At 47.1% G+C, this 108,777-nt stretch overlaps 1 protein-coding gene, 1 non-coding gene and 4 pseudogenes across 2 annotated transcripts; 1 reads left to right on the forward strand and 5 right to left on the reverse strand.

Moving 5' to 3' along the window:
* The first annotated feature begins 59,536 nt into the window (after positions 1-59,536).
* Positions 59,537-95,831, forward strand: Rab10 (RAS oncogene family member Rab10). The gene is made up of 6 exons (XM_077640160.1): positions 59,537-59,951; positions 62,810-62,870; positions 65,975-66,203; positions 76,948-77,049; positions 88,080-88,164; positions 94,072-95,831. The coding sequence occupies exons 1-5, from the start codon at positions 59,825-59,827 to the stop codon at positions 88,161-88,163; spliced, it is 603 nt and encodes a 200-aa protein (XP_077496286.1). The 5' UTR covers positions 59,537-59,824; the 3' UTR covers position 88,164; positions 94,072-95,831.
* LOC144106909 (zinc finger protein 862-like) lies at positions 78,206-79,800 on the reverse strand (annotated as a pseudogene).
* A 4,374-nt stretch (positions 95,832-100,205) lies between the features above and the next one.
* On the reverse strand, positions 100,206-100,299 carry LOC144108912 (U6 spliceosomal RNA; annotated as a pseudogene).
* A 9-nt stretch (positions 100,300-100,308) lies between these two features.
* LOC144108927 (U6 spliceosomal RNA) lies at positions 100,309-100,387 on the reverse strand (annotated as a pseudogene).
* A 9-nt stretch (positions 100,388-100,396) lies between these two features.
* On the reverse strand, positions 100,397-100,475 carry LOC144108929 (U6 spliceosomal RNA; annotated as a pseudogene).
* An 11-nt stretch (positions 100,476-100,486) lies between these two features.
* On the reverse strand, positions 100,487-100,589 carry LOC144108908 (U6 spliceosomal RNA). Its single transcript, XR_013309548.1, has one exon. It is a non-coding gene; the product is annotated as a U6 spliceosomal RNA (small nuclear RNA).
* Between the last annotated feature and the right edge of the window lie 8,188 nt (positions 100,590-108,777).

Here is a 108,777-nt window from a genome sequence, read left to right on the forward strand (position 1 = left end):
TCCTTCATTGTCACTGCTGTATGAAGCATGCACGAATGCTATTCAAATGGAACAGGCAAAAAAAGTAAGGGGGGTGGCATTTGCCTAAACCGGCAGATTTAGCTTGGGCTAAAATCGAGCAGACTTTGTTCGAACCAAAAAGCCAGCACACAGAAATTTTCGGTCATCCGGCTGCAAAGGCGTGCGTAAGGAAAGAGGAGGCGGGGGGGGGGGGGGGGGTAAAGAAGCTGTATGGCCCTCCTAAAAGGCACGAGGGAAGGGGGCGCCAAATTTGTCCCCCATTGTCCTCTGCTGCCCAGGAGGTGTGAACAGGCACTGCCATGAGCATTGCCCCCTTCTACCACTCTTATGAAGGGGCCTAGTGGTCTATGCAGGCCTATGTCTATGTCTGGCCACTGCCGTTATCTAGTTAGCTTAGTGGGAGCTTTTTTGTAGGTTTATGAAAAGCTGTCTGCAATGAGGAATTGAACAAAAACGTCTCGGTTTACATTGGTACCCACACGCTTGCCGTTAGTATTACAGATGTCGGTACGCCGAAAACAGTGTTTCAGCTAACGCGTTCACCTTTAAAAAGCGACCACACTTTCGAAGATCTGACAAGTGCAGCGGTTTTTGGCAATCACCTCTACCATATAAACACATTGTTCTATTTCTCCTAATTTGCTCACAAAGACAAATTAGGTACATTTTTATTCAATAATTTTCGCTAAACGTTCAATAGCGAGTTACATATCCCCATTAAGTGATCAGTTATTCTCTCCAAGGTAACTTATGTTTGGCTTTCTCTTTCAGCTTCAAACATAGTATGCGAGATTTAAAAACTAGCGCGTAGCTATAATGATGATGAATTTTTATGGCGCAAGGGCATCTGAGGCCAAAAAGCTCCATGACACAAGGTTGTTTCTTTTACTCAAGGTGGGGTCACAGGACCATTTCCCAAACATTTCACCCTGATTAAACCGAGCACCAGACCAGGGGAAAGCTTGCACCCATTCTATCACCGGTGGGTGCAGGCGGCACTGGGGATCGAGCCCAGCACCTGCCGCATGCGAGGCGGATGCTCAACCACTAGGCCACCGCTGCAGTATTCGCAGCTATAACCTTCCGAATTCTGATGATAGTACCTTCAAACCTGTCCCTACTGAACAAATTAGTCATGCTAAATCGCAGTGTATGAACAGGCCACCGGTACAGGGATGGTTTTAACGCGAGAGCGTTAAGGAGCTCGTGTCCCAGAAAACCTGGCGTCGCCGTCGGTGTCGTTGACAGTGAGCAAAAAATCCACGAAAAATCCCCAGAGAAGCATACTACGTGGCAGGTGCGCCACCAAGGTCACATAACCAATTGTGGCATCATCACAACCTGCCCATCGAATTGTGAACAAACTACGCACCGTGGAAGGGGCAGTTAAATTAACGTTTGGTCGATAGATATAGGCTGGGTCGCACAAGCCCCACCGGTGTCAGCGCCTGCCACCACAGAGCAGTGGTGCCTCGCTTAAACCGCTGCACCACAGCGCCAGGAGTGGTACGAGGACTCCCAGGGATCTATGAATGTTAAGTAGAGAATTAGCAATTCTGAATACATGGGCGTTAACCCATTAAGCTATCGCGTCATACCCTTAAGGCGAAGCTTAAGTGCCCCTCCAATTTTTTAGATTAGCGCGGGAACTTTGCTTTATAAAAATAATGATGTTATAATGTTGGTGCCACCACGATGGACTGCAAGAACTATCTTTGCTATGCCGTGAAACGGCGATGGCGGGGTCGCGCTCGAGGTGAAACATCATGACCCCAGCAAAGCGAAGTGCATGCGCTGGCCATGAACCCACGCCAATGACCGGTGGCCTGTTCAATTTTCATGACTTTGCGCAACCCACTTATTTCAGTCGAGGCAAAGGCGCCGCGGTGGCTCAGTGGTTATGGCGCTCGGCTGCTAGCCCGAAAGACGCGGGCTCGATCCCGGCCGCGGCGGTCGAATTTCGCTTCGGGCGAAATTCTAGAGGCCCGTGTACTGTGCGATGTCAGTGCATGTTAAAGAACCCAAAATGCTCGCAATTTCCGATGCCCTTCACTACGGCGTCCCTCATAGCCTGAGTAACTTTGGGACGTCAAGCCCTCATAAACAAGAGAATTCCAGTTGAAACAAAAAAAAAGAGTCCATTTGGGACGTAAAACTCTCATAAACCATAAACCATTCAGTCGGGGAAAACTGGATTCTTTTAAGACAGAGACGCATGAGCGCATGCTCATCCGACAATTTCTGAATATCTCGGGCTGTATTTTATGTCCGAATGAAAGGAAACTACGCTAAATTATTTGAAGGAAACAACTCATACGAACATTTCTCTCCTTGTTCTAAGCCTTTTGCATAAAAATGTTGCGCTCCATTTCAATACACCTCATTAAATTTTGTTAATTAGCTAATCAATTGGATTTCTTAAAATCCTATTTGGATAAGATCACTGCCTTTAAACCTGCTCCTCCATAGATCACGTCATCATTTTTTTAAAGCTTGTTACAAATTAGCAGAAACACCGTATAGCGAACAACTGTGCCATGAAGGGCGCACACATTTCAATCTTTTTTTAGCTGCCATCCATTTCTCGAATATTTGTTTGTTTGTTTTTCTGAGCTACATCTTCAATTTTTCAGGCGACTTTGTCGCTAAAAATATTAACTGTGATTCACATTAAACACATCGTAAAGCAACAATCGATAGAATGGCACCTCCGGAGTTAAACAAACAAAACGTAGATGTTAGCTTCAATGTTGAGTAGGTAACATACAGCCTATGGCATTATTTTTGTGCACCTCTCTATCCACGAGACTCTGAGACGCTCTAAACCGTCGCAAAACACAGTAGTGCTTATTGCAGCCTACGTCTGGTTTTGGTAGGTGACGATAGGACGTGCGCTGTTTGTTAGAACGACAAGTACACACAGAGGCCCCGAATGACCAAGCACATTATTTATCGCCGACTGAGCAGCCGCTGCTTCCTTTTTGAATAAAGCGAGATTTCATACCAGGCGGTAGTTTACCCGGGCGGAGTTTTTTTTATTTCGATGGTGTTGTAGCCAATCCGATTTTTTTCTTAGCTCATTCGCCAATGTCTTTCTGGCTCAAGTCCCCTGAGGTACCGCGGCAACTGTCCGCCGCATACAGTGAGCCGTATCTCGTAACGTCACTATTAGCTGCAGCTGTGCTGAAGCCCCGTAATGCTCACAAAAGCAGCCACAGTGCACGCACTCACCTCCGCCGTGGCTGAGGACGAGGTAAGGGAATTCAGTGATGCACTGGTAGCTGCATCCGATGCAGACGCAGATGCACAGAATGGCTCGGTTGTTGGGGTAGTACACCTTGTCCGGGGGATAACCTTCGAGCTGGTCGGCCGACCCCGAGCCTACAGAGCCGCCGCTGGACATGCTTCAGCCGACCGTACGGCGTTCCAGGGACGGTGAAGGCTTGTCGATGCAGCAGCTGGATCAGGAACTGTAGCTCCGATATAGGGCTTAACCGCAAAGGAGGAAATATCAGAAACCGTAAAATTCCCGCAACGTTGAAGCTTAAATGTGGGCGTGTATGGGCGACCGCAGACAGTAAGACGTCATGACTTATCTCCTGTATGCAGGTGTGTTCGATGAAATACTGAAACGTTCTTCTACCGCGCGCCGTCAATTTCCCCAGGTACAGCTTGAGGTAGTAGAAGGGCTAGAGGAATGCGTTCGCTGTGACAGCGTAATCCTAGCAGTGCTTTGAGCCGAGACGCGTCGAAGCAGTAAGCCTGTGCGGAACTCACAATGGGTAACAGCGACAATATTCCTCGTTTCTCGTACACTCCCTAAATATACCTGAAGCTGTGCTGGAGGACGCTCAAGTTATGCGCCCTGTCTGCGAAGTCGGTCAACTGTCCTCATTAGGCTTACCCTGGTGCACCGAATGGGCGCCCGTGGAGATCGTCCGTAGCTGCCGGAAATGTTCGGGGCGGTCTCTGTGCTTCTAGGAACACGAAGAAGCAGCTTGCGGTGAAACTGCGGACTTCCGCCTCCTCCTTTGCGACGTCCCGGCAACAGTTCTGAGCTGGGGGGTCCACAACGCCCGCCGGTCTTCACTTCTTCTGCATTGCAAACCTGCTCGCGCTGTCGTTGTTGCTGTTGTTATTTTTGTTGCTGTTAGCCGTCCATAAGATGGCACATATCCACACTGGGGGATCGACCAAGAAAAGAGAGGAATAGGTTGCTATATACCTGTACATAATAAATGCAAAAGAAAATCACGCAGAAAAGCAACACCATTGGATTCTAGCTCAAGCAGGGCATGGACTGAAAAGAGGAGAGAGTTCTGATGCAAGAGAAAAAGAAAAGGACTAATTAAGTCAAGATCTAATAATGCATAGGAAAGAAAATATTGTAAGATTTATGAAGGCAGTCGTTGAGATTCCAGCGAGAAATTTTGGCCAGCCGTACAAACAGATCTGTGGCTGAACCCATGTGCAGTGGAGCCAAATGATGGCAAGAGCGGGCTGCTCAAACAAAGGACAAGATGCTCGCGCGGGTTGAGCTGAGTGCGGTTCCTTCTTTTACTTCTGGGCAAAAACGAAATTGGGCAACACGACCAAGTACAACTGGGAAAATTCACATAAAAAATGGCAAGACATCGTAGAGCGAGAGGTCAGATTTTTTTTAGTGTCTTCCTGGCATATCGAGGGAAAAAGGGGAGAGACTATCCTTCAAGCATTGTAATATTCCTATCATAACTGTATTAAGAACTCAATAGTATGCTCACAAGTGTGTAACGCGATTGTTTGAGCGTTGGCTGTGTTGTGGCATTAAGGAAAGCAGTCGGCGTGAGGCAAGGGAGGCCTGCACCCATCTTTGTCTGGCGGTGGGTTTTGAACCATCCATCTGCTGCAGCTGATGCGGGTACTCAGGCCACTAGACCACCCGTCGCCTCCCAACCTGTCTCCCTCTTCCCACTCTCTCAATTCCCCTCTCCCTCCTCTACCCTAAGAGGGCAGAGTGTTTTCGTACTCTCCACTTTGCCACCCACCTCCTCCGAGGCAAGTCGCAGGCGGCGCTGGGGACACAGACGACGACGATGGTGCGAAACTGAGGAACGAACGTTTACGAGATAAAGCCCTAAAAACGTTAATGAAAGGGACGGAGATCCCGTACAAATAAATAAGAAGGACTCGTTGCAGTCGTTTTTTTTCGGTTACGCGCTGAACTAAACATATGGCAGCTCCTTTTCCGATAACGACACTGAATGATCACCGACACTGAAATCACCACGCTTTTTTATGCCCAATGCCTCTAGCGTTTTTCTTGTTAATTGATTTTCAGCCCTTTTCAGGAGTCAGAACGCGAGCCATTTCGAACTCTGGTGGGCACTTTTGCGTCTTACAGTGCTTATACGGCCAAAAATCGTATTTTTGTTGTGAAATTGTTCATTCCGCGCAGCAAGCAACAAACAATCAATTGATACGCCGACGTGTGCGTGCGTCTCGGGCGTTTTCCACTGACTGCCGTTTCCTTATAATGCTTTTACATAAGTAATTATCGGACAAACTCGCCCAAGAATACGGATTAGGCAACTGAAACGGACAGTGGAGGATGCGTCTGTACAGGCTATGCGACGACTGGATGCACTGCGACTGGTCACTCTTTTGGTGGTTGCCACTGTGAAGATACAGAACACGCATAGGGACGCCTGCTTCCCCTTTATGGCGCTGTAGCATAGGGAGAGAGAGAAAAATGAATGTAGATTAGCTCAGCTAATCAGGGATATACAAAGCGAAAGCTGTCGGCGTTCACTGTGTTCATTCGCGTTGGTGGAGGTGAAAAACTTTATTATTAGTGGAGCCATTATAGTTCACAATTTCAGAGGTGGGCTGTCTCCTGGTCGTGGGTGGTGACCGGCAGCCCGTGTCTGACGGTGACCTTCTCTGCTCACTGCACCAGCTTCAGTTACGAGGCTGGGTCGGAGCTAGAGACCACGGCATCGTACCCCTCCGATTGGGCCGGTGGTTGCCGTTGTCGGCAGATGAACATAATGTGTCGCTGGCGTTGACAAAGCTCTAGACGCCGATGATTTTGAGGAAGGGGAGACCCGTCACGATGGCTCAGTGGTTAAAGCTCTCGACTACAGAGCCGGAGTACCCGGGTTCGAACCCGACCGCGTCGGCCGCGTTTCGATGGAGGCGAAACGCAAAGGGCGCCCGTGTGCTGTGCGCTGTCAGTGCACGTTAAAGATCCTCAGGTGGTCGAAATTAATCCGGAGACCTCCACTAAGGCACCTCTTTCTTCCTTTCTTCTTCACTCCCTCCTCTGCATGTAAACAAAATGCAGTAACTGTTCACCTTTGTTTCACCGCACCACAATAATTGGCAGGGGAAAGACTAGACAGGAACGCGAGCTTCTCGAGGCATTTCTAATCAAAAAGAATGAGCATGCATAAGTGATCCGTCCGTAGTAACAATCGAGAAAGAATGCCGTTTTTTATCGGGTGTTTGAATCATGACCTCACTTTGTTGTTTCTTTTTTTGCTTGTGCGCTTGCTCAGAAAGGTGGTTTGAAGTACGTGGTTGTGCCAATAATAAATCAGTTGTGAGTGCAGCGACTCTGTGTGTGTATTAGTTTCTTCTAGTCCTGCGTCTTTTCTTTTCGCTGGTTTTATTCCTAGCAGACATGAACGAACTCGCCCAGCAATTCACTTTTCTGACCTGCAATATAGAGGCCAATCAACGGGCGAAAAAAAGTATATAACAAGAAAGACACGGAAACATAAAGGTATAAGATTACACACGGGGTTGAGTATCACAATGCGGGACTATTAAAGATAGCGGGAGTGGTCTATATATTCAACAGGCAGAGCAGTGGTAAAATTGTAAGATTCATGATGGCAGCCAGTGCGATTCAGATATGAAATTTTCAACGGTGGAACCAGCAGTAATACTGTGGCTGTACACATGCTTGGTGGCGCCAGTAGACGGTAGGGTGAGACAGCTGGAGCTAAGGTCAAGCTTCTGCACCGCACTCTTTCTCAAAGAAGAGAAACGGTGACAGAACATCCAAAAGTAATCGACTCATTCAGGTCCAGAAAAAAAACGCATAGGGTTGAAAGCGTCATACCATACTTACGTGGGCAGAAATTTAGCGCAGGAAGTCAGTAAGGCATTTTGGCAAGTTACACTTCAATCTATTGTGTTCGAAATAATTTCCTGCTCCAGGAATAATAGAGATATTTACAATCAGGAGAAGTTGAAAGCAACTGGTTAGTCTCAGTTAATAACGATCGTCTCCGAAGCCCAGCAGCTGTGACACGTTGTAGCTGGAAGGATAGCTAACAGGGCGCCACTCAGCAAGTCTTTTCCATGTTGTCCACGATCTCAATGAAATCGCACCTGTGTGGCCAGGCACCTATATGAAATGCACAATTCAAATATAGCAACGAAGCATTCAATTGACTGTTTTAATGTGGGATAATCAGTGGATGAAGCGACGGACGAGCACAAAAATAAGGGACCTGTAATGACTGTCAATGAAGAATGTGAGGGTTCTAGTTCCCACAGCGCAAACAATATCCGTGATAAACAAGACTCGTAAAGAAAAGGACCAACCCAGCAATGGCCAGAATAAGCCCACACCTGCCTTGTCGCTCCCTTGCGATGCGTCCGATGCAATCATAAAGTTAGTCGGAAGGCTCGCTAAATAATACTGTGATAAGAGCCAAGAAAATGTAACCATTGTCGCGAAACATGTCATCAGAAATTACAGGACTGTACCCATGACTAACGCGTACGTTTAATCGTCAGCTGCAATGCCACACGGCAGAATTTTTCACAGACGTTTTTTTATTTTGTTCGAGAAGTCACACAGCCGGAAGTGAATCAGGATTTGCCCAGAATTGTAGTGGATACCCTGCAGTAGGTTTCGGTGGGCTTTGAATCAACGACCTCCCGCAACTAAGGCGGATGCTAGACCACCCGTCGCATGCCACCCTCCCTCAATCTTCCCTCTCCCTCCTTCTTATCTCTTCCCCTTCCCATCTGCCTCCTCTAAACGTAGAGAGAAGCATTTACCTTTATCCACTTGGCCAAGGCAGGTAGCAATTGGGAGGTTGGTCTGCGAACGCCGTGGACGGCGACGGCGCAAAATTGTGGAACGAACTGATGAGAGCTAGCGCTCAAAAATGATTTAAACAGAAGCCCCACCCCTGGGCGCAGGAAGGACGTTGTTTAATTCGCTTTTTAATGAATCGAGTATAGTTCGCGCAAAATTCACCGCTGGTTCGTGAGAACGAAGCCAATGAATGCGGATTTCGGCTGGCGGCAAAAAGTAGGCTGCGAGCTGTGCAACTGATAGGGTTTGAGGCATGTCTGCGCAGTCAGCAATTTCAACCGAGTTAAAAGGAGTGGGATTTGAACTTCAAGGTGCATCAAGAATATTTGCCAGAAACCTGGGGAGCCGAAGGCACAAATGAAGCATTTTTCTTCTCAAAAAGAGCAAGGAGACGAGGCCTGTAGGTCGGAGGGTCATAGAACGGGACCGAACCGAATTTTAAAGCTAGTCCGATATGTACTTTCTCTAAATGATTACAAATTCATCTCTCGGCATCTTTGACCGGATACTCTACAACCTCTACCCTCTGTAGTGCCAAACGGACCTGAAGGTATTATTAAATGAAATGAAAAAAAACTTACGCTACACACCAACGGCGCAAACCCCCTTCGCTGAAATGAGATCAATGTGTTGTTGCCAGATTAGCTTTTCGTCGCAAACAACGCCCAGGTATTACTACACTTGAGCAATGAGCGCTAGGCGGTAGGTCATGGACATAGATTCGGGATCCTATCTCCTTAAGATAAAGACTTGCTTAGATTAAACTCAAATTCTTCGAAGGCACAAGGTAGGATTGCAAGCTAGCATAAAGTGATTAGATATTAGTCGCAGCTGCAAAAAACGCAACGTCGCCCACGTAGACGTAATTGCAAACTTCGTATTGAATCAAACTGTAGCTGAGGAAAATGTTGCAGAATATTCTAGGATTCCGGAGATGCATGCTAAAAATGATTTGTAAAGTTCAGGGACCGCAACCGCTGCGCTGCGATCGAATGTTCAGTAATCTCGTAAGCTTTGAATGCGTCCAATGTAACCAACGAAGAGAACATTACCTTGCGACGAGCATGGTGAATTTCCCTCTCTGGGTCAGCATGGCCGTCTCATATGAAGAATATTACCCCGGAACCAATTTTCCAGGGGCTAATAATATATCTGCAGCTCAAAAATTTAGAGATATGAGTGTGTAGGAAACTTTCAACGATTTCTCTAGATTGTATATTAAATAAAAGTTCCGGATATTATCCAGTGCATATTCCCATCTAAGATTAATAAGTAATGGAATCGCCTTGGCGAGCTGCCACTCAGAGCGTACCAATGCTTGTTCGAGGGAATGGTTAACTAGATGTAATTGGCTCTTCAACTAGAACCTCCTGGAATCTTGAAGCGGCGCCACTAGAGCCTCGAGCAGCAGTTCCAAGAAGGTAATTTCTTAGTCGTAATCTATTGGCGTTGATGGCACTGGACGGCAAGGGAGAAACGTGAACCGCTTCAGCAATCTATTGGCAATTCCTTCTGTAGTTTATATGGTTTCTCTGGGAGTTAAAACTAAGCAATTCGAGTTTTGTAGAGCCGGGATCAGTTTCCCCGACATTAGAAAATCATGCAGGGCGCGTCGGTTGCCAGAATTTGGTTGGAAATTGAAGTGTCGAAAATCGTATGCTTCTTTCGCTCGTGAGACTGTCCGCATAAAACTAGCAGCGATGTACTTATAATTGTTCCTACTTTGGGGGGCACTGGTTATGGAGCAACCTTTTTCACGCCGCCTTCCTAAGCTTAAAGTGCCGAGGACAATCATCATCCACAAATGACAAAAGGAATTAAGATTTGATGAAATCCCCAGGAACAGATCTTTGCGGCGTTCTTCTAAGGCTGACCAAATGCTAGTTTATGTTTGATCACCGACGAATCACGCTTCACACAAACTGAGCATAATTTACAAATCACCGCACCGCTGTAAAGTAGGAGGAGGTGAATGACAGATGACATCAGAAAAAATAAGTGTGTGTTCTCATAATTATGAGTTCCACTTTCCGGGTATTATTATTTAAATTCGGAGTCCTTTTTTTGTTCTTAAGTTTAGAACGCAGATTTCATTTTTTTTTCTCCGGATAATATTTTCGACTGGTGAATTACCTTTTCTTTAGTGAAAAAAAAATGAAGTATGAATGTGTGGTCTAAGGTCACTGAGAGTATATTTTGACTATTTTGTCGGCACCAGCAGTAAATACACCCTTTATTAACTCACATATAGTCGCACATACTGTTCGCTGAAAGAAATTATTCGCCATTTAAAAAGCACGTGGATGTTAAATGATGGAACAGTCAGACACGGGTGCGAATCGAAGGTTTAATTTTTTTAAACATGGTCGTTATGTAATCGACAGGCTCTGGTCCTGGGTTGAGCGGAGGATGGGGCATCACGTGGTCTGCACGTTGACTGTAATAATGGAACTGCGGCTGAACCTGCGCGATAGACAGAAAACTACACTTTTTCGTGACGCTCACTGACACTTAGATATGCCGTGGGGAAACCTACTTTATCAAGCGTCTGCTCTTAGCGGCAGATGAGAGCGAACAGCATTAGGTTATAAGACGTGCAATGGAGCCTCCCGGTCGACAAGGACGTAAGACAGCGTGGAAATGCCTCAAAACGCACAGCTATGCCATTTAATTCAACGGTACCATCGTCACCACTCTCCTAGCTTCCATGCAGTTAAACAGCTGGTTATTTTCCTACTCTCCTTTATTATTCCGATTCAGTCGGATCACAGCGAAAATTTCCGAAGACACAATTTATTTACACCCATGTGCAATAGCGGTAAAATTCTTTCTCTGTCAGGGTGCGGCCGGTCGACGAGGCAGCCACGCACCCGTTCCGTCCTGTTGTGACTCAGCCTCCACTGTGTCTTCTCGAAGCCTTCTCTTCCCCTCGGGGCATTCCTCCCCCGGCGGTTCTTCCATCCTCGCCGCTCCTGCAGACGGCAATGACAGCCTGTCAGGTCCGTAGAAAGCCGCGGCCGTTACCCAGACATCCGTCACTTCGCAACAAACAAGATGGCCCCGTTGGGGATGGCTGCGGGAGGATCGGATGTCTCTTTCCAGGGCGGCCTCCTTGGCCGCCGCTAGCGTCTCTGTCCTCTGCTGCTAGCCGCCCGTCCGGCGCCATCTTGCCAACACCGTGGCGAGCTCGAACACTTTTGAAGCACGTAGAGACTTCCATACATGGTCTGGACACACACAGAAATATACGCGGCGCTCCTTCTGCTCGTTCTCGAGGGAGACACTCCCCCCACCTGCGGACGAACAGCAGTTCAAGCGTTTCAGGTCGTGGTAAGGAATGATAGACACCTAGAAGAAGACCTTGTGTGCAGGCGAGATGGATACAGACAAACGAACTTACCGGGAACGAAGCAAAGGAAGTGCAGCTTATCATCATCATCACCATCATCATCACAGAAACGAACACAGAAACGAAGGCTGTACGTGACCGTTGCAAATGTTGGCTGACCAAGTGACCTAAACGGACGAGGATTGAGCCTGCAGAAGTTATCTTCTTTAGCTTATTAAATGAAACGAGCGGTGGTTAAATATTTCATTCATAATCATCGTCAGCCCGACTACGCTCCCTGCAGGGCAAATGCCTCTCCTATGTCTCTCCAATTAACCCTGTCCCTTGCCAGCTGCGCCTACATTATGCCTGCGAACTTTTTAATCTTATCCGCCCACCTAACCTTCTGTCGCCCCCTACTACGCTTGCATTCTCTTGGAATCCACACAGTTACCCTTAGCAGAGGGATCTTTATAACAAAGGCACGGTCTGGCCATCTGCACAGATTCCTACCGCGTCCAAATTGCCACACCACCGAGATAAAGTGGTAAGAAGTGACAGCCTGCAGCGCGGCCCGAGAATCCCAAAATTGTGGCATTTTTTCTACTTTTCAGAAACAAATGTTGAACGTTGTTTGATTACATAATAAAAGACCACCCACTACTGGTTTCTGGAAATAATTTTTCTAGCCACATTTATTTTCTCGCGCATATTACTTCACTCATAAATCAGCACGACAACAAGCTTTTCTACAAACGAAGACCTCTAAATGCTTGACCCAAGCCCGTTTGAATAAAATGCTATGCAGAGTAGGTTATGTGTCGGCGGGTTTCTAGTCCAGTTGGAGTTCTAAAGCGAACCGTCAAATCAGGTTTTACAAATAAAAGCAGCGATGAAACGTGTCGAGGCTTCGTGACGCGGCAAAATTAGTTTCAGTGCTGCGTCAAGCTTTTATTCTCTCGAAAACTTTTCGCTGTTTTTTAGGTCCAACTGAAATTCTTTTCCGTGATTTTTTGTTATCGTTCAGCGCGTAATCCCCATTCTCTTTTACGGAACACGAGGGCACGCATCAAGAGGAGAAAGTTTTGACTAAACTGTAGGCTGCGGCTTAGTTTGAACATTCGGCGACAGCCAAAATGTTCCTTTATTTGGTGCCTCTTGTTATCTTCTTTCTCACTTCTTTATCTTCACCTTCTTTCTTGTCTTCTTTCTCTTGGCTAGGCTTCTCTCTTCGTTCTTCATTTCTTTCTCTTCTTATAATTCTTGGCTTGGTTTGAGTCTTGGCTTTGCTTCCCTACGCTTAGCTGACGATTCCCACAACTACAACGGGCTTCGATCACATTATCCACGGTGGGCTCCCATTTAACAGCGTCCATACTGCCTATTTCGTTGCTTTTTCTTATATACGTTACTCGTCGCTGTGCATCTGTTCCCCTTTTAATTATCTGGGCAAAAGAGGCAACAAACGTCAGTCAGTGAACTATTATTTGTGATGCCGTGTAGATAAACCGCTCTTCGCGGCAGAATAATCCTAAAGAAAATAGAAACTGACTGAGAGTGTAAGCCTTCAGTGAAGAGATTTGCCTTGATCCTTACACGAACAGGGCCATTCACAAAACCTTCTAGACTTCCTGTCAATACCGGGTACGAAAAGTTATTGTTGATTCCCATCATGCAGGCCCAAACAATATATAGGGAGCTTGCACGAACGCCAGCGACGCTGTGCATTCTGGGTAGTCCGCCCTCTTGCCGTTCTAGACAGCAGTCGACGCCACGCAACCATGCAGGCTTCAGGGAACTGACAGAGTGCCGCATCGTCTTCGACAGCCAACCAAGCAAGCACGGGGTTGCTCATGCGTCAGCCCTGCATGTGTGGAAGACGTGAGCAGTTTCTTCGGGAACGTATGCGTCGACGCTCTGCCCGAAAGATCGGGCGCGCTGTGAGGAAAAGGCAAAGCAGTGCGGCTTGGACCCATGCACGCTACGCGCGAACGACTGCACTGTGGATGTGGATGGCTGGCCGTCGAATTTGTCGGCAATAATTAATTTCCAGCCCGGAGAACTAGTTTTGTCACTCGACGGCAACTTAAGGTCAGGGAAGCTGTGGAAGGCCATAGCATTCTCACAAGTGGATGCGTGCTTACGCCATGCGTCAAAACGGTAAAGGCAGACACCGTGATCCTGAAAACACAGGCAAGGATCCTAATACTGAGACACAAATTCTTTTTCTTTTTGCCGTAGTGATTTATGCCCGAGTAAACCACTCACAAAGTCTGAACAAGCAAACCGTGGACGTGTGGGTCCTCGCGAAAAGCGACGGCGACATTCTCTCAGCACGCTGCATTTGCAAGGCCTGCAACGGCGAAGCCTGGTTGCATATTGCTGCCCTGCTTTTTTATGTAGAGTATGATATGCGTGCACGTCAAGCAGTCTTTCATTGACAGCCCTAACGCCTGGCTGCCGGCTACCGAAGCAGTCGTGCTTTGTACCGATGACTGCGCGACTAATTTTGTGTCTTGAATTGCATAACACAGGTGCAGCGACGGGGCCCAGTCGGGGTTGCAGTCGTCGAAAAATTTCGAAGATTGTCTTGGGAGTGTTGGTAGCAATTCTCAACTTTTGTAAGTTCGAGGTGCAAGCGGTCGAAAAACTACGTAAACGCGTCGCCAGGTACCTGCACTGCGAAGCGTAGAATGCAGGGGCTGCAGTAAATGAATCGACTATCGAACTCGCTGCACGCTGCAGATCGTTTACGCACCTGACACGAAGTGGCGTGAGCAAAGTTCCTTGCTAGCCATTCGCGTTGGCGTCGCCCTGGGAGCTCACCTGCCACCTCGCACTCGTGCAAGCGTATCTGCTGAATCCTGGAGAACCCGCAGTCGGCCCGTCATATCTTTTAGTTTCAGCGCTTTGCCTTCGGTTCGGCTGTTACAGCTCACCACATAACAGTACACAATCACGTCAGCACCGCTTTCACGCTCTATGCGACCGTGTAAACTTCTCTGCGTTGCACCTGCGGTGGCTGCGTCGTCTGCTGCGTAGGACGGCAAGATGGCGGACTACCCAGACTGCATAGCGTCGCCAGCGTTCGTGCAAGCTCGCTATACAAAAGCTTTTACCTTGAGCAGCTGTTGTCTCGTACTGCACGGCTCTGAATGTTCAAAACTAGTTTAGGAATTTGAAGTGTCTGGTGCCCTCTGGTGATTTTTCATGGCCATCAGAACTAGTCGGTACGAGACCAGGAGCCGTTGTCGCACACCACACCACAGTCATGTGTGGCAGTCAGGTTCTGCAGCACGTGGTAAGAGCAGGCTGTCGCTATCGTCATCTTTGCGCATCATCTAATCGCATTCCGTCTCCATTCCGTAATTCATTTCGCTGTTTTACCAAACAAAACTATCCCCATTGAGTGTGCAAACTATTGGCGGCCGACAAATGAAGCTATACAGTTAGTGATGGCCACTGCAGGACGCCTTGATTTTGTCCTAATGCGCTCTAGAGACGCGTACCACACCTCTTGATCGTCCCTTTTCCCTTGGAGAAAGAAACGAATAAGTACAAGCAGTTATCGAGGCGCGCAACTCCAACTACGCAAACCCTAGTCCTTAACGTTCTGGTGGGCAGAGAGAAGCAATCGCAGTCTGCACGAAATCTTGGAACCGCAACGCCTTTGCACCGCTTCCTCGCTAATATAAAAGCCACTATATATTGGCACCGAGCGCAATTTGGAGGCTAAAGCAGTATTCGTTAAGCGAAAGTGCGCAGTAATGTTCACGCGTGGCCTTTGCTGTCGTTCAAACGTCGGATAAGCGTATTCGCAGGGTACTTAATGTCAAGCCATGCAAGCACGTTTTTTAGCGGCCAACGAAACTTATTTAACCTTTCCTAACAAATTAGGACTTATAAGCTCAGAACGTTGCAAGGTTTTTGTGAAGATTATGCAAGTCCGCGAGGGCGGGTAGGAACTCTGTGCGTAAAGCTTTGATTCGGTACTCTTTGGAAACGAGCAGTGATATAAATTAGCACGCAATTAACACTTCGTGCGCGCTCGCTTGGTAATCAGGGATAATCGCGTCTTTTCTTTTTCTGGGTGCTCCTAGAATGACAAGTGAGAGAGTTAACTTGCTTTCTCGAGGATGAGTTAGGATAATGTTGTTACGGTGTGGCAAGCGAAAGGCGACGACGACACGGTGACATGATTAATACGATTTAATGGCCGTGGGCTTTAGTGCGAGCGCTTCGTTGTTATTGCTGTTGTTTTTGTGCTCCAGAGATAAATAGCGCGTACTCACTGCGGGGGATGAGCCAGGACATAGGAGGAGAATGACATATGCTCAAAAAAAAATTTAAGAAAAAAACAATTGTGATTGGGATAATAAAATAAAGAGCAACTGGGTTGCTGTGAGATGGGCGACTACGAATTTGAAGAAAGCTGTATGAACAGTTTTGAAAGGTTTGATTCTAAATCGACTTTGTGCATAATCAGGCAAAAATTGAAATTCAGAAATATTTGATTTCAAGATGCGAACCGTTTCGTGTCTAAAAGGAAGCTTTGGATGGCAGAGAGCACATTGCTGTTGCTGTTCCCTAAGCGTAGAAGCACAAAGGCAAAGAAAGCCCCAGCAGACAAACTCATACCGAGCTGTTGAAACTGATGTTCTAGCAGGCGCCTCCGTAAATAGAAAGAGAAGTGGAGGCAGCACACGTGATCTATCGTTTCGGGCTCAGCACAGAACTGGCACGAAGCGAAGACGGACAGATCAGATCAATGTACATGCGACAACCTACTCGTGTGAAAGAAGCCTCAAGCTTGCCGGATCGCCATTCTGTACTGCACCAGAAGTTGTTCGTAGTCGGGAGAGGAAGTAAACATTTAGGCTGCAAATTTTTTCAATAGCATATACCTGCGAAATCTGGCCGCTGTAATATACGCGAGGGTCGGGAGTAGAGTAATGACTGGGCCTTGAAGAGATGTTTTCGCCATGGCATCTGCGACCTCATTTAAATGAAATACTCTGTGCCCAAGCACCCAAACTAAGGGAAATAATCACAAACATGCTGGTACCAAAATTTCAAGAAATCGGAGTGCCTGTGATTCCATAGACGCGGCTAGAAAGAAACACACGGATAATGTATCCGTCATAATTATGGCAGAAGAAAGCTGTCTAACCTGCTAAAAGCCAGTGCCACTGCTAAAATCTCAGCCAAATAAAGGGGGTGTGATTGGGGAGGTGGAGCGAAAATGACCAGTCGTGGGACCGTGAAAAAATACCGACACCGGCTTTCTCTTCACACTGAGATGCGTCCGTCGCAGTGACGGCATGAGAGCGAAAGGGCATCAGCGAATCCTGTAATAAATTGTTGACCATAGGGAAGGACGCTGCGTCTTGCGCCCCTTCCCACTACTTCGGTGCCTTCTTCGAAGCAATATGCTTATTTTGTCTTAACTCGGAAGCGACTCGAAGCGAAACTCGGGTGATCCACTAGAGTGGAATTCCAGCCTTCTGTTAAAAGTAATTCAGCTACAACAAAGAAATATATAGACAAGAGTAATTGTTTGAATTTAAGAGACATTTACAATGAGAATAGGGAAATTTGTTGTACATTAACTGAGAAAGAGAATGTAATTCCGTGACCCTCACATCAACTAACCTTCTTTCTGGTCTTCAATTAAAATTCTTGCGCCAACGTTGTAACTTCATATCAGAGAAGATAACATCCTTAACAGAAAAAGTTGCCAGTCATCACAATGAAGAGACAAACTCAAATTGCCTATGCTGCTCTATTAGAGCTTAACGTCACCGTTCTGAAGGTAACTTAGTAAAGTTGCATCAAGTGCTGCAGCGTCTTTTGGCCGCGTAAGATGGCAATAAATGCATGCACGTGCAATATTTTTGTATACTTTGTCATAAATTATTATTTGAAGGAATTTTTTTAGCTTTTTATCCCGAACAAATATGATATGATGTTTCGTGAAAACGAGTTCTCTTGTATGAGCACTGTATCTCCGCTTCGACAGTATGACACACAGCGTTTTGAAGGGCATGTTAACTACTCAGATTTTTGTTCATGAGCTATTTTCCCAAAAGAACAAGGTACAAACCTAAATGCGGAAAAACTGACATGCTGTTTAGATTTAGTAGTATTTAGTAGTATTAGTATTAGCATGTAGTATTCGTATTTAGTATCAGTAGAAACAAATTAATTCTACCAGCATACTAACGTTTTTCCTACGCTTGCAAGAAAAATGTACACGTGATTGTTTCAAGTCCCTTTTCTCTGAAAATGTACTCAGAAAGTGTTCAATGAATTAACCACCTGTATACAATTATAAAGAAATTTATGCAGAGCGGGCTGGCCGATTTTTTCTTGGAGGAAAAAAATGGTCATCGATTTTGGCAGTGTGTGTATACTGATTGGTTATGGTCTCTTTTTGTGTGCTTTAACGTCCCAAAGCGACTCAGACTGGGAGGGGCGCCAGTAGTGGAGGGGTTCGGATAATTTCCGCCACCTGGGGGTTCCCTAACGCTTACTGACATCGCACAGCGCACGGGCCTCTAGCATTTCGCCTCCTTCCGGTCTGCAGCCGAGCGCCATAACCACTGATCAACCGCGGCGTCTCTGCCTGCATTGAATCTTGTTGGCTCGAGGTATGCAAATTCTAGAGACATTTGGTCATATTATGCTAAATATAAACGCTACAGTTAGCGAAAAATAACAAAATTCTGTCATCTACAAGAATCATTACGGTTGCTGATTGTATCACTGCGAATGAATCATCATATAATTATACAGGACTATCTATCGTGAAAAATTAATTGATGGAGGTAACAGTAGGCCCCAGAGAAGAAATTATGTTCCTCTTGCCCCACACGGGTTTCCATCGCCGGGAACCTCGCGGTCGCATCACGATTTTGCTGTATGATACGTCCTTGCTTCTGTACTAAACCTGCGCTTTGCTTTAAAAAAAAACAGCTGTTTAAATGCCACTCAAAAGCTTTGCACCAAATCGTTCTGTCCTTGTCCAATGTGGCGCTGTCTGCTCTGTCACGACGACCAAAGCGTTGCCCGCCTAAGCTTAAATTGCATTCCTGTTGCGTTCCGATCACAAAGTTGTGTCTCACACCTCCATTGTCCTGTAAAAGTAATTGCAGAAATTCTCGGAATAGTTGTTGGCAATCTAACGTCGGTTGAACATTCGACAAAGAAGAACCTGGTGTACATCCTGCCGCTTGCTACAATGGCAACTACTATGTGTCACGTTTTGTTGCCCACTGGAACTTCTTAGTGTCAATAGTTTTTAATGTTTGAAAGCTTTGGCCGTCTCGACAACGGACTGCAGCTATCGTATTTCAGTGTCGGCGGAAGGCCCAAACGCACCCATGTCCAGAGATCTTGGGATGCACTCAAGAACGTGTCAGAAAGTCGAAGTAATCTCAAAGCCAGGTGCTTTAATTATGGCCCATAAAAGGGTTCGAATGGCACGTAAAATGTTTTCGCTCTCACGCGGAAATTTTTGCTGTCGATGTTGCCGATAATGCTTTTATTGTTGTTTTCCCCTTTCCTACGTCCGGGATCTAGTGAACACTATATGTGTAGAACGTTCTTCAAGGACTTGAGTGAGACCACTGACTCATACATAAGGATCTCACCTTTTATCAACAATCTCACCCTCCACCTTATACGTGAGGAATTGATTGAATAAGCTTTTATTAAAACTGAGATTCTATAACGTGACCCAGCAAGAACAGTCCGCACCGGCATCTAGAAAAGAGATTTTTTTTTCTCTTTTCATCTTTCTAATAATTTTCAAGGCTAAATGCTGTGCTAGTTGGTTGTGCGTGCTTCAGTTCCCCACACCACAGACAAAACACACGGAGCGGAGGGGAATTAAAGCATGTACAGCGATTTTGTGTAATACAATGCTCGACGTCACTATGAAGGAGAAAATGTGACATATTACTAACGTTTGTTATTTCTTGCTTGCGTAAGCATCCGTGCTGATGTGTTTATATGCAGGCACACCGCACAGCAGTAACAGCGCTTTGTTGTGTGTGTTTTTTTTTCGTCCGTGCCTTTTGTGCGCGCAGTGGAGAATTGCAGCAATATTACAACAGCAGTTGCAGTAAGCATCGCTCTTTAGATACTTATCTTGCGCTGTCCGCATATATGTCCATGCTAACGCTTGTGGTGTTGCAAGTCTGGTAAAATCCAAGCTTCAAAACGACTTTTTCTAAAAAAAATTCGACGTACTTCAACGTATTGCCGAATTAAAAACACACCTCATCACCAAGTCTGTCTTTTAACCCCCCGTGTGGAAAATCGGCGTTATCAAAGGCGATGAAAGATGCTTTAATGGCGGCGATTTCATCTACGCTGAACGAGTATTTCTTGCTGCTGAACCTAATTATTATGTTTCACTCCACAAATTAAGAAGGTTGGGCCAAATCCTCAATATCTGTCCAGTGTGTGTGTGGGGGGCGGGGCGGAAAAGGGGGTGTGGGTGGTCGGATATATCTGATTGGAAACTTAATTCGTACAGTTAACCTTTGCGTCGGTCTGTGTGAGGGATGGTGCATTGGCTTGCCGAAAGAGCCTTCTTCTGCAGGTCAGCGGTTCTAGTAAACTTGTCAGCTGATCGCGTCGCTCACACGAAACCTGGAGCACCGTACTGTACAGCCTGGTCAATTTACACTATCTGGTCATTCAATAGCGTCGCCTTGCGTTCGCAAGCAATCAGTAAGCGCCATCACCTTCCTGACTTAGCCTAAAATCATTTTGAAGTGCACCTCGTTTATAGATTGCATAGCAAATTACATTTTATTTGCAATTTTGGCCACTGAGAATTTGTACAACCTCCTCCCTCGATGTACACCCCTGAAATCGGGTGTCTATCTGTGACAGCATGTTGCACGTGCGAACAGTTTGTGAATGACTAACACATTCAGTGCGAAAACCTTGATGACCACCCGTACGAAAACAAATTTTCGGCCAATTTATCGCCACCTGAACAGTGGACGATGCATTTTGTGTGCCCTATCATCGTTACCTGCAAAGTTAACTAAAGCGCAGGACAAAAGCTTTTTTGTGTGTTCTTTCTACTTCATGCCCATGGTATGCCCTACGCCTAATTTTCCTGAGCATCGTTAAAACGTTTGAATAAAAGTTTTAGCTCAGGTTTTAGCCCGACCAGAATTTCTAACGCATGCTGTCGAAATTTTCAGTTCGCTATCTTAATCCAAACGTCTCGCACCAGCAGCAACCGCGCTGCCCTTGAAAACATATTCCTGACTAATGATTTCCAGCTTAGTCTATTCGTCAATTGCGCTTTCCTGCCCTCAATATCCCCCCCCCCCCCTTCTGACGCTTTATAAACGAGCACTGGTTGTCTGTCCTGCGAATGCCTTCTTCTGCTTAAGTTAATTTGATCTTCTACATTTCACCTTGAATTTCAGTAACGCGTCCTAGGTTTCCAATCTATGCTACTGCTTTTGTTTATCAGCATTAATACCGACAGCTTCCTTTCCATATAGCTAACCACACGTTATCTTTCTTATTATTCCTAGGCCTTTTCGTTAGCCTTAACTTACGGCTCAGGCGTATTTTCAGAACAAATGTACTGCACTGGGCTTCTTTCTGAGGGACATCAGTAATTAAGCTGCGTCCAGTTAGTAGACAAATTTCCCTACAAAATTAGCACATGTTATGATTAGCGCAGTTTAGCGCTAAATACCAAATTAGCGTGCGGTTTTGCTTTCCTCCATGCGTGTGCCCCAATTCCTCGCGCTACTGCGGTGACGAGAATCGCATTTTCGAAAATATAAAATTTGATACGGATTTTACTTACGGCGAGCTGCACAGGTCGCAAGGCCTCGTCCACTGAGAGGCCATCTTTCACAAGTGACCAGCCCGTCCACTGAAAAGGCGGAACTTCATCAACTGCAGCGGCCTCTGCGTGACCTTAGATAGTCATCACCGCAATCATTGAGTGGGATTAGCAGCCCAGTGCTGGATACTCACGAATCGTGTTGTGCTTTGTAGGTGATTGTGCAATATATGAAGTCTGATTTTATTGTTGAACACGTCCATTGGCTGCAAGCCCAAGTAGAGTATTCATCTCAGTATGGAGATTGATTTTAACATGTACCGTACCAGAATCGATCGTTTTGTTGTGCTTAGTAAACCGAGCGGGGTTCAATCACATGTCTGGCTCAAACGAAGTGCATTTACTTGATGCTGGCGTCGAGAAAGGAGGGCGACTGCTTGTGGTTTTTTCCACCCATCTGCTTATTTTCGCTGGCGATGTAGAAACGATTCCTGGCCCTGGAAAGGCTGACCAAATTATTGCGGTCGTTAAACAACTATAGGACTTGCGAATGAAAAATCTCAAAAAGGGGCGTGTAGTAAACTTAGACATTCCCGCTAACGTAGTAGAGATAGTAGAATGAATTGTTAAGCGAGTTTCTAAGTGTTCATTTTGTGTAACGGGCGAAGGACCGAGAACGAGGAAACACCAAATTAGAATGGAGCTTCCAAGTTCTGGACAACTAGCATGAAGATGCTACCATTGCAAATGCTACTTTTCAGTTGTCACATGTGCAGCTAAACAGTATTTAAATAAGCAGGGTGTTTCAGAGTCCGAAGCACCGCTTCGGAGTTCTTGCTGTATTCCTCGATGCGGAACCAAGGAGGCCTTTCTAAACTATACGACAAGAGGTAAGAGGAAAAGAGCCCGTGTTCCTGTGGTAATTTAGCTAATTTCTAGCTGTTAAGAATCCGCGCTTATTCGCGCTCTTCGGCTATAGATAGGTGGCGTTCTGTGCGAGCAATGAGTCTTCTCTTGAAGAAATAGCCTATCAGGTGGATATCCATAAAGCCCTTGCGAATTTCCAACGTCGACTCACACGCCGGACTGTCGACTGCCGTTTTTTTTTTTTTAGCGATGTCCGCTCGAGAGTTCTTTTCATATCTTCCAAAGCAGCGAGGTTCATTTCTGAGCCCTTCAATGCGGCGCACACAGTATAGCCGCTGCTTCGAAAAGTTCTTGGACGGTGAAGTTCCTGTCACTTTGAAGTGCCTGTCACAGCTTATAACAAACCTGATGCAGTATGGGCTTACCAACAGAGCGGGGCATAGTGTGGAATTTGCGGACACGGCGCTACGCTCCGCGATTGAGCTCGAATGTGCGATGGATGGATGGATGGATGGATGGATACGGCTGAACCCTTTACATCGGGCGGTGGCTCAAGCCACCTAGCCATGTCTTGTGAAATTTTACTCCTGTCTTGCTTTTAGCCACCAATCAGATAACCTTCGCTTGGTTACTTCTAACCTCTTAAAATCCACTTTCCCTTCACTATCCCTAAACCCCAATGCCTTGGGTAAGTCAGCCCCGCTGCCTTCCACTGTAGGGTGAAGCCCTTTACAGAAAAGTATCAAGTGTTCAGCCGTTTCCTCCTCCTCTCCGCACGCAATGCACAAAGTGTCTATCTCCTGGTACCTGACTCTATACGTCTTAGTCCGCAAAACTCCAGTCCTGGCCTCAAACAACAAAGAACTTCCCCTACAATTATCATAGATATTTTCTTTGACAATTTCCTGTTTAAAGGTCCGGTATGTTTCTAGTGCCGATTTCGTCAGCATCCCTGTTTTCCACAAAGCTCTCTCTGTTCCTTTAACCTTTTTCTTAACCGATAATTGCTGATTTGCCCCCTTACTGCTGTCCAGATATTTGCTTGTCAATTTTTTAGTTCGCTTTCTCCATTTCGTGTCAACATTCTTTATATACAGGTATCTGAAAACTTTCCTAGCCCACCGCTTTTCCTCCATCCTTCTCAATCGTTCCTCAAATGCTATCTTACTGCTAGCCTCTCTGCTCTCGAAAGACGCCCATCCCATATCACCCTGTACCCCCTGATTTGGTGTATTGCCATGTGCTCCCAAAGCTAACCTCCCTACTCCCCGTTGCCTAATTTCCAGCCTTGCTTGAACATCTGGCCTCATACACAGGACCGCATTCCCGAAGGTCAGGCTAGGGACCATCACCCCTTTCCAGATCCCTCTTACCACCTCATACCTATTGTAATTCCACAGTGCCCTATTTTTCATGACAGCTGCATTCCTACTAGGTTTATTCATTACATATTTTTCATGCTCTGTCAGATACTCAACACTGTTATTTATCCACACCCCAAGATACTTGTACTCATTCACTACCTTTAGCACGAACTCCTGTATTCTATGCTCGCCGCCCTCTTCATTAAATGTCATGACTGCAGATTTTTCCTTACTGTACTTGAAGCCTAATCTATCTCCCTCTGTACTGCATATGTCTAACAACTTCTGCAGGTCTTCCTTGTTGTCAGCCATTATCACTATATCGTCCGCATATATTAGTCCCGTGATACGCAATCTAGCGCCACCTATCGCCAGTCGGCTGAAATTAAAGCAAAGCAGCGCCTTTGTGTGCTTGGACAGAGAGACTGAAAAAACAAGAGCACGGCCGGGCTCACTCGATGGCGCTGTTTTACGCTGTATTTTAAAATGTACTTGCGCTACCGGTCTAGCGTAGATGTTGTGCGCGGGCGATGAACTAGTTGCTTAACGAGCAAACAATCGGACGTGAAGAGGAGGAGAAAAGAGTGCAGCAATTATGAAATAGAAGGCACGAAATTCAGAAAATACTCAATGGTGAAAGAAAACTGTGACTGAGCAGACGTTAGGGGGACTCTGCAAATTTAAACGTAAAAATCGCATTCCTCGCATATTCCAAACAAAATGTGTTACATTCTAAGGCTATACGGCTGCTCGTTTGAAGATGGAACGTTGTCAGCAAAATTTTGATGCCGTGGGCGTTATTTGATCAGTTACGATCACTATGCACCTGCTATGTCCAAGTGATGGAAATGATAGTTCATATTATTAATTATAATGTGTAAACCTCCCCCTTCCCTCATTCAAAAAAGCCACTAGAGCGATCCGCAAAATCTCTGGGACTTCAGAACGTCCAATGTGTTCAAGAAAGTATAATTAAGTTGACGAAGATTAACGGATTTCCCATGTGAGGACTCCATCTGTAATCATAAACTGATGGCCCATAAAAATACTTCTGGCGCCACCTGCCGCAGCCGGTTCCTAATCAGTCTAGAGTAGTGTACTTTTTAGATTGTAGATGGCGCAAAAGCGCAAGCCATGAAGCCGAGCGGTTTCTGCGCTTTTCCGTATTTTCATTTTATTGGCGCATCTTTTTTGACATGCGAGTAATATTCAGAATATCATATTCTGATTACACAAGTATGGTTAGTAATGGCGCTATATTCAGCAGTGCATCATTAGACAGTTATCCTTTTACTTGGCATCTCTGTCTTGTTTGTACCTCGGCCCGATGTCACATTTGGCGCAGTTGACAGGATTACAAACTGTGCAGGGAAGCACCAACTTATTTACCGCGGCTTCGGCTCACAATGAACAGGAGCAAAAAGAAAAGAACTCTTTAGCCAGTAAGAAGCGATTCGAAGAAAAGAGACACTTTCGAATAGGAGCTGAACTGATTAGCTGTATAATTATAACTCCATTTCACGGATATAATACGGAGTCTACCATCTGCAAGTACAGAAGTTTAATGCGCACTGCGGGAGGAAACGGTGAGGAGGCACGCCTGCTGTCATGCTGCGCTGCCACTGAGCCAGGTAGCACTGGTTTTGTGTACGAGGGATGCGGAAGCAGTGCAGACTTTTCAGAGATCACCGGCCTCGCATCATCTGCTGCGGCGATACTAGGTTGCTGCGTGTCTCGAAGACGCACCACCGTTTGCAACAAAAACAAAAAGAGTGTTCTAGCATTCCTCGCCAGTTCTTTGCGATAACAAATTGTTGTACTAAAGCTATTCCAACTACTAGCAGTAGTATCTGCCTCCATACTAGAATTAAGCGAGACAGTTCACTCAGGTTGTAGATTCGCATCTCAGCGCTAACGAGGTTGTGCTAAGGAAGATCGAGTAAACAAGCGCTGCGCTAAATGTAAGATTATAATATTTACCTTGAAAACTAAAGCCACAGCTGTTCCTGCCACTCGTTTACATACGATGCAAAAAGCTCCGGATCTTTGAGATGGTATCCTTAGACTGGAGCAAGATTGTTGTATTAGATCATTACACCATTTTTTTTAGTATTTCACCTTAGCGAGAGTTCTATGAACATGTTTCCGGGCAGATTGCTTTGCATTTTATCGTATAGATGGAATCTAGAAATTACAGCGCGAGCGCCAAGAGGAGCGCATTATATGAATGTCATTATATCACTGGCGTTTGATATGTTGTGCTCGGAACACATTGACATCAAACAGCCGTTTGATGTCAATGATGCTTTTGACAAAAGTCTGGTTGCTCGAACTCAACCTTCGTCGTTCATCGCAGTTAACAAGGGAAAAAAAATTCACACCAAATAATACTTCGGCGCTACATCATTTCTGGTAACGGCATTAAATTAACGAAATTAGATTAAATCAAAGGCAGCGCCTATACAGCGCAGGGAAGCACGAAAGTTCATCAAGATCCTATGAAAATCAACAGAAGCTAAACCAATCCACTGAATCAACATTGGCTATTGCGTGAGCTTGGTCCTGGACATAGGTTGAGTTGGCTTCACATCCACAACCTGGCTGCCTTGAACCGCGCAGTCGCCAACTTTGCAAACATGGGATTTAAATGGCAAGGTGCGACGCAGTAAACCAAACAATGGCAAACTTCACAGCCGCTGTACAGTTCACAAAGGTTGCAAGCCGAGGCGCGAATTTTATTTCGCAGCGTCATTTTATTTCTAGTCGCGCAAGCGCTGCATTGAACAAGTGCACTTTCCTCCATAGCTGTAAACACTAGCAAATGGGAAGTCGCACACGCCGCTTTGTTAATTCATATGTGAAATCGAGGAAGGGTGTGGATGAATTGCTATAATTAGGAATGTCATGACAGTTAAGTTCCTCCAATGCTTCAGAGATGCTGACGATTAAATTATGTGCTGTGTGAAGCTAGTAGCTTACAAATAAAATTCATTGTTGTGGACTGCTGTAACAGAGTTCAAAACCTCTAGATTATAAATATGATGGTAGCAATGTGGCAGCTCTTTTGAGCATCACACGAACCTGAGGCCTTCTCGCACCTGATGCCCATATTCAAACATAATCATACCAGACTGACACTGGAGCGATGCTTGAGTACTACGGACAAGGAACGCTACACCCGTTGCATCTCCCTTAGAAGCACCACCAAATGTTCCACATCCAACGATAACCCCACACACAATGATACATTCCATACACAGTGAGTGATAGAGCGAGCGAACAAGCGAGTGAATCAAACAGTTCATTGCACCAGGTTGTGAGATACACTCGTGAGCTTTATCTCTTCGCACTGAGCGTGGCATAATGAGCAACGCCGCCAAACGCTTATTTATATCCAGGAAGAGGACGGTAGATATCTGGTGGCCCAGTTTCTCACATTCCGCGTAAGTTACCCACTTGATAACGTTATCTATGAAAGCGCGGCTATGTCAGAAGGCGCTCAAGCATACGCATACACTCCGCATGCCATTCCGAGTTTTCATACATCAAAAGAACCTGCCTCTCATCAACTATCTCGACGCGACCAGGAATTTCTGTGTAATGATATACGAAAATGTCGAAAGTTGCTTTGCTTGGCTTCAGATGGGAAATTAGCAGTCTTCCCCCTTGAGCAAAAATGCCACCCTATCAGAAGTTGTTGTAGAGGGCCAGCAGATCCTTTCGGAAACGGTCCCCAAGGTGATGAAAAGCGCACTGTAATATACCATCTGTACATGGCAACTTATTAGTAAAGTTCGCAGAACTACACAATTTACGGATCACCAAAACCTTCTGCAAACGAGAGAACAGGAAGAGGGCATGGAAGATCCCGAATGTCGACATCGCGGAGTGGGGAGACTAAAAATGAAACAGACTTTATATTGTCAGCTCACCCTGACATCGTTCTGGATGTGGAGTTGCTCGGCAAGGTGCAGAATCCCAAAAAGGAAGAATGTCAGGGAAGGGGGCATGATTTCTCCAATGCTATTCACTGCTTGATTCCGGTGTCTATTGAGACCTGGATTCGCAACAGTTGGGGATGAGAGTTAACGGAGAATCCCATAGCAATCATCGATTTGCTGATGACATTGCCTTGATATGCAACTCAGGGAAATAATTACAAAGAACAATAAATTGCATAGACGGGCACGAAAGAACGTCTGGGGCAAAAATTGATATGCGGAAGATTAATGTAATGTTCGACAGCCTCGGAAGGAAGCATCACCTTACGATAAGAAGCGAAGCGCTGCAAGTCGAAAGGGAATGCATCTACTTAGAGCACGTAATGACTGCAGATCATAATCACGACAGCGAAATAACTAAAAAAACAAGGATGGGGTGGGGCGAACTTGGCACGTACTCTCCTGTCATGAATCCTAGTTTACCAGTATCCCTCAAGAGAAAAGTATATAACAGCTGTATCTTATCGCTACTCTCCTTTAGGGCATGCAGAAACATAGAAGCTCACGAAGAGTACAACTTTGATTGAGGACAACGCAGCGACCAATGAAAAAAAGTATAATTTTTACGTTAAGAGACCGGAAGCGGGCAGAGTGGGTGAGGGAACAAACGCGGGTTAATGACATCATAGTCGAAACCAAGAGGAAGAAATGGACTTGGGCAGAGCATGAAATGCGCTGGCAAGATAAGCGATGGTTCTTAAGGGTAACGGAGTGGATTCCAAGAGAAGGCGAGCGTAGCAAGGGGCGGCAGAAAGTCAGGTGGGCGTATGAGATTAGGCAGTTCGCGGGAATAGCGGGGTGGTGGTGGAAACATTTATTGCCCAATACAGAGGGGGGCAAGCCCCCTAACATGGCACGAAGCAACTCTTAAGGGGCTGTCTTTACTGAGCAAACAGAAGCCCTTGGAGGGCTATCCGCTTCAGGGCGTCGGTAATTATCCGGCGCTGGTCAGCAGCAGCGGAGCTGGCCAGGAGAGTCTCCCAGTATCACTCCGCCGTGGTTGGGGGTGGAGGGTGTGAGAAGATAGGACATGTGAGGAGGACGTGAAGGAAGTTTCCCGGTTTCCCGCAGAGCTTACGAGAAGAAAGGAATTGATCGGGGTAGCGGGCATGAAGGAGAATAGGGTAGGGAGCAGTTCGGGTCTGTAGTCGGTGCCAGTGGGAGGCCTGGGTTAAGGTTAGGGAGGGAGCCGGCGGCGCGTAAACGCGCCGAGTATATCGATAGTATGTAAGAATATCTTTAAACCTAAGCAGACGATCCTGGGATGGTGGAGGAGGTCCAACTCCGGCCCGGAAAGTGAGACCTCGGGCGAGAGAGTGGACCTCCTCGTTACCCGGGAGGCCTGCATTTGCGGAGGTCCAGATAAGGGTTACGGGTTGGGTGGGGTGCCAGAAGCGTAGAAACCTAGCCGCGGTGCAGGGTATCAGACCTTTGGCGGAATTGGATAGGGCGGATTTTGAGTCTGAGAGCATTTTGGTGACAGAGGTGGAGACGAGAGCGAGTGCAATGGCCTCTTCCTCTGCAATTTCCGATCAGTCTGTGATGACGGATCCTGTTACGATTAGTCGCGCCTGATTATTAGCGACGGCGAGAACCATGCGGGAGCCCGACGAGTACACTGCCGCGTCCACGTCGGCTACCTCGGAACTGTTGCCGTAGAGCTTGTGCAAGGCTTTGGCGCGGGCTGCCCTGCGTTCTCCGTAGTGCTCGGGGTGCATATGTTCTTAGGGATTGGAAGGATGATGAGATGGGAGCGTAGGTCTGGAGGTAAGGGAACCCCCTCGGCAGGATGGGCGATCGAGGTGATGCCTAGCTGACAGAGTAAAGTGCGGCCTGCCGCGGCACTCGACAGGCGAGTCAGCTGTGCTGTTAGGGTGGCTTCTGCCAGCTCCTCAAACATGTTGTGGTCACCGCGAGGTTGAGGAGCCGGGTAGTAGAGGTGGTGGGGGGCAGGCGGAGGGCGACCTTCGTGCAGCTCCTGAGGAGCACGTTGATGCGGTCCCGCTAGTTCTGCTTTATTGGAAGGTAGGGGTATGAATACGCCGTGCGGCTCGTGGTGTAGGCTTGGGTGAGGCGGAGAGTGTTCCGCTCTCGCAGACCCGCGCGCCAGTTCGCCACGCGCCGAATGAGACGGATGGCTTGCTGGGCTTGGGTTTGGAGAGTTTTAATGGCGTTGCCATGCGCGCCGTGGGAGTGAAGGACAAGGCCCAGGATGCGAATCTTGGAGACCAGGAGAATGAGGTGGTTTCCTAGAGTGAGTGAGATGGGAGCGTTGGCGGGGCCGTGTGGCCTGGGGCGGTAGAAGAAGAGTTCTGATTTAGAATGAGGAGCAGGCTAGGCCGCGCGCGTGAGCGTATGAGTCAATGATGTTGAGGGCCGACTGTAGGTTGTGTTCCATGTCGGCATCACTGCCTCGATTAGCCCAGACAGTGATGTCGTCAACATAGAGGCTGAAATGTATGTCCGGTATTTGGGCGAGTTTGTGGGGTAGTTGGAGAAGGGCTGCATTAAAGAGGATAGGGGACAGTACAGCACCCTGAGGAGTTCCCCGCGCTCCCAGTGAGACACCGGACAGCCGGTGGTTGCGCATGGTGAGTGTGGCTGTTCGTTCGGAGAGGAAATCGCGGACGTAATAGTACATCCGCGGGCCTATGCCTAGGGCGTGGAAGCCTTCTAGGATGGCTGCGTGGGTAACGCTGTCGAAAGCTTTTCTTAGACACCGAGAATATCCTTGGTGTCGCCCGCGGGGGAGTCAAGGATGTGGTGCTCGAGTTGTAGAAGGACGTCCTGGGTGGAAAAGCCCGGGCGGAAACCAAACAGGCACGAAGGCATAAGGTTGTTGTTCTCCAAATACCGGCTGAGCCGGGTCTGGAGAACGTGCTCCAGGAGCTTGCCCACACACGACGTAAGAGAGATGGGATGGAGGTTAGCGGAGAGAAGCGTTTTGCCGGATTTGGGAATAAAGACTACTTTGGCGTCTTTCGACTGAGGTGAGAGGGCACCGCACAGCCAACATTCGTTGAAGTAGTCGGTTAGGGCTGTGACGGAGAGAGAATCAAGGTTGCGGACTGCTTTGTTGTACACTCCGTCGGGCCATGCGCTGAGGATGCGTTGGATGCGTTGGAGCTGAAGTTTGGCCCGTGTAGTCAGGGTGGTCTGCGAAGGGATATGCGGGGAAGTAGAGATCACGAAGGTGCTCGAGGAATTCCTGCGGGGAGGCCTCGGATGTGTGTATGAGCTTAATGAGGTTGTGTTCCTGTTGAATCTCGGACTGAGTCCAATCAATGAGACGGCGGAATAGGTTCCAGGTCTGGGGCAGGCTCATGGTGCCGTCCAGCCTGTTACAGATGGATTCCCAATTTTGGCGAGACAGAGTTGCAGCATGTGTCTCAATCTCCTTGTTGAGCCGGGCCAGCTGGCGTCTGAGTGTTCTATTCCAGCGCAGACGCCGCCACCTCCTTTAGAGACCCGCCTTGGCCTCCCATAAGTGCAGGAGATGGAATCCATCGCGTCTGCAGGGCAGTCCCCTGGGAGTTGGCGAGTCACGGCACGGACGTCACGCTGGAGTTGGTCGCACCAAGTAGCTATGTCTGAGGTGGTGTGTAGAGTGCGGGCTTCCCCGGAGGTGCGGAACGAGTCCCACTTCACAATAATAGCATCACGAGAGGGTCTACGCGTTGGGCCTGCTTGTAGGAGAATCTCGATAATGTAGTGATCACTACCCAAATTCTACTGGGTGTTACGCCACGGAGCGTGAGGGAGGCGGTGCGTGAAGGTGAGGTCAGGAGTAGTGTCTGCGCAGACGCTGTTCCCGGTGCGAGTAGGGGTGGTGGGGTCTGGAGAAGAGACAAGCCGGCCTGCTGAGCTGCGAGCCATACGCTGCGCCCCTTGGGGGTGTCGGCTGTGTAGCCCCAGGCCGTGTGCGGGGCGTTGAAGTCCCCTAAAATCAGAAAGGGGCATTTGTGTGCGGCTCGCTTAGCAAGCGTGAATAGTCGGTCGAAGTCGTGTCGCATGTACTTCGGGTGGCTGTATACGTTGAGGATGAAGAGACTAGCATCCCGAGCGCGCTGCGGCACGAGTTCTATGGGGAGATGATCTATTTCGGTGGCGTACGTCTAAGGGGTGGGAGATAGTAGTGAGCGCACGGCGTACAAGGAATGCAGCCCGAGGGAGTGTAGAGGAAAGGGGACGATGGGCACATAACTGGGTAGGGTGAGAGGATTGGAGGGCGCTTGCACCGCGAGCACGTCGGGGCCGTCTGTCAGAGCTAGGAACTGGTGAAGTAGCCCCCGCTTGGAACCAAAGCCTCGACAGCTCCACTGCCAGATGGTGAGGCTAGTGCGTGTTCTCGCCATCACTGAAGCTGTCGTTTGCCGTGGAGGAGTTAGAGACGATGTGCAGCCGGGCTTTCTCTTTAGGCCGCACGGCAGCACAGGCTATCGCGTGGCGAGCCTCTTGCTCCTTAAATCGCTCGTCAATTTGGCAAGAAAATTCGTCTAGACGGGTAATGAGGTTGGCGAATTGATTTGTGAAGGCCTGAATGGCCGTCTGCACCACGGCCTGGATTGTCGCCTCCATGAGTTGCTCGGAATTGGGAGGCAGAGCTGGCGTTCCCTCGGTCGGGGTTGGCGTGGTCAGGGAGGTAGTGGGTGTTGCGGCCCGCTTCATGGCCGGCGGTTCGCGAGTAGGGAGAAGTGGCGGTGGAAGAGTGGGGGTAGGAGCGGCCGGGGCCGCTGGTGCCGGGGTAGCGGTTTGGGCCTGCTGGTGGGCAAGCAGCTGTGCCTGGAGGCGGTGGTTGGTGGTTTGGAGGGAGGCGAGCTGCGCGCGGACACGCATCAGCTCTTCATAGGCCGATTCACATGACGGACCGCTCGGCCGCGGCCCGCTGATCACGTGTTCGTGCGTCACCAAACTGAAAAGCGTGCTGTCGGTCCGCGGACTGTACAATGAAGGAAGTTCAAATTGCCTCTCCCCTCGCGGGAATTAGCCGGCCCGCGAAGAGGCGCGCGCTAGCTCTGGCAACCACCGCTCTTGGCAATATTTCGGCTGCCGCATTTCGCTGAGTGGCGTTGAGCTGGCGCGCTGTTTTGACAAGCTGCACTGCGTTCGCTATCATTACAAAGTGATCGACTGGGCTAGCAAGACGGCCCAGCCATTGAGGTATTGGACAAAGGGCCACACCTGCACCATTCAATCGCAGACATGGGTCGCGAGGAAAAACCAGTTTGACCAGCGTTGCGGAACGCTTTAAAATAATCTGGCAACAATGGTACACCCCGCGCGTCGTCTGCTTTTTTGGTCCGTCGCATCCTCTTGACGTCATCTGTTCACAGGCCAGTTTCAGTGGCGCATGAACACGTGATGCGCGGGCCGCGGGCGAACGGACCGTCGTGTGAATCGGCCTATAGGATTGGTGGAGTCCTGGGAAACTACGCCTGCCCAGCTCACCTCACTGGTGCAGCGGCCGGGTGCCTGGCCGGTGGTCTCGGTGGGACTGGAGGTGGTGGTGGCCTGGTTCCAGTCGAGGAACGGGACCTGGCCTTGGGCTTGTTAGGGGTGGACGGCTGTTTTGGTGCGGCAGGATGCAGTACCGGAAAGGACTTTGATGTGAGCTGTGGGGCGTGGGGCTTGCGGGTCGTGAAGCGGCTGCGGTGTTGGGGTGGAGCCTGACTGGTGGGAGTCTGGCTGGCGTTTGCCTCGGCGGCTTTCGTGGCATCCCAGTACGTCTTTTTGACGACGTATGGGGTGTGGAAGCGAGCCTTGCACGTTCTGTCCGCCGTCAGGTGTGCTTAACCGCAGACCTTGCATTGCGGCGTGCAGGAGTGGTCCTCAGGGGGTTCGACTTGGTCGCAGCCAGGACAGCGACGTTGCTTTGGAGCCGGGCACACATCCGCACGGTGGCCGAGTGCGCCGCAGTTACGGCAGTGCTCGATCTTCTTTTTTGAAGAGGTAGCACCTACAGAGTACAGAGGAGTAGTAGATGTGCTTGGGCACCCAGTCTTGTTCGAAGAGGATGATGATGGACTCTGTCGAGCCCGTGCGTCTAAAGTCGAGGATGGGAGGGTTCCGCTCGTGACTGAGACGGTCCTTGATATCTTCGTATGTGTGGTCGAGAGGGACCCCGTGGACCACGCCGCGGGCGCAGTCCTCCGGTGCCGCTTGGTAGGAGTATATGTCGTAGGTGGTGCCTTTGACCAGTACGAACTTGATGTCGAGGTAGCAGTCTGCGCTGCGGGTCGGGAATGTTGATGAGGATGAGATTTTGGAGGGTGTTGATGATGACTGTGTCGGGCATGGCCTCTTGAGGTCCGAGACGGGCTTCTTGCACAATGGCATCGCGAAGCACGACGCCGTTCACGGTCGGAAGGTTGAGGCCGCCACGGGGCGAAGGATGACCTTATGGTCGCCGATGCGGAGCTTGAGGTGGCTTAGGGAAGACAGTTGGGGCGGCCGGGGCCGGTGCCCGGCCGGTGCTTGAGGCACATTCGGAGTAACGGCGGGAGGAAATTTGCGATTTGAGCTTCGCTTGTCGTGCATTGATTGGCAGCCGTTAGTAGAGGTAAGTTCCGAGGGAGATATGTCTTCTCCCTCAACTACAATGGGTTCCATGCCGCCGTCGAGGCGCCGACGCGCCGGCGGTCCGAGCGTGAAGCTGCGTCTTAGCGGCGTTCGGTATCGGCTGCTGCTGCGCCGAGAGGCTTAGCCTCAGCACAGTGGTGTGATGAGAAGATATGGACTTGCCTCTTGATGTGGTGGTCCAAATCGGGAAGGTTGGTATCGGCAGGTTCCTGACGAGAAGCAAAGGCTGATGACACTAGTTTCAGGCGGCTGGGATGAGTAAATCCGGTCGTAAAGGACAAAGTTTGCGGATCGCACGTGAAGCGCGTCCGCTCACCCGGCCTCCCAACGCCGTTCGTGGGATAGCGTGGCCGCAGTTAGCGTAGGACAGGGTTGACCGGAGAGACATGGGAGAGGCATTTTCCCTACAGGGGATGAGGTCAGGCTGATTATGATGATGACGACGACCTAGCGATGATGAACACTTGCAGGAGGTGAGAAAGTTTCGGCAAGCACACTTACAAAGCTTCTCTACCTCGCAGTAAACCATCATCCCGCAAATCTGTCGGCTACCTTCGGGTCTCTGAGCTGTCCTTTAATCCGTGCGGCTCAGTGAGCTGACAGTTCTCCTGCAACCCATCCGACAAAGCTCAGCAAAGATTGAGCACTAATGGTAGCTTCGAGTCGGAGACAGGCAGCGCGTACTCAATGTGCAGCACATCTACGATGACGTGCAAGTAGAAACTCCCAGATTACAGTGCACAGAGCCAGCCTCCTGTCCGCTGTCAAAAGTATTCAGCAAATAGAGGTGCCGGCTTCCCGTGCCTTATAGTCAGATACAAGTGAAGAATGCAGCGGTGAATGCCCCTGAAAGGAAGCCCTCCAGCCAATAGCGTCAACCAATTTTCATGACTTCGCTGTTAATTTTTAGTCATGTTGCCGCAACAGGGGACTGACGGGTAGCATGCCGGGGGATTAACCACAGATTAACAGTGGTGTACCTTTATTACAGTAACTAGTACCCTGCCGTTAATGCTACATAATTCCTTTATGTTTCTATCTATATCCTTCCTGATCAGGAACCCCACAACTAGCTCTCGCTGGTCCGTAAAACCACGATAGCATAGTCAGCTATTTAGTAATGTACATCCTTCGTCCATCGGCCTGACCTCACTAGGCCACATGATGCCCACTTTGGTGCTCGCTAGTTCCGCAAGCAGCACTGACAGGCTGGTTTCACTGGATAAGGTTCTACCATTAAACTTTGCCAGGTTCAGTTTTAAATGCTGGCCTGCGCAGAGCCAGAAATTCTTAGCACCCTCCGCTGCGCCACAGATCTCACCGCCGCCTTGGTCAGTTGCTCCGCAGCCGCTGGGGACTAAGGGCCGGAGGTTGATTGATGCGTATATGTTGGCATTTTGTTTTAATTTCACCATACTGCTGACCGACGCTTCAACCCTAGCATTAGGAGCATTACAGTAAAAAGACAAGATTAAACTAAGGAGTGAAATCTGTATGGAATAAAAAGAGTGAGACTATAAATGCCGTTGGAAGCCACCCTTGCAAGACAAAGAACACAATCGAGACCACAATGAAACTAAAAAAAATATTCTGATTACTCTCAGTAGTCTCCGGACTCAAATGGATTGGTGGCAATCTGTTCCATTATTTCACTGTTTTAGGGGAAAAACTCTTTTTATATAGATATATCTTTGCAAAATTCAGAACCACTGTTTATTGTGTAGCATGCCTTGTTCGCCTTGTAGTAGCTATCTGAGCGCTATTCGGAACGTTTAGCGGAATCTTTCCGGGGAAACAATTTTTGAAGTAACAAAAGTTGACTTATTTTACGGTGTATTTGCAAAGCTTGAATCAGATTATATCGCATGAGCACAGAAGGAGCGTCCAGTCCTTTATGTTATTCTTACATATAGCTTGCTGATTTTCTGTGAATACGTTCCTGTTTTCCGTATCCTTCTTTTTGTACGGAACCCAGACCACCGACATAGTTGTATATTCCACCTTGGACCTCATGCATGCATTATATGCTAAATGCATTGTACACACGGGAGCAGTTTTAATTTTATTTTGAGAAAACAACTTTTGAAAACCAGGAGCAACTATCTGAGATGTTTACGAACCATGACACTTTATTTGTAATGGCTACTTTCAGGTACTTGCTACTTATCAATTTCCAGAATCGCACTATTGCCAAGGTAATACGTTGATATGCTCGGACTTTTCTTTCAGTAGACGCGTAGAACAAAATCGCCTTCAGAGTCGCCTGCAGACAAGCATGATCTTCAGTGCATGAAATCTTTTTTAGAAACAAAACAAACATTTGCAAATAATTTGATTGAAATATCGTCTGGTTATATGCAGGTATCTCTTAGATGATTTGTTTAAATTAAATGTAACAGTTCACCCAGTACACTTTCCTGGTGAACTGCGGAGATGACACGCGGGAGGAACCTTTTGTCTTCTTGAACAAATTGTTGTCGGTCTTTAAGATATGCTGAAATCCATCTTATTACTCTCTTTGGAAGACCAAGGCGCTTTAATATAGGAGAAATTTACCATGTCGCAATTTGCCACACCCCTTAGAAAAATCTGAAAACAAAACATTCAACAGGCCAAACAAGCCAAGAATAGTAAAAAACATTATGAACTGTCGAGATGAATTGTGTAACTGTGGAGAGACCCGAGACCCTTTTCCAAAATCACACTGCGAACTAGGCCCTAAATACGACTCAGGGAGAACAAAGCTTGCCCCATTTTCGGAACATCATCTTCAAATAACTGTTCGCGCCCGCTGGGCAGAGTGCGTCGTTTAAGTTCAGGGCTTTTCATATTCTCTCATTTTCATCACTCTTCTGTGGTGGACGCCTTCGGGAGCACCGCTATGTTTGAAGGCACCAGCCCTGCTTGTGTCTCTACACAGCTTTCTTTCATGTCTTGTTCGCGCAAGTCGGAAATCTATTTTTCTCTTTTGTACATTGCGACTATCATATAGAGAGCGACAAAACAAGTGTAGAGCTTAATCCAGCTCAGAAAATGCACACCGAAAATGAAGACTTAAATTTTCCGCTATGCTATAGGTACATCAGTCATAATCGTATCCATAACTTTTATTTTCGGCATTTCGCTTTAGTTTGGCCCAGATAGCTTCAAAATTTTGAAACGCCGCTTTTAACAACCTCCTGGACGCTATCATTAAAAAAGGTAATACTAGCTTCTTTAATTTATTATAAGAAATTATTCCCATAAGAAGACCGAACGGCGCCGTATCTGTTTTACCGTTTTATCTCAGTAGTTTTAATTTATGTTACTAAAGAATTATCTCCTCGGTCATCCAATGGATTAAACGACGTTTGCAGACAGTTTTGGATTGCACAAATTTTTGACACAGTGATCTGCAACATTACGAAGCAACAGATGTGAGCTTTCTACGGTGTGCATACAACCTCAGATGGGGTTGTCCAGTAATCTATCATGGACACATCATCTTCTCGAGCAAAATCCTCAACGGTCAGCCGCGGTGGCTCAGTGGTTATGGTGCTCGGCTACTGACCCGAAAGACACGGTTTCGGTCCCGGCCGCTGTGGTCGAATTTCGATGGAGGCGAAATTCTAGAGGCCCATGTACTGTGCGATGTAAGTGCACGTTAAAGAACCTTAGGTGGTCGAAATTTCCGGAGCCCTCAACTGTGGAGTCCCGCATAGCCTGAGTAGCTTTGGGACGTTAAACCTTAATAAACCAAACAAAAATCGTTAACGAAGTTTTCTGGAGATATATCAGATTCAGATTCAGGATAACTTTTCATGTTTGACCCGGCCCCCCTACCTACCCTCTCCGGCACGCCACGCAGGCCTCCAGGAGAGGAGTAGGAGGTTTATTCACTGCAAGACTAGCGCTTAAATTTAAGTGATGCTGCAGTTGCCAGTTGGGTCAGTCCCTTTTGCACCCTGCAATCTGGGCTTCTTAATACTTCATTCCAAATTTCATCGTCTCCATATTTGCTTTTTCCTGGAGCTTCTTCGCATTTTCTTATGATGCCTTTCTGCTTGTTAACAGCTCTGCTCCACGTGAAAAACATTACTTTGTGATCTGAAGTTCCAGTCTGAACTGACAATTTTGCATTGCAGGCGTTGAGAACGGGAAGAGGGAATGAAAAATAAATACATAAATGATTACCTTACTCCTTATGCAACGCAATATTTTTTCATCTGTAATATTTTGTACCATAAATAATCTTTCTGTCACTTCATTTCTTGCAGAATTCTACAGTGATCTTTTTTAATAGTATGTATTTTCGTATTACAATGTTTAACAACCCATTTTCTTCTGTGTATCCGTCAGTGTACCTCTGTATTCTCTTTACTGAATATAGTGCCATTTCTGTAAGGGTACAGGGCCCGTCAAGCCTAATTCGTTTGTTTTTTTTTGTATACGCGTGCTCCTGTCATTTGTGCATCTATAGGTGTGAATGATTGAATTGAGTTGGAAAAAAAAGGCACAGGGAGAAAGAAAGAAACAGGAAGCCTGTGGGGCAGGCGAGCCCTTACTAGATGGTGAGTAAGCTGTCAGGGCATATTAATTGAAACAGAAGGAAAAACGAATACAAAAATCTTACAGGCGACGCGCACAAGCGCTCTAGCGATTGTGCTATCTTGGAAAGAAGGGATGTTGTCTTATGCGGGCTTCGGTGAAGCAGTGCGTCAGTGAACGGTGTGGTTCCTGCTTGCTGTGACTGTATAGTTTCCCTATTTATTCGCTCTCTGAGAGGAACTTATGCGACGTCTGTTCGGAAGTGAACTCCGATGGTAGTCGGTGCGCGTGTTTGTCCGGAGTCCCTCTCGTGCCGACCTCTCTGCGCTGTTTTTCAGCCTGCTGCAGACGTGCTGAGCATTAGAGGATATGCTGAAGGTGTACCACGTTTACTATCAGAGTAGTAACGCTAGAGAAAGAACCTGAAAAGCTGTACTCACACAGTCCTTACAAGACGTGCAGTCAGGGACGAAAGTTTACGAGATGCGGATTTTCGGTAAAAAAAATTAGGCAGAGACACTTAACACTGCTTACGTGTGGGAATGAGAAAGCATTACTGTTCCTGGTTGCATTGGCACCCGCCCATACACACACACGTGCGCGTATTACATCACCCGGAAAGCTGGACGTGGTTTTTGAGGAAAGTAAATGGCGCGTTAAATGTCTCACATCTCAGTGAACACCTCGACCGCGCCTTAGGAGATGGGGTAAAGAGTCTGGGAAGGTATATAATTGAAGATGCATGTGTCGCTGGTTCGAATCACTGTGGTAAGCTAGCCTCCAACTTGACTACCATGTGAAAGCTTTATATGGTATGACACCACACGGAACGCTTTGCGCAAATGGTTGCGCCACAATTTCGGTACCAATGTTGTCGGGAAAACTGGCGCCGCATTGAGGTCAGGGCGCTCGGCTACTGGTCCGGAGTTCCCGGGTTCGAACCCGACCGCGGCGGCTGCGTTTTTATGGCGGCAAAACGCTATGGCGCCCGTGTACTGTGCGATGTCAGTGCACGTTAAAGAGCCCCAGGTGGTCGAAATTATTCCGGAGCCCTCCACTACGGCACCTCTTTCTTCCTTTCTTCTTTCACTCCCTCCTTTATCCCTTCCCTTACGGCGCGGTTCAGGTGTCCAACGATATATGAGACAGATACTGCGCCATTTCCTTTCCCCAAAAACCAATTATGATTATTATTATTGAGGTCAGCCAGTGGAGGTATACAGAGACGAACGAACGTGTTTATGATTGTCTGAAGTGGTGGTGCTTGGCTTGCTTAGTGCGTCCTAGGGCCGCTTGATGACGTCACCCTATTTTTCTTGCCATCGCTGGGATTTTCTGTACCATCTGTGAGTGCGCGCACTTACACACATATGCTGCCGTCTTTTCTCGTAATGCGACGAGCAATGCTTTCGCATTAGAAATTATTTCTGCGTTGCCTCTCTAGCCTGTAAAATAAAATTCTGCAAGCAGATTGAGCACGCGTGTCTCCTCATGCTCCTATGCATCTCATTGTCCTGCTATTCCTAACCGCGCCGAAATAATTTTTTTCCGCGAATCCGCATCCCTCAAAATTTTGTCCATGACTGTACATGAAGCCTACGACAAAGAAAAGAAATTGATGGCGAAAATAAAGATGCATATAACAGTAGCTAAACTAGGCTTCGCAAATAAAAAAAAAACTGCAACAGCACAAGATAGCAGAGTGCCGAAACGAATTGGCGCTATTTACAGAAGTTGCAAACGAGCAACCACCGGGCGCGCAAAAGACCGCTTACAAGTCTCCTATCCGCATTCTGCGCATTCTGCGCATTCTGCGGTGATCTTACATGACTAAAAGACCGTGAGTACCGCCCGCACGACAGTGTAGTAGGCGGCCAAGACGATGTCTTTTAACCCCTATGCAGCCTCGACACAGACAGGCAAGGATGTATATGCACTCTAATCGGTGCCTGTCGCAGCAACGAACAAGCAATCTCTCGGAGGCAGTTCTTCCGTTCTGAGTTTATCTCAGGGCGCTGACTCCCGACATCTCCACTTTAAGCACTCGTGAATTTCTCGCCGCTCATAGCAACAACAGCCAAGGATAGCAACATTTTCTCTTCTTTTTTTTCTATCTTCACTGCCGATGTCGTCGGCCGCTAGCAGCGCGAGTTTGAAGACGCATGCATTGTCGTTATCGGCACGTGCTTATACTCGGGCCGCGCGATATCATCTCGCACACCAACCGCAGTCTTGTTCTCAGCTTGGAACAAAGTTGCGAGAAAGGCACTGCGTTGAGGTGTTCTTTCGACACGACACGGTTTGTTTCCTGAAATGACCCTAATAGAGTGAATAAAACGGTATTAGCAAATTTAAACATACAAGCTCTGAAACAAGACCTTGAGCGTGCGGCTGTGTGCTGCTATAGACCCTTACGAAAAGCGCTTCATGCATCGCCCGGTCGTCTTAAACAAAACTTCAAGATGTAATGTATAGAGTGTCAACAGATTCTTAATACAATATCAAAATACATTTTGGTGAGGGATATATGGACTGCTTGCATGCGCGTGGTTAAAGCAGGGTGGAAGTGCCAGCGTGAGCATTCTGCGCATGCTCGAAACAGTCCACAGAGGACGTGCTCTTACTTGTGTAAACAGTGGGAAGGTCGCGTCGTCACGAGAAAGCGGAGTCCTCGGAGTCCTTCGCCAAAGTTTCACCTTTAGAAGACGTTCGAGCGTTACATCGAACACGCGCATTTTACATGTGGCGTCGAACCTTCAGCCTATAGGAGTTGAATTTTATATCAGCGATGCGTTCGCATTATTGTGTTTACTCTGCCGTTGTGTTGGTACGGCTCCGTGTCTCGACCAGTTCAGGCAAGCAAAGGTTCGCCTGACCGGAAACATTTACTAAGCGAAGTTCCTCGACATTTTCACCGCAGCCCTCCGACCATGCCAGTTTTGCTTCAAAACCAGATTATATCCCCCGTGGCTACTTCGCGGATGTTGGCAAGCGGTGGCGCCGTCAATGACCTAGCCTGTAACCTAACGGCAACGTCCTGCAACTTTCTTTTTTTGTGTGTGTCTTAAGCAGCGTTAGCAGTTCTTTTAAATGTCGCAGGCGGCGCAACAATCTGTTGAACTCCGCGGTTTAGCCCACTGATAGCGCTTGATTTTGATACACCGGTTTCAATACAGAACGCCACAACACAGCAGTGGGAGGCATCACTATCCAGCGAGAACCTTCAGGATGTGAATAGAACGCTGCCTGACTGGGCAAAGGTCACCGAATCAGCCGCAAGGGCTCTGTACTAAGGGATCCACCCATGCGCGACCGATATTTCCAAGTAAAATAAAAGCCTTTCTTTCTCTCTCTCACTGTGGGCAGTTTCGTGCGTGCGTGCGTAAATAATTTTATTGGTACATTAAATATCGGTTGGGTCTGGGAAAGTGGGGGGGGGGGGTGATGCAACTTGTGTTACCAAAGAGCTCAGGGTTTGCTGGTTGGTGAGTGCTCTCGAGCACGTTTCCTGTGCAGTCATGTGACCAATGTGGTCCCTATAGTGAACACACACATGGAGGGCCGTGCGGAATGGCAGTCAGGGGGAGGCACCCTGCATTTATCGCTTTCATTATGCAATACGTTGCCTAAGGTAACTTCACAAGAAAATGTCGTCATTGTTTAGGTGCACGACTCCGAAGAAGCGATAGTAATTGGCCTATGCAGACCTGCGGTACAAAATAGCTGGGAGTAATAAAACGCGGGAATTCTATTTGATGTTATAGTACGTGGGGTTTAACACCTCGAAATGATGCATCTGCTATGAAAGACGCCGTATTGGAGGGCTCCGGATTGATTTAGACCACCTGAAGACCACCTGAAGAAGCACACAGGCGTTTTTGCATTTGGCCTGCATCGGAATACGGTTGTCGCGTGCGGGATTCGATCCCGCAACCTTGGGATCAGCAGCCGAAAGCCAAAGCCACTAAACCACCTCGGCGAGTAATAATAATAATTATTGGTTTTTGAGGAAAGGAAATGGCGCAGTATCTGTCTCAGATATCGGCGGACACCAGAACCGCGCCGAGGGTAGGATTCCGTTTCTGATACACATATTGCGAGTGCTCCACCAATGCACAAAAGTAGACTTCCGTATCATGGATCAATTTTATACATTGCGATCAGTGTTCACCTACCCACTCCCGCACCTACCCGTTCTCTAACCTGCAGTAACTCTTTCACCACGGTCACGGCGGTTTTACGTGTATAGCGATGCTATGGCCCTGTCACGCAATGGTTCTTCGTAGTGTAGTAAGTCGTCGCCAGAAATTTGATATAACAATCAATACCGGATATCACGAAGTGTCGTAATATGTGGTAACCGGAAATAGCCGAAGTATTTTAGTGGTCAAACGCAGCAGCAGCAATGCTTTCGCATTTCTCCACTGAAGCAGACTTCAGTGCCCTCAAATTTTTCATAAGACTTTCGTAAGCAGTAAAGAACCGCAGATGGTAGAAAAAGAACTTTCCAATACGAAAAATTCACGCAGCCCAGGTTCGTCTGTGCGTGAAAAACTGTTAATTTGAAAGACCTTCGATCTTCGCATCCATGAAATCGTCCATGGACTTTGCGAAGAAACTATAGAGGGAACAAGAAAAAAATATCTGGTGGTTCTGCATTGCTAAGCACGAAATAATGTGTGAAAGCCCGGATTTTTGCAGGTGGAGACCACCGCCAAGTACCTCGGAGCGCGATTGACGTGTCCACTGACCCAGGGAGCCAGATATGCGCCTTTCCTTTCCTCAAAATCAACGGAGTCTAAATCTTCCGCTGAATTTCAGAAAAATAAAGGCGTATAACTGCCTCGATTTGTAGGTGTACGCCACCGCCAATACTCACAGCGCGATTGAGGTGTCCACTGACCTATTGAGCCAGATACGCTTACTATTCAGAGGCTTCACATAGATACCGATGAAAACCGGGCAGTACGGCTGGAAGTGCTTTCACACTAAAAACCTATACGAAGCAGTCCCGACTTAGCACGAAGAACAAGTGTGACTGGCTTCAATAGCGGCTGCTACAGATATTATGCATCGAGACATGCTTCCCCTTTGAAAAGGAAAGTGGAAACCATTGCACTCGTTTCGACAACCGATCGCGCCAGTATCATATCGTGCGACGCCAGCCGTTGACTTGCCACGCTGAGTGGCGACATATTTTGTACGGCGGCTGAGCGGTGGTGTTTCTGCCGGCACACGTATGCCGCGACGGCGCTGTTCATGAGGCGGCGACGATTGGGAAGTGACTCATGTATGTGGCGCAGCCGGAGAGTCTTGTTATCATTGAGGAAGTATGTAGTTTAATTGTTGCCCTACGAGTGGGTACTGCGGTTATCGCCGGTTCTATCGCGTTCCGGATTCGAAGCAGGCTGTTCCGTGTCGTTTTTCATTTGTTTTGATTGTCTCCGGCGCTCGCAGGCATTCGCACACTCGGAGCTGGACGCGTCATGCGGCTTTATTACGGGCTTGAAAAATTGTAAAATTGGTTGTTGGGGAAAGGAAACGGCGCAGTATCTGTCTCACATCTCGGCGGACACCTGAACTGCGCCATAAGGAAAGGGATTGAGAAGAAATTCGGTTGATGGTTGAGATGACAAAAAATCCTCAAAAACGGCACCGCAAGAGTCTAATGGCTATTGCCATTACACTCTCGTGTGCTTAGAAATTGAAAATTGGTTGCTAGAAAATGAAACTGCAAAATGGCATTTTTCTGGGCCAGTTGGTATGAATCCATGATTTGGGCCAGCATGAACTTTGGGACACAAACGAAGAGAGACACGTGGAACACGGAACACACTGCTGACTAACAACTTTAATGAACGTGGACCAGCAAGAACATCGTTGTTGTACCCTACGTCCACGGCTTTACTCACAACCTCAAAAAGATCACCGCAAAACAAGCTGTCAAGGTGCTTTGCTCTGCACCCAACAAAGCATACAAGATGTGCCGCCATGTTAACAACGAAGAGCGAAGGATGAGGTGCGCAGTAAACCACCAGACAAGATACGCAGATTGCGACGAAGGTGTAATTTATCATTTCCCTGTCGCATGCGGTAAATGTTATATTGGACAGGTGCGTCAATGAAAGAGCTAGAGAACACGCAAATTCATTAGGAGCAACTGCCACATCAGGTTTCCTGGCTCTTCATTGCCGCCAGCCTAAGCACCCATGCACGGCCAACCTCGACAACATCTCGATCCTTGGAAGAAAAAAAGATAGGCTGGCCAGGGAAATCATCGAAGCTGTAGCCATCCACAAGAAAGGGAAGGACTGCGTAAGCACCCCGTCAATTGCACTCTCAACCAAAGAAAAAACGTTCGTCCGTGATGTTTGCCCTGTCCCATGAACCGGCCAAATTATACGCCCGTCCTGTTCGGCACCGTGTTTGTGCTTTTTGTTTTTTATCTCCCACATCATGTTTTAGGTTTCTAGCCCTGTTTTAGTCGTGTTGCTGTTGGCATTTTGGTTTTAATTCAACTTCAAGTTTTTAGCCCTGTTTTAGCCGTGTTAGTGTTGGCATTTTTTGGTTTTTATTCAACTCTCGTCTCACCTGAAGGCGAAGGAGCTTTTAAACGAAAAAAAAAACAGCAGTGTGTACCGTGTTCCACGTGTCTCTCTTCGTTTGTGTCCCAAAGTTCATGCTGGCCCAAATCATAGAAAATGAAAGGCGCAGTAACTGCTTTCGGCGGACACCTCAATCATGCCGTGGGGGAAGGAATTAAAGAGAAAAAAAGGCCATATAGGAGAGAATTTAAAGCCTCTCATTACCGAGCAGATTTGGGGAAAACAAAGACTGAAAGAGCATCAATTAGTTAGAACAAAAAAATCATAATCGACGATCACAATGGAAGTGAAAATAAGTGGTGAAAAATAAAGAACGCGGCGTGAACGGCGCATTCAGCAGCGAATTCTTCCAGCGGAAACTATAAACTTCTTGAACAGCAAAGCTAAAGCCCTGTGCCTGCAGCCAAGTTGAGGAGCGCCAAATGAGAGTAACTTCTGTATTTGGAGAGTCGGCATTTCTTTCCGCAGAAACATGCGAAAGCATAGTTTCCGTATAAAGATGAATGGGCTACAGTAAAATGCTCTATCCTTTCAGGCTCATATTACGCACTGCTTTGAGGCCCAATTACAGCTTCTTCAACGTCCTCTCTTCTTACACTCCGGCACCCGTACAGAGAGCGCGTGACAATACTGCAAATTTGACGTGCTGATTTTTATATAAATGCACGGGTTACCACATGAAGTTTCTTAATATATTAGATACAGCAGGAGAGCCGAGACATCAGATCTTTTCTTTTTGTTTGCTACTGTAGATATTGCATTTTTAACTACTTGCATTCGGACGAGGAAATCAACTGAAGTTCGCGTGAGCACATCCACGGAGTCCCGTTATCTCTGCTTTTCTTTTATCTGTCTCATTCAACAAAAACACACCTAGCACAAGCGGCACTCCACGCAATGACGTTCGGGGCTCACATACGTATGTTGACTATCCCAGATACTCGATCACAGCATCGACTGAGCGTAGAGGATTTCTGCGGCAAAATTATAGGCAAACTATAGCAGTTTTACTACTAACTCAGCTGCTGATGTATCGCCGCATCTCATATATTTAGGTTTAAAAAAATTAAACTTTAAAAACTGAATTGCCAATGTGCTTTGCAGGGCACTTTTTGTCCCTTCGAGAAATGTCTAAGGAAACGATACGTGACCTTTCTGAACATCCAATACAGAGATTCCGAGAAGAAACGCTTTTTGAGTATGCCGTTAACTAATAAGCACTACTTGTTTACTCGCGCCAGATCTGCCACGCCTTCATGCATGGAGCTTCTCACACATTACCTCTAGTGAAGCTATACTCACAACTCTCATCTTTCAAAGAAAAAGCGCAATTCACAAAATTTGTCAGTATACGAATAGTCGTGTCACCTACGAGCGAGTATAACGACTGCTCACATGCCTATTTCGCTGTTGCGTATGTAACACTGGGAAACATATATCTACATTATTAAAAGATGGGAGCATTGGTCACCTAGCTCCCGAGAACCTACCTTGGAAGGTGGCTGCGAAATTCAAACGCATTTGAGCAGACTATTGACAAAATTGGTGTACTAGATGAAGCCTGGTTTCAGCAGTTTATTCGACAGCGAAGAACACGAAATTAGCGTCTTGATCCATTATGTCTTGGCGCAAGAGGAAATTTGCGGCTGACTACTCCGTTGGTATCTCGACAACTATATATGCATGTGTACGCAGTGGGTGACATATATATGTATGCATCCTTCACCTAGCCCACCCATGCAGACATTAATCGTTCCAGTAAAGTATTATGCCCATTAAGATAACTGCCTGCACGTTCAATGTGCAGCCCCTGTCAGCGCTTCTCGACCACTGCGGAACCTTTCACTTTCTTCTTTGTTCGATCAGGAAGAAGACTGCGCACAATTTCGCAATGTGGCAGCAATAACGACCGGCAAAGAGGTAACGAAACCAACAGAGAACGCATAAGGAGCTGTATGAGTACGGTATATTCGCAACTATGCGAAACGGAAACCTGTTCATGACGTTGGCAGGCTGACGCAGTTGGCAGCCGCAAAGTACGCGACTTATATTGCTGACTTCGGCTGTGCTAAGATATTTTTTTGCTGCTTTCCTACCCTGAGAAGACTTAGCCATTGGCGTACAAAAAGAAGCCTAGCGAAGCGCTTTGCTAATACTGAAGTTCAATAATGTAACTGCGAACAATGAAAAGAACGGTATCTGCCTGTCTACCAACTTGTCCTTTTGTCTGCTCGTCTTTGTGTTCTTAGTTTTTTATTTAATGGAGCCCAGAGAAAAAGAAACTGCATGGCCAAACAAGACTACGGCTTAGTTAAAATATGCGGCGAGAACAGCTGTGTCCCTCCATTTTCTCCTCCTTCTTTTGTTTTTATTCTGCTTTCTCTCTTTTGGCTTGGCTTCTGTCTTCATCATTATAACGCGATAGCGTTATGGCTCCACTTCTGCAGAGAATCCGACGTCGTCGGCAGTGTCGTCGTCATCGGCGGCGGCGACAGCGGCGTTGTGAGCGAAAAAGTAGGCGGCCCGCATGCCACTTAGGTCACGTCACCTTGTGACGTCACCACACCCTGCCCACCTGATTAGGAGCAAACTGCTCTCCCCCCCTTCCATGTCAGGTGGCAGTTAAATTAATGATTGGTCACGAGAGGCCTCTCAGGAAGAGCAACCCGGTCTCACAAGCACCACCGGTGGCTATGTTTGAAACAGTCTCCTGCCGGATCAGTGGCACATCGCACTGCTCCGGAAGTGGTATGAGGACTACCAGCGGTCTATGGATGCAAAGTAGAGAATAACCAGTTCCGCATATATGAGAATTAACACATTTACGGAGCCAAGTCCGCGATTCTTGGACAACAATTTTAATTGTGAGGTATACCTGTGGAATATTTTAAGATAATGTTAAGGAAATATTCAAGGTAATAGTCTATTCTTCCGATGCGTGGCAAAACCTTTCTTTAAATGTTTGTCTAACACTCGCATCGCCTTCGAAAAGGAATAGGGAGTGTTTTTGACGATATCAAAAATATTAAAAGCAAAATAAATGCAAGCCCTTCCGGGGGAGATCTGCGGAGATATTGTTTGTTGTACCGAAATCTCACGATACATGAAAAATTTTAATTCTTAAACAATTTCCCGCCGAAAAATGCGCTTGTCCAGAATTCCTTGATATATGTCACCTGTCATCCCCCTACAGTTTCATTACCTTCTTTCTTCTTCTTTCACTCCTTTTTATCTCTTCTTCTTCTCTCTCTTGGCTTCTCTTGGCTTGGCTAGCGCTCTTCTACAATCTCAGCTACTACGACGGCCTTAAGTTACACGATCACTTGGGATGGTGTCCCATGGCGAATCGACTGGCCCTGTTAATCTGTTTTTTTTTTCAGTTTTTAATCCTTCCACATGCCTGTTCCAGCAATTTTGTATTCCGATATCAATACCTTGTGCCATGGCACTCTTTGGCCACAGATGCCCTTGAGCCACAAAATCCATCATCATCACCATCATCAACTCCTCTCGCCATAAAAATTCACCCATACCTGGTATTGCGAGACGATAAATGCATGCGCCTTTCCTATCGTCATAACCTCCTCCTCGCAATGCTAAGTGCGACCGACCTTCAGTAACCGAGAGACGTCTTTCTCACTTCCTTCTTTCACACCTTCCTTCATCCCTTCCTTCAAGGCGTGATGGGGGTGTACGCCGTATAGGGCTACCAAGCCACCTCGGGCCGGGGGCGACGCCTGTCGTCCATGGTGCTGCGGGAGCTACATCTAACTGTGTACAGTGACTTCTACAATCCCACGAGAATCAGCAATAGCAACAATATGGACACCAGTCCAGACCTGACGCTCAGCTGCCACCTCGTGGGAATCACCTGGAACAGGACACAACCATACTATAGGCAGCGACCAGTACATATCGGTCGCTGTCCCGTTTAAACGGCCCTGCAACAAGTAGCCTACACACGTGCTAACTGGGATGCCATCCACAAATTTCGAACGGACACCACCGCTGTCGCCATCGCAGGCATCGAGCAATGGTTGAGCTCACTCATAACTGATGTCCCCACACACAACCAACACAATCAAACACCGCAGGACACCCTTACGTTAGACTCTAGACTCGCCCGCGTCTTACCACAGCCTCCTAGAGCACTGTAAAAAGAACAGACTTAACCGTACTCTGAAAAAGCTGATGGCCACACTGCAGACACAGATAGCCCAACATGCAGAGGAGGAGCTCGGCCACTTCAACTGGGGACAAGTTTGGGACAACATGGCCTGTAAATTGTCTACCAAGCGAGCCTCGAAACTTCTACGTCGCATCTACCCTACGCAATCCTAAACAGCCACACAACACCACTTCACACGACTCACGCACAATACCGACTTAAGCCCAAACGTCCTCCTGGACAACCTCAAACACATACGAGTACATCACCCGGTACATCCGACACCCTTCCTCCCTACACAAGCCAACCAAACCCACCCTCAATGTCGATATCACGGAAATGGAAGTCCGAGCGGCCCTCCTGACTCTCTGTACCTCCTCCGCTCCTGGTGTTGACAAAATCTCAAACTTCATGCCCCGCAACCTGGATGATCAATTGACCATCCTGATTAAAAACTGCTTTAACAAATGCTGGGCGGAGAGCACCCTACCTGAGTCTTGACGTCACGCCAAGGTTACAGTTATCCCCTAACCACTCACACAAGCCAACGCCCTGTCTCTCTCACTTCGTGTCTCGGGAAACTTTTCGGACAATTCATGCTGACGAGACTCACTCAGCTAATGCATTGCGGACAACGACCTCGACCCCCACAGCATGGTGGTCTTCCGTCCTCATTTTTCCGCGCAAGATGACAACCACCGACATCTTTGGCTCGGCCATCCTGGCCAGACAGGGGCCGTCCTAGTTTTGGCCGTTCAAAAGATTTTATCGCTTTGTCCACCGGGCGATCGTGACGGCCATCTCCCCTCTTCTTATTGGTGAACGTGCGTATACCTATATTACAGCTTTCTTTGCCAACCGCACAGCTCAGGTCCACATTGCACACGCGTATCACCTCCTTAACTACTGCCTCAGAGAAGTCGGAACCCCAGGGCTCTGTCCTCTTCCCTTTTCTTTTCAACGCGACCATGATCCTCCTCGCTCGTAAACTCACAATACCACCACATCTCCGGCGGACCTTCTATGCTAACATCACGCCGTGGACCACCCATGTCAGTGATGGCGGTATAGAGGGCACACTACAAACCGCCGCCATATTAACACAAGAACACGCCAGAGCATCGGACTCTCGTGCTCCCACAGCGAAGTCCGATCTCCTCATCCTCCGCCCCACCACCCGTAACTCCCCCACCGTCCCCATAACCGTTGCTCTTGGACGATCGCCTTATCCCGGAAGTGGACAACCTCCGAGTCCTGGGCCCTCATATCCAAACGAACGGAAGAAACAACCTCACCATAAAGAAACTCAACCAGGCGACGGGTGCGATTTCGCACTTCATGCTCAGAGCTTTGAGCTACCATAAGGGCATGAAGGAGCACTACATATGTGTCGTCTCATTCACGCCTCAGCCGTTCCCTATACAAGCTCCCATACTTCATACTTAGAGGTGAGGAGATCTCCACTTTGGACGCAATGCTTCGCACCATGTTCAAGACGGCCCTCCATCAACCCCTCAACACTTCCACAGAGAAACTACTCCAGCTGGGTCTCCACAATTCTGTTAGGGAGCTTGTAGAGGCCCATAGAAAGACCCAGCATCTCTGATAAACGCCGATTATCACCGGACGTCACATCCGCAACACTCTCGGCATTCACACCCCGGCTAGCGACCCCACACTACTTCCCATCCCACGCCATATTCACTCCAAACCTTACTGTCAAACCCATTCCCAGAAACGCCCTCCTGCAACACCACAAGCCCCGCCGCCGAGCCCGCGGGTAAATGCGCTCCGCAGATATAATGGCTCCGAGGTGGATGCCGCGTGGGTGGACTTCGCATGCTCGGTCGAGGAAGCGGTGGCAGCTGTAGTGTAACGTACTCTTCAATATCTTGCTACTCTCCAGCCGCCGCGGTGGCTGAGTGGTTATAGCCGTCGGCTGCTGGCCCGAAAGACGCGGGTTCGATCCCGGCCGCGGCGGTAGAATTTCGATGGAGGCGAAATTCTAGAGGCCCGTGAACTGTGCGATGTCAGTGCACGTTAAAGAACCCCAGGTGGTCAAAATTTCCGGAGCCCTTCGCTACGGCGTCCCTCATAGCCTGAGTCGCTTTGGGACGTTAAACCCCCATAAACCAAACCATCTTGCTACTCTCCCCCTCCCCTCGGTCACCTCCTCAGAAGTGGCTGAGGAGGTAGCTATCGCTCTGGCGATTGCCCACACGGAAGCCTGTTGTATCCTAACACATTCAAAAACTGCACCACTAAATTTCTCACGCGGGCGAGTTCATATCCCTGCTATTTGCATGCTGACCCCGCACGGTGCCAGCCAGCCCCGCCATGTGGAGATGCTCTGGGTGCCTGCGCACTCGGGGAACCTCGGCAATGAGGTCTGTTAGACCGGGCACAGGCGGCCCCCACATCAGAGTTCTCCCGGGAGCACATGCACGTTCAGTGAGCCGACTCAGGCCTACCGAGCTGATAGATAGCTCTACCCTCCAAACCACGTACCCTCCCTTGACAAATTACCACAAAACACTATGGCGCCGCCTGAAGACGAGAACCCTCCCATCCCCTTATATTTGGTCCCGCTACCACAAAACCTTCCCCAACCCCTTCTGCACCCTCTGCAACCACCCACCGCCACCCTCGCCCAAATCATATTCCAATGCCCTGCGGATCATACCCCGCGGGGCCTGGAGCACCTCACGCTCTGAGGACCAAGTCTAACAGAAGGCCGCCGCGGACCGGGCTGCCTGCGTCATGGACCACATGGAACATGAATTTTAGAGTGTTCGGGGTACGCAAGGCCCAGGGGCCTTGCGTACCCCGAACCCCTCTATTTTAATAAAAGTATGTGCTACTACTACTACTACCAAGAAGCGAGACAGTCCTACACTCCTTCCTTTCCTCAAACTCATTTCCTTTTTTTTGCCGAGAACTTGGCCGCGGCAGCTGCGTTCGGTGGAGGTGATACGCATGACATCCGTGTACTGTGCCCCCCCCCCCCCCCCCCCCAGCGTGGTAGAAGTGCCCTTCGAGAAAAGAGAAAGTTACAACGCCCTTACCTTTCTTCAAAATCAAGATGAAGTGGCCGGGCTGATGGTTCACGCTTTTATAGAGCGAAAGCTCTACTTCATGATCAAAGCTACAAAAGCAGGGCCATCGCTGAAGCCTTGACCTTGAATAAATAAATAAAACAAATATTGCCGCGACTCGGTTTTGAGCCCGCGGCGGCGCGACCAGATCAGCTTCACTGTCCACTGCACGAGAGCACTATGCTTTCGACGCTTTTTTTTAAACATGGCGTTTATTACAGTGAAGCAATGTTCTATGTACATGAACTATGTACAAACCATGAAGAAAACAATCGCAAGTCAACACAATGCATAATACGACACACCTAAACAATCAAGCACGAGAAAAGACACAACACAGGGCAGATCACTGCTACATCATAATACAACTCACCTAAGCAACGATGCACTAGAAAATGGGCAATGAAAATCACAGCGCTAGGAGTGGTTGGCACTTTGCTTCAAATTCAGTCTGGGGACAAAATTCCTTTAATTGAACAATGATTCTGCTAAAGTGGTCTTTAAAAGAAACAACGGATTCACAATGTCGGTTCAACATGCACGTTTTCCAGAGGCTGTGTAGCCGAATCACAAAGAACATGTCTTAAGGTTCACCTACAAATGGCAGTGCAGTGAAATACCGCACAGAATGCGTCAAATTAAGTCTTTTTTTGTCAGTGTCCGTTGCAAGATATCCCAAATGTATATAACATATTTGTAATCTATGAAACAATGCTTAGTCATTTCTGGGGCATCACAAAGGCAGCAGTTACAGTGGACTCAAAATGCCCTTGTTTTTTATAACCATGGTTTAATGGGCGATGTCTCGCTATGTAGCTTATAGAAAATGTCATGGTACACGGCGAGAGGGGAATTTTATGCACTCTTTTGAGTGCGTCATGTCCCGGTAAACGAAAATACATAAAACGGTACATGGGAGGAGGGAAGAGCATACAGATTAAATCCTTGTACAACCGTTTCCTCGACACTGAAAACAGGAACTCAGGGTAGAAATCAACAAGCAGGAAACCAACAGCCAAATACATCTCATGCATGAAGCCCCACAAACACGGGCGACCAGAAACATTATAGTACACAGTGAGGTTCCATGGAACATGAACTAAATTGACTTGCCACTGTCCACCGATGTGAGACAGAAAAACTGCGCCATTTCCTTTCTTCAAAAAACTAACCAACCAGAGATCAACCAAAGAGGGGCAGGAGGACAACGGAAGAAACGGAGAAATCAAGCTCGCCGCGACGCATCGCTTGTGGCTCACGTTAAGCGCTGCTGAGAGTAGGGGTTGGAGGAAGAGGAAAAAAATTATTTTACGCGATCGGTATTCCTGGCCGCCGATTATTATGACGACCGGTGTTGACGATCGATGATGGTGGACGAGATTATTATGGTACATGAAACATGGTCTAAAACTGATCGAAAGATTAATTTTCGCATTAGTTCGGCTTCCTAATTTACTGTGTTACTATATTTAGATGCTCATAAGATAGAGCAGTGCAGGTGTTATAAGTGCATCTCATTCCGTTTACAATACATGACGGTTCAATGGCCAACAAGCCACCTCGGCATCTTAATTTACAACGTCATCACCGAGTTATAGGTTACATGTTTAGATACTGATAAAACTGAGCATTACGGGGATTAAAAGTGCGTTGCATTCCGTTTAGAATATATGAAGGTTCAATGGCCAACCAGCCACCTCAGCGCTCCAGCCCACCCTCGCGCTCCTTCCTCAACTGCCTAGCAGACAAAAGAGGGGAGTATAGCGCTCCTCGATGTCTCTGCTTTCGGTGTTTACATCGCAGAGAGCCAACAGACAGGAAAGCAAAAACGTGAATCCCAGGGCGTTGGCGGCGTCTTCGCATGTGCTCTGGGCGTTTACCACCTCAAAGCGCCGCACGTCTCTCCATTATATAAGGGGAGCGCTTATTCTGCTCCGGATCTCTCGCTCTCAGGTTTATTTGTCTCTCCCCCGCCGCCAGGCCTCGCCCGTCCTCCCTCCTTGGCATGGGGCCGCCGCATTTCTCGAGTGCCTCGTCGATGACGTGTGCAATCTGCGGACGACACCCAGAGCCGCGTCGTCACTTCCGAGCCAAGACGCCTCCCCGGACGGCATCATGCGCCGCCACCGCCCAGCCGCCGGCGCCACGACCTTGCGAAAGGCCGAGGAAAAGAAAGTGGAGTGCGAGAGACGCCGCGACTGTGCGACGACGATTAAGTCGAGGGCCAAGGCCGACTCGGTGCCAGACCGGCTCGGGCCGCCCGGTGCTGCCTACTGCGTTCAAGGAAAGGCGCCCGCCAAATCAAGCCCAGGGCTGGCGATCTACGCGGACTACCAGAACCTTGATCGCAAGCATCTCGAGGGAGGTCGAAGTCATGCTGTTGGCAGCACAAGATGAAGCCTGGAGGACCAGGACCAGCGATTGTCCAGATGGGTTGGCCGGCGTCAGCCAGGCGTTCAAGGAGAGTAGGGATGGGTGAAGAAAATGGAGGGAATTGAGTAGCGACGAGGCAGGTGAAGAGAAGAAGAAAGTTTTACTAATAGTTAATCTCACGAAAAACCCTACGTCCACGGACCTTGTCCTGTTGTTTTTAGCACTGATTTTGTTCAATGAGTTGAACTAAAACCAGCTGGTCTGCAAGAGTTGTCGCTGGAGTCACCAACTCAGAAACAAGAGATGGGACATGTAATGTTTCCATTAAGCTTGGGGGGAGGGGGGGGGTTGCACCTGGGACCAGAGATGTCTGAAATGAGGCGGCACAGGTAGCTACGCGCAAGGGTGGTGAGGGTATTTGACTGGATTTTACGAAGGTTGAGTCACACGCGGAACCGGGCGCTAGCCGTCCTCTGGGTCAGCCCACCTGTACGAGGTTCAATAGCATTGGTTCAATAGCGTATAGACCGTATACGGTTTATTGGCGCACGGACAAACCGTCCCCAGTGATTAAAAACATTTTAGACTGTACCTCAACCGCCCTTCTGCAACCATTCCTGACTTCATCGAAGCTCTACTTAGATCCTGTTGAGACTAACAGCTGCAAGCTAGGTGGTCGGAATTTTCGGAGCCCTTCACTACGGCGTCTCTCATAGCCTGAGTAGCTTTGGGACGTTAAACCCATATAAACCAAACCAAACCAACTAATTCTGGACTGTGCAGCTTGTATTAATACGATCACAAGAAAACAGACTTATTAATCACTCTCATACGATTCAGGGTGAAACAATAAACACCTGATAGGTTCGTCCGTATAGAAAGGAACAATCGCAATAAAATTAGGCTCTTCTTTTTATCTCGCTTTAAGAGTCAACAAGGTGAAAGAACAGCGATATTAACCGGAACTGCGGTCGCGGCTCACGATAGCAATCGTCGACTAAAAAATATGGTAGGAGTTTCACGTATAGTTAAACCGATCAGACGTGCGAAAGCAGGTGTTCATTCTTCATTTGGAGAAGACACTTAGGCTCTGTGTGCTTTAAGGGTTAATGCCCATATATGCAGAATTGGTCACTTAACATAGATGACGGCAAGTCCTCATACCACTACCAGCGCAGTGACGTAGCGGTTCTGCGATCCCCACTGCACTGGCAGGAGTGCTCTTCCCGCAGCTGGCGCGACGCTCCTCCGAACTTACCTGCACACCCTCTCCGAACTTACCTGAACTCCCTCTCCTCCTCTCCGAACTTACCTGAACTCCCTCTCCGAACTTACCTGAACACCCTCTCCTCCCTCTCCGAACTTATCTGAACTCCCTCTCCTCCCTCTCCGAACTTACCTGAACTCCCTCTCCGAACTTACCTGAACACCCTCTCCGAACTTACCTGAACTCCCCTCTCCGAACTTACCTGAAATCCCTCTCCGAACTTACTTGAACTCCCTCTCCTCCTCTCCGAACTTACCTGAACTCCCTCTCCGAACTTACCTGAACACCCTCTCCGAACTTACCTGAACTCCCTCTCCGAACTTACCTGAACACCCTCTCCGAACTTACCTGAACTCCCTCTCCTCCTCTTCGAACTTACCTGAACTCCCTCTCCGAACTTACCTGCACACCCTCTCCTCCCTCTCCGAACTTACCTGAACTCCCTCTCCGAACTTATCTGAACTCCCTCTCCGAACTTACCTGAACACCCTCTCCGAACTTACCTGAACTCCCTCTCCTCCTCTTCGAACTTACCTGAACTCCCTCTCCGAACTTACCTGAACACCCTCTCCTCCCTCTCCGAACTTACCTGAACTCCCTCTCCGAACTTACCTGAACTCTCTCTCCAAACTTACCTGAACACCCTCTCCGAACTTACCTGAACTCCCTCTCCGAACTTACCTGAAATCCCTCTCCGAACTTACCTGAACTCCCTCTCCGAACTTACCTGAACACCCTCTCCGAACTTACCTGAACTCCCTCTCCTCCTCTTCGAACTTACCTGAACTCCCTCTCCGAACTTACCTGAACACCCTCTCCGAACTTACCTGAACTCCCTCTCCTCCCTCTCCGAACTTACCTGAACTCCCTCTCCGAACTTACCTGAACACTCTCTCCGAACTTACCTGAACTCCCTCTCCGAACTTACCTGAAATCCCTCTCCGAACTTACTTGAACTCCTTCTCCTCCTCTCCGAACTTACCTGAACTCCCTCTCCGAACTTACCTGAACACCCTCTCCGAACTTACCTGAACTCCCTCTCCTCCCTCTCCGAACTTACCTGAACTCCCTCTCCGAACTTACCTGAACACCCTCTCCGAACTTACCTGAACTCCCTCTCCTCCCTCTCCGAACTTACCTGAACTCCCTCTCCGAACTTACCTGAACACTCTCTCCGAACTTACCTGAATTCCCTCTCCGAACTTACCTGAAATCCCTCTCCGAACTTACTTGAACTCCCTCTCCTCCTCTCCGAACTTACCTGAACTCCCTCTCCGAACTTACCTCTAGTCCTCCTCTGCACGTAAGGCGCATGAACGGATACCACCCCCGTCCCGTTTCCTCTCGGGAGAAATTTTCCATCGGAAACCCACATTAGGTCTCCACATTTTTTCGTCGACTAGTCCTTCAAGAAATGCATGGCGAAAATAAGAACGTACCCTTCCGCCCACGACTGCCTCCAAAGAAAGTTAGACAATTAAGAAAGCGCGTTGCTCCGCCTGTTCTTTTCATGTCGCGTGTCTCGCGCTGTGAATTCTTTCTTGGTGAAATTTACGCGAGGCTCTGTTCCATAACTTCGCCGGTATCGTTGTCATCTGATATTCCGCTACTAAGAAATGTTTACAACGGGTTCTCGATAACTGGAAATGGCTGTTAATTCTAACAACTAATTATTCGAACCGACGCTCTGGCCACGTGAAACGCCGCTTATTAACTGGCTCCCCTTATATCGAACTGATCATGATTCGAAAAAAATTCCGCTCTCCTTCGAGTTATCGAGTCTATTAATTTTTGTAAGCCGATCTGCGATGTCGTGTGGCAAAACATTCGAGATGCGTAATAATTTGGACAGGTTAGACTGAGTTTTCCTTTAAACGCTTTTGGTGTCAACAGCGCAGATGTATCTCGTTGGAAAAGGGATGATGATGATTTATTGAGGTTCACAGCAACGTTGGTTCGCACCACATGTTTGTACCTGCCATGGTGGCTCTTCCACTGTCTCGGGCGTTCGGTTGACCAGCTCGGCCCAAAGTCGCAGGTTCGAACCCAGCCGTGGTGGTAAATTTCGATGGAGGCTAAATGAAAAGACGCCCGTCTATTGAAATTTTGGTGGACGTTAAAGAGATCCAAGGGGAGTCGAATTAATCCAGACCTGTCCACTACGTGCTTCGGCACGTAAAAATAAATAAATAAATAAATAAATAAATAAACCCGCACGATAATGGGATTGTTGCAAAGCCGTGTGTTTAGACCCCAAAACTCCTTGTCGCTAATGGATCGTGACAGAGCGCTTTTGTGAACCGTGACGTATGTACAAGCAAGAACTTCGGGTTAAGCAAATTTAGGATATCCAGAACTGCTTATAAATATTCATGCTGTCTTTGGATTCTCGTACCGCACATAACACACGTATACGTGCTCTACAGTATACGAATGACATGCGTACAAGTGTACACGTCTGCTAGTTGCTTCATGGAATTTTGAGACAAATGTAGCGCTGACAAATGTAGCAGCCGAGGTTATTACTGTGAAATGGTATTAAGATATTTACCATATGCTAAACATTTCAGCGCGAATCTTCATGTACTTTTTTATGGCAAACGATGAGAAGAAAACGCTTTCATTCAGCACGCATGTTACTTGAATGCGCATAACCCTATAAATAAGGCACGTGTTGCACACGCGAGGAGGTTGATACATCCCTCGAACACACACGCAGACCTCCTCTGCACTATATTGTACGTGTCCGACACGCATGGCGTCATGGCGAAAATATTCTTGAACGAGTCAGATGTAGACGTGCGGCCACTCTGCCATATCATACGCGTCTTCAAGTATTGCGCAACGCGCGCAAGCGCCCGTGACGAACGCGATAAACGGAGTGCGTTGGCAGAGAACACGTACGCACTTCGTTCCGAAACTGACGCACTGCGCGGTAGCTCGGCGCAGTAACCTCAATCGCTCTATGGGAAAATAACTATCAGCATTTTAACGTCACGTGCCCTTTTTGAACACAAAAGAAAAGCTCCCGTGGCTCTGCGAGTGTTTTGACGACACATGTTCAGAATCGCACTCAGAGGAGAAACCGCGAATGCACTTACCAACGCACAGTTACCTAAAACCAAATTTGCGAACGCTCGGAATGCATTCGATTTGAGCAGCCTGTAGCACTCGCCAGTCAGGTACGGCGCCGCGAATGCGTCCCGCTGTTTTCAAATGCGTTCATGCTGACGTCGCTTTAATCTCCAACGCGACGGTCTCGGCGCGCACGCAGTCTCAAATAAGAAAAAAAAAAAACTGGCTCGAAATCAAAAGCAAGAACAGGCGCACGACACTCGAGAAAGCGCCCCAGCCCTACCGGATATCCGCTCCACGCGGCGCCGTCGTGACGTCACCAAACGCTCGTAGCGGCGAACTCTCCGTGCGCAGGGCGAGCGCTTGGTTAGGCCTGGAAAAAAGAGGGAGGCTGTTGAACGGTGCAACGCCGATGACTCGCTTGTGTTGTTAGCCGCGGGTGCCCGATCTTCGAGACTGGAACTGCCCGAACAGCGTTTCTCCGACCGGCAACGACGACGCCACCGCTCCTGGAGATAAGCCAGCCGTCCGTTGTTTCCTCCGAGCCGACGTGATCGCCCGAGCTGAGGCGTTTTCAGTGCCCCTGCGTGTCGGCCATTGTGAAGGGAGCGGGGGGTACACTTTGACGTTATGGCCAAGAAAACCTACGACCTCCTCTTCAAACTGCTCCTCATCGGCGACTCGGGAGTCGGCAAGACGTGCATTCTGTTTAGGTTCTCGGACGACGCATTTCACACTACATTTATCTCGACCATAGGTAAGTCCCCCTTTTTTTTTCTTTCTATGCCTATCGTTCTGCCCCCTCTCCGTCTCGTCTTCGGAATCGGACCGGGCGGGGTACCACAAGTTCTTTTTCTGCTTGTTTGTTGGTTTGTCGTCGCTGGTTGCGGGCGCGTGATAACGATTTCCCCCGGCCACCAGCGCGTTCCTTTCCGATCTCAAACCGGTGAGAGAGGCAGCCGCTCCCGTGAGCGACTCAGATTTCGAGACGACCTTCCGTCAAGGTCCTCTTGCACGTAGCTGCTGTCCGGATCGCTAATGCGCCTAACCGCGTTTGCCTGCCGCCTCACAAGTTTAGGAGAACGGCATGCTAGGACGAACTGCAACCGCGAAGGCCCGTCTTTACGAGCTTAAAAATGAATATACCTGCCACCTCATTCGACGCGACAGACTTCTCTGAGCTTGCGTACGCACACAAAACAGTCCGGCTAAACAAGAGCAGAATTGCGGCGACAGTTCCCTACGAGGCCCCTCTTTTCATTTTGTCGCGTTAGAACGTGTCATCTTTTTGTTTTGCTAAGTGAGCTGTGTCCGAGTGTGGCTACCTACCTGGCGAACCGAATCAGCCAGGCGTTCGACCAGCACGGCAAAGGACACTTGACGGAGCATTGACGAAAAAAAACAAAAAAGGCAAGAGTGCTTTCGTGGTCACTCTGTTAACCTCGGCCACTGCCACTTCTTGTTTATTTGTGCTTCTATTTTTTTCTGCGTCGACGCGGGGTTAAAGAACTTTCGAGGAGGGGGTGGGGCGCCCGCCTACCTGTCTGGCGCTGACGTGTTGCGAACCGCATGCGCGCCTGCCTTGACGCGTTGTTTGGTTGCTAGGTAGAGCCACTGCTTTGTTAGATGTGCTTTTTTTTTTCCTGTTCGTGGGCTGCGTTTTCGTGATCACTTCGGAGAACGCCTGAAATGCAAGTCGTAGTAAAATGCCATTCATGTGCGGCCAGCCGGCGTCGACAGCTGTTCAGTAGTCCGGAAGCCAGGCTTCTAAGTTATTACTATTTTACTGCATCTGGAGTGGATGGGAGGTTCAGCAACGCCTGGCCTGTAGTTTAGTAAAGCCTTGCACGAAGAGCATAGGGGGCCAGGAAATACGTGTCTGCTGGTGATAAGCTCGAGTATTCTAAAGAGCAATAATTGCTGCTGTTCTCTGTGTGTTCTCTGCTGTGTTGTAACACCTGGTCGTTTAGTTCACTACCATAGCTGACCCTTGTGATTTGTACGGGCTTAAAATAAAGGCCACTTGATTCTGTGCTACTGAACAGTCTTCGACCCAGCATGCCTTGCTGCCTCGTTTGTAATATTGCTGGAGATGGACCGCTTCGTTCAAGCGCTGTATATCCCCACGATGCTTAACATCTCATTGTTTATGACGTCACACCTTATATTTCGAGATTCAGAATTCTTCCTGCCTTCATTGCCTTATACCTAAGCTGTTGCATATTGGGAATTCAGAACTTGATTTAGGTGGAAGGTTGCCATATGTGCTTGTATCTGGGCACAACTGCCCACTTTCACGGCCATTGTGAGGAAGGAGCATGCCTCATGAGTAAACGCAGTACGTGCCTTTGTTCCTGCGCAAGGCCTATTGGCGAAAAATTTTAGAAATGCTTAGTTAGCCAAGTGCTATACTGAAAGATGCGTTCAGAGGATGTCACAGTAAGCAGTGTGGCCTCTGTCATTAACAAGTATAAAATAGTGGCGAAAACTGATATAAACAAATATTTGAGGGGTTATCGGACCACCTTATACATCATGCGCCGAACAATGTTGTGTTCTGTTTTCAATCATTTAATCGTCTTTTGAACCTCTCCATAGCTGTCTAAGCCTTGATAAGCCATGCTGTGTACTAAGGATTCTGCTGTGGCTTGTTATTCTGCCTTGACGTCAGGTGCATTCTGTCCCTTCCACACAGGCCCCCTTGCACAGGCTTAATGCAGTAGGGAACAAATCAGTTGACTCTTGCTGTTTCAAACACGCTGCAATGCTGAGATCATTTCTCTGCCCAACTCCTAAAACCAGTTGTCTGGGATCAAGTAATTTATGTTCCAAGTGGAGTTCAGTGTCCAGTCTGTGACACTTGTTTCGACTGCCTCTCATATCCTCCTGGGATGTAGTCTAAGTTGTCGCCAAATTTTTTTTTAGACGTTTAGGATTTGCTCCCAAAACATGACTGGGGTGATACCTTTCGTTGCATTTCGATCTTTTGGCTGTGTGTTGGGAAATCCCCAGCACGGAGCAATTTAAACATTTCTCAGTGCACAGAGCCAAATTATAGTTTGCATTGCTCCAATGACAGTTTTATTTGTGTGTGTTGATTAGATTGTTACAAAAGTTTTAATAAGCGCTTGAATGTGCTTTATCACCTGTTGAAATGCACAGGAATGTACTTTCGGTTTTTTGCCGCCACCATACAGTGTGCTCGCCCTGACTTCCACCTTTTTAACTCCTGAAGAGTGAAGCAAGACAGCTCGCACAGTATTCGCTGAATAGCAATGCAGGTTCTAAAAGTAGCTGAGAAAGAGCATTTTGCGATGGGGGCAAAGCACCCTTCCATGTCTGCTGTGCCTGTCATGTCATTGTCCTTTGTATGTCTCGGGAGGATCCTGAAACAGCATTTAAGTAAGCATGGTTGGTAAGCATTAAAAACTTAGGTCATAAAAAAAGGAAGTCTTGCAGCCTGAAGAAATGGTTTCAAAAGGACACGGTATCAACTCTGGTGCCATTTGTTTCTGTAGAAATGTGTCGGCAAAGTGTTACCGCACTGTGGTCCCCGTGTAATTGCCCTGAAGATGTACCATGCTCATAGCTGTTTTCAATTTTTTTATTGCTCAGGGATCGACTTCAAGATCAAAACCATCGAACTAAAGGGCAAGAAAATCAAGCTCCAGATATGGTGAGAATATTTCAGCAGTCATTGTGCCGTTCTTGTCAACTTTGCTGGCATTGCTGTCATTCGTGGCTTTTCTGCGGTAGATTAGGGCTACTCTTGTGTGCTATCTAGTATTTATTGCCATCTTGTGGCCATAAAATAGTTCACATTGCCTGCGTATTGGCTGCTTGCTTGTGGTGCGCCATTTATTCATGATGTGCACTGTTTTGCATAGTTAAGCAGCTATAGCGCATATGTGTGTCAGAATTGCAAATATATATGTATACAGCTTTATTGTTAGCCTATCTGGAATGGTCGCACTTTGTGGTTTTGCATGTAAAATTCACTTGTATGAGGTGTCAAATGGAAAGCTGCCTGGAGCCAAGGCAAGTGGTATGAAGAGCTGGAAAACTCTTGCATTAAACCTGTTGGCTGTAGAATTGATAAATGTGTACATGAAACAAAAGAGCTAGATGTGGGCACATTGTCAAAGCTGTTTTATTTTTAATACTGGAGCTGCCGTGGTGGTCCGTGGCTGTGTCGCTCAGCTGCTGACCCGAAAGACGGGGATGCGATCCCGGCCGCGGCGGTCGAATTTCGATGGAGGCGAAATTTTAGAGGCTCGTGTACTGTGCGATCTCGGTGCACGTTACAGAACCCCAGGTGGTCGATATTTCTGGAGCCCTTCACTACAGCGTCCCTCATAGCCCGAGTTGCTTTGGGACGTTAAACCCCTATAAACCATAAACAATTTTTAATGCTGGAAAGAGATCTTATCTGTGAGCAGCCATTTACCTCATTTGCTTTTATGAGTTCCATTTCTAGCAGTATGATAGTTCACTTTGCACTGATTTCACATAGATGACATGACATGTTGTGCATTGTAAGCCGCCTGCCTTTTTTTGCTGTAAAAGTTAATTGTGTTGTAAGAAGAGAAAGCCGACCTTGGTGTAGATTTTGGTAAATGCAAGCCTAGCAGTTCTCTAGAAGAACTTCTTGTTGGGCTACTTGGTTCATGGTTGTTCTTAAGACCAGTTGCGCACACAAGAACACAGACATAGGAAGAAAACAGGAAAATGGAAAGAGCGCTCTTTCCGTCTTCCTGTGTTCTTCCTGTGTCTGTCTTTTTGTGTGTGCAGCTCATCTTAGCAACTAGCAGGTCCTGCTCGGTGAATTGTGCTTGTCGTGTAATGTTCAGGAATTGCCCATGTGGCATTAATTTGTTCGTGCAGGGGTGAACAGGGGCACTAATAATGTGAATTTTTGGGGCATGAACCTTTGTGATCCGCCCAGGGAGGACGAACCTGATCGTCTACCGGGTGCGCAGAAAGAGGTGTTCCCTCTACCAGCTGCTCTCGTGCTGAGTTCAGTTTATAGCATGGAGGAAACTGTTCAGTTTTTTGCGATATCATTTTCACTAGTGCCGCTTGACCAGTCCACCTTCCCGAAGTTCAGATGGTGGCAAATAGGGCCGAAGGAATCCTAGATCAGATCGTAGAAGGTGTCATGCAATGTATGCCTACCCTTTTAAATTTACAGTGATGGGGGGCTTGCTCAGGTGGGGAACAATGCTACTGGCCTTTTATGGTATTACCAAAAGCTCTCCTGCAGATATCACCACCTGCAGGCTTCTGTCACATTTCCTGTGGGTTTGTTTGTTTTCTGTGTTTTGTTTGCTTCCTAGTTTTGGTTATCAAGGGCTGGTAGAATGTGTTTTACAAGCCTTATTAGTGGCTATTCTAGTGGCTGTGTGTCGAGTGAAATATTAGGGCTGAAGTCTGCGCTTGTGTTGCACAATCCATTTGTGCAAATCATATTAGATGTGTGACAGTCATATTAGACCCATTAAGATTCAATCATTTTTGGTGGCTGGTATTGATGCTGGGTCTACTACTCTGGGCACTCTGCTACTCTGGCTGCGATTGACTAGTTATTGTGGCCTTTCAAACGACTGGAATGTTATCGGGCAAAAATTATATAATTGTTTTATGTGCTTTCTTCTGTTTTGCTTGACAATGCACAGCCAGAAGTTCGCCCAATGGTTAGTTGATGTGGTAAGCATTAATCTAAAACCAGTATCAGTAGGCACAATACACCTCTGCTTTAATCTTTTGTTGTTGCCTGATTCTGTAGTTTGCACCAAATGAAGTGTCAACCGTTTAAACCCATGATGTTGCTCAGCTTGAGAAACAAGTGTATCTAACCAGCCATCTTGCTAAGACTAGAGGCAAAAAAAAAAAATTTGGTTTTCAGTTGAACCATGGGGGATAAGTTATATTCACTAGGGTTATTGCCAGTACATGATCATAATTGTGAAAGGCACAAAAAGGCACATTGTTCAGATTTTTAAGAAGTAAAGATGGCAGAAACAGCAGGAAACCTTACTGCAAATCTCCAATCCTACCTTTATTCAGTGTTGCAAAAGTCATCGAAATGTTAGATTTGTGGAGACCATCTGATGTGCTCTAAAGTTGCGGTTTGGCGTCCTTGGTTGGTCATTCATGGCCCATACTCTGGCTGTGTCCACTTCGCTCCATGCTGATTGATTGGAACCCGAAACAGAGTTGACGGCAGTGTGATAATGTCTGGCCAACCCATCTTTTCTGCTGAATCATATCAACGGAGCCTGCTTGCTTTATAGGTGCTTGCGATTCATATCAAAGCACATTAGAATTACAGCACTAGAATGGAGAAACAGGCAGCTTCGACTTGATATAAAAGTAATGGGGATTCCCACTCAACTAATGTGATTTGAGAAGGTGGTAGTGGCATTTGTCATTTTTATTTATTCATTTTTTAGCAAGAGGATGTGCTCAGACTAGGCCATACCCGTTTGAGCGTGTCAATTTAGTGGATGCTTTCAGAATACAAGCCCATCAGAGAACGTAGCTAGTGCGGTGTAGTCATACCCGTGAAGTGAGACTTCAGTGCACATAAAAGAACCCGAGATGGTAAATAATATGTGATCGTACACTTTTTAGGCCACAATGTTGCTTCGGCAGAAAGAATGTCGCGAACCATTGATATACCGGCATTCCGAGATGTGAAGCTGTTAAATTCCCTTCGTACTATCTGATATGTGGGGCCATCTTTTCCGCTTTTGCTGAGCCAGCCTTGTCTCTGCGCAGGGACACGGCGGGCCAGGAGCGGTTCCACACCATCACCACCTCTTACTACCGGGGTGCGATGGGCATCATGCTGGTGTACGACATCACCAACACCAAGAGCTTCGACAACATCGCCAAGTGGCTGCGGTACATCGACGAGCACGCCAACGAGGACGTCGAAAAGATGATCCTGGGCAACAAGTGCGACATGGAGGACAAGCGGCTCATCTCGCGCGAGCGGGGAGAGGCGGTGCGTTGCGCTTTTTAACCGGCAATGCTCACCATCATATGGACAGGTGTTGCATTGTGTATGTACAGTGCATCCAAAGGGAGGGTATAACAGTGCTGGAAAAACATGGACAATGGTTGATCAACAGGGGCACACATGTATCTAGGTTGTGGGATTTTAATATTTAGAGAGAGGCACATTGAGATGGTTCAAAAACATGGGAAAGGCATTGTGCTCTTGTCCCATGTCCTTCTTTTCAGGGCTGTGTTTGCATTTGACTGAACAGTGGGGACCCACTCCATCCAACCTTAGTTCTTAGCAAAAATTGATTCTGTTCCTCTCGCTGGCTGCGTTGATGTTTGTGTGCCAGCAAAAGATGAATTTATTGCCGAGAAAATAGATTTTAACAATTTTCCCACCACGTAATTCAAAACCTGTACATCAAGATCTGCACGCAAGAAACTGTCTTCAGGTATGAGGCCACTTTGTGAGAAAAAAAAATTTTAATACAGATACAAACAGCACATCATTGGTCTGTGTTAAAGCAGATGAACGAAAAAAAATCTTTATTTTTAAAATGTATTAAATATACATATGCCATTTGCAGTCGCAGCTTTAATTTAGTTCATCACAAGGCAAATTGCTTTTTGCAGTTTTATATACATAAAGACATCAGCTGTGCAGTGAACCAAAGTAGTTATAATACCTTCAGTTGTTATTGTATAATAGTGAAATGACCAACGACAATGGTTTTTATACAGGCACCTTTTTTGAAAAATAAGGCAGCAGTAACAGACAAAATTGCACAATTTTACATTGCATATATAAGAAGGAATTCTACAAAGTTTCAGTAAAAAAGTCTTGTGCAGGAATAAAGTTACAATTGTTTGTGTAAGAATGGCAAGAAGTGAGTTTCGAGAAATGTAAAACAAGGTTCGGCATAACTAAAATGTTTAATGCAATATCCCGAACGTTTAAAATTCATTTTTAGCTGAGTTCGTTCTTACTCCTGTTTTTTCTTATATTTGCTTATGTGGCAGCTCACTTTTTCTTCTTTTATTGTTTTTTGCAACATTAGTAGACTCGACGTTACTCTGCGTAGACTGTCAAGATTTCCAGATACACTATTGATAACTATTGATAACCTGTCAGGCAAGCTTTCAGTGTGTGCAGACCAGGTTTCATCCCAGTGTGCTTCAAAATGCTTAGCATCCCTCTTTTGCCATTTTTGAAACGACACACGGCATCATACAAACTAAAATTCAGCGTTACTAGGCTGTCATAACCATCCAGTGTGTTCCAAATGCCTTGCGTCGCTTTTGTGAGCATTTTAGTAATTAAATACAAATAAAAATAGGCGTAGATGGTAAGAAAGATTATTATTAGTCTAAGCTGAAAAATGAAGCAAAAAAAACCTTATGCAGGAAGAATTGGATAATTATTTGATCTAAAACTTGTAGTTTCGGTTTCGAGAGATACGCAGTGGGTTACAACAACTTATACCCCTGTCACACGGGCACTGCAAAGTCCTTTGAGAATCGGGCCCTTATATCCAAAGACGTAAGGAGTGCAGCTACACGGCACAAATGTTGCGCCTTTGCCGCGGCGGGCCTTGGAGCCTAGGCGCCCGTCCGAGACCCTTGGAGCCCAAAGGCACGGCCTTCGAGAACCTGCGATCGCAGTGCCACCCAGCGTCAAAAACTAAAAGCAGTAAAAAAATATTTGAAAACATCTTTTTTAAGTACGAAAGGTGTTTCTGGCTTTCGTTTTTTACGGGTGTTTATATTTTATGCCCAGATTTTTTAGGGGGGCCGCGGGTCTTTGGGACCAAGAAATCGCGAAAAAATCGACTATTCAATTTGGTCATAGTTGGATATGTCTCATCATTTTCCATCTTAATTTCAAGTTTCATGGCTGAATACCGCGTAGTTTACGAGAAATCGACACTCAAAGATGCAATTATGACAAGAGAGCTCACGAAAATCTGTAAGAAAATGCCCGTTTTGCGTCGCGTGTCGCGTCAAAAGTAGCCGGCGCAGCTAGGCGACTTTGGTCTCGTTTGAAACAGCAACGCCTCAGCTTTCTTTCCCGCCAAAACAGTCTACTGCGATTGGTCGCCGAAAAAAGACAGAAAACAAAATATAAAACGCAGCAATGCTATTTGCTGTTGGGACACCACGTGGCAAAATTCAAGCGCCTCATTGGCTGGCACCATTTTTTTTAACGCTTTGCGCTCGTCCTGCGACGCCATTTTGAAAAAGACCACCATGGCGTGAAACCGTATCGGAAATTTGCAGCGCGCATAAGTTTGGAAAAAAAACGTAAAACAGGCAGCAGAAAGCAAGCGGAAGACACAAGTTCGTCGGCAGTGATGTCAACCAGCAGCAGCAGAGTGCCTGAGCGTGGACCGGCGGATGACGCGACCTTGGCAGCCGTTCCGGCTTTCGTTCCGAGTACGTTGCATATCGCGGCTGTAGCGGATGACGGAGAGCCGGAGGATGGTTTTACCTCACAAGGAGTGATCGGAAGAGCGAATAACGAGGCACAGGAGTGCAATTCGGGGGTCGTGACAAGCGCTTCTTTACCAGCTTCGGCATCCGCCTTCGACACGGAGCAAATCGCAGGCTCGGGTGAGATTGGCAGCAGCGGGTCAGAGTACACACATTTCTGCCCAGCGCTGATCACGATTATTGCGAAGCACGCCGATAATAAGATCGCCAGTTTGGCAGAAATTTCTGCAGCCTAGCGCAAGATGTGGACGCTAGCAAACGAGCATGTAGACGCCAATCCGCCATTGCCTGCGGAGCTACCAATGTGGTCGTAGATTTGTCGGCGATCGACAGACTGCTTCACAATACAGTGTGCACCCTCGAAATCCTTTTTGCAGCTTGCTAAGTGGCAGCAACGGCAAAAATGTGATTCAGGCTATTCACTATGCGCCTTCTAAGCTGTTTGTTTCGGAAATTTAAGCACTGTTATGTGCCTGCACAGCTTCAAAATGTTTGATTTTGTTTTTTGCGTTTTTCTCAGTTTCATTTTCTGCACCACCCTACACACTGCCGACAAGCTTTTCCCGGCTTTGGCTTGCGCGATTTTCACCATTCTTGTTTTATTTGAAAGCTGAATAATTGGAGCTTGCAATAAAACCATTAACAGCACTCTTAATGAAATGTCAAAATGTTAAACAACATAAAGAAAAATCATCGTTTTCCTTGCCACTTTATGTGAACTTCAAAACGTTCTAACTTTGGTTGCAGAAGGGCTAGAACAACGAAGGTACCCTTATTGCAACCATTAATAATACAGTAAAATATCGTTACAACGAACTTCACTGGACCGCCGAATTTAATTCGTTATTTTGAAATATCGTAGTACTGAAAAACCTTTATTTTCATGTCAGTAATGCATCACAAGAACTAAAATTACGTACTTTTGCAGCAGATTTATGTATAGGCAAGTAAATATAGAACGATAATGCTGGGCACAGTTTAACTACAATTTATTGCTTGAAGAAGTCTGTTATCTTCTTCTGGCGAGTAGACAAGCGCTGCAGGATGAACACCTCCACATCCTCAACCTTCCTGTGCACGTCATTGGGGACATCTTTTCAGCGCCCGAGGAATGATCGGGTCTTTTCTAGAAAGACTAGGACATCCGAGCCGGAAACAAATTCACGATGTCTTCGGTCATGAGCTCCGCGGATGTAGCCGCCACGCTGTCGCTGTCCACATAATTCGAAAGTCGCTGTCCACGGTAGTTGCCCAGCCGCAGACGTTTTCTTGAGGGAGCGACTCTCAATGTAGTTCTATGATCTTGTCCCGATCTTTGAGCATCGTTGCATTTGTTGACTGTGTGATTTCAAGCTCCCTGCACAAGTCCACTTGCTTTTTTCCAGCATTCAGCTGCAACAGAATGTCCGTTTTTTCTTTTAAGCGAAAACTGGCGTCGCTTTTAACGCGGGGGCCAGGAGAACTCATTGTTAGCAAAGCTAATGCACAACACAATCACAGCGCCAATAACTTTGCAGATCCTACCGTTCGCTGTCGACGTGGTGACACTGCGCTGAATAGGCTTAAGACTACGGCGCACTGTGCGACCACACGCTGGATGGATGATAATGGCCTTACCATTTGTATCGGGCGGCAGCTTGCGCCGCCTAGCCTATATTCATTCAACGCGACACTAGCGTTGATGCCGATGCCGCTGGGGCTGTATCCGTTGCAACGGGTTCCCCAGCGCATAGCTGCTGCTTTGGATGATGATAGGCGTCAGCTTCAGGGATTTGGTACGAAACTTTGACGGAACTTCGCAATAACGAAGCGTCTTGCGATGATTGCAAGATTAAATTACATACGTTATTCTGAAATATTCGGTAATTTGAAATTCGTAGTACTGAAAGTTTTTTACATTTAAAATATAGGCGTTTTGGCGGGGATTTTAAAAAAATTCGTAAATCTGAAAATTTCGTTAATCTGGTGTTCGTAGTAACGAGATTTTACTGTAGTAGGATCCACTGGGATAAAAATTATTTGAATCTGAATAGCCAATTTTTTAAAAAAATGTTGGAATAATTTTACCGAAATTCTTGAATTAATAACAAATGATATAATATTAACAAAAATGGACACCATATTCGAAATCAACACACTAAAATACATAATAGCTGAAGTTTTCGTTTTGCTAAGTCCAATATTAAAAAATTTTTCTTTAAGGCCCTCTTCCCCCCCTCAAGTCAGTAAAGTGTTGCAGCAATACCGAGTGCCCCTGGTGACAAAGGCAATACACAAAGCCTGCCGCTGCTGATGAGAGTAGCTTTTGCAGTTCTTTTAAGGAAGCAATTAGAATAAAAATATTTCTTGAGCTCAACGAATGAACAGAATTTCCCACTTTAATTTTAAAGCACCCACTTCGGCCGCCTCGAGCACTGCAGCGGGTGCTAAGCCTCAACGACTGTTTCACCTTTGGGCTGCACCGTGTAGCAGTGTCACTGGTCCTTTAAGCTTTCGCTCCTTTAGTGAAAAAAGGTGCCTTAGCTGGAAAGGCCTTCGAGGAATGCCGTGTGACAGGGGTATTAGACTAATTTCAAAGGATGTCAATTAGAAACATAATTTTTATGCAGTTCATTCAGAAATGAATGGGTATTTTTATGGCACGAAATTTTAAGTTTATTTTATTTTTTCAGAATTATGAATTTTCAATGTGGCCTCATTCCTTAATGCACCGCAGTTAGCTTGAGAAAATTACCGGTGACGGCAACACCTTCATTTCGCTTGTTACTCCTTTTTAAGCTTATAAAAGCTCTATTTTCAGTGCAAGTAGTCTCATTGTCATTAGGGTGTAACAGCCGATCGATACGGGCCAACTTTCTCCTCAGTGTTCCTTTTTAAAATGCCCAAACTTCCTCGGCAGCAAATATAAATAACAATACATCTGAGATTAGGTGGCGTGCGGCACTGAGCTGAACTGATTACTTTGCTAACCTAGTTGCCTATTGCGTGTAATCCTTTCAATTTGTTTATTTCCCTATCAGGGCTTTCTTATTCATTTGCATGCCACCTGTGCAAAAAATGCAAGAACAGCACCATGCAGAATCCGTTGGTCACACATTACTACATCGTTTCGGTAGCTGCTTTAGTGCGGTGCAATGCGCGATGCGCTGTCACTGTTTCTACATGAAAGATGCAGCTGGGCGTGACTTAGGCATGATATAGATTTGTGCCTCCTTTATAGAAAGACTCGCCAGTCCTGTCCACTTCTTCGTTTGTCCCTAAAGGGGAGAAGGAATGCCATTTGCAGAGGCCAGTTGCTGACATGCAGCACAGACTGTTCTGAAGAGTACAGGACTGTGAAATTTGCACTGAAACTGCTTGGCTACAGTGTCTTCGCCTGTGCTGTAGTAGAATCTTTTTATGAAGTCTTTGCTGCTGCATGTTTCTTGGGTTTCAAAAGCAGTTTCAATACAAGCTCCAAACCGATGAACTGTGGTTGGATTTCTGTAAAGCAGTTTTTGGCTTGTGTGCCAAGCACATATGGAAGAAAGGGAAATAAACACGCAATACCGTGTAAACGCGTGTAAGGGCCACACTTTTTTTCCAGATTTGGGGGCCAATTTTCAGGGTGCGGCCTAACACGCGATGTGTTAGAAAAAAAATTTTTTCATGTAAAAACAGACCAATCAGGGAATGAGCAGCATTTATTCTACGTTCAGTCGTCACTCGCGGGGTCTTCAGACTCCGAGCTGGTGCTGTGCTCTGGTGCACACTCATCCATCCCACAAGAAGTCGTGCCACATTTCCGCTGTCAACGCGTAGCCATTGTTCCGCGCTTCTGTCACTTAGCAGAGCAGCTCTTGTTCCAGTTCGGGAAAATTGCACGGCTTGCCTCGGAAGGCGCGCTTTTACATCTTGTGTTCCTCAATGCATCCTTTTGGTTGCACCATCGTCGTACGCACTTTTCGGCCACATTGAATTTCCTGCCTGCCGCACTCTTGCTGTGTTCAACAGCACACTGCCAGCCATGTAGCTATTAGGGTGCTTGCCTTATCGTGCTAAAACTGTAACACTCGGCGGCAGCACACGAAAGCCACAACTACGGTGAACTGCCATGCTTGTACCACAACTCCCGTGCATTTGACAGCCACTAGGGAGCTAGTGATACTGATGCCGATATGGATATCGGGAGCTCATGGCGGAGGAAAATGTTGATGATAAGCCGCCGCTTCGGTCGCCATCCCTGGTCGGCACCTTGAAGCTCCTGTTCGCATGCGTCGCCTCTGCGATCAGCGCCCCGTTGCTCGCAGCCGGAGCTGATCGCAGAGGCCACTGTGCATGCATTTCGAAGGCTATTCCCATGTGGGTCATGGAAAGTTTAGGTGTGGCACTTACGTGGATATTATTTTTTGGTAATATTTCCTTCTGGAAAACGGTGTGCAGCCCATACACGGGTGCGGCCATTACAGGTGTTTATACTAACATTACATTTTAGAGTTTGTTAGAGCATTGAAAACATTTGTGTGCAGGTTTTCTTATATTGCAAAAGGTTTCTGTAATTATTAGCACCGTAATCATAGCATTAAATACTACATCTGGACAGTTTTCTTCGAAAATGGCAGTTGTGGTAAAAAACGGCAGGCATTGAACAGATAGTTCATGGGAAAACGGTTAATTTGAAGGTGGCATGCATCTATTCAATCATAAATTTAGAAATTGTTTCAGCAGTGCACCATAGTGTAGCTAATAGAGCTTTATTTCATGACTTGAAAAAAAGAAACAGGATATGTATTGCCTACAAAAGAAAAATGTTTGGTTGGCAAAATTGACTCACAAAAATTCGCCGATATTATTGAATAATTATATTGTCAGAAAATAGAACAAAAATTCTTGAATACACATTTTATGCGTAATCATAACTGCTAACTCCTCCTGAAATGGCAGGGACACAACCAAATTTTGAGCGACCCTGCCTATCGTATGAGCAAGCTCTTATTTCTCCCGAAAATTTCCACCCAAGGTCGCAGGGGTATAACTTGACTTCTGTTGGTGAATGGTTTAGAGCTACCATTTCAAAGTTTTGTTTTTAAAAAATGCTGCGAGAAATTTCTCACATGAGCCAAGCCTTGCACAGCAAAGTGACTGTTCAAATCAGCAAGTTCAGCTCCTGGAAACAAGCACTTAATGTTGGGCACGTGCACCACTCACCCCCCATGAGATCTCTGGAATTTTTACCTTGGCAGGTTGGCAGGTATGCGTTACAATGTCAGAAGTAGCGAGTATCCAAAGTTGCAAAACTCTTTGTGCTAAACTTTCTGATCAGTAGAAAAAAATACTTGCGCAAAGTGCCTTGGGCTATCCTGCAGTGGAGTGCCGAGGTCATCCCTGGACCGTCTTGGAGAAAACTGGATCCACCACACAGCTGGTGGCATTGGAATCGTCAGAATGTCCCAGCACGTTCAGGGGGGCTTGGAAAGCTGCAAATCTCCTCGGCAGCAGTGAAAACGAAGGTTACAGATGGGTGCTTGCCAATGATTTGGTTGGGGGACGTAACAGTCATCTCCGTCTAAACTAAAAGTGGACAAACAACCACCTGTTCACATGAAGCTGTTGCTTGCATCTACAAAGTCAATTGTTAGTGCTGCGGAATCATGAGAACACTGCCAATGCTGAGCAGGGTTGATGTGAAATGAGGACATCACCTCGGACAGCATGCTCGCCATGGTCACTCCTCATTGACAAGTTTCGCAGGAAGTTTAAAAATACTCCCTCATGTGGTTGCTGAAAAGAACTGAATCCGAAACTGCAGTGCAGTTCTTAAGCAACATGCTGGACAGCGTTACTTGTCCAGAAGCGACCCGAATCGTGCAAAATGCAGTCAGTCAAATGGAGCGGTCTGAATTGGCACGGTAAGGTAGGAGCTAAGCTTACGCCCTAGTCACAGTTGTTTAGCTTGTTTCTCTTGGCACACATTGGGGCAGACCTGAGTGCAGTGCTGCATTCCACCAAAGGCAGGTCAGGGCCAGCACAGCTGCCATCTGAGTCCTCTCCCTCTGTCAATTTGCTGCCTCACGAGCGAAGCTTTGCAGCTGGACCTTCTTGTCACTGCTCGAAAGGAGCTGGGCAGGAGCAGCCTATGGACGGCACTCGGCTGTTCTACTTGTGGTGCACGCTTATTCTGCACTTTTCTGCAATCATTTGGGCGGAACTCGAAAGAGATGTACTTCAGTAGAGTCAGCTCTTGGGCTAGTTGGTATTCTTGAGTCACATTCATGGTATTCCAGCACAACGGCACATAGCCAAAGAAAGGAAGACGTCCTTGATCGTCCTCTTCTTTTCCTCCGTGTTCCTTTCTTTGGCTATGTGCCGTTGCGCTGGAATACCATGAATGTGACTCGAAAGAGGTAGCTGTTCGTTAGCTGGATCTGGGCCCTGCTTTCTCTGGTTATAGGTGGGCTGTGGAAATATGTTAGAGTAGAGCAACGTATTCAGCATGAAGCATCAGTCCAGTTTTGAAAATTTAATGTAGAATGTGTCATTGGGACAGCTGTCTTATTTTTCTAAACCTTTCTCCAACAACTGCCAAGCCACGCTGGTTTCGCTACAGTTGAGTTCACATATGACTGTCTAATCAAATCGCTTCAGTGAACAGTAGATTAGCTGGCCACGGCCATGGTAGCTGTATGATGTCTGAGAGAGTTCCACGCGAACCAGTGATAACCCTCTGCTGCTGACGCCACTTGGCACGCCACGACGTCATGTGCCAGGTTTTGTGTGAAAGCCTGGCTGGCACCCTTGTCACTGCAAAGTGCGAAAGCGGGAATTTTTAGAAATGTATTGAAAATTATTTGTTCGCTTTTGATGTCTTGTACATGGCATGTACGCTTGGAGGCCTGTGCTCTGTGTAATTAAGCCATTTTATAGCAGACCTCAAACACCATTTTCGAAGTAAAACTGTTGTCATAATATACGCTGATGACACAACACTTTTATTTCGAAACAATGATCACAGCCAGTTCGTATATAACATTAATCAATCATTGGAAAATTTAAGCGCTTGGAGCAAACTTAATTCACTGGAGATAAATGTAACCAAAACGAAAACCGTGCTTTTTTCCGCAAGGCAGTCTCCGATGCCTATCATGCCCTCAAATAATAATCCAATTTTTGACCGTGCTCCTATTGAAGTTGTTGATGAAATGAAAAAACTTGGTGTTTATTTCAACAAAAATATGTCCTGGGATAGGCACATAAATGAAGTAATTTCATGCCTTTCAAAAACAGTAGGTATTTCAGCAAAACTCCATTTCTTCGTAGTGCCGAAAATTAAGCTACATATCTATACTCATTATTCTTGTCTCAACTAAACTACTGTTTCTTTGTATGGGGTACAACTACACAAACAAATTTAAAGAGAATATATGCGCTACAAAAGAAGGCTATTCGCTTATAGCTGGAAAAGACTACTACACTCATACTGCGCTGCTTTTTCAGAATTTCAAAGTAATGTCAGTACACTATCTCTACTCGTATAACTTAGCAGTTCGCTACAAACAGCACATAACTACCTATGAGAGTACAATGCTTTCGATCGCCAATCTAACAACACTTACATGAACATATCCTTTGCGTTCTGCTCATAACTGGGCGGTACCTTTCGTAAGAACGACGTTTGGCCAGCAAATGCTTGCACATACTCTCCCCACTCTGTTAAACTATTTTCGCGAAAATAAAGTTAATATTGAAAATGTAAATAAGAAAAGAATACAATTATTCTTTCTCTAGCAAATGTAATTTTTCTGCTTTTCGTGAGGTGTGTTTCTCCTGTGTCTTTTGGATTTTTTGCGGGTTTGTTGCTATGTACAATTGCTATTATTCGCTGATCATGTTTGTCATTCATATTGTGCCTTTACCTTTAACAACAAAACGACTGAACTATGCGTAGTAAGAGCTAAAATGTCTGTAAATGTACTGGGATGTACTGCCTAAATTGTAAGTGCACCAAATGTTACTACTGACACCTTGCTGTTTTGCCATGTAATGGGGCCCGAGTGCCGCTAAGTGAATTAATGTTCACTTTTTGTCTCGGGTCTCTCATTTCTTACTGAAATGAAAATAAACTTCAAGCTTCAAACCCTTTTTCAGAGGCCCTTTTAAGACGTGTCAGGTATGTCAGTGTAGTGTTCTTGTATCAAAAATGGACAGGAAGGTTTAATTGCGCGTGGATCCTGTTCATTGTTGAGGATTTAAATATGGGCATTTCTTTTTCTTTGCAGGTTGCGATAGACCACAATATTCGTTTCATGGAGACGAGTGCGAAGACGAACGTCAACATTGAGCGGGCCTTCACAGAGCTTGCTGAAGCCATCTTAAATAAGGTGTGCATTGATTGTGGCTGGTGTTTGGCTACTCTTTTATGAATGTTTGGTTCGGTATTGCAGTTTGTCTTCGATTTGCACAGCTCCGTATTGCACCTTTTTTTTTTTCATGGTGCGTTCGGAAGCATTGCCTGCATTGTTTTGAGCCAAGGATGATGTCGCTCTTCCATATGTGATCCAGTGGATGGAATACCAGTTACATCATCTGTGGCAAGGGCTGGAAGGATGGGCAAGAGTGCATTAGAGGCTGTTCTAGTTCTCGATACCAAAGTGTTCATTTTTTGGAAAATTTTCAGCACAAATGTGCCTGATAAACCATTCCATTTATTTTTAAACTTATGTTCTCTGTTTGTACTGCATGCCACTCTTTCACTTCCTCTCTACGCCCTATTGTCGCTTATAGGTCTTAAAAACTTGGTGCTTGGCCTGTGCTAGCCAGTGCAGATGCGCATGGGCACTGTCTGTGAGATTGGAAAAAAAAAATTCATACTTGAAGCTTCAACATTTTGTTTTCAAGATCATTGCATGGCTGTTTGTCACAGTGGTTGGTTGGCAAAATCTCAGGTGTCTGTACAAACGCGTGTAAGGGCCTCGCTTTTTTTCCTCATTTGAGGGCCTATTTTTGGGGTGTGGCCCATGCACGCGATATGGGGAAAAAAAAAAAATTTTAACTAAAATCTTGCCAATCAGGGAATGAGCAGCATTTATTCTACGTTCAGTCGTCACTCGCGGGGTCTTCAGTCTCCGAGCTGGTGCTGTGCTCTGGTGCACACTCATCCCACAAGTCGTGCAGCATGTCCGCTGTCAACGCGTAACCGTTGTTTTGTGCTTCCATCACCTAGCAGAGCAGCCCTTTCAGTTTGGGAAACTGGCACGGCTTGCCTTGGAAAGCGCGCTTTTTGCAGCTTGTGTTCCTCAATGCATCCTTTTTGGTTGCACCATCGTCGGACGCACTTCTAAGCCACGTCGTATTTCCTGCCCGCCGCACGCTTGCCGTGTTCGACAGCAAACTCGCAGCCGTGCAGCTATTAATGTGCCTGACCAGTGTTCTCCCCAGAAAATTTTGAGAGGTGGACATTTGAGGACCGGGGGGAAGGGGGGGGGGGGGGGGGGGGGGGTAATAAAGAATAATGACAACACAGCAGACGTCCAAGCACAGTCGCACTATGCAAGAGGCATTTATTTCTGCATATTTTGCATATTACACCTTCAGCCGCCGATTCTTCATCTTGGCCCACTTTTCCACTACTATATCGTATGGGTAGCTGTTGACTTCAGGCCCTTCACATGCGATACGAATCAGACAGTCCAACGACTTCTCTTTCAGGCGATTTCGCAGTTGAGACTTAATAAGCTTCAAAGCTGAGAAGTCTCTCGAAGTCTACTGTGTGTGGTGGGAGCACAAGGTACGACCCAGCTATGTGCGCCATAAGTGGGAACAGCTCTTTCAGTTCATGTGCCACAAAAAGCAAGAAGTCTTCTGCTGGCATCTTTTGCACGTGCTCAGACACAAGCACGAAGTTTGCAAATGCAATCCACTCTGCAAGCATGTCCTGGGTATAGGACTTGCCAAGAGTGGGGCACAGCTTCTCCAGAGCATTGGCAATTTCAATGCCATTGTGCCACCCATCATCTGTTCGTAGTTGCTGCGGGCAAACACAGTAGAATAACTTGCCAGTATAGGGTGGTCTTGGAACCTGTCCTTGATATTTTCTACCAGCTTGTTAATAAATGTTGTTTTGGTGGTCCGCAGCCATTCCTCCGATTCTTCTGTGGCTGTCAGCTGTATGTCATGGCTAACACAAAAGTCATTCACCTTTGTTCGACTGTTGCCCTGTGCTTCCAGGGTCTTTATGCAAGATTCGATGAGATCTTGCACAATGCCCACGTGCAGTGTCGACTTCTGAAGTGCTTTTGAAAGCCTATCAATGGATGGGAGAAGCTCACACATCATCAGTAGGGTGCTGACAAACTTCACATTCATCACAAACTTGAGCAGTCCTGCTGCCTTGATGTCATTGCGTTCTTCTGCCTCCCTGGACAGGCTGACTATGATGGCCGAGAAATTACTGCGGATGGCTTTGCATGACCCTCCAACGCCTAGCCATCGGGTGGTAGATGGCTCAATGATCTTTCCTCCACCTTGGTGCTCCAGAATTTTTTGTACAGCACTCAGTCCAGCTGTTCGAACTGGGCTGAATGCATAAAAGTTGTACAATTGCTGCAACTAAACTTGTTGACATATGGAACTGCTTTGGATGCCTGGCATGCTGCTAGGTTGAGCTTGTGTGCCGCACAGTGTATCCCTACAGCTTGAAAGCTCTGGGGTGCTGTTAGAGCCTTTTGCTTGTCAATTAACAACTTCACAGCTCCACCCTTCTTTCCTGTCATAACAGGTGCACCGTCAGTTCCAATTCCGCGAAGGGTGTCAAAGAGCAGGCCCTTCTTGGCCATAAAACCTTCCACGGCACATGCAATGTTAGTAGCATTGAGAGCTAATGCTCTTTCATCATTAAGATGTGGTTGGAGGATGTCCAGCACTGGCAGCACATCAATCATGGCCAAGAATTTCACTTTTAATTCCCCATTGAACATGTACCTGCAGTGGATGACAAGCTGCTCCAGTGTTGTCGTTGTTTCGTCGAACATAAGTGCATAATGCTCACTCTGCCGAAGTTCGTGTAGGATTTTGTCCTCAATAACATCCGAAAGGCAGGTTACCATCTCCTGAATAGACCTCTGGCTGCAGTACGTGGCGTTCTTTCCAGTTGTTATCTGTGCTTTCACATCAAGCCCAAGCAGCGAGAGCAGACCGAGAAGCGGCTCGAAGTTCGTAGTGTGCGGTATCCTGTGTTTGCACAGGTAATACATAGATGCGAATGCGTGCCTCATAGCATCGCGAGAGACCGGCAACTGCAATTTCTCAAGCGGTGACACTGCTACTTTGCTGTGTGCTTCAAGGGCTATAGCGTCGCGGTGCGACTGGCACGCTTCGTGTTTACGAACACTTTCGAGCCGGATCCTTTTGCAAGGCTCTGTGTTCCACACTGGCTTCTCGAAAGGCCTCTTATTATATTTTATGCACGGCTTGCAAAACATCCCACCTTTGATGTTGTCCTAGAAAAGCCAAGGACGGTCAATAATCCAAGATGCGTTGAATACCGATGCGTGCTTGCTGTCTTCGCCAATATTTGCTACACTGCATGTTGCTTCAACGCTTGATGTTGAACTGCCATCATTATATGTATTTGATTTCTGCCTCTTCGACGTGGGCGATGTCAGGGGCTCAACAACGTCCACATCGGTTGCCATTGGCTGTGCATGTTGTTCTTCGGTACCGCCAATAACGTTTTCGGTCACTTTCGGAGAAAAAAACGACAGCACAGACGGCTGTCCAACTTTTCTCTTCGGACCCATCTTCAGCGCACGGCACAACTCCAAATACTTTGTTCCGTTCACATGTGAACGCTAAGGGCTAAGGACGCCTCGCTAGCGCTAGAACGCATAAAGCTAAGTCCGAATGCGGAGTGGTCAGTGGCGCTGCACTGTGGTGAAAAACGGAACGTTTTGAAAGTGTAAATGCGGAAGACAAATAGACGCTGTGCTAATGCTAATATTACACGAAAAGAAAAATGCAGCTGTCCAGAAACATAAACAATAATGAAATCAAGTAAAAGAAAGCAGCCGTAAGCGTGAGCAGCACGATCGGTATCGGCGCGCGCTAAGGTCACGTACCCGGACGTACCAGCGATCACGGCTTCGGCCGCTTATCTGTTTTTTCAGCAGCGTCCGCTTCGGCGGGCGCGGTTGTTGCTGCGACGCGCGTCTTTTCTTTTCTTTTTTCTCTTTTCTCTTATCTTTTAATTCTTCTCTATCTGCACGCGGCAACGGTGGTGGCTCGGCTCGAGCCAGTAGGCAGGCCCGTGCAATTTACTTTTCATCCTTCTCCCAGTCACAACAACAACCCGTGCCGCCAGCTGTACAGCCTGCGTCTCTAGTTTGTGAGCGTGTACAAACAGCGCGCTTGTGTCCACTATAGTCCCTAGGGACCGTATGTCCACTAGAATGGACTTGTGGAAGCCGGCGCCTCGCGCTCGTAGCATCCACATCAACAGAAAGTGGCCCCCGAGTCCCGACTGTAGCAAAATTTAAGCCCGAGAGGTGGGCGGGTGGTTGGAGACGCGGGCGGTCGGACTGAGAGGTGGGTGGCAAAACCACTGCCGCCCACCGTGGGGAGAACACTGTGCTTGACCATTGTGCTAAAACTGCAAAGCTCAGCGGCAGCATGCGAGCGCCACAACTACGGCGAACGAACCTCAACTGCCGTGCGTTTGACAGCCACAAAAGGTTGGAGCTGGTGATAATGATGCCGATATGAATAGCGGGAGCTCGCGGCGGAGGAAAACGTTGACGATGATGATGATGAGCCACAGCCTCGGGCGCCATCTGTGGGCGGCACCTGGAAGCTCCTGTTCACATGCGTCGCCTCCATGATCAATCACGCCATTGCTCGCAGCCAGAGCTGATAGCGGAATCCACGGCACGTACATTTCGAAGGCTCTTCCGGTGTGGGGTCATGGAAACTTTGGGTGTGGTCCATACACGGGTGCGGCCCTTATGGGCGTTTATAGGGTATATAGTCCGTCCACTGTTAGCTCCCTTGGCATTGCAAGGCTAGAGATGCACAGGTTGCTTGACCACATGCGGGTTCTGGACTGTGTGAGTGCATGTATATACATTTGTGCATGCACTTTTGTGCTCTGTTTTCTTGTGTGCTCCTATCAGATATATGGAATGTTTTAAGTCACTGAAAAGTGAAACAAAGTATGCAAGGTGCAGCTACGGTAGGTGGAAGCCAATAAAAAGGAAGGTGGAAGTTATTGCTGATCGCTGAAACAATTTAATGGGCTGTATGGGCGGCCAGCTTGAGTTTCTGGAACATTTTTCACAAGTGATGATTCCTTGAGCAGCCGAACCTGGCATAGACTTGTGTGCGGGTGCACTTAATGCTAGCCAGATGTTGGGCCATCAAAAACGTGGACATTCTGAAATATTCGCAAAGTTAAGACGGGCACTGCCATTGCTCATGCAGTCCTTTTTGGCATTATTATGAGAAATTCTCCTTGTTGATTTATGGGTGGGGGGGGGGGGGTTAAAACAGCATTAGTCAACAAATGCATGCAATGCATAAAGCCCAGTGAAATTTGTCATTCACAGCAAGCTCCTGAAGTTGGGCCCAGTTATCTAGGTGACAACTGCATTGTGTTTTCAGCGCAGCTTAATGGTGCTACAGAGCGGTTGTATCCTGAAGTTCTCTGCTGACGTGCAGCACATTGTGCCAAGCCAATGGCCAGAGGGACTAAACTTCGGAAATGACTTCATATCTGCTGCTATGTGCATATTTATTTGTCTGTATAGTTGTGCATTGTGGCTTTGATGTAGCTGGTGGTTTTCAGCTGTTTGTAAAGTGATTCAGGAAGCATTCATTGAATAATTATTCTGTCGGAAGCATATATTTTGTCATAGTTGCTGCTGCTGCTTTTTTTGTGAGACTTATTCGCTCTCCGAATGTATGAGGGTACGGACTGCATCTATTTCACTTGACACTGCCATATCAGCAGTACATAAACGAAGGCCCAGGGTTGCCTGGCGACTCCGCAAAACCATGCTAGAAACAGGAAAACTGGGCCTGGCTACTCCAGAAGAGATGTGAGCAAGGTTGAGTACAGTGCTAGAGAGTGTTTCTGCGTAACGACCAGAGCAACGCACGTCCTTCACTGCAAGCAAAGAACACTACTCTAGGTTGGCTAGTTAAGTTTGCCATAAGAAACACTGCTTCTCACCTCTTTCATGGCTGAAAAGGGGGGGACAGCCCCAGACAGGCTTTGCCCATGCTGTTCTTCCAACTAAATTTCTTCTGGCAGAGAAAAGCAGCCTGAAATGGATGCAAGAAGCACGCCAGCTGTTAGGGTAGCTTGTGTTCAAGTCCAACTTTCTACTTGTATTTCTTCCTAGTTAGCTTTGGTTATTTTCAAACCGACTCTCTCCATGATTGCATTTTCAAGCCATTCCACTGTTTCACATGGGATATTTTTTCTGCTGGTTGAAATAGGACTCTGTAAAGAAGTATTTGCAGCGACCATGCAGTCATGCTGCATCTTTTTGGTCTGTGTGTGACCGAGCAGGGTGGTTTTGTTGGAAAATGTAGGCATTTGGAGGCTTCTGAAGTGCCAGGTTTGTAGCAGGAATAATCTGGAGACCTTCTAATTGAATGTACCTCATAGACCGCATGGCCCCATTTAGCACTTAATTCAAGTCATGAGAACTAAGCATGTACAGTTGGCATATATTAGTGTGGGCAGAAGAAGAAAAAGAAAAATAATTTTGCCCAGCCCGGGAGAGTTTGCCTAGGATAGGATAGGAATAACTTTATTAAAATGCCGGCAATTGATGGTTTAACGCGTCATGACGTTGGCCAAGCGTCGACCCGGGGTTATGCCCTGCTCTGCGCTACCCCAGTTCGGCCCGTTTGGGGTGGGTCGTGAGGCTTGTGCTTTTCAAGCGCACCCTGGCCTTCTGGACGGCCCAGAGTTAGCCTATGTGGTGCAGGTTGTTGGGAAATAAAAATTATTGTAGCGTAGTCATGCGACCCTGAAATCGAAATGCCTGGAGGTATGAGGGAGCAGAGAATGAAAAAGGGACATGCATGCTGCACATGTTGGTATCGGTTGAGCCACAAGGAAGGGCTACAGGAAATTTCATCCTGAGCAAGACACATCCTGTAAACATCTGTTGTTGTATGTGTATTTGGTATTTGTTTCATGTGCTTTTTCTTCGGTTGCTTGTGCATGCTGACTGAACTCTGACCAGGAAGTGTGAAAGGGACTGCAATTACTAGTGTGGCCGAGATGTGGCACGGGCTATCATTTTGTTTGCTCAACTGTGATGCCATTGCTTTATCTAAGCTGGCCCCACGCATGAACAGTGGCACCGCTTGTAGTGGCAGGCCTTGTCCCGTATATCAAACTGGGATAAGTTTTATGGGAAGTAGGAAGATATCAGAAGACCTTGCCCATATTGCAGCAATTTTTGATGTGCCTCTTCCGCAGTTTGCATTTGTTGGCTTTCGTTGCATGCTAGTAGTGTGTGTGCCCATCTCTTAGTCTTCACGTGTTCATGCATGTGTGACAGTTTTTACATAGAAGCATTCATTTTCATTTAGCATTTGAATATTGTGCTGTCACTGTTCTGGATCGGTAGCCACTGTAGTCAGTAGTGCTGCCAGAAATGCGCTCATGTCATCTTTAGCTGCATTTTATTTTCAGGCCTTTTAACTCTCCCTGCACATAAGGTGGTTCTTCTGTCCACTGTGCTATCTTGGATAATATTTTAGTGTCAGCAGTTTGTTGGTACAGTGTTTAATTTCACCTGCTGTTACGATTGTCTCATGTTATTCTTTCTGTGTGCTCTCTTTTGTGCGCTTTATCTACTCAAGCTACGCACCAACTTGCCCCAGAACGTGTTCTACTGCGATACGACTTCATGGCTCTGGGTGTCGGGTGCTGAGTATGAGTTGACCAGTTCGATTCCTGGTTGGGAAAGCTGCATTTCAGTGGCATTGCAGTATTTTATCTAAAACACCTACGCAGTGAAACTTGGGTTCCTTTTAAGAGACCTCAGGTGGCTCTAGTTTTGGCATACAGCCGGCCTGATGAGCATTTGTTTTGTGGCAATGCAAGCATGACACTAGTACTACTCCCACGCAAGGTCGCTGTTGTCACATCTTGCACCACCCTTCTCAAATGTTACACCCTTCTTCATCAGAGAGACCACCTCTTGAGGCCACTGCTTTTACAGTCGCCGACCGATTTTTCGGACTCGAAGGGACCCGAAAAATGGTGCGAATAATGGAACAGTCCGAAAAATCCGTGAAGTACAAAAAAATAACTTTATTGAGATGAAATCGGCTTAAAAATGTCACTGATTTTACCGTATTTATTCGAATCTAGGCCGATAGTTTTTTCAAAAAAACGAGATGTAGAACTCTTATGTCGGCTTAGATTCGAGGATTTCGTTTCGAGGTTTCGTATTCGTAAAATACGAATAAATGTAGCACGCAGGTGGCGCCCCCACAAAACGCCAACGAAAGACAGCATTGTAGCCGTTGCTATCCGTAGCCGTTGCTATCCGTAGCCGATACTGATCAAAGCACACATACAGTGAAGTTTTCGTGCGTAGTTTTTATCACCAACACCATGGCACCAAACAGGCGGTGCCATTATAGTGCCGCCTTCAAGCGGAAAGTTATAGTCGCTGCAGAGCAGTCGTCAAATCTTCAAGCCGGGCGGGACTTCGGCGTGGATGAGAAGAATGTTCGCCGTTGGAGGGGGCAGCGTAACGAAATTTTTGCTTGCGCGGCAACGAGAACGGCTTTCACGGGCCCCAAGAAAGGCCGCCATCCAGAAGTGGAGGTAGCTCTGGCCGAGTTTGTGGAGACGCAGAGGTCAGCGGCACTTCCAGTGACCACGGAAGTGCTGCAAGCCAAAGCAAGAGAGCTGGCGAGAGAGCGAGGCGTCCCCCGGGAACTGTTCAAAGCCAGCCGGGGCTGGTTGCAGAAGTTCATGAAGCGCTTTGGCTTCAGCCTCCGACGTCGCACGTCCATTTGTCAAAAGCTGCCGGGCGACTTCGAAGAGAAGCTGATCTCATTTCAGCGATTCGTAATAAGGAAGAGGATGGAGCACGGCTACGCCGTAGGACAAATGGGAAACGCTGACCAGACGCCGGTATGGTTTGACATGCCAGTGGCGTGCACCGTGAACGAAAAAGGTGCCAAGGAAGTGAAAGTGCGCTCGGCCGGATACGAAAAGCAGCGCATGACTGTAATGCTGGCCTGCACGGCGGATGGCCACAAGCTGCCGGCGTATATAATTTTTAAGAGGAAGACTCTACCAGCTCGGGAAGTGTTTCCAAGAAATGTGATCGTCCGCGCCAACGAAAATGGATGGATGGCGAGCGATATGGTTGAGCAGTGGATCAGAATGGTTTGGCAGCGGCGTCCAGGGGCCCTCTTGGCCAAACGTTCCCTCCTCGTCCTGCACTCTTACCGTGGACACCTCACTGACGGCGTAAAAGCTGCGCTTTCCGAAGCCGGTACCGACGTCGCCATCATACCCAGCGGCATGACAGGCCAGCTGCAGCCTCTTGATGTGTGCCTCAATAAGCCTTTCAAGGATCGGCTGCGCAAGTACTACGTGGACTGGCTTAGTGAAGAGCGGCGCGAGCTTACACCAACAGGCCGAATAAAGCGCGCCTCACTGGGAGTGGTAGCCACTTGGATAGCTGCAGCCTGGGATGACATCCCAGAAAGCTTGGTTGCACGCTCATTCCGCAAGTGCTGCATCTCTAATGCACTTGATGACAGTGAAGATAGTGCACTGTTCGAGGAGGCCAGCGATAAAGAAGTCAGCGATGATGACGAATGAGCGGGGGCTGATCCCGGGCTGGCGTTGCATATGTCTCCTCGCCCAACGCCGCCTCTCCTCCTCCTCTTCTCTCAAAGCTCCTTTGGCAGCTTTTTTTTTTCAACGGTCCCTCTCGGGGCCATCAATCACGCTTCGGCAGAGCATGCAGGCACGATGCTTCCCGCTGTGTCTCACTCGAGTTCCTCTCTCTACACCAAGTCGCCTATGCGCAGACACATGGTGCAGTCGTTTCGCGCCACGCACTTTCACGTGCGCGGCGACGTAAGAACAGTCGTGTCGCGTCATAAAAATAATTGTGATAATGAGGTATAAACAGTGTTGTTTTTTCGGCCGGCCTACAATCGAGGTAAGTTTTTTTTTTTTCTGTGGCCTTCAACTTTCGGGTCTCGGCTTAGAATCGTGGCCGGCCTAGATTCGAGTAAATACGGTACCTTGCGGAAAATTTCTCTTGTTGGCGACGATTTGCGCCTGTATTTGCGCCAAGGTTGTGCTTTCACTGTACACGCTAGACATCAAGGTCACCGCATTTAGTTGGAATACTTCCCACGCTTGTTTGACGGACCCAGCGGGGCCATGTTGTCCACAACCCGAGTGTGCACCACACTGCTCGTCAAACACAGGCAAAGATAAGGCACTTTTCTTTCAAAGCGGCGGAACCACCGGACGCAATCACAAAACGGCGAACAGATGTAACTTTGTGAGGACTGAGTGCCACTCGGTCAACGCGGTCGGAGGAACCCAAGTGACGAAACGACAAATGACGAACGTACGAGACCTGCCGTGGGGACTCAGTGGTTAGGGCGCTAGGCAACTGATCCGGAGTACCCGGGTTGGAACCCGACTGCGGTGGGCGCGTTTCGATGGAGGTGAAACGCAAAGGCGCCCATGTGCTGTGTGATGTCGGTGCACGTTAAAGACCCCAGGTGGTCGAAATTATTCCGGAGCCCTCCACTACGGCACCTCTTTTTTTCCTTCTCTCAGTCCCTCCTTTATCCTTTCCTACCGAGATGTGAGATAGCTCCTGCACAATTTCCTTCCCAACAACCATTTTTCAACGTATGGGACAAGCAATGACTGCCTGCGACAACGTCGGCGACAAAAGCAAGTTGGCGGCGATGACAATTCGGCTGCCACCTCGAAGTGTCGGAGATCGCAGGGACCTCTACTGGCAACAATGAGGTACCGAAAGTGTATCAAGCCAAGCCAACTGCAGCATAAATCCACCTCAATCCAAGATGACGTCTTTTGCGCCTCCGAAAAGCCGATAAGATAGCCGACTTTGGATGCAGGTGACTGAAATTAGTCCGAAAAATCGAACTTTTGGACTTTTTAAGTCCGAAATATCCGTCGTGATTATGTATGCGCTTCTATGGGGAGACTGACGGTGCCTCATTGAGGTCCGAAATGTCCTACAAGTCCGAATTATTGGAGTCTGAATTACCCGTCGGCTACTGTATATCCTGCACGTGCTGCAGTGCTAGTGGTGGAAGCACTACTGGAGTGCGATGGTGGGCATGAAAATGATTTTTTTTTCTCTTTTCTTTTCAGCAAATGGCAGGCAAGGACCAGGCTGAGAACCAAGACAGACTTAGGGTGCTTCCTCCTGAAAAGAAAGTGATGAATTGTTGCTAGGGTAAGTAACATTCTCTCACCTGTTGGCTACTGCATCACTTTTTGTAGAACTAGCATTTCTCAATCTCGTGGGGGGGGATTTTCTTGGGTTTTTATTGCTGCTGTAAGAACTCACAAATGCATCTTTTGCTGCAGATTGGCATGTCAAATTAATAAAGCTGGTGTAGTTGGGCATTTTTCAATGCAAAAGTATTGCATGGCTCTTTGGCAGTGAAGCCCAGCATTGTCATCGCTGATTGCAAAAGTGGTCATTCAGGATTCTAGATGACAGTACTGCAGTATCAAATAAAACTAAACTTTCTTCTGAAGGTCCGGAAAGTTGAGCCAAGGACTTTCTGATTGCAAGGCGAGCTTGTAACCCATAGGCCACGAAACCGCATTGCTTCTTGACGAACAAAGCTCATGTCGAGTGGTGTTTGAAAGAGCACTTTCTGGTCAAATAGAGCGTAGTGCAACTAAAAACTTAAATGGTCACTGACCAAATGGAAAGAACACACAATGCCTTGTGCTATCCTAGAGCACGTGCAGGCAACTGGGCACGAGATGCAGCGAAACCTTGCTACAGCAGACTGGTCCCTTTTCCTGCTCCTGTCCGAATCACTGAGGTTTTACTGTATCTATCAGTAATTCATAGAATCCACTCCTGAATAACGGAGGCGTATCAATAACACTTGAATGTTATTATTGAGCTGTATTGTTCGCAGATTTTTTTTTCTCTTTGCTGCTGCTGAAACCTTGTCTCACATATCCAGATTCACGTCATATATATTTCTTACTAATAGGTACTGCATTTACTTTGTCCCTTTGTTTTCTCTGCCCACGAAGGGCGGTATTCCTAGCAAATTGAACGATTGGGAACAAGACAGTTTTTCTTGTTTGTTTTAGAAAGCTCGAGGGAATGTTGTTATTTGTTTTATTTTTTTATTTATGGATACTGCGATCTTGTACATAAGATCATAGCAGGTCGGAAGCATTGTGTTCACATACAAAAATACAGACACTTCCAAACAAAACAGAATTGCTTATAGAAAGTCAGCAAGAAAATACCGCGGCAAAGTCGTAAACAGCAATCATTTCAAGTGCTCTTCAAACAAATGCAATGTCGTTTTCCTTACAACATCATCCGTGAGGTTATTCCAGTCAGTGATGGTCCTTGGAAAAAAGGGAAGTTTAAAACAATTAACTCGCGAATTTAATGGTGTTATGGAAAAGCTAGCATTTGATAGAGCCATTTTTGTGGGGACATGACATGAGAAGTACTGAGGTTTCTTTGTGGTGTGTAAAAACGTCAAAGCATCTATGAACTGCAGCGATGCGCTTAGATACGAGCGGGTCGGTCTTGGGGAACGCAGCTGAGGATGCTGGGATAGTCAGGTGCCACGGTGGCTTCCTCGCAATACTTATACTGCTGTCACACGGGCACTTTCGATCGCAATCAAGTCAATCGAAATCGAACTCTATGCAGATCCGGCATTGCTACATGGCGAATTCAATCGCAATTGACCGCGATGCTGCTCAACTGCATGGAGCACAATCGAGGCATCATTGCGAGCCTCGTTCCCAGACTATATGATAACTGAAACAAAATATTCCAGCTAAAACTAAAGATTACTGAAATATTTGTCATAGAAAAAAGTGCACAATTTTAAACAGAATTTCTTCTTATTTGTGTGCCTCGATTTGCAAAGCGGTGTTGATACTCATGACACCGCATACCTGACATGCCCGTTTTGCCAGTGGTAAACAAAAGTGAACCCAGGATTGGCTGGAGTACCAGCACGTCATGTCCGGCGCTTTGTCGCGTTCAAGAAAACTGTGAATGTTGCGGGTTGTTTTTACAAGTTATGTTTCTTACAAGATGAAACTGGGACACACGGAGCTGCAAGCATCCGTGCACAGCTCTACCCAAGCTCCGCCCACAGCCGATGCCACACTTCGCCACCGCGCAGCGTGCTAATTGGCATGCTGTACAAATCTCACATGAAAAGACAAGATAGCCTTGTTATCAGAAAGGCTACCGCTATACTCCAGCAACAACAAAGTATGCCTGCTTTTGTTGCGAGCTTTCGGCAATGGCGCCGCCCGAGGCCGCTCTGGCCGACGAGCTGTGCTGCCTGGATGCCCCGGTCGTCGCTAGGCCTATAGCCTGTTTCGCATCGAAGCCGCAGCGGTCTGCGCTACAATAAAAGGCCTACTCTTCACACTGCTTAAATGTCAACAGCATTATCTTGCAATAGTGATAGTGATATATTTAATTTCCGACCCCTTTGGCAGCGAAGCTAGCGGGCGCCAGGCGAGCCGGGCCCCAACAACGGGCCAGAGACGGATGCAAGGCAGCTGTGGCAAGAAATTTGGGCATGTCACAGCTGTTACTTCTACCAGCAACTCAGTATTGGTTCAGCGATCCTCAGGAATGATAACATCTTACAGTTTTCTTACCCCGGGGTTTATTATTTACGCCAAGAACAATTTATAGCTCATTTTTATGACACCGACAGATGGGATTCAGGCTGGCCGGCCGGCTGGCAGGCTTGGCGTACTTCACGTTCACACAAGAAAATACAAAACAGCCATACTACCAGAAGGGCTGCCTCCTAGATTTGAGCAACAACGGCATGCCTGTGCAAGAGTGAAGCTTTCGGCAACGACGCCGCCTGCGGGAACGCCGGGCGACGAACTACGCTGCTCCCTGGCTACCCTGTTCGTCGCTAAGCCTAGCTGGTTTCGCAGCTGAGGGCGTTTCAAGACTGGTCAGCGCTAGATAAAAGTGCTGCACTCGGCATCCTTTTACTGTGAACCCGTCCAATAATAAAAGTTATGTTCGATTTCCGCGATGCCTTCAGCAACAGAGCTAGCGGATGCCAGATGAACCGCACCAGGCAGCAGCACCACCAATGCAGCTATGGGATGAAATTTGCTTCTATCACAGTCGTCACTTCTACCAGCAACTCGGTATTGGCCGACAATCCTAAGAAATTATGCATTTTTGACATTCGTCAATCCCAGGGCCCCTTATGAACGTTGACAAGCTACAGTTAAACCTGGATATAACGAAGTTGACAAAAGCTCACAATTTTTCATTACATGCAGGTTTCGCGTGAAGGCCCGTACAAATGATGCAGAAACGAAAACAAACGGCTCAAGATATCCGTGAAGGTGAACTCACTCTTCAAGCATTTATTTTACAGCGAAAAACTGAGTAATTTCTGCTTCCTTCTGCACGAGTGAAGGCACAACACGCCGCTCTAAAGAAGCTAAATCGTGTAAAGCTCCTGCATCGTCGCGCGAGTCGACGAAACGGCACAAAACGTCAATTGCATTCATCACCTCCTTAGCAGTAGGCACGTCAAACGGATCTGCCTCACAGGCACCATCATCACCGCCATCGGGGTCTTGCACGCTTTCAGCTAGAGCTGCATCCGTCATTTCTTCTATAGCCATCGCCGCGTTGTCGGCAAACAAAAAGTCACTCAGTTCATGTCGTCGGGTACACCACCGTTAGTGCATAGCTCGTTCCATGCTTCAGCCACATCGAATGGAGTAGAAAGGTCTTCCTCCTCCTTCTCGTCAGCACCAGCCTGTGCGTTTTTGGCTATTCCGGCCTTTAAAAGCAATTCGCGATAACTTCTGCCCTGACCTCTTGCCAGGAGGCAGCAAGCATCTCGACTGCTTGATAAATGTCAATCTTCATCTCCCGTTCCAGACGGATGTCAAGAAGTATCTTCAGGATTAGTCAGGCGGTAACCGCATTTAAAACTGTTAATGACACCTTTGTCCAGGGATTGTATTAGGAATGTGCAGTTGGCCGGGAAGTAATGCAGTTCGATGTTGGACAGCTGTAGGCCTTCAACGTAGTGCGCCGAGCAATTATCCAGCAGTAGGCAAACTTGACGGCCTTGCCGCTGACGTCCTGGTTAAATTCCTTTAACCACTCAGAAAATATTGGCCGAGTCATCCACGCTTTGGAATTCACCACATACTTCACGGGCATACGCTTCGTTCCCTTAAACAGGCACTTTTGCCGACAACTTTAGCAGGACTCGCTTGTCCGTGCCATCTAGGCTGGCGCACAGCAGAATCGTTATGCTGTGTTCTGCACTCAAAATCGTTGATAGGGTGCTCGCTGGAATGCTGAAACGGGCGACAATGCCCTTCTTCTTCTCGCCCGCGGAGACTGCATTTAAAATTGCAAGTTGGTCTTCAAAAGACAGAACTTTTCGTTTTCTGGCAGTAGAACTCATTACGACCAACAGACGACGCAGTTACAAGCGGAGACGCATGCTACATGCCGACAGGCAGGCCTAGCCTAGCACCTCCAAAAAAAGTCGGCCGAACCAGCACCAGAGAACAGTTGACACACGCACACATGCAGACGAGGGACAACACGCAAAATGGCGAATGCAACGCGCCGTCGTCGTTGTCTCGTAGTCCCTCCCCCCTCTCCCTTCGCCCATCCTGGCAATGAAAGAACCGGCCATCAGCGTTGCTTTTAAAGTGAATTCTTACACAGAAAGTGTCTAAACCGTTGAAACAAATGAAAATCAAAAAATAAGAATGCTTGTCCTCAATTCTATACAAAAAAAATGCTGCAAAAGAAATCAGCTGCCGCTACAAATGCCACCTGGTGTCACGCTAGACAAGCAAAGCCTGAAAAGGGTGCTATGTTAGGCACGGGGCGGCGCTAGCCGCCGCCATCATCATCATCGCTAACTTTGCTCGGTCGCAGCGATTCCAGGTGTTTGCGTAGCTGCTGGCTCCTTACAATATTAATATTCACTAATCTAGTTCATTTCTTCGGCCGAATTTTCCTTAAAAGGGCAAAAGGTAATGACTGATCAGCTTTGCGAGTTCATTACATCAAGTTAACCGCCGCAACGCGTTCGTTATATCGAGATCGAAAATACATGGGCTTCAATGGGGGCAGCGTTGGGGAATTCAAAAACTTCGTTAAATCCAGGAATTCGTTACATAAATGTTCGTTACATCCAGGTTTAACTGTATACTATAGCACATTTTTCTGACGCCGGCGGCCAGCATCCAGGCTGGAAGGCCTGCCATGCCGGCCCCGAGGAAGCGGCCCCTACGTCACCATGACTCTGGCACTCTTCATGCTTGCATTGGCTGCCGCTTCCCCTCATTGCGTTTGCCGAGAGCAGTCTGTCATTGAAATCTAATCTAGCAGGTTTGACGCAGGCAACGAGCTGTGATCGGACGCTGCGATGCCGTTCGCAATGGCACGCCGCAGTAAATTGCACTCTCTTTTTGCACATGTGTCCGCGCCGGCTATCGCATAGTGTCAGGCCATCATTGCAATGTGCAACCATAGTTGCAGCATAAATTAACCTGCTTTTTCTGCTCATAATTTGAAATTTTCACAAGAAAGCTTTAATAACAATGGTTATTTTTAATTTATTACAAACCAATGGCGATGATAGTACACGCAGCGCCTTCTTGTATGTAGCAATCTAACTAGTTTATCGGAATCGAGTGGATAGGTGTAGCAGCTGTCCATCTCGATTGCGCTTCAAACGTCAACCGTGATTGAGACCGATCGCGATCCGAAGTGCCCGTGTGACAGCGGTATTACATGCACAGGGGCGAAGCATCCAGAAATGCCGGAGAGATTTTGGTTACTTTTGTCATTGCCGTCGACGGACCGGATGTGTTACGAAGTGCCCTCTTCGCTTGCTGCAAATTATAGAAGCATCGTGCATGCATGCGCTGGTGACATGCTAGTGGATATCGGAATGGGATTTAGTTTGAAAACGCATCACTAAATGCAGTAGCAGTCCAACTGTCCATATAATTAGCAAGCGCTTTGTGTTTGCTTCCAGCAGCCTGTACACGCGCACAGGCAAAAACTGCTTTAAATGCATATGTATGCTCTTCTTTTTTTTCCTCATTTCAGGAATGTTTCATTTGCGGCCGCCATTCTGCAGAGAGGGAGGGCCACTATCGCTGCGACACACACGAGCAAGAGAACGAACAGAAGACACGAGACGCGTAACACACACACGTGCGCATTGGCGGGACAACTTGACACAGGGAGACCGGAAACTTGACCTGGATGGCGGCGGAGTGCAGACTTCAAGAAACAAAAAAAGAAGGCAGGAGAAAAGAAAAAAGTGCGGCATAGGGGAAACCCAGCAGGCCCAGTGTTGTCTGCCCTCTTCTGCCTGCAAATAGAAGCCAGCTGTACCGTAGCATCTCGGCCCCAAAAGAAGCAACCATGCTTTCGCGCTTGCACTGTGGAAAGCTGAACCTGGCTCTCTTTCCTCTTGAGCCACGAGCGGCAGTGATCTCTTGGCTCTCTCCCAACCTCCTCGCATCTATGCCCTGTCGGGCCTCTTCAGGCCACGTTGTGATAGTGGATGATGATGATGATGTGACTGGAAATGAGTGTGCACCGTTTCTACACACAAGCTGCTTTGTTTTTTCGTGCCCCCTTCCTTGCTTTTTCGCTTTATTAGTTGCTTCTGGCGCTTTCCCTCTCTTTTCTCTTTTTATTTTGCTTCGTTTCCCAAGAAACTGAGCTTACAGAGATGGAGTGGAGATGGGCGTTGTGGTACTGCTACTTCCAAACCCTCCTGTGTTATGTCACACAAGGCCGCACTATGGAAGTGTTGCATGCCACGGTGTTTTTTCTTCGACGGCACATGTCACCTCTTCCAGGGAATGCACCACGGCCAGTGCAGCAATCTCAGAGGTACAAGGTTCAACCGTCATTGACTGTGCTCCGGTGTGACAGCAACGACGCGAAGCAAGGATCCCCAGCGAGCAGTGCGAGAGGTGCTAGAGAGCAGCAGCAACTTCTGGGAGGCTTTGCACCGTGTGAACAGGAAGTGGTCTGGCAACTTAGAGAAACCATCAAGGTCACTATAGCACGCCACTCAGTCAAGGACAAGAGCACACCTTCCTGAAGTTGCTACCTGTTGCACTTTTCAGTTTCGTGCCGTTCCCTCTCGGTCTGAGCAGTCTCCTGTTTTTAGAACCTTAAAGTGATCTCTTTCCCAGTCAGGTTGTCCTGCCTATATCGTCGAGAAAGAGAGAGAACTGTTTCACTTCCTGCCCCCCTGTTTGCGAGCTATTTTTAATTTGCAGCAGAAGAGAGCACACTGTTCAGAACTCTTTCTTTCTCACAAAACGCTTCTTTACACAAATATTTCGAAAATGAGCCGCGTCAGTCTGACAGACGCAGCAGCATAGGAGGAGTGCGGCTGACGACGACGTGTGCGGGACTTGGAACCCACGACCGTGTGAAAAGACTGTGTAGTGAACTCATTTTGTGTCCCGCCTGTTTTCGCGTCACTTCCCCCAAGCCTTTTCCTATTGCCTAGCTTGCTATATAAACCTTGTGGTCTCGCTTCGGTTTTTTTTATTATTGTCAAGCACCAGTAACGCTTGCACAATGCAAAGCTGGTTTCTCCCATTTCGTTTTTCTATTCCTTCCCCTACCGCTGTTTCCTGCGCTTGCAAGTTGTGTTCTTGGTGTTATTTTGCCGCTGGAGTCTTGTTTCTTTTGCATCGATTTTTCACAAACCTGCTGCCAACATGTCGCATATTGCCTTCTTTTTTGAAGAGGGACTTCCCCGTAAGGCAACCTTCTTTTTACTGTACAATAAGCGTTCCTTTTTGTTGAATAAATTGCAGTTCTTCTAGAAAGGGCAATGCTCGCACTGATCTGAGCATTGCTGGCTTGAATGGAGGAAGCGATGGGTGAGTAAAGTCGATAGTCGCCGTGGTTGGTTGCCTGTCGGAACACGTTGGTTTGAAGTGGTTGAGATGGCAGAATGTAGGGGGTTTTTTTTCCCCACCCGGGGCAAAAGTCTCATTGTTCCTAATGGCAGGCAATCAAAGTTAAATGATTTCTGTTAAAGCAGCTCAGAAACACCTTTCAGGAGAGTACATACTCTAGATCAGTCACTATATTGTCTCGTAATGAACAGTCAAGCCAAATTATGCACTTCTACACGCAGCTGAGAACCTACAATCTCGCACTGAAGTTTGAGAATTTTGTCCAGTGACTTTTTCTTCATGCTCTCGCCCTCCTCCGTCGCACGCACCTAAGATTTCTGTTCAGAGATGGCTTTTGGTTTGATTTTTTACGTGTCGTGCAGCTACCATGGCTGCGGCCTGTCTGCAATCCCTCTGGCAGGTCTAGAAGCTCCTCCCCCTCCGTGGGAAATGCCCGTGTGCTTTGGTGGAGGAGCGACCTTTCTGCACGCAAAAAGTGGCAAGAGTGGTAAAGGTGTGCAGACGCTAAAACTCAAATTTTGGCTCCAGATAACTCTGCTTCTGCAAAGTACGTTTGATTACCGCATCTTTATTGTGAGCCCCTTTCATAGCCCCTTTAATTGGCATGGTCTCATCTTGTGTGGAAAAGCGGGACTGCGATTGAGGCATGCAGTCTAGGATGGAGCCCGCGGCTTATCGTTCACACTTCGTGTCGTGTCTTGTGCTGCGTTAACTAGTTGAAAGCCAAACTTCTGCTTGGCCCCGCACTGCGTCAGCGGGGACGCTCGCTCTCTCAACCGTTTGTGCCACAAGTCTGTGGGTGCGTACTGGTTCACTTTTATTGCAAGCGCTTTCCCCATTCCTGTAGTTGAGGAAAATGAGCGTAATATTTTGCAACAGGCATTTAAGAGCATTCCCTGGCATCCGGTACTGATAAAGCAGTGAATGACGGCAGCTTTACAACACATGCTGCTGTGACTTTCGAGCACATATGGGAGCAGCGTACTGAGACCTGAAAACCCTTAGAATGCAACAAAGTGGCCCAGCGGCGATTTTTTCTTGACACATCCACCGGTAAACAACGCGTTCATGCGCTGGCCTGAGCACAATCTCTTCGGTCCTCAAGATTGGACACCAAAACCCATTCGGGAAACTACGCAGGTTGCCGAATTGCCACACATTGCAAAAACACCTGTTTCACCCTCCCACCACCTCGCTGTACACTAGATTCAAAATGCAGAGCTGTCTGGTGCGAACTGCTGACAAACTGCTACATTTTGCTTTACCGGCTCCATCGCTACCACCCTACTTCTCTGCTCCACATATAGGGCAGCCAAGGTAACCATCGTGCGCTAGTAGTGGTAATGCCCCCACCACGGCAGTTCACCCCATACCCAGCCCAACCCCCTCTGAGTGTTACCCATCCAGCTGGCCAAATATGCCTTGGACAGGGCTCTCCATGAAGCACAGGCCCATGGACTCTTGGACAAGTAGCAGCTTATCCTAGAGGATCTTTTATTTTGTTCTGCTTCAAAAAGTTACCACCACCAATGCATGTACACCTTGCAACATGTAGTTTGTTGCCATTTAGTGGGAGCTTGTACATCAGCCCCAAAAGTCAGCAGGGTCGTAAATTGTGAACGCCATTTTGTAGCCACCCAATTGGAGGTCCACCTTAGCAGTCTCCTGGCTTGTGTCGAGAAAAGTCCGGAAGCATATAAACCAATTGGGACCTGGTAGGACTTTAACAAAATGGGATCGTTGTAATAAGCAGTGCGGTTGTAGCTTTTGAAACATTGTTCCACTACTTCAGACAAAAGCCACGTGACATTGAGAGATCCACCGGCTCGTCAATCTAGCATAGCACCTTTTAATCACTGTCTGATCGTCACTTATCGGTTTCGTTACTAGTAATAACTTTCCGAACGGCATGCAGAGGGCTGGAAAAATTGCTGGAGTTCAACGTGGCTTGAACCTAGTTATACAAATGAAAGCTCTGTTAAGCATGGTCTCCGCTGTCTGAAATTCAAGGTAAGGTAATAGTCGTGATGATGTGGTGATACTACCATATCTTGAGCCATACCATTATGCAGTTAAGTTCAGTTTCATTTCATTTCATACTACGATCGCTTGGGCCATACAGTTCGGATTGGTTCGACCCTGTGAGGAATTCAAGGTCATTGTCTCATCCATATCGAAATCTTAAGGTGTACGCCAGGAGTCGCGCTCGCTCTAAAAAAAAAAAACCTGTCCGCATGGCTACAACAGGCTTGCATGTACTGTCGTGCACACAGTTGTCTAGAGCACTCTAGTACGGCATGCGCTGTTGTACTTTTAAGACAATCGACGCTGCCAATTGGCCCGGTACAGCTTTTAAAGATAAGTGGAGTTACACACGATCTGTCTGAATGTATGCGCAATGCACATATGAGGTTTCGAGCCCAAGGCCACTCTCAAATTAATGCCTCTATACGTGTGGACGACAAGAGCACTGAAAACGTAGCTAGCCTTAGCATTCGCTGCTTTTGCATTCTGTTTCGTGAGTGTAATGCGCATGCATTTGTGAGTTGGAAGCAACAAACACGCACGAACACCATCTCCCCCGACTCCAGAAGCAGTTATTTTTTTTCGAACAGCGATAGACAAAGATCTGGTTCCGCTTGCCTAGCGAGGCAAGTGTATGTGTGTCACTCGCCTGTATGTAGTATGTTGTTTTCATTTCTTTTTCGTTTATTTTCGTTCTTGAGCAAACCAGCTTTCGAATTAAAATTTCTGTTTACGTTTGTGTTCCATGGCCCGATGACAATTAACATCCACACTCCGATTTTTAGTATTTCATATTGCAACCACTGCTATAAAATGAACATAAACTGGTCTTCCTAACAAGCGAAGATAAGCTGCACGTGAATTTTGAGCTCGTATCCGAAAATTGCCTTCTGAAATAAGCGCCAAAAAAAGCCCGCCATTATGATGATTGCAACATTCTTTATTGGACTTAAAATTGAGGGTCGGTCTTTTTATTCCAGAATCCGATGGATCTTGTTGCAGCTCCTACGGAACTTTCAGGTCTGAGCTGGACCAAATGATGAGCTCGAAAGCATTCTCTCCCATCGCTCAATCTTAAGTTCTATCCTTTCCATTTCCGGGTTGTTGCCTCCTTCTGCATGGCTCCACGTTCCCCTGGGCTGATTGCGTTAAGTCTGTTCTAGTTTTAGTGCGTGTTAATATTCTCTTCCACCAACTTTTCGAAAGTAAGAACCGGGAAGTACAGCCAGCCTCTTGGTCCAGCTATATACCGTAAAAAGCAACTGGCAACCGTAATAATGGTTAGTTCACGCGGGCGTGCCTCCTATTATGCTCTCAAAGAAGACTATGTTAACACAAAACTCAAGATATTGCTATTTTCAGTAAACAATTATGTGCTCTCTTAAACGAAAAATTCAATTGTTTAAAACTTTAGTAAATATTGAAGAGAATTTTTGCAAACTTTTTGACAAAAAAAGTGCTGTTAGTAGGAGTGGTGGTTTCTTTGGGTGGATTATAAAAGCTGGGTACAAAATTTGAGTTTGTATGTAGAGGTCGGTCCGGATCCCTTGAGCTGCCACTCCGTCATGTTCTTCGTCAGGATATAGGAATCTGCTGAATCACAACTCGAGGGAGTATTTGACCGATCTTTTTGTTTTAAATATCAGTTGCAAATCAAAAAGTCGCAGATACGCCGCCATCTGAAGCCTGGACGCAACACGCATCCACGACGGTGACAACGCAATCTTTTTGGTTCATTATAGTTTTCAATGAAAAAATGCCGCCAGATTATTGACGCAGAAAAGAGAACTTTGTTCGCTAACAACATGAAATAAATGGTCTGCAGCATCAGCATACACTGTGTGCGCTACCTCGTCGTCTGTGGACGCATTCAGCAACCAAGCGAGAGCTTATTTATGTGTCACAGACGGAGCGACAACCTTCTAATTTCGGGTGAATTACCTTCCAGGATTTTTGAACCATGAAGCATATAGAGTTTCGCAGCTGTTGCGCTTGAGGCGCTCTTGTTATGCCGGTCGGGACTGTTGCACATTCACACTTGCGAGTCGGGAAGGTCGCGCCACATGTTTGTAAGCCGATTCGTTATGCTCTCTCCCTGCTTTCATACAGTGCTCCGGAACCGCAACTAACTGGTCGAAATCGTATGCGCGACGCCTTCGACTCCCCGGTGTGAATGTGCCCTCAAGCCGGTTTCACACCATGATCACGTAGGGCAAATTTTCCGAAATATGGAATTTAAACTGTTGGGAAGTGACGGAGAAAAAAAATGTGGAACGCTTCACGATTTTGCGTGTCATCCTTGCGCAGGGGCATGCTAATCTTCTCTATCGTTCAAATTGTAGTACATGTAATGTACTTGGAGAAAAAAAATGTGGAACGCTTCACTTGCTCAGGGGCATGCTAATCTTCTCTGTATCGTTCAAATTGTAGTACATGTAATGTACTTGGAGAAAAAAAATGTGGAACGCTTCACTTGCGCAGGGGCAGGCTAATCTTCTCTGTATCGTTCAAATTGTAGTACATGTAATGTACTTGGAGAAAAAAAAAATGTGGAACGCTTCACGATTTTGCGTGTCATCCTTGCGCAGGGGCCATGCTAATCTTCTCTGTATCGTTCCAATTTTAGTATATGTACTTTGGAAGTACAGCCTGCGAGCATGTGTTCAGGTATATGTAATCGTCAAACATACACGCAAAGTTCCAACGGTGGGTTGTGGTTAAAATTTGAACATAAGGAAAGAATACCTTCAAATGCCGTACTCAGATTAAAAGATTTGGTAACAATAACTTCTTCCACGTAAAGCTCTTAATTCGCACTTTTATTTACATGAACTAGCTTTGCATTATTCTTGTTTCAATTGTTTTAAAAGAAGAAAAAAGCTTCGTAATTGCTTCACCACAATGCTTTGCTTTTGTGCCGCCATCTCGCGGACATTACTGGAACTAATATATTGCCCGCGGAAATTTGAAATTAGGTATCACAGCGTTTTCATACCTCTGCCGCGTGTTTCTCAGGTTCTTAATTAGTGTGTCGTTTTTTCAGTTTGACTGTATCAGCATTCCCAAGAAACCAAATCTCCTTCCTCATCAGGCGCATCGCGAATAGGCGAGGAGGAGTTAAAGAAGCCGAGACCAGGAAACTAATCCAGGCCTTCGTCCTTAGCAGAGTCATCTACTCCACACCATACGTCACCCTCACTGTCAGAGAAAGGGACGAAGTGGATTCTCTAATTCGACACTCCTACAAAATTGCACTGAACCTCCCTCGTCATACCCCAAATGAAAAACTAATACAGTTAGGAATTCATAACACCTTAGCGGAAATGATGGAAGCACACCTCACCGCACAATACGAAAGACCATCAGGCACTGAAACGGGACGTTTCACCCTAAAGAAGGCAGGAATACAATATGAAGGAATCCGTGCACACACCTTGCCAATTCCAAGACTCGTGCACGAACACTTAATAGTCCATCCTCTGCCCAAAAACATGCATCCACACTATGATACAGACAGAAGAAAGGCTAGGGCACAAAAACTTCACGAAAGATTTTCAGTTCAGAAAGACACGGCGCATGTGGACGTGGCAGAACATGCGGACAGAGACGCCTTTTCCCTGGCAGTTGTCGACCATCGAGGTTCTCCCGTCGTATCGGCGACAATCGATAAAACAAAATTTCCGGAGGAGGCCGAAGAAGCTGCCATAGCTTTAGCAATTACCTCCACCACTGCCAAATACATCATCAGCGACTCTAAAACCGCAATTCGAAATTTGTGCAAAGGAAGGGCCCACTCAGCAGCCATCAATATATTACAAAAAATCTCCAATACCCGCCAGATCACATTGATCTGGGTCCCCGCCCATTCGGGTCATCCTGGAAACGAGGCGGCGCACCAATTTGCCCAAGGATTCGTAGTTAACCGGGAGGTGCGTTACCCCGAGCTCAGGTCGGCCAAGGAGCGAATGGCGACCTACAAAGAAATTACTACCCACTTCAAGAAAGGAAGACAAATCTTCCCAGACCCACATAGATCTCTTAGTAAAACACAAGTCAGTTGGCGGCAGCTCCAAACAAACACTTTCTTTAATCCGCACATGCACTCCATATGGTTCCCAGAGCAGGTCAGCCCCATCTGTTCTCTCTGTGGGCACCGTAAGGCAGACACACCCCACATCCTATACTCATGTCCTCAAGACAAGCCGTCGAACAGTCTGCAGCTCTCTACCCAGTCGCAGTGGGAGGCCGCGCTGCTCAGCTCGGACCCGGAGGTTCAACTCCGAGTCACGGAGCGGGCCGAAGAGGTCGCCGAGCGACATCGTCGGTCGGTCACCTGGCGTCCGGCCTAGAAGAGGTGCCCACCGCGGGGAGGGGAACGTCACGCCAACCCGCGCCAAATACCTTTTCTTTAATAAAGTTTACCTCCTCCTCCTCCTCCTACCTCTGCCGCCAGAAGGGAAAGCACTTGTATCCTTTTATTTCTGTACTTCATTGTTGTTCAGTCTGTTTTTATTAGTAAGAAAAAAACTTGTCATTTTGCCATTACGGAGATGCCTTGTAGATAGAGGCGAGCGTTAGAGAAGTCGACCACAAGTTCCAATTTAATGCTCACTAAATTATGATAACTGTAGTGGTCGTTTAGCCAGTGGGGTCAAAACAAGGGCATTGCCTTTCTACCTAAATGTATGCCTCAGCCTCGCTAGATGAGTCGATAATTAGGTGCCGATCTGCCTTGCGGCTAATGTAGCGGGTTTTGCTCACAGAGCCACACTCACACGTATTATTTGGCTATATAGCTCACAGCTTGAACATAAGTTCGTTTCTGTGGCTTCGCGTACGTGGAGAATGCTGCCGAAGTCACTCAGTGCCTGCGCATCGCTGAAAATTCTTGAAACTGCTTTTAACCAAGTTGCTGTTCGTGTCTTCTGGGTAGCACGAAAGAACACAGGACAAAATTGCCCCCCCCCCCCCCCCCATTCCCCATGCTTGCGTAAATCTATTCATTATAATACAACATATGACGCTATTTTTTTCATTTTTAACATCACAGTAACGTTCCATGCAACCTATACGTAACGTTACTGCAACTTGTATAACAATTTTGTAACATTATTTTAATATTGGGTGCTATCTGGGTTGTTAAGCAAGGAACGGAAGCGTTGCCTGTTGGACTTGTCTGAGGAAATGAAGCCAGCTAACTTTAATACTTACTTTTGGAGCACTCTCTACGTCATTTTTGGTAATGATCAGGATAGACGGTGTTCTGTGAAAGTTAATACATTATGCACTGCGAAAACTCTTTATTTTTACCCTTGGTAACTTCTGGTAGGTGGGCTTTTTGTGAATGTTTACGTTTGGCAGCAACAGATTTATATCTGTTTTACTGCTGGTAGAAGTAATGCTTCTTCGTGTTTAAATAAATCCAGCTTCACTTATACATCCACAATAACTCAATATTCCATCCCATGAAAGCATTATATTTTAGGTGCAGATAGTATAAGAAGGAAGTAAAATTATGAGCGTTTCGCCTTAATCCGCATGTGGCCTTCACATGGTTAGGTGAGAGAGGATATTCTTGAAAAAACCGACAGGTTTGAGAGATGGCGACGAGCAAACGGTTTGTGCTACATGCCCCAGCCATCATGTCCCCTCCAGCACATGTTTCAGTCGCTGCAGTTTAAAACCTCCAAAGAATGTAAATAAAGTTGCTAGAGATGTCCGCCTTCAGTGAAATAGTTACTGCGGCTTTTCTTATATAACCAATTATTATTAAAGGGGCCATGAGAACCTATTTTCACGCATACCCTGTTTATCGCATTTAATTCTCAACTTGTGAAATTAAAATTCTCGCAACTTTCAGTTGATTATGTGCAGTAAATATATTTAAAACAATTTTTTTTCGTTTCTTCTGCGAACTGCTTGCTGGTCTGGCAGCCTCTAATCGCTGACGTCAGAGGGGCATACCCGCCCCGCGTCGTCTGCTGCGCGCTGTTGAGGTACTTGCATGCACACCGTAGACGGCGGTCGCTCGAAAAGTTTTCTCTTTTTTTAGCTTATCGAAATAAAATGCATTTTACGGTCATAAACATGTTATTTTTATGTTATGAGTGTGGTTTCTTTTCAGCAGTCAAGTGCTTCTGTATGTGAAAAGCAGCACGTGCCGTGCATGCCTTCGCCGATGTGCGCCGTGAAAGCCGCGGCGTTTTGGAGCTGGCTACCAATTTCTTTTCTGCTATTCATCGGCTTCATAATTAAGCTCAAATTATCACAAGGTGGCACTAGGGCAACGTTGAGGCACGAAAGGAGCGCAGAAAGGTGCCGAATGAGACGACTTCCCCGCTGCATGTGTGCATTTGTAAGTCGAACATACATTCCATTCGGCTCGTAGAACCCTTTTGCAGGAACTAAGCCGCTTGCAAAACCCTACGCGACTCGAATGCTTTCACTGCCCGCACCGATGAATAGTCATCGCCGTCTAAATGAGCGTTTGAAAATAATAGTACATCATTTAGCGTTTACTGTGCGTGTGGCCTAGGAATGCGACGATCACGACAACTGCAGCGCCGCGCTGGGGTTGTTTACATAGCTGTGCGCAAACAGTACTGCTCGTTTGCTTGGCATAAAACGCAAGGTGGGCTCTCCTTATCTTAAATATTACGTAGTATTGCTCACAAATTGTAGTTTTACTTATTTACACACTATGATAACACTGCAATAAGCACCCCTGATGCTATATCGCCTGCTTGGGAAACGATTCGCGTAGGACCGGCGCTTCCGGCGCTTATGTCATCAGTATTTGATTTTAAAGCACATTAGCTAAAATACGTTCGCACATTTATGAATTAATGAAAACGACCAGATTTGTTGTCCACAGTCGAGGCCGACGGCTGCTGCGGGCTGCCTTCAGCACATATGCTGTGCAGACCGGGCCACATATCGGCACTTCCCCGTTGATTATTGTACTCGTGCCCTGCGATGTCGGCAGTCGTCACTTTGAGGGCACTGTGGCCAAAACTACGCTCGACAGGCATTTGCAGGCGCTAAAACTTGCGAATTCGCTCTCCGAAATCGCCGAATGCACGAATCCTGAGTACTCGCGTCACGAAAGGGGCCGGCGGTCCACCGTCGGCCGAAATTCAAGCATCTGGCAGGAGTTACCCACTGATTAGTAAGAAAGTGTGAAGATATGAAATGCAGCCGGTCGTTTCGCTTTTTTCGATACGGATAAGGTACACAAGCGCAGTTTTTCCGGCCGTCTATTCACCGGGCGTGAAGCGGCGAGGGGCACCGTCTTGCGGCGTTTTCTGCCCGTGTCGCTCAATTGCCTTGCCGATGGGTTCTGTGCGCAGGCACCGAATGAAAGCACATCTTCGCTGGTGCACGCACATCGCGTATGTCGCCGTGGCTAGCATCATGTAAAAAGTTTTAAAATTCTTACGTTTATAGAATGTTATACCGACTAGTCCCCCCCCCCCCTCACACACACACACTCTGCCAGTTTCCCACTAAGTTCACTCTTCACACTACTGCGATACGGGGTCGTTGGTCATGATGGCGTCGTCGTCGGTCTAGCGTGACAGACCAGTGCGTCAGCGATGGCATTTGAGTACCGACCAGCCAATTAACCGACCGCCGATCGCCGTCCCATCAGCCTAGTGTAACCGGACCCTATACCTATACAGAGGAATAACTGCGTTACGATTATTATCGCTTTTGCGGCACCAGTCAGTCATATATGAGGGGCGACTGCTACTTCGATCGCCCGCGAATGTACAGGGGGGAATGGGACCTTGCTGCGCACACTGCAGCAACGAGAGCAGACGACGTTGCTCCGTGTATGCCCTATTGACGTCACGAGAGCATTCAATATGGCGGTAGCTGCCGGTGGGAGGAGTTCCCCGCTCTCAATTTCGATCGCATTTTTTGGAATATACAAAGCGTCCAGGGCAGCTAAATTTCGGAAACTGAATCATAAGCTCTTGTATTAGTTACTGAAGCACAAAACTGCAATATGAAGAACGACCATGTCATGGCCCCTTTAACCATGCGGTAAATACCGGAGTGCACAAATGACTCGAGGAGTAAATTTCGAATCAATTTCTTGCTCAGAAAGATAAATGCTTCATTTTGAATGAAGCATCCCTTTCAATAGAAGTGGTGGTTGAATCCACAAACGAATGAAAGAGCTTCGGAAAGGGTAGCGGAACAGGGATTTCTTAGAAAAATGGACGTATTAAAAGTAGGAATTGATTATCATTAAAAGAAAAGCGCGGTATGTGTTCTGCCGAAACCTGCCGATCTGGCTGGCATTGCAATCAAGGAGGTGCGGTAGCCAACGAATGTTGCCTCTCCACGCAATGTGTGCCTACTTATATACCAGCGCCGAGGCCAACAGAAAAAAAAATAAAAACGTAGATAAACAGTGATAAAAAATGGTTGGGGTTCAATCCGGCTGAACTTAGATTACAGAACGGAAGCTCGATTAAGCATGGTCAGACACAGTTTGCTGCGGTTTAACTTTATTTTATATAAATGACTTCACTTGGTTGCTGCTTGACTAAAGGGAAGACTTGATCATAAGAATAATCAGATTCAATCAGCCGTCTATACGATAGAGCCGAAGCACTGGTTCAAGCGCGCGACTCCTCCATGGCTACACCTGCGAACGACAAGCAACACTTCGCGCTTTTTATTATCTTATCAGATGAACGGCGAGTCATGTGGTTCAGCGATACTGTGAGGTGAGCGTTGAATTGCGTTGTTCAACACAGCTGCGAAGGCGATCGAACACCGCCGGCTCCGCGCTCCGCAGCTGCTTGCGCCGAAGCGCGTAGAGTCACATGGTTCATTTATCCTCCGCATTTGGAGACACAAGCCTCAGAAAATTATAAAAACACAAGAATTTTCCTCCCACTAGATAATAACTTGTGAGTGAACGGGTTGCAATATATAGCGCGAACTTCTCCGCTTAAACGGCATGCTCCTTGTGCAAGCGCAATTTTAGTCCTCTTTGTGGCTAACAACCCAACAAGCATTAAACCTTTGGAGGTCCTGCGGACGTCCTAAACGTTCTCAAGACGTGCAAGGGAGTTTGAGTGCTCATTGAGAAAGTCCCATATTCGCAATGACTTCTCCTGCAGAAATTACCTTCGCATTCACGTCTAACGCCGTCTGTCTTTAAAATCTAGAAGCTTATTGTCAGTAGCCGGCGTGCCAAACATGGTGTCTTTATTCCATGTATTAGCGTTTAGCGTGCAATTGCGCCGAATATTTTGCGCCGGAAGCCAGGCTAGATTCATATGCAGAGTGATCTATATGAATATGAGATTAAAGTCTGCCAGAAGATTAACATTACTACTTTTCACTGTAATCCCCCTCGATGTCGACACATTTATACCACTTCGCCTCCGGTGATAGGGATGCCCTAAGAATATGAGATTTATTCCTGCTTCAGAATCTTTGGCAATATTATTATTAAGAAATCATTGCCAACGCAGAAATTTTTTTTTTTTGGTTACTGAATAGACGGTGATCATGAGAGCCGTGTTTGGACTGTGTAGAGTGCATGTTTAAGATCCGCAATGCCGCATTCCCTGATACCATGAGTGTTGCCGTAAAGCGGCAGCACTCATGTCGACGAATTGCCACGGCATATCCCTTTGATTGTCTCCTATGATGCTATCATTATGAAAGCAGAGATATCTCGAGAAATTGTCGTCTTGTGTAACATGAATTGCAGTAATAAAACTTCTCTATACCAAAAGCTGTTGTCATTATCTTTCTATGTGAATGCTATACACGAAATTTATTGGAGTTAATTACTTCTAGTGCTTACACTGTATGGACTCTGGCTCAGAGGCCGTATCGTAGTGGTGGACCCATGCTTCCCTACTCATAACAGTTCGATATTATACTTGTTGGATAACTATAAAGCATTGGCGCATTCTCATTTGTTGTGCATGCATACAATTTATTTATTTATTCTAGATATATTTTCTAGGTATATTTATTCTAGAATATTTATTTTTCTAGATATATTTTCTGTGCGGCTAAAGCACGCACGCACGCACGGACACTCTCAGTTCGAAAATAGAAGGTTCCTGGATTTTTTGCTAAGCTTGTTTGAATCTTTGTTGCTCAACTGTTGGTGACTGTTGGCTTTTGCTCATGTGTTCACATTCGTGGCATCCATCATGAACTGACTTTTGATATCATTAAAACATGACTACTATTGAAAATTTTGCCAACTGAAATGCCTAGTTCGTGAGCGGTAACAATGAGTTTGAGAAGTCGAAAATAGCTTGTGCCATGGCGCTCTTTGGCCACAGATGCCCTTGCGCCATAAAAATCCACAATCATCAACAATGAGTTTTGCCTCACGATCTTCCACTGTAATTACGTCCACTATACGGCACATTTCTTCTCAAAATGCATCGAAGTACAGGTTTCCCTCAACGGTGCTAATCTTCAGTTGATTCCCTACCCCATTTAAACTGCTTGGTCCAAAGTTTACTCTGTAGCAGCAAGGTGCGGCACTATCACATGGAGTAACCATCCTTTCGCGCATTTATTTCGGCGTCTTTTCTTCCTTGGCAATCTATTTAATCAAAAAAAGAGCCTACAAATCCCTTCTCATCATCTTCACTGTGATGCAACTGTCGTATCCTGTCACTTCCAACGCTCTCATGAGACCAAACTCTGTTCCATGCCGAGACAAGCCTTCATCTGCAGCTCAGCTTTCTATCGCTGGCAGTTATCGACTGTCTATCCTTACGTTTGCAAGCATAAAATGACTTTTAATTGCGTCGATATTTACATACAGTCTCTGCAAAAT

This window comes from Amblyomma americanum, chromosome 10 (assembly GCF_052857255.1).
Source record: "Amblyomma americanum isolate KBUSLIRL-KWMA chromosome 10, ASM5285725v1, whole genome shotgun sequence".
NCBI lineage: Eukaryota > Metazoa > Arthropoda > Arachnida > Ixodida > Ixodidae > Amblyomma > Amblyomma americanum.

Bases quoted from the DNA above. Each gene is read 5' to 3' on its own strand.
- Rab10 (XM_077640160.1), top strand. From the start codon at position 59,825: ATGGCCAAGAAAACCTACGACCTCCTCTTCAAACTGCTCCTCATCGGC. The intron at 66,204-76,947 runs GTGCGTTGCGCT...TTTTCTTTGCAG, and splicing joins CGCGCGAGCGGGGAGAGGCG to GTTGCGATAGACCACAATAT. The intron at 77,050-88,079 runs GTGTGCATTGAT...TTTTCTTTTCAG, and splicing joins CTGAAGCCATCTTAAATAAG to CAAATGGCAGGCAAGGACCA.